Source organism: Columba livia, chromosome 1 (assembly GCF_036013475.1).
Source record: "Columba livia isolate bColLiv1 breed racing homer chromosome 1, bColLiv1.pat.W.v2, whole genome shotgun sequence".
NCBI lineage: Eukaryota > Metazoa > Chordata > Aves > Columbiformes > Columbidae > Columba > Columba livia.
This window is the reverse complement of record NC_088602.1, coordinates 108629739-108773917: the sequence shown is the minus strand read 5'-3', so window position 1 is coordinate 108773917 and position 144179 is coordinate 108629739. Positions and strand designations below refer to the sequence as shown.

Here is a 144179-nt window from a genome sequence, read left to right as displayed (position 1 = left end):
TATCATGGGGTGCCTCCTAAATCTTGTGGTAAGAGAAAATTTGCTCCCTGCCCGTCTTCCCCATGCCATCTGTAGTTACATAGCCCTCGGGCATAAATCCTCTCCGTCTCTGTTACTGCTGTAGAAGAACAGAAGGGTCTTCGTCTTTTTAGTCCGCCTTCACGTGTAAGAGGTCCCATGTTTCTGATCACCCCGTTCATCTGTCTATCTTCTCTAATTCCTCCGTAAACCCTTTTGGAGAAGACTGACCAGAACTGCATATGGTAGCTATGATGTGTGTGCTCTATTTATTTTTGTACCAGCAGTGCTAACTTTTTTTCCTCCTGAAGACATACAGCACAATAACAATGCTAATTATTCCACCATGCCTTAGCAATGTGTATTTCTCAGGCTGCTGAAACCTCATTTCCTGACACAAGTGAGTAAGTAGTCTGTCCTCCAGTGCCCACTCATGGAGGTTGTTCATGGAAGCTGGTCATAGAGTCATAGAATAATAGAATGTCCTGAGTTGGAAGGGACCCACAAGGATCATGGAGTCCAACTCCTGTCCCTGCATATGACAACCCCACAGTTCACACCGTGTGTCTGAGGGCGTTGTCCAGTCTCTTCTTGAACACTGCCAGGCTTGGGGCCGTGACACCTCCCTGATCCTGGAAGAAGTTGTTGCTGGTTTGTGATGTTGGTATGCACTCCCTGGACACTTGATTTGTTCTGTTAAGTCACTGAAGAGGTGATTAGATGGCGGTGATTCCACATGCTACAGTGCAGGCTGGCCTCAAAAGCATCATGAAAAGTTAGTGGAACAGTTCACTCTCCAGCCATAGCCCTGAGGATCTCCAGGATTTACACAGTGTTTTCAAAAGCTAAAAAAACTCTGACCTTTCTCAGGAAGGTGCTTGAAATTTCACAAAGAAATTTTAAACTATTCTGTTAATAAATTTAACCTAGATCCAGCCGAGTAAACATAAGGCATTAAACATCTGCTGAACATGAAGAACTACTAAGAATGCAAAAAATGTGTAATCCCATTCCTATTTAGGTCTTTATTCATCATGGCAATTAAATATGTGCATTTGTGCTCTGCTGCATTAGGATCTAAGTACCTGCATACAATTAAACACTGTGCTGAACTGGGTCCCAAAGCCAACATTGCTGTACAAGATTTTAACCTATATTTCTGTCTACTGTGCACCTCAGTTTAGTGCAGAGAATACTTATTACTTTAACAGATCTTTTTCCGTGTAGAGGGATTTCCTCTAAAATATGTCACATGAGCTATTTTAATGATTCCAGCTTGCAGAATTATTTCATTATAGGAATTATTAATAAGGTTTTATGCATAAATATATAAAAATATAAGCTTAATCTCTTCATTAACTTCAAGACCGTTCTAGGAAGCAGCATGTTTGCAGCTTTGGCTATGTATATATCAAAACATTTTGAGGCTATATGTACAGTAAAATAATCAGAGTTTCATATTGGTTTACATAGATATATAGGATTTATTATTAAGAATACCTGACAAACTTTATAGAAGCAATTTAAATCTCATCTAATCCAACCATTGCACTTTGAGCTGTAATCTTGTTTGACTATTAAGATCTACAACACAAACACTGCTCTTCACACTGGTGTTCCCAGCTATCCCTGGTTTCTTTTGGGTTTGCATTGTGAGCTTGTTTAGGCAGGAATGCTTCTTTCAGCAGCGGCATCTGCAGCATATTGAATAGTGGAGCATCCTGCCATCCATTCTGCTTTCATCCAGTTGAATTGCTGGAGTGACTGGGATGCAAAGAAGTCCCAGTGCTTGCCCACGGCCACACAATGAGTCAGTGGCCCAGCTGTTTTAAAAAAGAGAATAACTTTCCAGTGTCTTTGCTTTAACAACTTTATAGCAAGGCATCCCTTACATGCACCAGACTATTTCTGTTTTGCAGAAGGGATGGGTCTTTGTGGATACCACTTATGCTTCTGCTCACATGCTTGATCACCACTTTTCCTGATGGAAAAAATCTTCCCCAGGGATTGCTAGTGGCATTTTTTTTCTCCTTGTTCTATGAAGTCAGTGGACAGAACAAGCTAAATAAATGATTTTTTTTGGCACAAATAGAAATACTCAAATTGCTGCAGTCCTGTCTACTATACAGCCCCATTGTCTCTCTCACTTTGCAGACCTGGCACTACTCTCTTCAAAAACATTTTTTTCTCCAAGACCTGCCAGTTTTTCAGATCAACCTACATGGTAGTTTCATTTAATGATTGCATGACATCTGGTCATGCCTTGTGAATACTCAGACATTTAATTCTAAAACTTTTTGCCACTGAATTTTCTCAATTTCTTGTATGATTTTTAGTTTATTATTATTATATCTGAGTGGAAACCAGAATGTTGTTCCATTCATGGGTCTTGTGTCTTTGTCTTTTAAATACAAATTTTTTTAATGAGACTGAAATTCCACAGAGGTGATAGATTCATACCAATGGATGGCAGTGTCTGCATCCTCGGAAATACAGCATCAACAGTACAAAGCAACACGTGCTGGCTTGTCAAAGTGCTCAGATATAACTCGATAATCTGATAATGCCTCAAGAGACCTGGGGGTACCCACAAACACAGTAGCTGCAAATGTGCGATTTTGCCCCAAAGTTCACTGGCTTCTTAGGACACAGGGTTATTTTTTCATCTTTCCAGCGCAGATTTTGACAAAATGCATCAAAAGCCATGAGGAGCTGAATTCAGCCACAGTATATGTTTGTGAACTTGCGGTATGACCCATCTTGGGTTGCTCCTTTGCAGGACTGGCCCTGCTCACTATCGACTTCAGGTAAAGTCATCTTTGCTCTGTCCTTGGTTGTGTCCTTACCAGCTTCCTCCCAAAAGCAGTAAGAAATAGGTGAAATTTAACTGCAGTTTTTACTTGAAAGAATCCAGTGAAGAGATATTATTATGAGCTGCTTGGTCACTGCTATTTCGGGTTACAGTGAGTGAGCCCTCTAGTCGTTGATACTAGTAGTGGTTTTTGCCACACAAACCAGTAGAAATGGGCTCACACAGTACGCTTTATCTCACGTGATGTCCCACGTTTCTAGTCTCTCACTGGTTTCCATGGGAAGATATGAATAAACCCAATTAAAAAAAAAAATCGCTCCTTTTTACTCCCATTCTGTTTGCCAGATGTGCAAACTCATCCTGGGCTTTGGTTGCCAGCCAGGCTTCCTTTTTTGTTTATTGACTTACCCTCAGCAATGTGGGTTCCCTCAGGGGCAGATCCTGGGTTCACTTAGAGCCTGACAGCCCGTGGTCCTCAGCCCATGTTTGCACTCACGCGATGGGTGGGTGTGGAGCTGGGAACACGTCCCTGCCCACGGGGCTCCGTCAGCAGGTCCACAGTGATACATAAAGTGGACTGGAGCCAGTCGCCCTCCCTGGCTGTTGGGAGTACTTGGCATAGCTAGCAAAAATTAGCACAACTGAGATCATATACATTTTCATTAATCATTGTGAGCCTGAAATAAAAGCAGCCCCGCTGGCAGCTCTGATTAAGAGCTTTCCATTGATCATAAAAGCCTAACGCTAAAATGAATTGTTTAATGTTGAAGGATTGAGATAACAGCCAAATAATTTGATTTATCGCAAAACCAAGACATAAGACAAAAAGAAAATATTTCAAAACAAGAACACTACAGTCTCTGTGGCAGGCTGTGAGCTAATTTCAGGCAGACCAGGAAAACACCCCAGCCTCGATGGCCAAGTCTGCACCACAGCGCAGGGTGGTCACAGCCCCTTGATGCCTGACGGGTGCCTTGGCCAGCACTAATGTGGAGGAAGGAGATTTGAGATGCCTTAGCTTCTCCTCTCCTCTGTGTGCATGTGCTTTCACATGCCCCCACTATAATAGACATACATTTTTATACAAAGCAAGTAAATGAATGCAAATATTATATATTGTGAGTGGAATTCACCTCGCCTGACCACTTCAGCCATATGAAAGCAGAGCACTCTGGCTGGTTATTTATACTGAATAGCCTCTGTTGTTACTGGAAGGAGACAAAGCAGCTCCTTGGTGAATATCTATTTGAGAGGATCTGAGCCACCTTCTGGAGGTGTCTGTTTCTGTTCACTGTCTAGGCAGGAAACCAAGACTCTTAGGTTAGTTTAGACACCTAGTGTTTAGATTAAGCTAGGTACTGGTACTCCTATGTGTGTGTGCACAATGGTAGTGAGTGTGAACAAATAACACAATATCTCATCTTCAGACCCCGATGAGCCCCAGAACTCTTTCACAAAAAGTAATCTGCCATTCCGGTGTGTACTGAAGGCTCGCACAGAGCTTACCATCCCGGGCACAAAATGCACTTGCCAGTTCCCTACCATACTCTCAGTAATGAGAAAAAAAAAAAGCAGATCCCCTTTTCTGACTATGTTCATGCTCCTCAGCAACATGAGTTTCTTCCAGGATGGTGGGATCCTCTGGAGGGGTTTTGATAGATAAAGATTTGTTGCTGAATTAGTCAGGCTCAAAGGAATCTCAAGGCCGCTTCCAGAAGCTGAGAACGGAATCTGCTGTGAGAAAGAGGGGTGTCTCCTCATTAACGGGGCCCCAACATGGCGTGAATCATCGGACGTATCATCAGTGAGACTCCAGCGTGTGGACAGCCCATAATACTCATTTAGCGAATCCATGTTTGGAGCGTGGACGCGTGATTAGAATATAGTTGCGTATATAAGGAGGCTTGTTTCTATAATAAATGTCTTTGCGTGATTCACGTTGAATCGGAATGCTGAGTCCTTTATCGTTTAACAGGCTCCTTGGAAGGGCTTTGGCCATCCATCATCAGCCCTGAAGTCTCTGGGAATAAGGGAACAGGGAGGTGGTGGACAAGTCATTTGGAAGAAATGAGACACAATCCAAACTTCTCTATACCAGCTTAGCTACCAAAATGGCTGCTCTGGCTCTGTGAGCAGCTCAGCATCTGTCAGGTTGCTCTTCTGTAGCCAAAGCTTGCTCAGTGGGCAGCCAGCTGCAGGCTGGGAAGTGGAGCTCTACCAGGGCTTAAGGCAGCCATTGCCTACGAATGTGTGAGCTGTGCAGAAAGAGTTGGGGGAAACCCAAAGACTAGCTATCTCCTTCACTTGTCCATCAGAAGATAATATTGTACTTGCCTCTGGCTGGGCAGAAGTTTGCAAAGAAGTCAGGTGTCTAAATGTGTGTGCCAAGTGTGGGGAGATACGTGCCGAGCATGACACATGTTTGGGAGGTGTGTGTCCACCCCATTAGGGCCTAGAGCACGGGAACTCTCACTTGGGGGGATGTGTGAGTGGCACAACCTCCTTATCAGCTTATAGGTAAGTTCTTTCAATGTGCCTTTTTCATAAGTCTGTGTCTGGGCCTGTCTGCTTGTGAGCATATGTCTTCAAAATGAGTGCATATGCTACTGAAGTCTGTCACCCAAACCCTCCTCCCAATCTTCCACCAGGTTTATTCAGGAGTCACCCTGCTTTACTTCCCACTTTAATGGTTGCCCTCCTTTTGCTTTTTCCGTATGCATGAGTGTATATAGATGCCAGATAGCATCAAAGATCCCCACAATAATTTCGTCCTGGAGATCTGCCCATGAAAAATAGGGCAGACAACAGCTCTGTCCATATAGTCAGTGTTGCAGTGGAATTAATCTGTTTCTTTGTTTTGTTTTGTTTTGTTTTTTTTTTTAAGGGGGGGTGGGTGCATGCCTTTCAGTAAAGCCTTTGATACTGTTTCTCACAATATTCTCTGGGACAAGATGTCCAGCACACAGCTGGGTAAACACACAATGCAGTGGATGAGCAATTGGCTGATGGGCTGAGCTCAAAGGGTTGTAACAAACGGGGTTATGTTGGGCTGCCAACCGGTCACTAGCGGGGTTCCACAGGGATCCGTCTTGGGGCCAGAAGTCTTCAATGTCTTTATAAATGGCTTGGACACAGGGCTTGAGGGGTTGCTGAGCAAGTCTGCTGATGACACAAAACTGGGGGGAGCTGTTGACACTTTTGAGGGCAGAGAGGCCCTGCAGAGAGATCTGAACAAACTGGAGAACTGAGCAATTACCAACTGCATGAGGCCAACCTGAGCAGCCATACAGAAAACCCTTGCAGGTGGCACTTCTTCTCCACAGGCAGCTTTGCCAGTGTATCACACCTCTGGCTTGCAAATAGATCTCTAGTTCCGCACAGAATCAGAAGGGAACCCTGCTTATTTTAACAAAAAAAAAAAAAATAGAGACAACAGAGAGAGAAATATAGCAAGAATAAGGGAAGAAGAAGGGAAGGGAAGGGAAGGGAAGGGAAGGGAAGGGAAGGGAAGGGAAGGGAAGGGAAGGGAAGGGAAGGGAAGGGAAGGGAAGGGAAGGGAAGGGAAGGGAAGGGAAGGGAAGGGAAGGGAAGGGAAGGGAAGGGAAGGGAAGGGAAGGGAAGGGAAGGGAAAAAGGCAAAGAAAAATAACAAAAGAAAGAAAAAGAAGCAAAAGGTGAACCAACTACATCAAGCTGAAAAACCCTACTGTTTGTGACCTAGATTTTAGTGAAAAAAAAGGACAGGCACTTGAGGATGTGTTGACATCAGTTTGTGAGCATGCATGATGGTCAAACTTCTCAAAAGTGACTAATGATTTCAGGGATCCGGGTTCCCAGTGACTTAGACTATCCAGGCTTGCAGAGAGCTGTGTGACCAGGGTGCCCAGATGAGCCACAGGCAACCCACATGCAGCCATGTGTTGGTGTGACTGGTGATGGTTGTGCCTGTGCCAGACGGACGATCTGTCTGACTTCCCTCTGAGCCCAGAGATCAGCAAAGTGGTTGAGTCACCATTCCTGGAGGCGTTTAACAGACATGGATATGGGGTTCTTAGGGCCATGGTTTAGTGCCAGTTTTAGGTTAACGGTTGGACTTGATGATCTTGAGGTTCTTTTCCAACTAAAATGATTCTATGATTCTATGCTCCTTTCTGGGCAGCCCCACTCCATCAACAGCTGGGTCGAATGGCCTTTGCACAAGCTGCGGGGCAGTGGTGTCCTTCCTGCCCCTGTGCTCGCCAAGCCCACCTTGGTCTGGACACCTGTCCCTCCAAAACAGCCCAGCCCTTGCTGCAGTGGGGGAGTGGGTCCCACTCATACCCACCCAGCCCAGTGGTTCTCCCCACAGCCGGAGTCACCGTGGTCCCAGAGATCCCCGCTGCAGCACTGACACCGCCCACCAGAAATTAGAAGTTGTTTTTTGTTTAAAAGTAAAGTCTGCAGCAGGCTCCTATGGCAGCCATCCCTACTCAGCCTCCCCATCTCACCAGTTGCCATGCAAGGGGGCCTGCGGGGCCAGCCTCCCCACATGCCCTGGCCACTGACATCTCCCCACACCCTGCAAATGGCAGCGCCTCCCCCACATTACCAAGCACCACATGAAATAATGACATTAACAATGAGAGAAACTACAGTAGCACCAGCATCCCCCACCTCATACATGCAGGTCTGGTGCCCATGCCAGCCTGTGAGTCCCGGTGCAGTGGCAGCCATCCTCAGTGGCCATAGGAGCTATCCTGCTGACTGCCCTGAAAGGTTTGTCCAAGGCTTGTCTCCCCACATCCCTGCATAGACTTGGTTCTCCTGCACACTGAAATACAGCCACCTCAGGAGCAGCTGTCCTGCAGCTGCTGTTACTGAGAAATTTCTACAGAAAGCTGTTTCCATCAGCATTTGCCTGGGGTATAGAGGCACAGCAGGGGTGTCCATGTGCCCAGCCTGCACCACCTATCTTTCCAGCAAGCCACGCTCACATGGAAAGCTGAAATGTCACTGATCAGAGCTCATGGGATGGGGGTGGCAGAGAATTTCATCCCTTCTCTCTGGAAAGCGTGGGCCAGCCGGTGAACACGAGCCAAAACAGCTCAGCAAAACCCACCCCCTGGCCACTTGCCATCTTCCCCTGATGAATGAGCTGCAATGCACTCAAAAGGTGAGAAGGCACAGCCATACTCGTATCTTGCAAACCTCAGCAAAACGGGGCGTAAAACCTGTGAAATATGCTTTTTTATTTTTTTTCCCCCATTCTGTTTTTATTTTTTGTTCTTGCTTTTGGGCTCCCTTCCCCTGTGCAGCATGCCTGAGCGGGTCAGGGCTATGAGCACAGGGCTGTGGCAGGGCTGGGCAGAGACCCGAACCTCACAGGGTGGGAAGGAGGGCAGACGTCAGGCTGAATTGTTCGAACGAACACTGTGCTTTTCCTAGAGTGACGTCAGGCCACCTTTTCTGCTTGAATTGTAGTAAAAATAAATACAGCTAGAATGTGTGGGCATGGTTTGGAAAAGGATTAAGGGGAGATTTTAACACTGGTCTCACTGAAGTGGAAATGATTTCTGATAGCCAGCTGGAAGCTGGCAGAGGCATGAGGCTGAAGTTGAGAGTTCGTGCAGCTGGGGTTTCATAATATGGAATTGCTAGTATTTCATTTATTACTTCAGAGTCAGATCCTAAAATCTTATTTATATGATTAGTCCCTCTGGGCCATATCCTTATTTCTCTTACACCAGACTGACTCAGGAACAGAGGAGAGGCAATCTGTGAGGCAAAGCTACCTCATTAAAAGGCCCCTCTAGAACGGAAAAATAAAAGCCAGCTATGGTAATGTCCTCTAGCCTGCAGCTAGAAGGCATGGACCAACACAGAAATAAACTACACACCAGGCAGCTCTCTTCAGCAGAACTAGCACAGCTCTCCAGAGCCCTCCACTAGCTCCTTCTTCAAATGAGGGTTCAGTTCAAGTACCCGGTACTAATCATCCAGGTCATTAATTTTTTGGGTCCAATTTACCTCAAAACCTGCTCCCTCCTCCGCACTGAGCAACACAACAGCCATTACTAGGGAAGCATCCAGTGCAGAGACAGCTGGCTCAACTGCCCAGCTCCTTCATTTGAACCCACAGCCAGGTGCCCAGGACATGGTGGGGTTCCTGCTAGTTTTCTGCCAGTCCCAAACTTTTTGGGACAAAATTTGGGTAACACGCCAGGGCAGTGCCATATGGGCTGTGTTGAGCAGACTGTCACAGGTCTGACTCAGCTATACAGCCCTCCCGTGATGTCCCAGCAGGTCTGGCACCTTACACCTTCCCTCAGGCCACATCCGCATCCCCATTCCTCACATCTCTTGAGAGCCAGGCTACAAAGCAATGGTTCTTGGAGTGCTGCAACACAACCCTCTCATCAGTCTGTGCACTTCAGGCTGCCCGCCACTTCCACAGCAATGCCTGTAATAATGATGAACAGTCATATAGTGTCACATAGTGTGGATTCAGCCATTTGGCTGCAAACAGGGCCAGCCTGGAGCAGTGTGGGCAGAAGATGGTGCATCATGTGCTTGGCCTGGAGGCCAGTGGCTGCTGGCAGGACAGGTACCCTTAGCAGTGCAGTATCACCCTCATTATGGATTTGGAGAGATGCTATACCAGGTGGGACCCCGGGCATGGGAGGCCCCTCCAAGAGCAGAATGATGGGCAGAGGGCAGGGAGACACATCTATTTTGTGTGCTGGTCTGGTACAGAGATGTCTGAGGTCATGGAGACCTGAACTAGTCCATCCATACAGTGAAGCACAGGTTTGCCAGCTCAGCCCCAGATGTTGCCTAGGCAGCTGAGCCCACTAGGCAGCACCTATCAACCCAGAGGTGATGGGAAAGCAATTCCTCCAAGCCTGATTCTGGAGATGGGGGAGTCCAGCATGAGTGCCCTGGTGTGTGCCCCTCCTGCATATCTAATCTTGTATGTATCTCCCACACAGAGAGTTTGGGGCTCCTTGCACCTGGTGGAGTACCCTCTACAATATTCTGACTCCCAAGCCTGCACCTTTATCAGCAGCCTCTTGCAATAACAGTTGTGGAATGAAAAGGAGGAGGAGACAATTCAGGAGGAGGAAGATGAGGAGAAAGTGGTCAAGGTCTCTGGTACACAACGAACTCGAATGAAGGCAGCCTCCTTTCTGGAATGTGTTCATGCTGTATAAATATCCTCAACAAATCAGAGATATAGGAAAAGATTCTTAGGCAAGATCCTGAAGAATTAAGGCTACAGGGACATATACATGTTCCAGGATCCAGGGCAGAAATTCCCCAGCAGAAACGTTATGTTGGGGGCAATCGACCAATTATGCTTGTTAGCACCTGCAAGCATACTTTTTAACAAACCAGCACTCCCTCACTGTGTGGAAAGGCACAGCACATCCCGCCAGGCTAATTAAATAGCAACCCCTCCCTTACAAAAAAGGGCACTGCAGTGGGTGTGCAAGGGCTCAGCCCCTGCTCAACAAAGGGCAACCCTTCCAAGGTTAGATTCCAACAGGGAAATAAAAACTTCCAGCAATGGGGATCTGCTCTGTGCCTGATGCCACAGCTCAGCTCGCTCAGCAAAGCCAGCCCTGCTCTGCCCCACACCCAGCCGGAGCAGCTGCACAGCGTGCTGCCCCCACTGAGCCCAAATCCCCAGCTTTGCATCCAGACTTCATGGGAGCAAGCAAGCTCTGCCGGCTTCTTGGCTCGGCTCCCCAGGCCCTACCTAATTGATGGCCAAGGTGCGTGTAACACCATGTGCCGCAGAGCACTTATGTTTGTCAACCTGGAGGGCTTTGTGCAAGTCCTATAAAACACAGGGAAAGTATATCCAGCGCAGCACAGTCCGGCGTGCGGCGCAGTGATGTCGTCTGCACCTGGACACTTCTGGGACCCGTTACCATTGCCGAGGGCGGGATAAAAAAGTACTTTGTTTCTTGACTGCATTTTTGAAAACTGAGAATACCGCTCAGGGATTTCTGAAGCTTGAGTTGATTAGCAGTTAATGATGTGTGTCCTGAAGAAAAAGTAGGATTAAATATTGTGCTCATTTTGGAGCAGGGCATTTTAGGCTTGAGATTTACAGCTATTTTTGTTGGTATTTCATGAAGTGTTTAGGTCTGCTCAACTCTTGGTTACACAGCCGCTCAGTATTTTGAACACTCATTTTATGCAGATGTAACTTAAACAACCCATGATATATTAAAGTGTGTAAGTGTATGTGTTACAACTACATGTTAACTTTCAGGAAACACTATTGGAAAACAGACACACGGGGGGACGCAAGTCACTTCCTCGCAAGCTGCAGCTCTGTGCTGAATAGCTGCAGGCTCATCCCTGTCCCAGTCCCAGTGCTGACTGTCCTGCAGCTTGGGCTGGAAACTTGCTGGGATGAAGCTTGTCCTGCTGGCTGGTTGCCTCAGTCCTTTGCCATCCTCTCGACTCCTCTCAGCAGGAGTTGCCTTATACTCACTTTGGAAGTGGTGCACAGCCTTTTCCCACATGCTGCTTTTCTGAGTTGTGTTGCCCACCTGTGGCCTCCCAACTCAGCTTCCTGGGTGCCACCCTTGCACTGTTGCCCGTAGGATGTGGTGGAGCTCCCCCAAGCTTTCCGTGCTCTCACTACTTACCTATTTTGGTGCCATCCTTCCCGAAGACTTCCTTCTGTCGTGTTGCCTCCAGGGAATCCAATCCATACATGTATCAGTTTCAAAGAAAGGCAAAGAAGAAGGAGGCGGTGTTTCCTAATCTCTTAGAAGATAAACAAATCATGCCTTGTCTCCCTTTCTAGGGCTTTGTCTCCTTAACAAGATGAAGGTGTGTGTATGAAGACATACAAGAGCATTGAAGATGCCATGGAACAGGCTTCAGGCCTTGCTGATGAGTCTTGGGAGGGCAATTGGGTTGCTGAGCCGTTCTGATTCCCGCACGCCATCCTTTCACTCCTCTTGATGTTCGGGCTGAGCAGTTTCAATGAGGCATAGGTATGCCCAGCCATACTACATTCATGACTTCATTTTGCCGTGGAGACATACTGCAAGATCAACACCTAACACATCATGCTTAGTAAATGGTGATAATACAGTGCATAAAATGAAGGCACTCATTTTTTTTCCCCCTCATTTGACTAGCAGAATAGCAGTACACTTGTGCAAAAGAGTACTTATTTGTCAACACAGGAATTATAGTCAAGCAGGCTAAACTGGACAAAAACTTCAGGTCTGACATGGCTATTAAGAATTTCCAATTAATTAAACACTTGGCTGACAAATGCACACAGCCACATTTGGGTAGGTATTTCGTTAAAAGCAAGCCTCTTACTCTAAGGAAACCCTAGGGAAATAATTTATAGCACAAGCCTGTGGTATACTTTACAATATATAAAATGCATATCTCAGGCCAGGAAAAAAAAAAAAAAAAGGAAAACAAAAATGTTGGAAAGAAGTGAAACAACACATCTCTTAAAAGTTTTGAATCTGCATGTATAAAGTTGTTAGTCTTTGATACATATGAACCGATAAAACTTGTGTTTCCAGTTTGCTACACACACAGACACGAGGCAGAGTAACTGATGTTGCTCAGTAGATGCTCTGTGTTGTTACTGTCTTTGCCGGGCTGGAGCTCACACAGTTTTGTTACCAGGATAGCTGTGAAAACCTTCAGACTTTCTCTCCCCCCTCTTGCTTTCCAGATGCAAAGATTAATTTCTATCTTGCAAAGAGGTACTATAGCTCACATTATAAACTGGCTCTGCTCCCTGGCCTGACTGAGCACGCTCTGTGTGGCCAGGGGGATTAGCAGAAGTCAGCTTAAGTGAATTCTTTTTTTTTTAGAGGAAACAGGATGCATTGTGTGTATGTGAGCCTTCTGAGGCAGCTTAGCAGAAGCACTGCAGTGCTGCCGACAGGGATAATAGCACTGCTAATAGGTATGGCACATCTTCCAAATGCAATCAAAACACTGATGGCTGCATCTCTTTGTTATTTTCAAGTGACAAACACCAATGAAAACCTATAAAATCATATTTTAATTTCACCAACATCCACTTGAAGGCAACGTGACTTAGAGTTACCTGCTAATTTCGGGGAGAAAGGTTGTTTTAATGCATTGTAAAACAAACATTTGAATTGTGTTTTAACATTGGTTTTCTATAAAAGTCTAAAGGTCATGTTCCTGCTTAGTGTAGGACTATATCTGGTGTATATCCAGATTCACAAATAGCTAAAGAATAGAAATTCTTTCCTTGGCAGCTGCAACAAAGTGTCTTAAGCAAAATCATGTGTTTGAATCTACATCCAGACATGGATCTTACTAATACAGGTCTGGAAATTTCTCCTGCAGTCAGACGTACATTGCAAGCTCTGTATTTTAAACAGAGCACTGGGCTTAATTTCTATTGCTTAGTCCATACCGAAAAAAATTGTAGATATTCACAAATATGACCCCTGGACCATTCCAGCAATAAAGTTTGAATCTAGAAGAACAAACTAATGTGGCTAGTGATCGGGCTTTCTGGGAGCCTCCTCTTAAGGCAGACCTTTCTACCTCTAGAACTGAGGATGGGACACTTCTCCAAACACCAAACTATTGTACACATCAGAGCCTGAAAAGCATTTTGAAAGCAAAAGATAGTGGAATTGCTTCAAATGCTATCCCAAGCTCCCTTCCTTTTGGATTAAAAATGGTTCATGACTTACGGTTGATTTCCTATGATCATGTTTATTGTCCGAGAGTTCTACCCGATATTTTGACGGAATATCAAAACTATGGGTTCTTCTACCTGATGACCCTTTGTGTGGCACAAATTTCATGGGTCATATGGTAATATTTTTTTTTCTAATTGGATGAATAAAACATCTTATATAAGAAAAAAACAAACACCACTAGTGAATGAGGTGCTTCTGGCACAAACTCTTGGAGGCCTACTCATTCATTCTTAAAATTCATGCCACTTTCCCACACAAGGGTTGTCACATACTTGGCAGTGGTCCAAATAGCATAAAACATAATCTAGGAATAAAGGCAACTGAATGCAGGTCTTTTCACTGCAAAACCTCTACAGATCAGATTCTGAAAAAAAATATATTTTTGGCCATTTCTATTAACGGTGTTTGCTGTAAAACAAAATGCACTTATACAGATGGCTGTGTGTTAGTCCTTTTGGGATTTTTTATTTTTTTTTTTTTAACCCTTAACTCCTGCATTTTATCTTCTTTTGTGGGTTCAAGTCAGACCATCAGTGTTGTTTTCATAGGGCTGTTTGTGTTCTAATTAAGCAATAAGGAGCAGAGACTGTTCTGGGAATTAGGAGTGACTTGGAGTGTTGACGCAAAGCTGAGAGCCATTAGTGACACTTGGCTATTAATTCCCCAGGAGATACTAGTGCCAAACTCATCATGGCTGTTTCTAACAATCTTTGCTGCTTTTTTAATGGGGAAAACCATAATTTTTAAAATTATTTTTGGAAAGTACCAATGGGCAGGCGAGATTACTGCAGTTTACCATCTAGGAGATGACAAGAATAAAGAGAATATGGATGAGTATAGCAGTGTCTATAGGAAAATATTTTCTCAATTGTCAACCCCCACACACCTTTCCATAGCAAGTAGATATTCAACATACAAGTCTGAGAGCTGAGGTGGGAGATATTTTCAGAGCTATCAGTTTACAATAAACCAAATTTCATTAGACAAACCAAGCTGACTTTCAAATGGCACAATGCTTGCTGTTTATCAGTTTTTAAACTGTTCCCATTACTGTTGCTTGATAACCATATAAAACAATGTTACTTAGCGGAGAGGGAATGGTGGGTCTACCCATTTAAGCACTTTTGCATTCCTGCTGGAAATACAGTAACCATTCCCATCCCTCCCCCTCTTTCTCCTCCATGCTGTTACAGCACCTTCATCTGAGACAGCCTTGGATCACTTCTGGGAGAACACTTCCACTAAATTCTTACAGGATATTAATGGACATTCATGTATAGTATTGCCATATGAATGTTTCAATGACCTAGATAAATGTGCATAATTTCCTTTGCGTGTAATGGGCATGAGTGTTTAATTATGACAAGTTGTGACTTTTGTAGTTTATCTCAGCCCCCCAGGGAGCCCTTGAAAATGAAATTTCCTATTCCCTGGTATGCAGTGAGTGCAATTTTACAATAACCCTATACCAGGGTATCATAATCCACGTTGCTTCCTCCATTTTCCTCCACTTAGTGTATACAGAAGAGTACAAACACTCAAACTGGAGTTTGTGTGAGAGGGTGGGCTTGTACAGAAAGCAGAAGGTTAAAAATGAAAAGAAAGATTTACTGGGAAATGTGCTGCAAGACAGCAATCAGGATAGTTTTTTTTTACAAGTCACTTAAATTACTGACCACACATTAATTCTGAGGTTAACTCCGTTGGTTAAACTAATCACTATTAATCAATGAAGCTGTTAATCAAATTGCTGAGAGCACAGGACCAAGTAAATTGGACAGGCAGATAATCTCTTGGGCTGACCAAAGATGCAGAAAACTTTGTGTCCCCCTCAGGAAAATGAGCAATGATTTATCTAGTTTGCTGTGTGCAAATGCTATCTGTCTGCAATGACATTAAAACCTGCAATGCCTTCATTTTTGGGGGGTCTCTTTCTCCATCTCCTGCCTTTCTGCAAAGGCGTGTTTTTGGCCCACACTTGCACCCTCTCTCTTACACAAATACACATGTAAGCAAGGATGGAAAAGGCTTGCGATGGAGAGGTTTCAAGTGGAGGATTGATGGCTGGTGATTGTGAAGCCAAATCACTCGCTATACTTGTTTTGCACTACACGATTTCCTGCTGTTGTTTCTAGTTACACTAGATAATAAAAACTGTTACAAAACCCTCTTAACAAGAAAACAAAACACAGATGGCATGTTGAATGTAAAGCATCTGGGGATGGCGATTGACTCTGGCCTCAAAAGCTGTTTTTGTTCCATCCCAGTTTTCTTGAGAAAGTGGGAAGGGGATGGCAGGAAATGCTGCGTGAGTTGCTGGAGCAAACTGCCAGCTACGAAGGAACAAACCCTGTGCTGGGGAGTAACTGAGTCTGCAGGGGAATAGTGGCTTTTAGGAGCGCTCAGGGCTAATGTGTAACTGTTCTTATCCTCTTATCTCGTGAGGACTTGGCTGGGAGAGCCATCTCTAAGACGTTTATTCCTCAGATTGATAGCCAACTATCTGAGGACCTGCATGGATATTTCTAAAAGAAAGACAATGTGGTTATTATTTGTGCTATAAATTCTGAAAACGGAATAATAGCCAAGGCTTAAAGAGCAGATGATGCCTTACAGAAAACTTTTAAAAACATCCCATTGAGAAATATTTATGTCTTGCATCATATTTTAAGCCTTTCTCCTCCTTTGTTCTTTGGCAATACAGATAGTGAACCAAATCTGGAAATCAATTACACAGTGTATATGTGGAATACCTTCACTGACCCCTTTTGTGTTTGTTAGCCTGTCTTTACAGCCCAGCGCCACAGAGAGCAGCCGGGTTCAGTTTCAATGCAAAGGTCCCCGCAATGAATGCATTCATCTCCCAAGGGCCAGCCTTGGAGAGTGCTACCTGCTGGGGGAATATTACCCATTCGTTTGTGAGAACACGAAAACAGATAACGACAGATAACGAAATGACTATGCCCTCATCCTTGTTGGCAAGTGAAAAGCAATGGAGCGTATCTTGGGGAAGATTTACACCAAGATGCTTTGGTCTTATTCCCCGGTGTGAGCTGATGCAGGCTGAGTGGGCTGCTGTGATTTATGCTGACTGCTGAGGGCTCTTTTTCCAGTGGACATCATGAATTGCCCTGAGCAAGAGAACAACTTCCACATTTGCTCTGTTGGGTGTCTTCAGGCCTCAGGGTCTGGATGGAAATGATTTACTGACAATAGCTCTCAGCATTTGCATTTGGCCACAGATTTTGGTGGCTCTTTCTGGCTCTTTTCCTCCATGGGGACTGGCAATATTGGCCTCAGGTGGTCCAGAGTCTACTTAGCAAAAGCAATATGATGCAGAGTGGACTCAAATCTAGGGTGAAAACAAGAGTCTCAACATCTCCTATTTATTTGTTCCTACTGACAGAGGCTACTCGTTTCTTATCAGACATATCCTGAACACACCACCATGTCTACGAGCAGCTTCCCATGCCCCAGAGGACAACTTGATGACAGACAGGTTGAATGGAAGTCACAAGGGTGGCTTTGAAGCAGCTTTGAAGCTCACATGGATTTTGCTTACCTAGTTTGGGTATGGAAAATTCATGGCAGGTATATGGCAATGTGCTGGGCATAGCAGAAGAATGAGTGGGGTTTCACATTTTACTGAGGACAGCTGACGCTTGACCAGATTTGTGTGTCTGGAACACCATCAGCCTAGAGTTCACAGTTATTTCAAATATGGGACTATTATCTTAATCAGCTGTCTTACTCACTGTGGTGTTACCACTTCCTAGTGACTCCAAAACATCAGAGTTGAGTGCAGGTGCTCTGCCCCATTGTTTGAGCATCATGTGTTGTTTTTGAGAAGCAGAAAGGATTTGAGTAGGAAAGATACTCATCGCTGTTCTGTTGCCAGAAGGTGCCACTTACCAAAATTTTCAGTGATAATTTCTGACAGTGACAGTAGCATCCCATTCACCAAGAGGCCAAGCAAGGGTGTCATCTGTCAGAGGGAAGCTCTGAAGGGCTACATGGAAGGTCCTTACAGCAGAGCATGAGCAGTGCAATGAAATCCAGCAAGAACCTGTGACTCCTCTTAACCATGTCACGTGTAAACCCTGTGTCACTAAAGTAGCTAACCCAGATGGCTAAGTGGGCTGTGGTTGAGAAAATTTCCTCCTGTCAGTTTGCAGCAGGGCTCACACCCACTGGCAGCTCTTTGAATCCTGTCCAGGATATCATAGAAACTGGTAGTCAGAAGGGAAATGGCCTCAGGACATTCAGGGAGGGCTGTGACACAGTGTCCAATACAGTTCATTAGTAGCTCCCAGCTTCCCTGCTGAGATAGGTGTCTGCTGCAAGGTGATGCTTGCCCTTCCATGAGCTGTGTGAGGGTGTTGTGTTTTGCTGCTGACCAGTCCCTGGTGTTAAGCTGTAGGACCAGCAGTCTGAGAGAGTCCTACAGCGAGACATAGATGCAAGCCAGGGCAGCAGATAGCAGTGTGAACAAGGTTCAGTCCATTTGTCCACTGTGGACTGTGAATTTCCCCATGAGATGGCACATGTTACTCACTTGGGAGGCACTGATCTGTGGCATCTGAAAAGGTGTTGGAGCCTCTCTGGAACACAAAGCTATGGACAAGCTTCAGGCCAGGCCCCGTCTGATGCCCCAGCACTTCCCACAGAGTGCATGTTCTCAGAAAAGTCTTTCCATGTTTCTTGAAAGACAAAACATTTGTGAACCTGGAGTCACAGAAGGAAGCCTGTGTGAGCTATGTGAGCACAGAGGGGCTTTAATGGCATATGCAGTCAAGCAGAAAGGCTAGCGGAGGCTTCACTTGCTCTAGGAATTGGGTTTGGAGGTGGAGTAAGCACAGCTTGGTTGATGATGAGCTGGAAAAGAGGAGAGGGAGATTTTGTTCTTTCTTCAGCAAGTCACACCTGGGTAAGAAATGGTCACTTGAGAGTCCAGAGCCAGTCCACGCAGTCGTCAGGTGCGTGCCTGCACAGAGCATTCTTACAAGTGGTGAAGGCTCCTGGGCACTGTGGCAATGCACAGAGCAGCCTTCCCTGGGAACTGTGGTGAGTCCCCTCTTCTTGGCTGTGAAGTTTCTCCGTGCACTTCCACATCAGCTAGGTGAGGTTGCACAAGCAGTGAGGTGTATCTGGTGTCAAACCTGCTCCATGCCAGTAGAACACCTTTACAAGATGGGGGTCCAAGGGCCTGGGTCTCTGGGCACAGCCCTCTTATATTCTGCAGCCCCAGTGCAGCAGGGCTGCCTCACCAGAGAACATGGCCAAAAAGTCTTTGTGGAGGTTAGCAATGAAGACGGGAGGTGCACTTGGCCTCAGTCATGGTTCTCAGGCACGGGTACAGATGATTGCAGACACGTCACCTCACTCGCGAAGGACAAGGGTTTGAACCTGAGTTTCTGGTACACTGTTGCCTAATCCTTACCCTGTAGATTCTTTTTCTTTACCTCCTCCATCTGTTATTCCGGAACTTTTCTCTCTGCCACTGTCATCTTGACTCTGAAAAACCTTTCAGATGCAGCTTCATTGAAGCCGTATGTGGGGTTTGCAGAGCTCCAGTTGATCTGATAAAAAAGGTGAGGGTTATTGGAGAATTCAGAAACATTACAAGGGAGCATGGACCTGTGGTATTTATTCTTCATGAGGCCAGCCAGTGGCTTAAAGCCTCCCCTGTCCCTCAGGAGACAGGTACGACTTTCTCCTCCTCCTCATCTGTTTCTCCAGGCTGCCAAGCACCTGGCCTGTTCCTGGGAATTACCCAGTGCCATTAGACTGATCGCCAGCTCTGCTCTCCTATATGCTGATCTCGTGGGCTCAGGTAATAAAATTATAGTACTTACATGAAAAATACAAAGGTTGGCATGACAACAAAGCACTACATTTAGTACTGTAGACCAGACATATATATGCCTGTATATACATGTAAACAAAACCAGACGTAGTGTTTTGTGGTGTGTATTTTCAGCAGTCTGCCCACAAAATCAGAGATGGCAGATGGTTGGTCTCTCAGCAGGATAAGAATTAGAATTATTTGGGTACCTTAGCTGTTCCTTGACACATATCCAGTTATGTTTAATGCTAATTTTGATAGCTTTTTCAACCTGGGGTATTTTATGTTATTTGATGTAAATGCAGGGTTGATTCTTGACTTTGCTTTTGAAAGCTTCATGTGTGCATGAGCACGCGCGCGTGTATGTGTGTATGTGTATGTGTGCTTGACGAGGATAGCAGCATAGGGTAAGGAAGAAAATGATAATGTGCGAACATGCATCACCCTCCCAGCAGGGAAATGACTTGCCCCTGAGGGTCATGTTTGCCTTAGGCATTTAGAAATGAGATACCTGGAAATTTCGCATTAGAGGGCTACAAAGACCAGGAGGGATAACTGGAAGGGGCTAGATGCCCAGACGTGGGCTGGGAAGCCGACAGCTGAGGGCCAGCACCAGGGAGACCTGTCTGCTGCAGAGGGGGGGTGAAGCACGGGCAGGGACACCCCTCCTCCCCCATCTTCAGAAGGCTGTACTTGCCTCTGAAAGGAGTTATCAGTCCAAACACTCTGAATATTTTTCTGGGGACTACTTTTCACTTAACTGAGCGTAAAATAAAAATTACGTGGACGTGGAGGGTTTATAACAATGGAGAGATGTGGGGAACATGTGCTTCTTAAAAAAATAAAAGCAAGCAGTCCCGTTGCTACATCCAGTACTTGGGATGTAAAATATTGGCACACATTGCAATGGCTAGAGCTAGACATGTCAGTGTGACTTTGAAGGTCTGTTTGATTCTCTTATAAAGTATTTAAGCCAATTGTGGCTTGAAGCTAATTCCTTTTCTCTTAATTGCTGCTCATATAATAGGAAGCCAAAAAACAGGCAAAGAACAGCACAACAGGTTCTGTGGTAGAGATGCACTGTATTTTCCCCCAGAGATGACTGGGCTAGGAGTCTGATGTGCTTCCCTGACATGGTGCTAGTGACATTTGGATAGCAAAGCTGTAGGACCTATTTGGCAGCAAGACTGTGCACTTCTTCACAGGATCACAGGATAGTTATGGTTTGACAGCACGTCTGGAGCTTGTCTAGCCCAACTCCGTTGTTCAAATGGCATTTTAGATACTAAGGGTGTATTTTGCACCTTGCAGAGCTTTAAGATCTAGCAATACATAAACTAAGAGGGAGAAAAGAAAGACACCCCCCTCCAATTTGCAAAATACATTAATTTTTATCTCTTTTTTAACAGAAGGATGAGAAGCAGTCAGAATCCATTTTGTAATCTGAAAAACTTATTATGTCCTAAAGATTCCTCTGTGGGTGAAATTCTTACCGTTCCTTAGAATACTGTAAACTATACCTATTCCTAGTGAACTCTGTGCAGCAAATCGTATTCAGTGAATGAAAGAGCAGAGCAGAGCCGAGCCGTGCTCAAGACAGGGGCAGAACCGTCTCTTTGCTCCAAAGTCTTTTATACAGACACTGCCTCTTTTTTTTTTTGCAATTGTTTCCTGGATAATAACGTCCTACATCAGTGGTTCCTTAAGGTGCTGCTACAGCTATTCTCAAGTAATAACTGTGCATTGTACATTGCCAGTCTGAGAGCTGGTGTTAGGGAAAGACCACCCTGACCATGGGTGGTGTGGCTTTGCAAGCAGGGTACCTTAACATTGCTGGGGGACGCAGGGTGCTTGAGTGCCCCACTGCTGTGATCCTGAACTAAACATGCTGGCGCTGCATTAAGAGGGCTCTGGATTTTTTACATTTCATGTACCTTACCTGTTTTAACACAAAATATACCTGTCATCACATCCTCTTGCTCTCACACTGTCAGGATCCATTTTCCACTGTGTGCATCCAGGTGGCTTTCACAGGTGAGATTTTTCCCACTGATTTTTTTTTTTCAATACAAAGATGTCACTTTATTTTAGGCACTAAGAGTGCTTAACTGGGATATTATTTTCCAATGAAAGTTCTACTTTCCTAATCATGGCTGAGTGACTTTCACAGACACCTCTTCAGACACTGAGTCGTGGCTCAGCAGCTTGGCAGTTGCCTCAGTGCCACCGAAGTCTGCAGCCTGCCATGGCTGCTCATGGAGACCTCATGTTCCTCTGGGATGCCCACAGACCCCAGTCCTTCCCCTGCTTGAAGCATCGTGACAGGAGAAGGACAAGCTCTCTTGTCATGCAGCTGGAGCTCCTCACTGCACATTCTCAGTGTCCCAGGGCCCACCAATTGTTACCCAGCCATGTCTCTGCGCCAAAGCCCGCGAGGTTTGGTGATGGTGGTGTGGGACACTTGGTAGCTCTGCCTCCCTATGAGAGGGCCCATTGGATTAAACCCAGCAGGGATCATGTCTGAGGACAGGGCATTCATCCTAGTTGTGTCCTCCTGTTCCATTAAGTAGTTACTGAAATGTATGATGCGTTCAGTTTCTTTCATATTACGCTCCTTAATTGTATTAATAAAAGGTATTTACCCTTCATTATTTTCATTCTCCAGAGGATTACTGAAGACAGGATATAATTAATCCAGATGCTTATACGAATCCAGGGAGGCTGTGTGCAACAACCACTGTCTTTGCTAGAAGTAATTGCACACATTCACCACAGTCCAACCTCTGTGGCATTTTAAGAGGAGCATGTCTAATTCATGAAAGGGAAGAATTGGTTATTATCTGTATTATCTGTAGCACTCCAGCTTAATTAAGAGTGTTAAAGAAAGATAAAAGGTAGGATAGAAATGCAGGAAGATGAAATTATTTGCCCAAGGTCACAGAATGGAGATTAGCACCTGGGTCTTTACAGTCTCAATCTAGTGCCCAGCCCATTAGATCAGATGGCCTCCCAGATCACCCTTCCCAAAGATCAAATACCTTGAACACACATGTAAGTCTGACAAGGAGAAAAACAAAAATGTCTCAGCATCGTCTGATAAAATTATAGCAATGCTCAAGACATTGCTGGAATTCATCAAAAAGAATATTTATTGAAAAGCAATGTTAAAAAGCAAACATTCATGCTTTAAAACAGTCAAGGCAATGAAAGCTTCCACCTTGCTTCAATTTGGAACTCATATTTTTGTAAAACTAATCAATTAGATCATGCTCTTAATTTAGAGTACTGATGCTTTCAGCTACATTTCTAAACTAGGAGCAGGTTTTCTAGGATTCACAGCTTCTGAAATAAAAATAATTGGTTTCCAAGGAATGTAAAGTGCTAAGGAAGTAACCACTTACTAACCTATTCATCCGGGAGCAGTTTAAGGAGCAACTTCACATCTCCGGGCATCTGCAAGATAAAAAAAAAGATACGGTTCATTAGCAGGCAAAAATGTTAACACTCAGGTTGCAGCTGAAGGGAAAAGGCAAACTTCTTGGGTGTTTTGGCAAGGATGGCAGAATGAGTGTCATCCCTTCTGAGCAGCTCTTCTTCAAACACCTCCCTCAGCTGTGCCCTCTACCCAAGCCACCCCTGGTCCTCCAGGAGGTCCCTGCTCATTGAAGCAAAGATCACCTCTGCCTTTTATCCCCCACCCTAAGCCCTGTGGGGATGCTGGGGGGCTGTTGGAAAAATTCAGCCCGGGTCTGCAGCCAGCTCCTTTGTCCCTCTGAAACAACATAGTAAAGGGAGCAATTGAGGGATGGAGCACTGGTCCTGATGGCAGTTTCAACATGGGCAGTAACCTCTAACAGCTATAAAAAAACAAGCCTCTATCCCAAAAATTCAAAAGGCAACAGCTGAAAGACTGTTTGTCTTAAAAGATCAGTGCAATTCTCAAGTATCTCCAAGGAAATCCAGGTTGTAATTTTCCAACACAGAAATTTTAGAAAATGTTGCTTTGCTGAAACAAAAGATCTGCCACTTCTGGGATGGAATTTCTGCCCAGACCATGGAAGTTCAATGGCCTGTGAGATTAAGGTCATTTCTAGCTATTAATAGTACAATGGAGTGAGCTACAGACTATACCAAAGCCAACCTAAACTGGCTAATCCAGAGTAACTGTAAGGACAGAAGGTGTGATTTGGTTTAAAATTGTCACATAGACCTATGTGAGCTGGATATTTAGTTTCACATTTGCAATCAGTGGTGATCCAGGGCTTGGTACTGTTGTGTAACCACGGATGTGTAAAGCCATTTGCAACATCACAGGTTGTCTGAGACATCCATGTGAGACTGGCAGAGGTGGCAACACATCTGTGGGTGACCTGCACCCTTTCGGACCACCAACTGGGGTCCTGCTTTTCCAGTGGCCTCACATCTGATAATAAACACTAATGTTTAGATAAGAGCAAAGCCTTTTGTTGACTTTTGGACGCTTTGATGAGGACGCTTGAAGTTAGATCACTTCGGTCTGAAATGCCGCTGTGGGCACACCTTCCTCTCAAGCCCGTTTGATGTGCCTCTCTTGGCAAGCCTCACCACCCAGCAGGGCCAGCACTTTGGGTGCAGCTTTCTATTGACACAGCTGTAAAACCCACCCATTCTGGCAGCCAGGTAGATCCTGTTGGGCTGGGCCTCTCCACCCCGTGTTTCATGGCACAGTGTAGACACATCCTTTGTTTCCAGACTCTTGTTTGAATCAAGTGAAGCGAGGCCCCAAACTTTGGGCTCCCTTATCCCTGGCAATACCTGCACTCTCACATCTTTGTTTCTGCAGGCTCTCTGGAGGGAAATCACCTCTAGCACTCAGCAGTTACTATCCTAAAGCCCACCAACAACTTCTGCAGTGAAGAATCATAGGATCATACAATAGTTTGGGTTGGAAGGGACCTTCAAAGGCCATCTAGTCCAACCCCCTGCAATAAGCAGGGACATCTTCAACTAGATCAGGCTGCTCAGAGCCCTGTCCAGCCTGACCTGGAATGTTTCCAGGGATGGGACATATACTGCCTCTCTGGGCAACCTGGGCCAGTATTTTATAATACCATCCCCATTGTAAAGACCTGTCCAGTGGCTCCAGCCTGAGGTTCTGTGTGCTATCCCTGTGGGACAGGTCGGTCTGTCTCGAGCCTCTGGAGTCAGTGGAAAGGATGCATTAAAATTTTTCAGATTGCAGAATTCCATCAGGTTTTTAATTGGAAATGTGAAAAAAGCACAAAGGATAGGATTCGTGTCGCCTGATTTTAGTACGTGTCTGTTGAAGGTGACTGTCAAGGCACTTTATACTCTATGGGAAGATAAGTGCCTCCAGCGGTTAAATCATAATGTTTCTCTCTCCCTTACATTATTTTTTATGCTTAAATGGACATCTGTTTCAGGGGAGGGGGAGAAGTCAGGTGATGGGAAAGTTCATTTGAAAGAGACATCTCACATCTAACTGGCTGGGTAAGATAATTCCCTGCCCTGCTACAGCAGCAAGCCCGCGGCTTTTCCATCTAACAACTCCCTGTCGCAGCACAGGCAAAGGCTGCCCTTGAGCCTGCTAAAGCCTGAGCCTGCTAAAGCCAAACTGCTCAGCAACACCAAACAGCCCTCACTTCATGGTCCATGTTTTGTGTGATCAGGGTTCAGTTCTCATTAAATTTACCACTTGCTCGACTTTAATCAGAGACAGATTTGAGTCCTACAAGGCTGATACAAAACTGTACTTCAGAGCTTGCCTCTGGTTTTGAGTACTCAGTGAATGTCTTCTTTCTAAAAGAGTGGATTTAAAAAGTCAAAACAAAGAAAGATTAATATTAAATTAAATGGGTCAAGTGAACACTCTGGGGATTATGCTGACCTTGATAAGGTGGTAAGAGAATTCAATTTTTCCTTAGACACTTGCACTAAAGATTCATTTTGTCACTTTTGCGCTTCCCACAAGATGTAAGCCCACTTCCTGATATTCACTGTAGCCCCCACCTCAGATCCACATATGCTCAAATTTTTATATTCTTATAAGATCCAAGTTTGCCTAACTCCGCAGAAACTGGAGTAGATAACCCAGCAGCCTCTCCTCAGGAATGATTTTTTAAATCCCTCTCTTTAAGAAAAATCCATGTGAGTCAAAACATTGTAAACAATTAGAAATTACAGTGGACACACAATACACCTCTTTGGATCTTGTTTAGGATTTTACTTTTCCCCAGATGTGCTTGTGTGATTTTTTGCCAAGGGGTCATTATATTCCCATGTCTCCTGGTTATGCTTTTTATGCTCTTCTATTTCCAGCAGTAATTTCTACAAGCATTTGAAATGGTTCTGACAACACTGTCAAGCAAATGTTTGTGTTTCACAGAGCCCTGCAGTGCCATAAAGTACCTCAGGCATCTGGATGCTAACCAGTGGGCACCTAATGGCATCCTTCAGCCACAAAGCAGGTACCAGACTCTTTCTGCAAGGGGAACAGTAAACAAAGGATCCTAAAGAGAAACATAACAGAGAGTCTCCTATCCAAAACAGCCAAAAGGACTGAAAGAAGTGGGAGCATTTACACTCATGAGGATACCAAGGAGACATGGGCTAAATGGTATCCCCCTTGAAAAGGGGATACGTATCTGGCTAGCAAACTTTTAATCTGTCTCCAGCAATGGAAGATTCAGATTAAGAAAGACACAAATTCACTACAGAGAAAACAAAAGACAAAAAAATGAAGTTGTGAGACATCTGGGAAATACAGCATTGGTGGCTGGCTGGCTGGCTGGCAGGAAAGAAGGAAGGACGGAAGGAAGGAAAGACGGAAGGAAGGAAGGAAGGAAGGAAGGGAATGAGGAAAGGAAGAAGGACAGGAGGGAAGGATCGAGTTGTTTTTTTCCTGAACGGGGTTACTGGAGGGGAGACAGGGATCTCAAGAGTGTCTTAAAATGTGTATAAACTTGCTACAAGGATGTTACTCATTTCTTCATCATGACCAAAGGCAAGACAAGAAATTATCAGCTTAAATTGCAACATGAGGTATTCAGGTTAAATGTAATCATTGTTAAAAATTGGCATGGGCTACTGAGACTGACAGTGAAGTGTTTTAGGTCTACACAAGACACACATCTCTCAGTAATGGATGTTCACTCCTGCCTGAGGACAGGAGAGTGGATTAAAATTAGCTGACCTCCTGAGGTTTAAGCTAAGCCTACATACGTATGAGTCTACAAAATCAAAACCAGGCAGTTTCCAAAAGAGACATCATCTCAGACCAGCATCTCTGAGGATGGCTGCTATTCCACTGTTGCTATTGGTTGGTAATATTTTAGGCTAATTACTTGCATCTGCAATTATTTACACAATTTAAGCAGACATACAAAGCAGCATGTGATGGGGCTTTTTTTCAGTGAAGTCTTTGTTTTAAGACAATCAATTAATTTGGTATCTAATCTCTGTCCCACTTCTTCCCTGGGATTAAATATTTGAACATATTAATAAAGAATTTGAAATAAACGCTAGAACACACATTTTGTTATAAATCTCTTTGTTTTGCAGAAATATACTTTGACATTTTGTCAGTTATTGAACAGCTTTTCCCATGTACTCTACTTCAGTATTAAAGCTGAGATTTGTTGAAATATGAAAAATTCACACAGAAGCATGGAAACCCACTGCACTTCAGGTCAAAACTCCTGCCTCAGAATGGAGCTTGGAATTTTATTTCAGAAAGGTATGCTGTTTTTTTCTTGAATAGTAAAACTTGTTTCTTTTGTAGCCCTGGGGGTGTGCAAGGGATTTTTCCAGAGGGACTTCTAGAAATGTTTACAGAGAATACTAATTTTTTTAACAATTTGGTTTTGTTTAGTTTCTGAAGGAGTGATTTTCTCAGGTTCAAGAACTCTGCAGTTCAGATAATCAAAAGTAATTAAATCATAACCTGTGATTTGATAACCATGATCTCATAATCTCTAGGAAATGCAAAAATGCATTCAGTATGTATTCTTACATGGCGGTTCCTGCAGTGTTACAGCTGCAGGAACAGCATTCTTCCTAAAATAAAAAATAAATCCAGAACATCTATGAGTTGCAATGAGATATTATTGACATTAAATTCACTGGAAAATACATCATGATGGAATAATTGAATACTTCCTACTAGAACTGAAGGCACCACTTGCAAATCCAGTAATATTTTCAGTAATTGCTGTTCCATTGTGTCTTGTCAGTACCTCTATTCCCTGGGGACCAAGTGTGTAAGTGCCAGACTGTTGCGACCACCTACGTGGAGCTCAAGCCAGCAACCACACGTGAGCTTTTGAGGTTCAGATATTTCTTGCCCTTTCCTGCTGGTAGGACCTTTCATTTAACATCCTCTGAGCCCCTTCCATTTCTAGCTTTACCAGTGCTGAGAGACAGAATACAGTTTGAGCTGAAGGCAAAGAACTGTAGATGCTCACACCATGGTGTCTGCATGGCCATTAGGTTTCTGCACTCCTATTGCAGATGGGGGGATCTAGGTGGGAGGGAGTTTCGTAACACTGCTGTCCCATGCCCCCTGAGATCTAGGTTGCCCATCAGTGTTTGCTGTAGGATAAGGCATATTGCTCCCTTCCCTCCATTGACCTTCTCTCCAGTGATGAAAATGGAAATTTAGGCACCCAGCTCTGACGCGGAGACCTACCGTCAGAGACCTTAACCTGGACCTGAACCCCAGGTGTGCCTCCAAAATTTCACTGTGCCCATGTGAGCACTCGAGGATAAATGCTGTAGCTTCTGAGATTACCCCAGCAACTCACTTCTGTACCTCGAGCAGTGCTTGTCAGACTCTGCTGCTCTGCTGACTGGAGGGCATCTCAGTGATCTAAATGTTCTTCACCATTGTTTTTTTTTAATAAAGGCAGAAATTGCTTCACTGATTGTCTTCCAGAGAAGCACTGGTTATGACTGGCACACAAATAACAAAAAGAAGCCTTTTGAAATTAAAATTAAAGCCAAGACAGTTACATACCCACAGCTTTTTTTTTTTTTTTTCAAATTAATTCTAGCTAAGTTTCCAGGATGTCTTTCCATACTCCTCCAGCCATTTGTTTTTGCTTCCTAAAAAGCTCTGTGTTGTTTCTCTTCATTATTCAGCAGTTGCTGTTTTCCAGAACAGAATGGCTGTGCTTCAGGTTTTGGCAGGAACAGCCCCTTTTTCTACACTTCGTGCTGTTTGTGAAGTGCTTTGGGAAACTTTCCACTGAAAAGCATTGTGAAAACACAAACTTATTATTCTTGCAGCAGGGAATAACAGGTTCGGCTGTCGACTCACTCTGTGAGCAGGTGCCAAAATCCTGCCAGGAAATACTGACGGATTTTGCTGATTCACTGCAGCAGATGGGACGTGTTAGCTGGGCTCTGTGTACTGAGGGGGTGCAGGGGGCTGTCTCGGCTCGGGGGTCTTGGCCTGGAAGCGGGAGGGTGAGCAAGTCTAAGATTTATACCACAGGAGTGCATAAAGCACAGGTTTTAAAAGCCCAGCCCCCAGGGAAGTGGATGGGTTTTGGCTTTCCTTCGTGCCTTGGAGCTCAGTTTCGAAGCAAGCTGAGAGAGCCATCTGCTTGCTGACTGCTACAGAGCCGAGTGGTGCTTGTCTCTCCTCTACCTCCCTGTAATTGTTTGTGGCGTGCTGAGCTTATCCCACCTCTCTGTGGGAATGCAGGGACCCAGGGCCAAAGTTTAAAAGATTTTCAGGTGCTACGCTTCACAAGCCTCAAGCAACTCACAGCCTGGTCACCACTGTTCGGGATGGGGTGGTGGGCTGCTTGTCTTGGGGGTAAAGGATGCTGCACGGGGAGACAGGTTCTGATGTTTGGAATCTTGAGTGTTGTAGGGCCTTATGGGCTAATGTGACCTCAGCGGTGGGTTTGGTGCATAGCGAGCCCTGCGCAGGAGCCCAGCAGAGCCTGCAGTGCTTCAAAGACAGGTGCACGGGGCTCTGAGCAACCTGGTCTAGTTGAAGATGTCCCTGCTCAGTGCAGGTGGTTGGACTAGATGACCTTTGAAGGTCCCTTCCAACCCAAACTATTCCATGATTCTGTGATTCTAAGTGGCAGGCGCCTGTGCTGTGGATGTATAGTTCAGACTTAGTCCCTAACAGATTTGCAGATGATGATAGCAAGGTAAGCAGGAGACAGAGGGTGGCAAGCATCTCTACAGATGAGTGATGTGCTGCCACTAGGCATCCTAATTTATTAGTCAGCATTGTTGAAAGTACTTTAAAATTAATATAAAAAGGAGGAGGTAAAAGCAAAAACAAACAAATAAAACCAAACCGTGCAGAAAGAAGTTTAAAGAATCCCCTTTATTGAAATGTTTCTGGACTTAAGGCACTCTTTCGAAGGGAGGCTGTTACGGTATTAAAAAAACCCTTTGATTTTTGCAGTAGGATTGTTACCTGCATCTCTCAATTAATTCTGAACAAAGAATCTACATTACTGACTGTACTGTAGCCAGTCAGAAATAAACCTAGCAAGGCTAACAAGCATTTGTTGGCCAGTAAGAGAAAATCCTACAAAAATGTTTTCCCTTGTGTTACTTAGACCTTGCTATTTTTCATAGGAAAAACTGAAATACAGAAACATTCAGTAATCCCCCCAAAGTGTCTCAGCTATGCCCTTTGCTGTTCAAGTCTCCTTCACCTGGCAGTTCACTCTCCCCTGACTCTCTCTCCTATTTCTTCACATGGATGGAGGAGCCAGCAACATTTCCACATCCTTGACTGTTCCACTTTTAGCAGCCATTTCCTCGTTTTTCTTCATGAGGAAGCACTTTTCTTGCTCTGCACTTCCATTAAGAAAATGTACAAGCCTAATAGTTACTAAAAAGAAAGTGACTAAAGCTATCCTAATGTTTTTATGGACTCATTAAAGGTCTTATTAATTTTTCTGCGTATTGGAAAAAATCTAATTTTTTACTTGTGACATAATCAGGAGCAGTACCTGGGTTTTCAGGGGTGAAGCGTTCCCACGTTAACCTTTCCTTCTGCTTCCAGCAATCACTCTTGTGAACTTGCTGAACTACAAATCAAAGCAGGGCTTTTAAATGAGGCCCTTCTCCTCCCAATGTCTGTTATACCCTCCCTTTGCACTTTGAAGTGTTTCTCTGTGTAGCCAAGCTGGGACCAAGATGACTTCTGGAGAAGCACCAGTCTAAAGGCACTCCATCCCTGGGCTCCCTGTGTCCTGGGGCTCCACCATGACACCATGGGCCTTTGCTATCAGGGCCACAAGTCCACTCATTGGGGGTCTTTGGGGCTCGTTTCCAGCTGCTGTTTCTTTTTTGCTTGCTGTACTTTGCCTCCTGCTTGTTCTCAGTGTCAGGATCTAGAAAGGGGCTCCAGACTGTATTTGGAGCCTGCGGTAGACCCAAGGACCCCACGTGCCAGCCCAGCATCTTGGTGGGAGAACCACAGGTGAGGATGCTGGTGGTCCCGCTGCAGGGGATGGTGCTGGGAGATGATCCCCACATCCAGCATTGGGGAGGGAGGAGAGTGTCCGTATGTCCCCTACCCAAGAGTGATATATGATAAGTAAACTTTTAATTGATTTGGTTACAACAGCTAGTGGCTAAAGTTAAGTGATGAAACTACAAAAGCATAAAAGTGAGAACACGGGGAGTGATTTACAGCATGCTATATCTGCTTGCCACTCACGGGGCTCCAGCGCAAGCGGGCAATATTTAGTGATGCAGCGGTGGTGATGTGAATGTTAAGCGCAATGTCTCACAGTGCTCCCCAACTCTCCCGACAGCCAGGCGTGAGTTATTTCAGAAACGCGTGGCGTGTCTGTCTCATCCTGATGCCTCTCTTAACAATGATACTTCATAAATCCCTGGTTTATAAATTCACTGCCAATGGAGGGGAAAAAGTGTCAGTCTATAATCTGTTGTCATGGAAATAGTTGGAAAGTTTGATGTGCAAAGGTGTGTAACTGGGATGGGAAAATATAAGTGTGCTCCTGATTTTGTGTCTTGAAGTTTTCTAACCTGGAAATAAAGGCAGAGGCTACACCAAAGCCTAAGGGAGATGCATTTACTTCCTGGACAGCTGCATTTCTCTAGCCAAGAAGACCACATCCAACCTAATCCCAGGCATCTCAGTGAATCCACTGTAGTACAGCACTATGTTTTCCCTTGGCTGTCATCTCTCACCTGCTGATCATTAAAATCTTGTGCTTTCTGTCCTGGGAATAAAATATCTTTTTTATAAAAAAGTCCCACACAAGATGAAAAGTGAGACAATGACATGCCAAGAGAAAATTAAGAATAAATGTTAGAGGAGGTGAGTGCAGAGAAACATATTCTACTTAGGTTATTATGGAGGTTTTAATTTCCTGAAAACATTTTATATGCCAGGCAGGTGCATGAGTGGACGGCAATCACATTATCAGGCCTCTTATCAACCTTGATTTTGCTCGGCCTTACCTGAATGGATTATTTTTTCAATAGTTCAGTAGCTAAATTTAAAAAAAAAAAATCGCAGCTTGGTTCAGGATAATGTATGATGTTTCACTATTTCTCAATTCAGATGAATTTTAGAATAAAAACATCCTCTCAAAATAATGTGTTGAAACAATTTATTCTGAAACTGTCAAAACAAAATATCAAGGAAATATCAAAAACTTCTCACTCCTCTATTTTTCTCCATTTATCCATTTAATCTAACTCCAGTCAGTATGTAGTTCTTGCTGGAAACTGAATTTTTCATTTGTTCTACTTACTATTCATCAAAACAAATCCTGTCTACTTCTGTTGTAGTTATTTAATACTCACTGAGCTGCCATTATGCCACTACAGTGATAAATCTTTCATCTCCTTTTACGGCGGCTCCTCAGGGACTAGCGAGATGCAAAAACGTGTTTTTTTTGAGGAGCACCATGATGTGAACTTCTTGAGGAGTGCCAAGACGTGTAGGCTGAGCTCACTTAGGTTATGTTCACCTGGGAGCGCTGGTCACTGCCAGTGACCTTGACATGGCGTCACCAGGGGACCCGGCAGCATTGGCTGCCTGCCGCTCCTGGCACCCTGGTGCAGTGGGGCTGGGGGGCAGGATTTATGGCACCAGGGAGGGTTTTGCAGCATGGGACGTGGGGAGGGGATGTCCCAGGCACTCTTCTGGCTGAGGCTTTGTCCCTCAGCCGGCTGGTGACAGCAGGGAGCCAGGAGGAACAGCCTAAAGGGACCTTAAGTCACAGCCACGGCAGCAGGGGTGTGGGTGATTCTGGTCTGAGTGTCTGCAAATCTTGTGTGTGGACATGACCAGGCTTGATTTTCAGGGATGCTCAGTTCCAGTATTCTGTTTCCTGTGCCACAGGCTGTAGAGTGTGGCACTGAAAGGTTTCCCTTTGATAACGTGGCTTTCAGTGGCTGTCTGGAGTGTTGAGATGCTGGGAAACCAGAGGCAGGCAGAGAAAATATGTGACGAAGCACTTATTCTTGAAAGGTTTTTCACTGTCACAGTGAGAGCTTGTGGGACTGTGTCAATGACCATATCTAAAAACCAGAGCAACTCCTGATCATATTTTATTCCTACTGGAAGATGCTGCTTTATTTTTTTATTTTACTTTTCTAGGAAATTACTGGATCTGGACCATTTTCTTTGGGAAAGATTCAGGGGCCCCGTGTGACTCAACAGAGGGGCTGTGAAAGATCCCAGACCCATTTTCAGATAGGGGGCTGAGGATGCTCGACCGATGGTCACAGAGCTTCTGCTGCCCCAGTCCGCCTGGCACTGGGCTGGGGACTCGTAAGCAGCTGAATGCCCCTGTTAGGTTCTTTCAGTTTCAGAAAATTTTCAGAAATATGGTCTGTGCTGGAACAGTGACATTTCCTGTAATAGAGAAATCTCTGTTTTGGTAAGCATTACAGCTAGTCACTTAAAAATCTGGATCCCTGGGAAAAGCAGCTGGAGACCCAAACCACAGCTTCAGGAGGCTTTGTCTTTTGGTTTTTCTCTTCACTGGTGGGCTTTGGGCACAAGTCTGTGGGAGGAAAATGACATTTGGGCTTTTCCTTGCAAGGGGTGAAAAAAAAAATCCCACCGATTTCAAGACAAACCTCAAGCCTGGACTTCTGGAAAGAGGAGCTCTTGGTTAGCCACACCAGCCGGGCTGGGTTTCACCCCTGCTGGGGGGATGCACACGTGGCGGGCACCACCAGTCCCAAACACGAAGCACCGAAGCTATGTGGCACTGCTACATCAGATCACCTGGGAAGGGGTGACGGGACCCACAAGCCTTTGGCTCCCCTGATCGGGAAGTTTGGCACTGGCACAAACCCAGAAACTCCTGTCTCTGTTAAACGCTTCAGCTGTTCCACAGAGAGCTTTCACACTGTCCTGAAGTCCACACAGGTTTCTTTGCAGTCAGTACTTTTGTAGAAGGCTTAAGTAATCAAGACATAGTTTTCACCAACCCTTCTTTTTATACATTTCCCCCCCGCCCCCGCTTTGCCCAGTCATTGCTGTGCCATCACCAGCTAACAGCCTGTTTGTGCTCCCTCCCACCGTGATTTATGTCTAGGAGCAAACAAGGAAAGAGAACCGCTCTTGAAAAGCTGTCCTTGAAGTCCCGGTCTACAATAGTTGTCTTTTCTTTTTTTTCTTTTTTTTTTTTTTTTTAAGCGGGGATCAGAAAAGCATAAATTGCAGTATATCTTCAAAGTGTTCGGGGGGTTGTTTGCCACATGACTCATATTGACTTTAATGGGAGTCACATGCTAAACTCCCATACAACACTTGGAAAGTTTTAAAGTGCCACCGCTTTGCGCAAGAGCTCCGAATGAAAAGCTACTTTTGTTTTCGTGCTCCACAGTGCTGACATTGTCCAAATCCCAGCCCTCCAGCAGGAACGCACTGGGACGGGGTGGGAAAAACCCATCCAGGGAGCCGGTGGTGCTGCCAGGCGCCCCTGCCTCCTGCCTGCTGGCTCTCCCCACCTGCTGGGGTAGAGGACAGGTGGAATCAGTGCTGCTTCAATGCCTAGAAAGCCTTGCCAGAGTCCCCAGAACACAGGGGCAGGAAGACGATAGGTCTGGCACCGAGATATTTGTGCTCCCCCTCCTGTTCCTTGTGCCTGCTGGTTAGCTTCCCTCTGTTTCAAGGGGTTACATGAGTTTTCAGCGGTGTGTCTCACGCCCCTCATAATTCCCACTAAAGCTTCTCTTTACAGACCCTTAAGGTCATTGCCATTATCTTGGCATTTTAAAATATTCCCAGAGATATCCTTGGGAAAGAACTGATTAAATACGAAGAAAATTTCCCTGAGGAAAAAAAAAAAGCTCACACAGTAAGACACAGGCAGGGTTTTTTGTTTTGAACAAGAGAAGAGCAAAATCTCCTGCCCTTCCCCGCCCTGAAACAGGTCACGTATTAGCCTGCTGTCAGGTCAAATGGCTGAGCATGATTTAGAGGGATAAAAACCATGTTAAAGCAAACTAAGAGCAGATTGTTCCAAGTGCGCACGTGGTTAATCCTTGCCTAGGACTAGGCAGCCTGGGCACTGCCGATATGAGAATCTCTCTGGGTTTCTTTGAAGTATGGGTGAGTATATTAAAGCAGGAGGAAAGCACTGACTCCTTCAGGTGGTGATTTGTGTTTATTGGCTGTGATTTTTATGAGTTGGGGAAAGAGGCAGAAATGCTGGTGTATGGTAATTGAAATGTACGGGGTTGGGTGTAAGAGACCCTTTCACGATCAAGGGAAGGTGACAAAGCCCTTTCAGAAGAATGTTTTTCAGCTTTCACTGATGTTACTGCATAAAGGGTCCTGGTGCTAATGCTGCCTTTAATGGTGTAAGTGTGAAGCCGTGAATCATCCACCCAACGATTATAAATAGCAATACATCCTCGGCCACTCAGAGCCAGCACCCCACAGCATTTTAAATCACTTGATTTAAAAAGCCTTTCAGTGCTGCGGGTGGGTTGCGTGATCTGTATGGCCATCATGGCCTGCTACAGCTCCCCCAGATTGCTTCAATGCCTTGGGGTGTTGCCTCATCCCAATTAGGGAGGGAAGCAGTGGCCCTGCCGAAAACAGCTGGCTGATAGCTGTTTCTTCTGTCTGCTGTTGTCGGTGGTGAGTTATGCATGCCTTGAGCTGCAAAAGAAAAAACACATGGGATGTAAATCCGGCAGCCAGGAGCTGCATTGAGGTTCCTCAGCGGTTTCAATGAGACATTTTTTGCAAGCAGGAGCTGCCAGAGCAGGTCCTGGCCGTACACCCTCAGCATGAAGGTGAGAACGGTACCACAGTGGCGTTCCATGCATATGGCTATTTTTCTGGCTGGAAACATCACATAAATAGGATTGAGGATTTTGGGTATTGTTGCAGCAGACCAACTGGCATTGTGTCTCTGCCAGACATCCAGAAATGCTGGACAAAGGGCCACTGCCTGCAGATAAACCCTCTCTGCAGTGCATGTGCAGTGAGCCCAGCATGGCCGGGGTGTTTATCACACAGGCGCTCTCCTACCCCGCAGATGGCCTGTACAGATGCAGTAAATCAGCCCCATCCTGACGTGCCCGATGCAGCACATCTGGGCAGCGCATGCTGGGAAACACAGCCCAGCAGCTCTCTCTCCCCAGGGGCCGCACACAGGCAGCCCCACACACGCTGCTGGCCTCACCAGCCCAGCGCTCAGAGTCTCACCCCGCAGGGAAGCTAGAGGAGATGGGAAATGTCATCCTCCACCTTATTTTCCAGCAAACGTTTCTTCACCCGCTTCCCTTTTCTTAACAAAGTGGGAAAGCGAGCGAGGTTTTGTTGAAGGCTCAGCTCGGTCCCCGTGCTGCATCCCCCCAGCGAGTGACCACCCATTCTCTCCCCTTCCTTCTGCTTCCTCATCCTCCTAAAGTTCAGAGAAAATGTCTTAAAAATAGAGTTTTATTTCCAATTTTCACTGAAAAGGCCATCCCCTTGCAACCTTGTATGGAAGGAGGGCTGGCATGGAAGCTGTCTCATCTTGAAGTGTATCCCCAAATTCAAGACTGGGTGGGGGGGTTGCACTGCATCCACCCTTCAGTGCACTTGTGCACTACCTGAGGCAGCATCCTGGAGCTAGGCAGGGCAGCTGCCAGCTTGCACCTTCAAATGACAGCACAAATTACAGTAATCTCTGGAGCCCTCAGCATAGGAAAGACGTGGACCTGTTGGAGAAGGGGCAGAGGAGGCCACAGAAATGATCAGAGGGCTGGAACACCTCTCCTGTGAGGACAGGCTGAGAGAGTTGGGGTTGTTCAGCCTGGAGAACAGAAGGCTCCAGGGAGACCTTATTGCAGCCTTCCAGTACTTAAAAGGGGCCCATCAGAAAGATGGGGACAGACTTTTTAGCAGGGCCTGTTGTGATAGAACAGGGGGTAGTGGTTTTAGACTAAAAGAGGGGAGATTCAGTCCAGACATGAGGAAGAAATTGTTTACAATTTTTTACTCTGAGCAACCTGATCTAGTTGAAGATATCCCTGCTCATTGCAGGAGGTTGGACTGGATGAGCTTTGAAGGTCCTTTCCAGCCCAAACTATTCTGATTCTATGGATTTTTTCAGGATGTACCGCTGGGCCAACAGGCCCTTTGCTGCACCAGACAGAGCATAAGGATGTCTCTTCAGTCTTACGGATGAACCTTTTGAAGGTACAGCTCAGTACAGGCAGCATTTGTTTGTATGCTTGGTTTAACTTCTTTCTTTGCATACTTGGCTGGGAAATGGTCTGCCTGACCTTGAGAGCTGGCTGAAAAATTGGTTGCATGGTTTCTTGGCGCAACATGCAGATTTTGTCAAAAACAGACTATTTAATAGGAAACATTGACTATTGCCATCAAGTCTTTTGACAAGGAAATGTTGAGACATCGTGTTTTGAAAAACTGTGGCCATTTGTGTTCAATTGTCAGTCCTTTTGCCGTGCTACAGCCTCTCCCTACAAGGTGATTATTTTTAATCCTAAAATGTGCAAGATATGTAGTTAGTCAAAATCATCAGAGGTCTCCAAGGAAAATGGTTTGAATATTTAAAAAAACTCTATAGGGTATTTACAATATTCATCTATTTATTAGTTTATAAAATTAAAATGTTATCCCGAAATTGTGCTACAATAAAATGTTCAGCATAACAGCCCAGCGAGGTCAAACAAAATTGGATGGTGGGGGGCTTCTCTTTGCCTTTTTATGCTCTTCACTGTAGTTTTATAGTACTTGATTTCAGTGTATCACCACATACATATGAGAAGAGTATGGGCATAGCTGTGTGTGTATATTATCTCATCAGGTGTACAGACAAATTTAGGAAATGAGAGTTTATAAAAGAGACCTCAGGTCAGGCAAGGGAAACACAGGCACATCGTATTGCTTGTTTTGTTGAATAATTGGAAGATATGAGTGTATTAAGATAGTGAAAGTCAGTAACAGTCCCATCAGCAAATAGATTATTATTAATGGAGGACCTGCTTCCTGGATGACCTGCTAAGGTCTTCTCCTTCTCAGAGGTGTGTAATCAATGAGTTAGGAAGTTCTTTATTTTCTGGATTAATGAATACTTTAAGTCACCAACAAAAAATGACTTTAGCAGAAAAGGCTGAGCTCATCCTGGAGCACCCTGAGGCCCCATGATCAGATCATGGTCCAAGGAGCTGGGCTGAATCCTCTGAGGCACAATGTGGATGTGAGGCTGAGTTTCTAGTACATATGGGCTGCTCTCAGAGCTGGACTGGGCATAAGGAAAGTTTGCAGGCAGTTTTGTGAACCCAGCTTTCATTCCCTTGGCTTTTGTGACATCAGTGAAAACCAGCATGTTGTGTTTTAGGGTGTTTGACCAAAATTTAAAATCATCTTTTACTTTGGTGAGGGGAAACAAGTAAAAGCTATTTCAGGTTGATTTGACCCTATTTTTAGATTCTTCTTCAGCTCATCTGATGAACCAATGGCAGTGAATCATATAGCACTATCCTAAGCCCAAAGTGATTAGCAACATCCTTCCCTTTAAAGATGCTAACTGGTTTCTTCTCCCCCTGAAAGACTGTTTTGCTGTCCAGTTATGAAGTGGGAATCTATCACACCCAAGCCTACATTTTGATGACCATTTATTTCATTAACACAGAACAACTGGGGAAAAAAGTCATTATTCTTCTGTTGGTCATACCTAGTATCCTCTAAGGAGGTATTTATGTGTGAGAAAAGAAGTTCATTGGCTTAGCTAGGATGTTTATTACTGTTCCTTGTATAATAAAGCCATCAGTCAGGGTGGAAAGGGGTGAGGGAGAAGGGAGAGCCAAATCACTGCGAGAGAATTTATGTGTAGATAGTTGTATATAGGTTTTCTTTTATTTTTTACATGTTGATTGGAGTATGAGGTCCAATAAGATATACAGCCCCATAGCCATACACATGTGCTGTTATAATGCAGCCATTCATTCAAAAAGGCTGGCAATGGTTAGGTTGGCAGATTTATTGTGTGTACCGCAGGTTAAGGATCATAGGTCATTTTGCAAATATCCTTTTCAGGTGTCTGTAAATTCCTGTAAAAACACACACAAAGTGCAAGAACACTCAGAAGAGTTATTTTTTTATTACCTTCCTGACTCAGAGCCCAGATGAAAACAAGATAAACGTGTTCTTACTGGGAACACTGGGAGCAAGCTAACCTCCCAAGGTGGAAGTCCTCTGCTAGCCTAAATGGCTGTGGCACCTGAAGTTCTCTCTTCCTTGCACGTAGGCCTCTATTTTGTTCCACAAAATGCCGTAGCGGACCATAAACTCCCTCACTGTTGAGCAAAGTCTGCTTTTAACTCCCATTAAGGATACATACCTTCATGGAGGAGCAGCATAACCAGCCCAACCACCTTTAAAAAGGCCACCCTGACCCCACTTCCCACACATACAGTGCTCAATGGGAAGCTTAGCTGTACCCAGCCTAAATTTTAAATGATTTATTATTGCTTATGCAAATGATCAGACAGCAGCTAAAGTAGGGTCACGCATGCAGGGCTGGCTGTGAGCGTCGTCCCAACAAGGGCTGCCAGCCCCCATGCAGGGGGTCTCCCAGGGCTGCCAGCCCCTGTTCAGGGGGGTTCCCCACTTCCCTGGACCAGCCACCAGCAGCACCACCTGTGCCCTGGCTCCTGCAGGGACCCTGCCCAGGGTGAAGCCACGCCACTGCCTTCCCAAGCCCTGGCAATGATGGGTGCTCATCATGGTGCCTGTGTACCCTCCAATTTCACCAACTCAGGACCAAGAATGGTTACTTACACCAACTTACACCAAGGCTCAGAGACACACTAACTAATTTCATGACTCCCCAGAGGTTCCTGAAGAGAATGGAATCACCGGAACTCCTCAGCCCACCATCCAGCTGAAATGTGCCCCCCAAGAGCCTCTCTCTCTCCGTACCTGACAGCCCTGTGCTAGAAGAGATGGCACCAACAGCGCTTGCACAGGTGAGGGTGGGACACAGGTGGGAACACACCAGCAAGAGGTGCTGTGGAGGGGACCCAGGGGTTGCAGTGGTGCATCTGTGCCAGCCCACCCTTGTTGGCACGATGGAGCAGCAGCTACAGCTGTGTTGGCAGGATCCTTGTACCCCTGCTGCAGCGGGGCATTTCCCACTGCCATTCACATTGCAATTCCCAGTGCAATTCCTAGCACCGTTCTCACTGCAATTCCCAATGCCATCCCCTTTGCAATTCCCAGTGCAATTCCAACTGTGATTTCCAGTGCAGTTCACTTTGCGATTCCCAGTGCAACTCCCACTGTAATTCCCATTGCACTTCCCAGTGCTATTCGCAGCTCAATTCCCACTGCAATTCCCTTTGCAATTCCCAGTGCCATTCTCACTGTAACCCCCAGCAGGATCTCAAGACTGGTCCTGCTGGCCCATCACCAACCATGAGCTTTATCTCAGCCCCAGCAGGCCCTGTGGCAGTGGCCAGTCCTGAGAGATGAAAGGGACCTGAATGACTTTTTTTTTTTTTTAAATGTAAGATTTGGCAGATGAGCTAGCCAGGGGCATTAGTGGCATAACATGAATAATAGTTTCTGACAGAAGGAGGTCACACAGCCCATTTCAGTCTGTCCACCTACGTGGAGGAAAGCAGCATGACGAAGCAGGAACACTAAGTTCTTGTCTGAGTTTTCTGACTGTTCACTGTGCTACTGTAGATGCTTTGGCAGCCATTTGAGCTTCATTGCATGTTAATTACTGTAGCTGGTAAGTTGGGTTTTTTTTAACCAAAAAAAAAAGGAGAACTTTGCTGACAAGTTGCCTCAACTCCCTTCCAATTTTGGCTGTCATTGTGGAAAGTCTCTTTTTTTTCTGCAAAACCAATATTGTCTTAACAGTTTAGTTTACCTCAGTGGTATGGTTATACATTCAACCAGAAGCAATGGTTTTGGTCAATGAATCGCACTGACAATCAGTTTGATGAAATAATTTACACACTGAAAAAAAGTCAGGTCTTCTGAGCACTTCAGAGCCAGGTGATGCATTCTGAAAATGACTGGGTTTTTGTTTCTTAGCCACTCCTTGTAATTAGTCTATATAGCTTATTTCCACACACTCCCTTCCCCCAGTTGGTCTCATCTTAACTAGAGCTCCTCATACTTCATGGAGAAACCTCTCCTACCCTGAGAAGGTGTTTTATTCTGATGAATACGATCCCAAGATGCTGTCAGGTGCCATGTGCACCCACGGGCTTCAGACCTATATGTGCTGGCACTGGTGATTTGGAAAATAACATTTTCATTAGTAGAATGGCTGTTTGGCCAGGGCTCCAGATGTGTCTCTCCTGCCTTGACCCAGGGCCCCAGTGGACGCAGCGGCTCTGTCCCTCAGGAGTCCTGGCCTGTCCCTGAGGTGGCTCTGGACTCGCTGCTGCAGCACAGATGTTCTGCCCCTCCACGCTACACTGCACCTGGGGAAGAGACCTGGGGAAGGATCTGGTATTTGGCCATGCTAAATAACTCTACACCCTCCAAATGCATTACATTGGCTTCTCACTCTAATGGCATTTTATCACAATCAGTAACACCACACAATATCTTATATTTTGTATGAGACTTTCTAAGGTGAAGAGCTCCAGACATGACCTAGGGTTCGTTATTTAGGACATATATCAAGGCAGATGAAGATTTTTTCTGGACACTTCTTTCTAATTTCCACATAGTATTTTTTAAATACATTAACGTCCCCCCATAGTTTGAATAAGGTGTTGCAGGAATTTTTCATAATATTTCATATACTTTTAAAGAGTTAAAATCTAATAGAAAAGCCCTCCCTCACCCCTCAGGTCCTGTATTTTGGACTCTGCACATTTTTTACCATCCTCCAGCTTTTGTCCCTAAGCAGCCTGCACTTGGGCAATAGACATCAGGGACGTGGGTAGGAGGCAGCAAAGGAGACTTTCATAGCACACACATGAACATGAGCCCCCTTCCCTGCTGCCCTAAAAAACAGTCTTTTTGCAGTGCTGCAAAGAAAGTGTGGAGCTTCTTTTTGGTAGTATTGGGTCTTAGTATTAATAGCAGTGCAATATTCAGAAGAGTGGAAAAACATGTCGATGGTGAGACCCACTTCAGTCTTCATCAGGTAATACTTTATATTTCAGACTAGCCCTAAGTGTACTGGTAATGCTAATATTAGAGTTATTGCACTCCATTCAAAAATGAATCTTTATTTTTAAAGGAAAATCCCTGCTGAAGCCAAGTTTAGAGTTGTCAAATTTTGTAGCTGTTCCCACTTCTACCACAGTTGGAGGAACATATTACAGAGTTTTTGAAACGACCTGCAATGAGGTTAGTTTCCCAGAGTTTCACTGAGATTCAAAATCTCCAGACTCTTTTAGAAATCACCCTTTATTTGCTGCCCCACTTTCTTCACTCCAGCAAAAATGCATTTAATTCATTTCTTTGCAACCACTCCTTATTTAATTTGGCAAAGAGGAAAGCGTGAGTTGGTTCCCCTCATTTGAAAGTGATGCAGCAGTTTCTCAGCGTTCACATTGAGCTGTGTCCTTGAATTCACTTTTTCAGATCAGCAACCATTTTTTAGCCCAACTGTACTTCTGGTGCAGCCAAGTCAGGCTGGGAATGAGCAAAGCCAATGGAAGATCATGTCTCTATGGAGCAAAATGCCCCGTTCCCTAGCTACAAACAAGGATGTGCCAGAAACCCCAGCTTAAGTGAGAATTTTGTGCTAAGCACTGAGGTCACTGTGACCTTCACAAAGATTACTTCATGCATTTTTATTTCAGTAGGTGTCAACAACCGTGCTGAGATAGCAGATAGGTTTGTGCTGCAGCCTGAAAGGGTAGGGGAAATTAGACACTTTGCATTGGCCGGGATTTTAAATGGAAAAGTCCTTCTCTCTTTTTGTTTGCTCAGCCTAATACAAACCTGCTTTTGCTTTTATCTTATCGTGACATTCAAATTCAGAAGCAGAGCATGGGAGCTCAGGAGGAAGCACTGAAGGAGAGGCCTCGACTTGTGACCTTTCAAGACTGCCTTTTACCTCTTTACCTCTTGCTTTTGTCTAATACAAACTAAGCCCATCAAGGCACGCATGGCAGCACTGCCACACCATGGCTTAGCCTGCACGCTGGGCACCCCAGACAGCCTGGACAGCCAGGCTGGCCCCTCCTGGCCATGGAAACCACCACGCAGGCTCCCCTGCACTCATCTGTGTCCTCCACGGGGGCAGGGTGGTCATGAAAATAGAATCCTTAATAGAATCACGCAATGTCCTTCTAAAGCAGGTTCATGTGGAACAGATCACACAGGAATATGTCCAGGCAGGTTTTCAGTGTCTCCAGAGAAGGAGACTCCACAACCTCTCTGGGCAGCCTGTTCCAGCACTCTGGCACCCTCAGAGTAAAGAAGTTTCTCCTCATATTCAGATGGAACCTCCTGTGCTTCTGTCTGTGCCTGTTGCCCCTCATCCTATCACTGGGCACCACTGAAAAGAATCTGATCCCATACTCTTGACACCCACCCTTGAGATATTTATAAGCATTGATAAGACCCCTCTCAGCCTTCTCCAGGCTGAACAGACTCAGCTCTCTCAGTCTCTCCTTATAAGAAAGATGCTCCAGCCCCCTAATCATCTTCATAGCCCACTGCTGAACTCCCTCTGGTAATTCCTTGTCCTTCTTAAACTGGGGAGCCCAGAACTGGACGCAGTACTCCAGATGCAGCCTCACCAGAGCAGAGCAGAAGGGGAAGAGAACCTCCCTCGACCTGCTGGTCACACTCTTCCTAATGCACCCCAGGATCCTGTTGGTCTTCTTGGCCTCAAGGGTGCATTGCTGGCTCGCAACAGGAAGATTTTATCAAAAGGGGCAGCTGGCAGAAGGCTCAGTCACCCAAATTAGTCTGGACCACTGCTCACACCACTGAGCTGCACTACAAATACCTGAGTCTGCTTGGCTTGCAGGTGTGATAACCTGAACAGCTGTGAGTGCACGATGACAGCTAAGGCAAATCAGCAAGCAGCATTTCTATCAAGTACAATAGCAATAATGGAATCTCTTACTAATTCATTCACTCTTTCCAGGCTATTTGACTTTCTCTTACTGTCTTGCTTCCAAAATGACCTGTCCTCAGTGCATAAGCATTACCAGACAGCTGTAAGACAGTATAATATTGTGCAAATATAATCAAAGTGTTTTCATGTGATATGTTGTACATACTTTGAACATAATTTCTAGGGATGACACCCTGAGTGCTTCAGACAGGATCACAGAAGTCATGGATTTTCTTCTGTTTGCCCTGCTGCATATTAATACAGCAGATTTTTTTTTTGGCACAGACATTTGTGGAAACTGAATTTCAAAAATGTGCCTGAGGAGCAGTGAAAAATGAATCTTACATTTGCAGGAAGGATAATTCCTACTGAAATATCAACATGGCAGGAATCAGGGGATCAGAAAGGGTGTCCTACTATCTCTATCTAATCAGAACCAGCTTGCAGCTTTCAAATATTGAACACCTGCAGAACGGAGTTTGGAATCAATCAAGCCTCCGAATTTAAGATTTGCAATGTCATCCAGAAAATCAAGTGTATCTGAAGGACCCGCAGCCTACTCTCTCACTATCCACAGGTAGTAATGGGAGACTCAATCAATCAGACAAAGTATCCATTGCCAGCCACCCACTCTGCTCAAATCCAAAGGGACTGTTTCAGCTGGAAGTGGCTCCCTCTGCATCCTCTCCTGACTTGCAGCTGGATTTACCCTCTGCAGAACCATTTTCTTCAGCACGAAACACACCGTCATTCCACCATATCTCTTGACTAAGTTTCGGTGCTAGAATTTAAATAAGGGGCATAGTGCGCAGACACTTGCAAAGCAGACTTGTATACTCAGGTTTTAAAAAAAACAGAATGACAACCTGAGTTCAAATACCACAATATGCAGCAGGGAGAAGGATCTGGACATTGAAGTTGTAATGTGGCATTTTCCAGCTCTGCTGTTGCTACTGTGAATTCAACTTACAGTTAGTGAAAACAGGCTGACCTATGAAATAGCTCCCTTCTGTCAGCTCAATTTGCCATACGTTATTGAGCTCAGTCCAAGCTTTAGTAAGAGGCAGTTTGACTCCTTGAGAGTCAAGATTGTCTGGGCAGTCGGTTCTGAGGGAGTTTAATGGTTCTGGGTCTGTTTTTCTGGCGAGGGCTGGTAGAAAAACACAAAGAATTAGGCATTTCCACTTGTCTGGTAAGAAACCAGAAGGACTATGTGATCTATACCTCTGTAATATTTTTTGAAACAAAATACACATAATCTTTTTCTCCCCTTCCTCCTCCCTGTCAGATTTAAATAAGAAAAATAAAGCTACTTCTTTGCAAGCCCACAAGCAGAATATCATCTGCAAGTCCAGCAGTGGGCACGGTGACTCTGGAGTCAGGGTGGAGGCTGGGGGAACTTTAGGACATGTGCTGTGCTCTGAGGACATCCCAACCCATTTCTCTTCTGTTTTTCTTACTTATGTCTTATCGCAGCAGCTGTCTGCTGTATTTTGGATGTGAAGCCTGCCTGTAACTCAGTTGGGTTAACGCTACACCTTACAGTACAGGTAGCTCTGATGATGTTCTGCATGTGCACCAGGTCATTCAGAGAAAAGGAAAAAGTCTCTTTTAAATTGTTGTTATATGCCTCTCGCCCCACCTCCATAGCAGCTGGTGTAAAAGACTGATGCATACTTGAAAAAATGGTACTCCTATCCAAGTTTACCCTATTTTCCTTTCCATCTAAAGTAAAATTAGGCTTCTTTTCCTAAAATTAGTCCCCGTGACTCTTGTTTTCACATAGGCTTCCTGGTTCCTCATACCTTTCTCCCAGTCTCCCCATTCATCTGTCCCATAGCTCTTCCATCTGTTGGGCTGGGCCTCCTCATGGACTTCTCACTTAAGACACATGTGTGGGCAAAAGTTGAGGCTTTGACCTCAACTATTTGTATATATATATGTTGCTATTATTATTACTATCTAATAATACAATGTAATAATACATTACAGTAATACAATGAGCCAAGGCCCCCTCTTTCTCCTGATGATGGGTCCAGAGCATATTGCCCTCTGCTGTCTTCTTTTGTTTGACCTTAACTCAGAAAGCTTCTGGTTTTGTTGCTGCTCACAATTTCTTAAGCTTTTGGCCAGGCGTTGTCATTGCAACCTCTACTGGTGTCAGCTGTGAGGTTGTCTCCTGTGCTGTCCCCATGACCCAAGGGAGGAGGGCATAGAGAGGAGCCGTGCGGGGCAGGGCTCCTAGCTCACAGCTTAACGTGTCCAGGCTGCCCTGTGCACCGTATCGCATTAGGAGAAAGCAAACTCTCTCCTGCTGGCCCAGAAGATTGCCACACAGCCTGTGCTCTTCTAGTCTCACCTCTTCCTTAAATGTCCCATTTTGACAAAACACCTGGCCTGTCACTGGGCACTAGCCAAGGAAAGCAGAGGAATCACAGGAGCTCTCCCTCGTGGTCTGTCTGTAGACGTCAATGGCTGCTGTGTTTGTAGGGTCAGCCATGCCTGGAGGTGTCGGAGGAAAAACACCCTGCCTGAGGGGTCATTGTGCCCCATCAATGCTACTAGCATGCTCCTCAGCTGGAGGGGGGCTGCTGGTGGGTAAGTGTCATGCCTCTGCGCTCTCCAGCTGCATGCTTTATGATTCCCAGTTCCCGACTCCATTCGTTTTCCACCCATGGCCTGCCTATCTGAAGTGCTGCTGATGTGCTCACAGGGTAATAGCAAGTCTTCTTCAGGCACATAGAGCAAGAACTAATTTTCCGACCAGCTGACACAGGCAGAGAGGAGGCAGGGTGAGAGGCTCGGTGCTGTGGTGGGGAGTGCGAACAATCCACAGGAGGTCAGGTGAAGGGGATATGGTCAGGCTGTAGCATGTGCTGCTGTTCTCCCTTCACATGTCCATCCGTCAGAAATGTACCTGCTGTGGGAAGGTGTTTTTTCAGAGCTCTGGACCCTCTTCCTGGGCCATTAAGATCTGCAAGGTTTTCTTTAGTCCCCTTGGGCTTAAAGGACTAGCTGGAAGGAAGCTCCCCGTCAGTGGTTCTTCTGGATGCTCGGCAGCCTCAGACCCTGTAGCAGGGGACAAAGATGTGACCCTCTCTACTCGGATGCCCCTTAATGACACAATCCAGAGCTCTGTCTGACCTCTCATAAGAGATAACTTTGAACAAGCTGCCTCACACCCCCACCGCTTCCCCCTGGACAGCTAAGGAGATCATCCTGTGCCTTACTTGGGTGCTGAAATTTCCCTCCTGGTATCACCTCTACGTGTTTCCAGTTTTCTTCCAGAGCAGGGTGTTGCACCACTTCCCCTCCCAGAAGAAGTCCCTGGACACACTGGCCTGTCTCCTCCTGCCCATCTCCATCTTCACCTGCCTGCAGACCAGGTACCAGACAGGAAGAAAATGCCAGTTACACCAGGAGAAGCAGCACATAAATTGCAGACCTTAATGCTGTAGGAACAGGAGCAGCAAAATGAATAAACATGCACACACACAAAACCTGCCAATAAATAACAGGATGGTCCTTCCCACCTCCACCACCCTAAACATTCCCCTTTGAAATTATACCCTAGCTCCCTTCACCCGTTCACCACACAGCAGTCTGATTTCTATGACTCAAGCACTGTATTGCTTTACATTTAGGACACCGAGGTCACAGAAAGTGCTTTGTACCGTGAAGAAGTTATCTTCACTTGACTGAAAGCTTTCTGCAACTGCATATTGCATCCAGTGTTTACGGCCACTGATCCATTATTTGTAAAGGGAACAAATCCCATCTTTTGCTTTTCGGCTGGCTGAAGATTTAACCTCTCTCCACGGAAAGAAAACATGATAGTGTGAAAGATTTCCAACCATTTTCCTTTTTTTTCTTTTTTTTTCTTTTTTTTTTTTTTTTAGTATTACTATTACTATTTTTGTTGTTGTTGTTATCCGTCTACTCTAGCTGTGACATGCAAAGCCGGTGCATCTAACACCGCTTGGCGTGACCAAGGTATTTTCACAGTGATGCTGCAAGGGGGGTCCCTCTATCCTATTTCATTAAAAGATAGAGCATTTTATGATTTCTCCACTCCAGCTGCAATGATATGGTGCCAGGTGCTGTAGCTTGTTCCCCTCTCTTTCCTTTGTCTGCAGAAGCAAACCAGCTTGGATCTGCAGAAGTTGCAGGTTGGACATTAATCAAAACTACAGCAAGGATCCAAAAGCAGCTCCTGGAGCAGGAATCTGTTTAAAGAGTGTACAAGATCATGATTTTACCTCTGTGCTCAGTAAACCCACCTACAGATGAGAGCTTAGGAAAGAGGAAAAAAGTATTCTGTAATCAAACCCTAATGTTAATAGTGCTTTTCCATGAAAACATATGCTTGCTTGACTTCAGTTGCTATCCCTTTCTCTGCAAAGACTAGGTGCTAAGTGAACAAAACATATCCAATTTATATTATACATTAATGCATACATATGTGTATACATATGCATTTAAATGTGCTATGCGTATGCATGTGCACAAAACAAAGATCTTTTACAAATGTATATTTTCTAGACACTACTAAATACCTTAGTGTGAGATTAAATATTTTCTTTAAATGATCATAAAAGGTGTCCCTAAAATGTCACCACTTATTTTATTTTCCCAGCTCGCCCTACAGTTCACTTTAGACTGAAACTAATTTAAATTACTTTGTAGCTCCCAGCAATAAAAGGAATTTAGTAATTTGCAGTTCATTTGCCCTTGCTATTCTTGGAAATGGTGTTTGAGGTTGTCCAACCCTTTGCATTAGGAAATGTGCAGAGCGCAAGTAGCAGTCATGTCATGCCTGGCAGATTTTGCCAAGGAAACTATTGGTTTTTGCAGCTTTGAAATTCTGGGATAATTGACATGTGCTCCATTCCCACAGAATAGCTGCAATCCTCATCACTGCCTGGCTGTGGATGAGTTTAGTGAACATTGTATTTCCCAAGTGGTGGTTAAGCTAACTTAATTAGGGAAGTGCCTTTATCCCAGCCCGGACAAAGGCTGCCCTTTTTGGAGCACTGTTGTGAAAGCAGCTCTGAGGCAAAGGGCCTCTGAACTAGATGTACAGAGGTGTCTCTTCCCTCATCTTGAGCTTCTGTGGGGGATGAAATCTTGGGAAGAAAAAGAAAAAAAAGACATTTCTAACCTTCCCATCTGCTAACTAAACATATGACCCCTTCACCTGGGGGCAGCCTGAGAGGTGACCGTAGGGGAACGCCCTTGGAGCCTCGATGCTCCCAGCTCGCAGCCTAGCAGGAGGGAGGTGAGGAGCCCAACAACCCCACCAGCATCCCTGAGACATGCTGGAGATGTGCACACCACTGCCCATTGCACTGAGGAGTTGGAAGCTGCTGTGAGCCATTCCCACACCTATGCGCCACGGCAGCCCTGGATGAGGGTCTGCAAATCAGCACACCCACCCGAGCAGATTTAGGTCACCTCTAGGACAGAAGCTGTCTTGTCCGGGGCGCCATCAGCTCTGCTCTGCTCGACATGGGACGCACACCACCACTGTGCCTCTGACACCCCATAAATTAGCATTGTTATTGAGCCTTACAAGAATAACGAGAGGGGAGAATGCTTTGGCTTAGAAATCCAGCTTCAGAGCTAATAAAAGGGAGGAGATAAACCACTGTCTTACAGATGAAATCATAACACTAATGGCTGCGAACAAACAGTTGAAGTTGTACATAAAGCAGCGTTAGAAAGAAAACGTCGCTTTGGATATATTAGCTGCTTCTGCGTGTGCCATAGGGTTCTTCCCGTCATCACTCTGGATTATTCAGTGTAAAAACATGGGAGGAAAATATGTGTGTCTGTGAGGCAACACTGTGATATTGAGGTTTGTTTTTAAAGTGAAGAAGGTCTCTTACCCAGCCTGGCAAGAGCTTCATATTCTCTAGATTCCCCAAATTTATCAGGAAATAGAAGCCTAGTTCTCACAGTTGCCATAAAAATAACAAACTTGTTTTCTCTCTTTTTGCATTAAATACATTTTCGTGTCCAAAGTGCCCTGCACCCCCTCTGCCAGCAGCCTCAATCCCCCTGAATCAGCAAAGGACTGAGCATGCCAGTCCCCCTCGCCCGTGCCAAGCGCAGGATTCGGGGGGTCAAGGATGCTGGCAGTGGGGGTGCAAGGCACTTCGGGCACCTTGTCCACAGCCTTCCTCAGATTGACAAACATCGCAGAGCTCTGCCCGCTTTCTTGTGAAGAAGAGAAATCAGTTCCTCCATGGGAATTTTGGCCTGTGCTCTCAATTCGATACCTAATCTGGCAGCTCTCTGTGTCCTACAGCAGTGATAATCTGTGCATTAGGATTTCTGAGGGAGGGTTTTAGTCTTGTAGACTGAACATTCCTCTATCATGATAACCACACATGCAGAGAAAGATTGGGAGTGGGAGGGAGGGAGCAAAAAAATCTGTGGAATGAAGTTAACCACTGGCTTGAAGATGTTTTTCTGAAGGAAGTCTACGGTAACATATTGCATTGCAATTTTCACTTCAAGCTGAAGTTAGAAGGAAGTAAAGCCACTGTTCTTCCTGAATTTTTCTTCCTTGTTCTGGTTTCCCTCTGCAGAGCTCTGTCAGGGCTGGGAGTCTCTGTGCTGCTCATCAGTGGCAGTTCCTGGGTGTCTGATGTGTCCCTGAAGTCACTAAAAACCTTAGGCTTGTACCTTCCCATAGCCTAATAGTAATTTGGGACCAAGACTTCAAGCAAACAAGAAATTACATTAAAACAACTGTTGTGGATAGTTTTAATTTAATTTCCCCCCAAACAGTCCAGCAGCAACATATGGCTTTCAGTGAGATCCTGCTGTTACACAGTTTGACAGCTGGGCTGACTGAGACACAAGGAGGTTGGGCACCTTGCAAAGGGTACAACACATCAGCATCTTGGACTGAGGGAAAAAATGGGGGGAAAAGCCAAACCTTGGTCCCAGTTCCCTCCCTGTATTGCTCTTGGCTCCCAGGGCTCAGCCCTTGGGATGGATCCCAGCTACAGAAACAACAAATAAGATCTTGCCACAGATAGAAGATGACTTCAGATGCCGAAGTTAGTGCATTTTATCAGCATTGCCATTTCCATAATAAGCAATAAATGTACCAGTTCATGAGAAGCCTGTGATAAGGATTTTGTGGGATATTTTCCAGTCATATGGAGTGGAAGACTTGAAGAAACTGTTAAATCACCCAGACTGGCATACCACAGGTTGTCAGCTACTGCACCCCCAAAATTCACATCAAATCTGAAGATCCTGTAGTGGACACAGGCCTTAGTCCTGAGGAATAAAACCTGTGTCAATGGCAGAGGGCACCCCATGCCCACTTGCCTCAAGTGTCCTGGGCGCATGGGGCTGCCTGGGTGCTACACACCCCCACTGATGCTCCCAGATGGACCAGCCCCAGGCTGAGGGCTTGTGTTCCATTTGGTCTGCTCTTCTTGTGTTTGTTTTGTTCTTTCCATGCTCTCAAAAACCTTCCCACTGTTCTCCCTTCCTGTGTTTACAGGTCTGGGCACAGCCACAGTTACCTAAGCAAAGTTAATGCTCCGTCAGAAACCTGAGAAGAAAACAGTTTTGGTGATGTGCTCTGAATGTCAAGGGAATTGTATCCCAGCTGAGAGGAAGCATTCCTCTTATTACCTGACTCTGGCGCTTTCACACAAATGGAACCTGTTAAACAAGTACCGTGTGGGGTGATCTGCTTAGATTACATGCTCAGCTTATCCTAGTAATGTGCCTTGGCAGATAAATATCTGATCCTCTTTAGCTGGACGGTTTCTAGTTGCATGGCAAAGTACCTTACCAAGTGTCTTTTACATGATCTTGACACATGCTTCTCCAGTAAATTTACTTTTTATTAGCATTCCTCTTTGCCACCCTGAGCACATCTGCTTCACTGATTCCCTCTTAGAGTAAAACATCGTGCGCCTCTTGAACAAGAGATACCTAAAAATCAGTGGGTAACACAGATTCAAGGTCGATGCCACACAGAGGAGGTTGTCTGAACAAGGGGTCAAGGGCTTGTGGTGCCAAGCCACCCTAATTGCCTTCCTCCCTCTGACCCATCATGTGCAACCACCTGGAAAAATCACTTAAAATATGATTTTCCCTCTTAGGGAAATGGGCAGATGGGGAGAGATGCAAGTACTTTGGCCTCTTAAGAGAGATGCTGGCTGGTGCTTTCTCTTTATTTACAGTGACTTGCTTGACACCTCGCCCTTCACATGTCTGAGCTCTGTTGATGTGAGGCCAACAGGCGCATGTGCTCTCATGCCTCCCTGCATTGCATCTTAAAAAAATAAACACCCCGCTGCAAACACTATAGCTTGTTCTTTGACACTGAAGAGGGAGCTGTGGCAGGAAGAATATCTATTGCACTAATCCATTGCCAGTGTAACAAAGGAACCAAAGAGGGGAGGATAAAATGGGTTTCAGTTTCAGACTTAGTTGCCCTGAAGTTGCTCATGGTGTGGGTGGCTACAGGTAAGCCTGGAATTCAAGCTCCTATGGCAGTCAGCCTACATCTGATGAATACCAGCATGGAGCCCAGTGATGTGTCCAGCTGATAAAATATAGATGTTTCTGCACAAGCCTTTGGGGTCAGTGGTGGTTCTGTAGCCTGCCTGCAGGCACCTGGGCTGGTTGGAGCTGCTGCGGGATGTCCCAACCAGCCCTCATGGGCACTGCTCTCCCCAGACACTGTGGCATAGCTGCAGCCCAGCAGAGCCCACCGAGCATCCCCAGTGGCACCAGTGGGGCTGCTGCTCCTCCGCACACCTTCCCTCCCATCTTTGGTGCCTGACCTCAGCTCTGTGACATTCCCTCAGCCACCACATTGTGACTTTAAGGGACAAGATTTCAAAAGACTGTCAAGCTTCTGCTCAGAGACTGCCACTTGACCTCTATAAACAAGTATTTCTGTGTTGACATGTTAAAGGCTACACAAAAAAATATTCATGACGTGCCTTTCCTAGCAAATGGTTTCCTTACTCAGCAGTCTGCCTTGTAACTCAGAGCTCGAGCACCGCAAAGCTGAGGCTCACTCTCACACACCATGCCTTCTCCTACATCGCTGATTGCTACATGATTTTTTGTGTGAATTGTTAATAAAGCGCTACCACAGAAAAAGCAAATCTATTTGCCGTCTGGGTAATTTCCGCACTTACCTCAGCTTGGGCAGTAAGGACTGGTAAGAGCTGCTTGTTTTTCCTTCTCCAATTAACTTTCCAGTTTTAATGAGCTAGTGCTTGAGCTCAGTCAGTGCAAGGTTATGAGGATTAAAAGACTTACAAGACGCCTGTGGTCTCAATTGTTGGTGCTGTTATTTTAAATCTTGCTTTAATATCACCTCAGATAAACACTTGGGCTCTTTTTTAGGCTGAGAAAGGCTGGGGAAACTGTGCTGCTTTCAGATGTGGAGGCTGTCAGCTAGGCCTCTGGTGACCTCCCCTTCCACTCTCTCTTTCTTGTGGTTTCTCCCCACACAATGCTGAAATACAGCATTTTGTTACCTATTAAAGTGTCACTTTCAGCGATATTGTGAAGCTATTAAATTCTGCTGGATCATCCTTTGTGAACAAGAGGATGTTGACAGAGCCGCAGCCCCATCCTTCAGCTATTATCTGGTGTTCAGTGTCCTCCAATTAGTATGCACAATAAATCTAGTCCAAGACCCCCCACTGCTTTATGTCATTTCTGTATTAACCTCGCTGCTTCCCAACATGTTCCTATTATTAAGCCATTTAAAGGCTTCCCTTCATTCACTTACTAGAGCGAGGTCTCATTTTCTCTTTTTCATCTATTTGCATACATTTCCAAAGGTTCACTTGACATGACTTCAGTTGTTGTTGCTTATTTTTCTTAATTAAAGATTATTTCCAAGATGCTTTCTTTACTCCATCCTCCTTACATGTGTTATTGTCCTTTTCTCTATGAGATTACAATGACTGGGTTGAGAACAGATTGATTGTCATTTCATGTGTTCACAAAGCCAGTCATTTAAGGCTGCCTTGGTAATTTCCAGGCTAAAACTGAGTTTTGAGACACTTTTGCTCAATGAAGAATGTAAAATTTTTAAGTCATTGCATTATATGATCCCACTGGCAGTTTTTACCCTGTGATGTTTGGCAGGCGATGGAGCCAGGACTGTGCTCCCTTGGCAGTACAGCCCCAAAGGCAGGTGATTCTTAGCTGGGTGGGAAAGCTGGAGACAGGGGATAGGATTTGGGGTTGAGGAAGGTGGAAAAATACTTGTTTAACTATACCTCCAAGTATGAGAGCTTAGGGAAACACTGATGTACATGCCAGAGCGTAAGTGTTTGATTTCTGTAAACAAGCTGGATTTTGGGTTTGCTGGTATTTTGCATCCCTGCATTGTTTTAAGTGAAGGCTGAGGGAGTTGGGCTTGTTCAGCCTGGAGAACGGATGGCTTTAACAGCCCTCAGTGCCTATAGGAAGGTCATCAGGATAGGGCTGGGCTCTTTGTGGCGGTGCATGGAAGGAGGGCAAGAGTTGAAACAGGAGGATCAGGCTGGGTGTGAGGAGAAGCCTTTCCCCCATAAGGACAGCCAGCCAGGGGAGCAGGTTCCCCCACAAGATTGTGCTATCTCCAGCCTTGGAGATTTTGAAGAAACAAGCCCTGAGCAGCCTGGTCAGACCCCAGAGTTGGTCTGGCTTTGGGGTAGAGATGTCTTGAGGTCCCTGCCAGCCTCAATAATCATCCCATGGACTTCTGAGACATGAAATAGTGGGTTTAATTGGGATCCAGACACTAGACACCACTTGCTGCAGTTTCAAGATGGTAAGGGCACTGAACAGCCGGATACCACTCGTCTCTTTGCTTCTCCAGGAAGGCATCGCCCTGGCTCCTTCCCCCACTGCTGCCTGCAGAACCAACCCTGGTGCTTTCTGCAGCTGTTAAAGGGCAACTGAGGCAAACACAAGTGGGACACAGACTGATATGACAAGGAGAAAAAAGGAGGAAATGGACAATTGTAAGGGATTTAAATAGCTCTCCACTTGGAAGTCTTTCTGCTTCCAAGTAGCTCTGGCCAGGCCTGCCTGACACCGCAGCTTGTGCTGTGGGCACATCCCTGCAGAGCAGAGCTCACTCCTCTGGGAAAGGCCACTTACTTTTTCCAGACCAGCCCTTCCAGGCCTTTCTGTGCTCCACACAGAGGAGGTGATGAGCGACTACCTTCCCTTCCCCAGCAGCTCATGTTCCTTTCTTTATTCTAGATGATTAAAATAAAATAACATTTCCACCAGCTGTGGTAATCTGCTTGAGAAACAGATGTTTCTTAAAGGAGAGGGAAGCAGCTTAAACATCTATGATGGGCTGATTCCTAATTCCCTGACTAGCTGAAATTATATTCACACAACTCTGAAGCGGACGTGCTATTTGTCTCCCTGGGCAGGCAGCACTCTGCAATAAGCCCCTGAGCAGGGCTGAGTCTTTAAAAGAATTTATATCCCCTGAGGGACAATGCTGCTGGTTTATCTACTTTTTTTAAAAAAAAAAAAAAAAAAGTCATTTCACAGAATTAATTGATCATGGAAATTGTTTAAAATACTGAAGACGTTAGGTTTGGTGACCAACGGGAGCTTACTGCAAATATTATAAGTCAACTCTCACAATCCACTTTTCTCTTTTGCCACCGGCTTCTAAGAACATCTGACCAGCATTTGGATGTAACTGCAAATAAATGTGACATGTGACATGTTTCATAATAAAAATACACATCAAGCTAACACTTTTACAAAAAAAAAATTAAAATTCCTATATGTATGTGGAAGCTATAGCTACCACAAGAAAACATCTTTGGGATTTATATGTTATGAATTTATTGTCTTTTTGCCAAAGTTGTGTGTGTTGCCTCCACAAAACACTGCCAGGCTTGTTCTCAGCATCGCTTCCTGGCAGCATAAATCCCTGACTGTGCAGGCTGAATCCCATTTGATCTCTCTCTATCAGACACATGAAGTGGAATGATCTCTACTTATAAAGCTGAACTTAAATAAAAGGAAAGATAACTTGTTGTTTTGTAACCAACTTAAATATGCACATGCATAACATGGGAAAAAAAGCATCCTGTGAAAGAGGCTGTATAACAGCCAGAAACAGCTGGATAATATCTCCTCTCCCCATCTGGATTTATCCCAGCACTGGCTGCATTATCCTAGTGAAGGTGATGGAGTTGCCCACCCCATGCTCCACCGGTGGTGTTTGGTTTTCAGCAGCTGAGGACAAGCATAACTATTATTCATCCTTTCAAAACAGTTAGAAGAGCCCTCTTCCCCAAGCAGTTCGGGCTGGGTGGCTGGCTGGCTGCGCTGCAGACCAAGTCACCTCTATTCCACTATGTCTGTCAGGTGTTCACTGCATGATTAATTGCACCTAGAGACAGCTGACAATTTTACAATTTGAAATGGAAAAAAGCCCCACTTTCACTGCCATTTTTCCTTTGTTTTGTTGGTGGGACTGCTGCTTTTTGCCTGGCTAGCTGCTCCAGCTCTGGGCTTGCTTGGTGGGACCTATCTCTCTCCCCAGTATGCTCACCACATCTCTCCAGCCCATGAGTCCTTGGCCTCCACCACGAGAGGCTGTTGGGTCGCACAAGCATGGGCAGCTCCTGGGCTCAGGGCCAGTCAGGCAAGGACGATACACAGAGAGGGGAAAAGAAGGCAAGGGAAAAAGCAGGCAGGAGGCCAGGCAGCTTTGCAGGCTCACAGGAGCTGCTCCAGGTTGCCCTGCCAGCACCGAGTGACAGCAATGCCCTTGGCTTGCCTACCAGGACAAGGGGACCACATCCCTGGGGCTCCTACAGCAACCCCCAGTGTCTGCCTCCAGCCTGCAGAAGAGCTGGTGTAATTTTATTGCACATTGATTTATACTGGGTTGGGGTTTTGTTCCCACTTCTTTCTCTCTAAGTGCCCATCCTGTACAAGCAGCTTCCAGCTGGATGTGGCAATGGGTTGCCAGGAGAGCTGTAGCTCAGCATTGCCTCAGAAACCAGTCTGCTGCAAACCCATCAGGCCCTCTCCTCAACCCTCTGTCCTGTGTCCCAAAGACAAAGCAGTTGGTCTTAATGTTGCCATACCTTTCTCTAGTGCCTTGGCCCTGTGCACTCAAAACATCACTGTGGCTGTGTGGGAATGGCACCCGGCGGGGCTGGTCCCCTGGTCTCCCCAGGCAGAGGAGCCACTGCAGCATGGAGCTGACCCCAGTGTTTGGCCCCCTGCCTCTGTGCCCTCTCTGCCACCTCAGCCGTGCTGGTGGGAGGCACTTCTGTCACCCATCATCTCAACCCACCCACAAAGCACCACGATAAGGATGGCTGTCAAACATGACGCACTCGGCAGAGCTGAGTGAGCTGTCTCTTCTAAACTCATCTGGGCAAGAGAGAGACTTTTCTCAGTCCTTTTGTGTCCGAGGCTGCAGTACAAAATCCCACAAGGGACAAAGGGACAAATCTTTTTTTCTTCATGTGCACAGTGTATTTCTTTGGCCTGAACTTTCCTCATTTAAACACAGCCTGGCATGTACATTAAAAGAAAAAAAAAATCCCAATGCAAAATACTCTCCTGCACACATAGTTCTTCTCCAGAGAACAGATGAGAGAAAGAGCAAACCACATGTGACAGATGTTAGTCACATCGCCAAATGCACCGCTGGCAGGAGCCATAGTGAAAGAGCAGTTGGAGAACCCCTACAATATTGCTGTCTTAATAGTTTCAGGTTCCAGGCAAAGATGCTATTCCATACTCTTGGTATACAAAGAACTTATGATTGGTTTTTATTTTGCTGTTAGTGTCAAGGGAAATTGATTTTGCAGATTATTCAGATTCCATTTATTCACAGAAAACTTACTTTTAGATAGTGATTAGTCATTTTTATTGAACAATCTTTGACTATATTTTGTTTACATTATGTGCCATATAGGGCTAGCAATTTTGTAACTTGCATGATATTCTGTGCAAGGGTGTATTTTGGTTTCTGCTGCTGTGTCAGGCTAATGCCACTGTTGCTATGGCAATGGTGATGTTTGAGTCTGCTTTGTCACCTTTGTCCTGTTATTTTTTTTAACATAAATTCATGCTGCAGAGGCCTGAAAAGCAGGCAGAGTGTTTGCTATGGGAGCTCAGCCCCATCTCATGTTTATTTATTTATAATGTATTATAAAGCAGTGTGGCAATTTCAGAGATGAATTAAGTTTAAAGCCAGCAGAGCTCATCAAATCTGCTGAAGCCAACCTCCCATATAAATGTCACCTAGTTATCCCTGTACTGCAGTCCGGACATCCCAGTTGGGAAATACTGCAAGGCATCCCATCTTAGAAGACAGCCGTAATTATCAGTCTGTTTTTCTCCTGTGCAGTTTCATCCAAAGCTTTAGAAATTCACCATGGTTTATAAAGAGAAAAATTCTATCAATTTCTTATCAGCTCCAACATCACCTTCAGTGTATTTTCAAGGTCGCTGTGTTTCCTACCATGCTCCCTTGTCCCTAAGTATTGCCCTCAGGACCATGCTTTTCCTTCCCATTTGCCCGCAGTAAAGCACATTTTGCTTGTCTGGATGCAGCTGGCCGTGTGATTCAGCCAGCCTTTCAGCTTTATTTACCCTCCTGCCTTTCTCTGGCTATTTTATCAGCAGTGCTTTCGTATTTATTTCCACATCACTAACGAGGACGCTAGGGAGTGGCTCTACGTGGATCTCCAAGAAACTCCAAGAACAACTTCTGCACCTAAAGATATGCTTTATTTTTTCCACCTTTTCACTATAGGCTGGCATTTTCCCAGTATGGCAAAACATGAAGCAAGGCGTGGGGTCCTCAGCTGGCTCTTTTAAGCTCACCCAGTTTAAGCTGGGAGTTACTGCACACAGTGCTTGACTGCTGGTGGGTGGGCAACACTTACTCTGTTGTTCCCAACTTGGACTTAGAATACGTGTGAAGCAACTCAGACCTGACCTCTTGTTTGATTTCTGGAGAAAATCAGGGAGAAATGGTTAAGGTCAGGAGGACTGCTCAACACACACACACTTCTTTCCTCTAGGGCTGGGCAGCACGTGTGGCGAGGAGAGAAAAACAAAGCTTGGCCCTTAATGAAGGAATACAGCATATCTACCACAGGCTTTCTAAAACCCATGTGAGCCAGCGAGTCCATTTTGAGGGAAGGATGGACCCAGTTCCCCTTGCAAGCAGCAGTAAGGGAGCTTTCAGCAGTGGGTTTCAGGCTTGTTGGCCAAGCCAGCCTGCAGCCACACAGCTCCAGGGCAGCCAGGGGCTGCAATCAGCCTCCAGCAGTGGAGGGTGAACAGCTCTACAGGAGCAATTGCATTGCACATGCACTCCCTGAGCTGAGGTTGGAAGTCAAAAACCCTGATTTACTCTAAGCTCTGTTTTGTGCTAGGAATTGCCAATGTTTTCTTCTGAGATGTCTAGGCTCCCCAACCATGGGACCTGCCTGTCAGCATAGTTTCTTGCTCTGTTGTGCTATGGGAGCAGTTAACAACAACAGCACGGTGCTAACATGAGGTGGCCTTGGGGCTGCAGCCTGCAGATGGGTATGTGTCTGATTCTAACAGACCTTCTTCCCCTACATCGATTCCCTACCTTTGCAGATATGGGGTGGGGGGGATAACTTTTTGGCACGGAGTCAAGATCCAGGGTATCCAACCCGTACTACCTACCAGCAATACCCAGCTGATTATGAAAGAGCGTTTGTAATTCCTGAGCCATTCATTTGAGGCAAATTGAACAACATGGCAATTACCCTCAGGGTGTCCAGGGACCATTCGCTGTCTCTCATGCACATGACATGATGAAACTGTTTTGGAAAGAAAAAAAAAAAGAGAGTATTTATGTCCCTCTCTATCTCTGCACCTCCTCACTATATCGAGGCAGCGCAGCTATGGAGATCTTTGATGTTTGCCACTCATGCAACAGCAGCATTGGCGGTGCTTGCTTTTATAGCATCAATACAATATTAACTGCAGTAATTTAAGATAGCCTGTAAAGAAATCTTGCGCAACTGTTTAAGTCTAGAGATATGGTTACCGTTGCTGCCTGACATTTTGTCCTAATGGGATCAAGGCCAAAGTCTGCAATCCTCCCTGCTTCTTCCTAAAATGTAGTCGGCAGTTTTTAAGCAGTATTTGTTCCTCAAGGACCCATAAAATCACCTTTTAAAATGAGGAAAGACAAATCATCATGAAGTTCTGGTTTCCAGTAGCTGCTGTATTTTTAAAGCTTTTTAAAAATCCTAAGAATTGAAGGGAAACTTGGGTTTCAGCAGAAGCAGACTGTTCTTTTTCAAGAATGTAGAAACTAGACAAGACTGAAAAAACCCCACATCACTCTAAATCATTACTTATATCTCTGCACAATGCCAAATATATCAACTATGTTTTGTCTTCTCTGTCATTTCTGGATAAATGCCAGGACCATGAATATCAGAGCTATTAATGCCACTACAGCTTTGTTAGACACAGGCCTGTCTGCATCTGAAAATTAACATCACCTTTAGGGGAAGAGATTAGAAAGAGATCTCCTAAAATCCACCAGAGAGGTTTTTTCCTACCTCAGTTGCAGCTGCATCCTGGTACGGGAGAATTAGTGGAGAACTTGATTTCTCTAGATGATTTGCTGAGCATACAGAGCACCATTATGGAGCAGAACTTTGCAGCCCTCCAGGCTGGGCTACCCTGGGGGCTGACGGGTGTGTGAGCACCATGAGGGCTGGGACAGGGGAAGGTGGAAGGGACATTTCCACGACTCCTGTTGTAAATGGTCGCTCATCCTTGGCACCAGGTCACCCACCCCTTGCAAAGTCCTCCCAGGCTAGCTTTCCCCGGCAGGGTTGCTGTGGCCAAAGGAGCCACCACGCAGCCGCCAGCCAGCATCCTTGCCTTCAGGATGCCTTTGTCTTGTTTTCCAGATCCAGGAAGGAGTAAGCCGTGTTTATTATTTATTTCAGTTATTCTTCCCTCACAAATCAAACAAAAAAAAAAGGTCAACAATGTTATTTTACCCCATGTGCTTCCTTAACGTTTAATTTGTCCTCACTGAGGCTTTCTTGGCCTGCAATGATTGGCAGCATGCAGAGCAGCTCCCTGACAGGTAGCCAAGGTCTTTCTCCGGGAGGTTCGATGTGGTGTTGGTTGCTTCCCTCTGCTTTTTGTTTGTGGCATTTATGTTTTTGGGGGTTTTGTTTGTTTGTTTGTTTTCTGTTTTGTTGTTTGGTTAGTTTTTTTTTTATTATTATTTTCAGAAGGATGGTGGACTGCTTTGTTCATTTCTCCTCTTCTCCTCCTCCAAAGACGGGCTGAAACTTGACCTGCTGATTGTTCATCCCAAACGCTCTCAGGAAAGCTCTGAGTGGTAAATGAGGTTCCAAATGCAGGAAGAGATTACTGTATTTTTCTTTTCCTTTTTAGAACCTTGAATAGATGAAAATAGATGGTAATCAACAAACTTGTGGCTAGAGGAAAAATCCCTTTAACTCACATTTTACTTCAATTACATTCAGGACAAAGAAACACATTGCACCATGTGCATGAATAGATGCTTTATTATTCAAAACAAGCTTCAAAGAGCATTACGTCCCCTATAGAAAATATGCAATCAGTGTTTAATTCAATGGTAGGATGCAAATTTAAATTCCCATAAGGGGAAGACTGTTAATGCCATTTAAATTGGTTGTAAATTACAGATAATATGCTTGAGACCCGAATACAGATTAGCAGAGTGTTGCTTTATGAATCCAGCCCTGCTTTGAACTTATTGTGTATTAATTTATGGACAATAAGACAATGCAGTCTTGTTTACACCTATATTTTATTAATATGTGACACAATACATATGCAGGAAAAGAAAAAAGTTTGTTTTAAAAATACAGAAGCTGTTAGCTCCAGTTTGATGGGGACTGGTTGTGTGGAGGTGCTCATTGGTTGCAACTATGTCTGCTCTCCTTTCTGTCCACTCCAGTGTTACATTTTTCTACACCTTTCAAATCACACAGACATTAGCCTAGAGGAATCACCATTTCCCTATTTTATTAGCAGTGGAGGAAAATCTCAGCTGCTTAGTGTAACCCATCAGTCAGCATGTGCTTGGGACACCAGCCCCTTGCAGGGTTTTGGGGCTGCTGCTGTCTTTGCTGGCGTTGGTACCTTGGTTGTTTTGCTATAGAGAGTCCCATGTGTCCCTTCCCATGGCCATGGCTGCCGAACAAGGAACCCGGGCTCTCAGCAAGAGTTTTTAGGGGATTTTTTTTTGTTTCCACAAAAAACCAAAGTTCTGTGGCTTCATCCTTTGTGCACAAAAATAATCATTAAAAACAACTGATGCACTTTGAGAGCAGAGTGTTTAAAATGAGCTACGTGTCTCACGTGGCACCATGTCTGTTTGGTGTTACATTCTGCAGCATATTTCTTGCCCATTCTTCTATTGCATTTGTATAAGACAATAACTTGTAGAACCAAGAATTTTCATGTTGTAAAAAACAACTAACTAGTCATTAGAGAAGCAGCTCTGAAAACCACTGATGGTATGAATGGTCCCTCCTGGTATGGATCCCATTAAGGCCACACTAGCAATGTTTTGCTGGGCTGTGTAATGAGAAATTTTGGAGCACATTTCTTCAGGTCCAGAGCACGTGTTGTACATCCCCAGGTGTACTGGTATTACGTTAGCACATTACAAACAGTAAAAATATTGTATGCAGCATAAGCACCACACTTCGTGGTGAATTTATTTCAAAACAGTACAGTTTACCTACCCAGAGTCATGGAAATGTGGCCATTGCTCTCAAACACTATTTTACAGAGTGGCTTTTACTTTGAAGGTGTACATGTGTGTGGATGGGAGGGTAGAGGCACAGAACACAGCTCTTTTGATTGTTTCCAAACCTGCTGGCTCCATCATGGGAAATGTCCATTTCAGATTTACCTGGAGTTTATACAACCACTTGCATATTCATCCTAAGCTGAGTGCAGAGAGAAAACCATTCACCCACCTTACTTTCACAGAATCACAGGGTGGTTGGGGTTGAAAGGGACCTCTGGAGATGATCTAGTCCAATCCACCTGCTAAAGCAGGTTTACCAGAGCAGATCACACAGGAATGTGTCCAGGTGGGCTTTGAATGTCTCCAGAGAAGGAGATTCCACAGCCTCTCTGGGAAGCTTGTTCCAGGGTTCTGGCACCCTCAAAGTAAAGAAGTTTCTCCTCATATTCAGATGGTACCTCCTGTGCTTCGGTCTGTGCCCGTTGCTCCTCATCCTATGGTTGGGCGTCACTGAAAAGAGTCTGGTCCCATCTTCTTGACACCCACCCTGGAGATATTTATAAGCATTGATGAGATCCTTTCTCAGCCTTCTCTTCTCCAGGCTGAACAGACCCAGCTCTCTCAGTCTCTCCTCATAAAAAGGTGCTCCAGACCCCTAATCATCTCCATAGCCTGCTGTTGGACTCTCTCTGGTAATTTGTTGTCCTTAAACTGGGGAGCACAGAACAGTTTTCCAACTGTTTTCAGTTAACAGTAACAGTGGATCAGTAACCCTGACTCTCACTGTTTTCAGGCCCATCCAGTTCTGTAATACAGATGAAGCACTGGAGCTCCTTGTGCTTTTCTGTCATCTTAAGGAACGCACTGCCATCAGAAAGCTCTTCTCAAGAGGAAATAAAGGCTGTTATCCAGCCTTATCTTAAACTTCTCGTGTGTACACAGACCAGTTCGTACTGTGGCAGCCTGCACTGAGAGAGCACATGGACCTCTCCAACTACTCCTGACCCCTGCTGAGGTCTGGACACCAGAAGTGGATGCAGTGTTATGCTCTCAGAGAAAATTAATTTCATTGTGTGCAGGGATGATGCCATTCTCTATTTCTAGAGATGCTCTTAAAACCTGCTTGTTCCTCTTGCTAAATCATTATATTGGATGCAACATATCCGGTAATTTATCTCAGATTACTTCCAGGCCTGTTTTAGGGTCACTGATTTCTAGAATACAATCCCCCCATCTTACACTCCTGATATGCTCCATTTATTTCTAAATTCATAACTGCACCTACGCCTACATGAAATGCATGTGGTTTACATCAGCCATCGTCACCAGAGATGCAGGTCTTCTGTCCAGGTTATAAAACCTATATTAAATAGTGTTAGATCAAGAATAGCCTCCCATAGGACCCCACTACAACCACTCTCTACGGGATTACCTTTCCCTACTTGCAATTTTTTTCGGTGTCTCAGTTCACTAGTTTATCATTCTTTGAATGGGAGATGCATTGGTTTGGTTTAGTGCCCTTTTTTTTTCCCAAAACACAAAAATGTAGGTATGTTATGGCAATCCTATATTTTCTAACCTACAGACTTGTGATTTTATTAAGAACATGCTATCAAGTGTATTGAGCAAAACCTGTTTCCCATAAAGTGATGTTGATTGGCATTACTCGTACTCTCATCTTCACATTTTTTATGGATTGCATCCCCTATCAGCCTTTCCCTTTATTATGCCTGGGATCAATGCCAAGACAACTGGTTCAGTGTCTCCCGCATCATTCCCTGGACTTTCTAAAATATTGGCCCAACAGTTGCTTTTAGGACTCTCTCAGTCTTCCTCTCATTTGCTTTTTATTCCCTTCTCCCACTCCCATCTTTGGGGGATTTTTCCAGAGCTTAAAGATTTAGTTCAGGTAACTTCTCTGCTGGTTCTTATGTTACTCTTGGGTGCAAGTTACCTAGGGCTATAGATATAAAATAGTTACAGATTATGAATAACCACAGGCTGGGATTTCCAACCTGTATATGATATATAGAGGGAAGGTAAGATCTCTCTGATGAAGTTCAGACATGGAACTAGGTTTCATTGTGGGCTCTTCCAACACTTTTTTGGTGTGAATGAGAACAAAACCTTTCCATCCAGTGGGACAGCTCAGCCTTTGCTTCATACTTTTCATGGCGGTTTGCACCAGTTCTGTGTGGGTATGCACACATTACTGAATCGGCCTGACTTTTAACACTGCATTTTCAGTGCTGCCATTTCGAACCTGACTGTGCTCTGATTGAAGTGATTTGGTTTTAAAGTGGGCATCGTTAGCATTAGAAGCCAGCTCTGGATTTTAGGATGGGAGTTCCGAAGTTTCCTGCTATTGCTAAGTGCCAAATTTCCTACGCTCCTCTGTAGCATCAATGAGTTAAACTGTTTCATTAGTGATAAATGGTTACATGTATTCTCATTTCCACCCCCACACCATGGTCAAAAGTGAACGTCACTTCAAGGAGGAAGACAACAGCGTCCTGTCCAATGTATGTTTGACCTCAGCACACAACAGGCTTGAACCTGCACTGTGAGTCTCATTGATTTCCATTGCAGGAGACACTCAGTTCTTTATAGCCTCAAGGTCCCAGAATCACCTTCCACAAAATTTGAAAACTTAAATACCATAATTACTTAACTGTCTTGTTTAGTTAAAGCAACACAGAAGCATGGCTGATAGACAGACATGCCACTACTGTGTCATGGTAGGATTGCTCCCAGACGTGACAAAAATGAGTCTCCCTTTGTCCCTCACCCTGCACCCCTACCCTTCTCACCCCTTTTAATCAAGCTCTTCTCAGTGTAATCAAAGGAATTTCATCCTTGCCTTGTCAGCTGCAGATACAAATTGCGACCTCAGTTTACTGAACAGGCTCCCCAGGGAGGTGTCACGGCCCCAAGCCTGACAGTGTTCAAGAAGAGACTGGACAATGCCCTCAGACACGTGGTGTGAATTTAGGGGTTGTCATATGCAGGGACATGAGATGGACTCGTTGATCCTCGTGGGTCCATTCCAACTCAGGACATTCTATGATTCTGTGATCCCTCGGTAAGGGCAGGTGCCAATGCCTGTCCCACAGATGCAACAGACTAGAGCAGTGTGGGTCAAAGAGGGGTTAAAGAAGAGCTTAAGGCCTCCCTTGATGCACTGCCTGGTAGCCTGTTTCACCATGCACAGGGCTGTCTAGTGTTTATGACTTTGAACAGAAAGCCAAGTTTGCTCTTCAAGTTTCTGTATGAAATAGTGTGATAACATATCAAGCGGCTAACGTCAAGAGACTTTGGGCTATATTCATAAATGCTTCAGTGAATCAGTAAAGACACAATAAATTATTGCTTCAGAAGTTTCTTCATTCACCTGCTCCAGGCAAATGGGAAAAGGACAATCAATATTTCTTTTTGAAATGCCAGAAATCCTAAACGTATGAAACTTCCTGACAGTCCCTACATTTGCACTGGGATTTTATGAGGTTGCATCAGTTGACCTTCCCGCTTTCAGAGTTCAAGCTAGCTGAAAAAAAAGGGATTGTAAAAAATATGACCACAAATGGCTTTAAGCATAATACCACAAATGAAAGGACATTCGGCAACCTAGAAAATGGGCCATATTCTAAAGGCAGTTTGTTCTTAATTTTCAGTGAAGGAATCGATAACCTTTCCCATTGAAATGGAAATGAAACAGACTTCAGCGGGACAAAGTTTTGCTCAGTAAAAGCCTCTGATTCTGAGCCAGCATCTTAACAAAGCTTTACAGATGAGGGAACGGGAAGCTTTTGTTTGTTTGTTTTCTATCAAGAGCAGGGATTTAATGAAGAAGGAGGTGGTACTGCTCAAACGATTGCCCACAAGCTGGCCACCGCTCCTTCTCAATACTGCAGCCACATGCAGCTCAGAGCAGACTGCATGGCCATTCCTCATATGAAAGCATGAACTTTTGCCTTCAACATCTTTTAGCTTTTGAAGCTTCTTCCTTCTACCTTCAGTCTACCTTTCTCTCCTGGCATGCCTGTTTCCCCCTTAGCTACTTCCACACATCACCCCAAGAATGAGAAAATCCTTCAGATTTCACGAAGCACTCATCTTTTCCTTTTCTTTAAATTTCTCTTTAAAACATTCCTCAGCTACAGTACCTACAAATCTCTTCCATCTGGGGCTGGTTAGGCAAATATGAGCTGTGACTTCTGGTTTTCTGCAAACCCTCTTCCTTTTTATTGCTCCTCCACTTTCCCAAACCAGCTCTAAGCCAATTTTGCCCACACCTTGCACCCTGCTTAATGTGCAGGTTTCTTGCTGAGAGGGCTCTGTTTTTCACAGCTCACCTGCCAGATGCCCATCACACAGCTTTAGCTATCATGTCCTCTGGCTAGAGTTACCAAGAGGGACCGGACTGGGGATTTGCACAGCATATTCCTCTGTGCTTCAGTTATGGAACCAGAGCGAGTGACCTTGCTGTCCCCATGCTGCCAGCATGCTGAGCAGTAGCACCCTCACCTTCTGCAGGCAAGTTCTCGGCGATTGAATAGTTAAATATCTAGCTTTTTGTGAAGTTCAGTTGCTCTTATGCTGCTCACAAACACCACTCTGCACTTCGATCGCTATTTGCACAACACTAGGTGCTTCGTGGAAAAGCCAGAATTTGAACACTGAAGCAAGCCGAGTGCTTTTTCGGGCTGCCCCTTTCAGATGTCATCCTGAGATAGGCACAGCTCCAGCTGCCTACCCCTATTTCAAAGAAAATCTATGGGTCAAAACACTTTCAAGTGTCTCTGACTGAAATACTGTGTGGCAATAAATAAATTTGAGTTTATGAAAGTGGCTCATTGGTATGAGGAACAGGGAAGCCATTTTCCCACTGTATCTCATCCCTGTCCCTAAGTACACAGTACACACCACATATGCAAAGGTGAGGTCTCAGTGAAAAATCACAGAGCAATGTGCTAAATGCATTTGTATGGCACCCCCAACAACTTCCCCTGCCCCCTGACTTTTAACCCGTCTCTCAGGATTTACTCCAACATTCCTCTGAAGAGCTACCATTTAAAACCAGAAAACTAGCTCAGAAAGCCCACCACCACAAAAAAAAGAAACCTCAACCCAGACACCTGCTGGAGGGTTTTTTCCTTCTTCCACACAAGAATTTCCACACAAGTCAACCTGGCCAGGGATGAGTAAGATGCAGTCCTGGACTGGTTAGCAGTTTCTTTATACCTAACATTACTGTGACCCCAAGGCTTTGATCCTGCAGCCACACAGAGCAAGGCAAATGGGGAGGAAAGTCCTGCTGCTTGGACGTGGCAGCATTTGACCCAAGTATGGCACAAGATGGGAAAGTGGAAAATCAGATCACACAATATTCAAATCTAATCTTTCAGGGAGGGAAATGAAAGGGACATGGCACTGGGAAAGAGAGCTTTCTTGTTTCCTAGTGACACTCTATTTAGATCTGGAAGAGCTCCCAGAAAGGACTTTAAGCATGAGGGACCTTTGTTTTTGAAAACACAATTTTGGCTCATTTCAGAGGGGTTTTATGGTTTTCTGTGGGCATGGATTACTGGATTCATGACAAGTCCTTTTGTGTCCTTTACCAGCAAAAGGATACAGAAGCTGTCACAGTATTTTTAAAACTTTTCAAAACCACACTTGCTCTTTTTTTCTATAAAATGTTCGATCTATGCAGCATCACCATAATCTGGTGTATACACATTTTATTTACATTAATGTAGCACAGCCCATGTAATTTACTTGGACAAAGCCAAACTGAATCAATTTTTTTACTTTTTATTCTCTTGCTAAGCAGAGCCCACTGCTCTCAGGATCAGAAAGTCTCAGAAATCAGGATGTACCATTTAGAAATGACCATGAAGAATTAGGTAGCAGTGAATTTGCAGCAATATATATATTGATATCATAGCATTGAAGTACGTTCCTCTATTAATCCCAAGCACCAGCAGTGAGCTATAATGCAAATCATGCATTGCATGAACCTGTTGGAGCTTATGTCACCCCTTACTAGCAACTGTGCACATAAACTGTTGTGAACTATTTCTATCCATGTTGCACACAAATACAGTCCAAAAGGGCTTTTGGCCGTCACAGCCAAGGGATGGAGCATAATTCAACAGGGAGGTTGATGAGCTGCTCAAAGTCTGCTGAGCAGGAGCCTGGAGGCCTGTGGTAGCGTGATGATGGCTGTGACTGAAATCACACAGGTTGGGCTGGCACCAGGATAGGAATTTGCAGTTGTCCTACTGATACGGACCAAAGAGGACGAGAGCCATGTGATTTCCTTAGTGCTGAGGATTTCTGTGTCCTTGGAGAAGAGGTGAGGTTTACTTCCAACGTCTTTAATAAAAGAAAATTATGATAAAGCCATTCTCCAGGCAAGAGTTGTAAATACCACTGTGTATATTGGCTTTTAAAGTAAAGACGTTAGCCAGAATATCTCAGACTGTGTAATTTAGGGTCTTTTATCATTTCATCTTCCAGTTATAGTACCAAAAGAAGTGATGTCTGGAAGACAAATTTCAAAGGCAGAAGAAAATCCCTCAATTAAAATATATTTAATACTTGAATGGTGTAATAGAAAGGCCAGTCTTACTATTTTTCCAAAAATGGACTTAAAAACTCAGTATCTCCTGCAAAATGGATGAGTTTTTGAAAATCACCTAAGCTTTTACAAGTTTCAGGTCTTTCATTTCTTTCACATCATAGGGAGCAAAGTTATTGTAGTCTGAGAATCCCAGTATATTTTTCATGATGCATTGGTGTGCAGCAATGGGTTAAGCAGTGGGTTATTAAACATAAACTACAGTAATACCTATTTCCCAGTAGAATGAAGGATGCAGACTTTACAAGTTTCTGAGGTTAAATTAAAACAATGACTTTGACTGGTCTTCAAGCTCTTGTATTGAAGCAGATGTTCATACTTTACCTCCATGTGTGATATAGCTATTGAACAAAATTAAATGGCAGAGCAGATGCAGTTGATACGTGATGTAGGCAATTTGGTGACCTTATGGAAGCAGGGAGGAAATCAGACTTCACAACTGTTTGTGATCTGTTCGTTGTTTGTGGAAGGTTAAGACCAACAGGTGAAAAAGATTGGGAAATTATATTGAAAACAGGGTAGTCCAAATTAAAGAAATATGTAGTCCCTGCCACATGCAATCTATAGGTAATGTGTAATTATCAAAATTGAAACCTGCTTTTCACATGGCATGTAGGCAACAGACTGTCATAGAAAACAAGGAGCACAGCAGGTCTGCCTGTGCATTTTGTCTGAAGAAAACCCAGAATTAAGCCAGCCTTAGCAGAAAAGTGCACAGCAAATTAGTCCTCTCTTAGAGACAAGAAAAATCATCGCAGGGACTGATGATCTCAGCAGTGTCTCTGGGTCCTGGAGGATGACCAGACGTGCAGAGACACAGTGGGTGAAGATAATAAGGCCAACCAGCGGGACCCGGGAGGTTCGCTGAACATCCTGCATTTGGAAAGCCTCAAAAGGGGATGCTGAGGCATCAAAAAATCCTTTACCTTGTGAAATACACTTCATAACGTGTGAGCGCCTAAATCATCCTTGGAGAAATTTGTCCCTCCAACCTGCCATGCAAATCACAGCAAAGCGGCAGGACTGCAGTGGTTTGCTTGGCTGCAGAGCATGAAGGGGACTCAGTCCTCCACGCCTCCTGGCACAGGGGGCCAGACACTGTTTCCTTCCCTCCATCCCACCTGGTCAGGTGCCAGCACTGCAGGCAGCACCTTGCCTTTGCTACCAGAAGCCAGGCTCCCCACTTGCGGTAGGGCTGTGTGTCACAGAATAATTTCAGTTGGAAGAGACCCTCAAGATCATCAAGTCCGACTGTTATACACCCTGACCAGTCCTGTGCTGGCATCTGCTCTCGCTCTTCACCTATCCTGATCAGCCCTGTCTGCCTCAGCAGACTGACCTGTGCCAGTGTCAGGTTCCTGAACCACACGGGAGAAGTCTGAAAATCCACCTGAGGATGTCCCTTATCCATACAGTGCAAGTGGCCTGGGATGCTTCAGTCCCTAGCGCCTGCATCCCACCTCGATGTGCCTTGAAGAGTGTGTGTATCTTTGTCTGTGTGTCTGTGTGGCATGGGAGTGAAGATAACAGGTTTTTCTTCTGTGTGCTCTTATCTGAAACATACGGATTTCATCAGAGAAATCATGCAGAGGTTAGCCCAAACATAAAAAGCCTTTCCTCATAGGTAGGTGTAACCAGAACTACATGTAGTTTCTGACATGGGAGCCTCCAGTTTACGCCAGAAATGCTTGTTCCACCCCTGAGAGCAAGGCCTGCCATTCAGTGCTATTGAATTTCATTTGCTTTCTCTTACTGTGGCTTTCAAGGTCACCCAGTTTTTCGTGCACGGTCAAGTGCTGCACCCTGACCAGGGGTGCTCATTCCTGCCAATGGGAATACATCTTCTGGAGACTAATGCAAATGTTTGATTAACAGCTTGCATCACAAAATGACTCCAGTTCCCAATGTGTCCCTCCAGCCCCACAGTGTGGCTTCTAGCCCACAGAGTAACCAATTCAGATTGCAGTTCTGGAGCATGGGGTTACTCCAAAGGCAGTTTTCTGCCCAAAAGGCTCTCCTGCAGCAGTTCCAATGTGGAGGTGGTGAGCAGGCAATGGAGACAGCCAATGAAAACCCCATCCTACATCCAGTCAAGGTGAAACAGATATTACAGGCTTCAGGAAGGTTTGTTTTTCACCAAGTCTTTTACAAAATAATGTTGAGGGATGGCTGACAAAGCATCATTCCCTTCCGTCTGTACCCACATCTGCTGTGCACAGAGTCTGGGGTCTCAGCTTGTGGTGCCATTTCAGGGTCCACATGTGGGAATGTCGGTGTTTTGGTCAGCCACCCTCAGCACAGGTGTAAAAATCCTGACTTAAGACTAATTATGGCAAAGTAATTATTTCTGAGCCTTGATGGCAGGCAGTCCCAATTAGCTTTAAATAGGATATAAGTAGTCTAGGGGGGGAAAACCTTCTGTCAGGAGAATCTAAGCTAGAAGAGGCTGAGGCCAGACGCAAGGAAAATAAATATGAGTCTTTTCAAACAGAGGATTAGGCTGTGTTATTGCTTCTCAGTTTCCAGTCCTGGAAAGAAGGCAGACAGAAGGCTGGGCTTTCTCTGCTCTGCCACAGATGGGGATCAGCCTCACAGTAGCCCTTACCAAATAAAAAATTAATAAATTACCTTTATCAGAGTGATTTTCTGAAAGGCAGCTCTACCATTGTTGTGAGCATCCATATCCTGGTAGCCACGTCCACAGCTTTTCTTGTTTGGCAGGTCTCATGTGCTCAACAGAAGCCCATCAGGCAGCATTTCCTTTGGCTGGCCAAAGGAAATCCTGCTTGATTCCTCCTTGGTTTATTCCGGGCGCAGCCTTATGGCAAGTGTCTCATGGTTTTGGGTTTCCTCTTGATCAATAGACCTGGGCTGCCAGGCAGCTGCATTTTAAGAGCTACACGTAAAGATGTTCAAGAGGATTTCAGACTTGTTATTAATGTTTTACAGTGTTATCTAAAAAAAAAAAAAAAATGCAGCTTTCCTTAAATATTACAACTAACTTTCTGATTTTAATATACATTTGTCCCATGGGTTTTTCACCCATTAAGATAGATTAAGTGACTGATCTAATGTACAATAGCAGATTTTGCCCTGTGGTTTAGTGGCTGGCTGTGGTTGACTGATACCCAGCCCTCTGAATCCCTGCTGAGTATCTAAGCTCTATGAGCTGCAGTGAATGCATTTAATCTACATAAAAAGAACACAAATTGCATGTTAGCCTTTTTGAGCCCAGTAATCAGTTTTACAGTTTACTTGGTACGCTTCTCTGCAGTCTTAGTGGCTCCAAGGAGGTTCCAAGGATTCTTCCTCTTTTTTTTTACTCCCTACTTGTCTCATGTAGAAGAAAAGTGTTTGCATTTTGATTGTGCTCATTCCATGACCCCTGTAATTTAACCATTGTTCATATTTAGTGCCGACTGGAGTCCTGCGGGGCAGCTGATAACAATAATTTGTAATAAAGCATATGCAGGCTCCATTTTTTTTTTTATGCTTGTTTTCCCTAATAATGTGAAATTAAATTTGTTAATTAAAACAGATGAAATCAAATAGGATTCTGGGGCTGCAAAAGTACATGGATTATCCTGGCCTCACATTTCGGATGATTATAATATTTGGTATGTATATTGCGCTTCAAAGCAGTGTCACGGTTAATCCTTACCCTACCACCCCTCTGAAGTGCGTTGTTATTCCTCAATCTGCAGAGGAGGATGCCCAAGCAAAGAGGTTACCTCCAGGCATAGGTGGCTTGCTGCACGCCCCCCAGAAGTGTGATTTTGGATGATCAGGTTACCAGGGAAGCCCATATATCCCTTGAGCTTTTGCAGGGTGGAGGATTTGGAGGTAACATTCCAAAAACAGGGCTCAGAGGCTGGGGGTTCAGTCCAGGTGCTGCGAGCCGAAGGCATGTGGAGCATCCTGCCGGTCCTGTCACTGCAGCATCGTATGTAGACCATGAGGTTCAAACTGAGTTGCTCATCTGCCAGTTGTTGCCCAGCATGGCATGAAGATGAGAATCTTGTCCCAAAATTATAGTCCCAAAAACATACATGATCTTCAGGACTTAGAAAACAACCAGCCAACCAACAACAACAATCCTAAAGTCACAATAAGGGAAAAAACATACAAAATACCCTTTAGACCAAACAGTTCCCCAGCAAAATGCAGTTCCAGCTAAATATTTTTGTGGGGTAACATTGGTATCAGTGTTGGCAGATGAGAAAACATTTTAACCTTCTGTCTCCGGTCATTTCCAGCTCAGGTCATTTTGATGGTTTTAGCGTTGCTGTTTTCATACACAAATACACTTTGGTGAGCGAGTGAAAACAAAAAGGAAATTAAGCACACCAAAACACGATGTTTTGGCAGCTCTGCAATTTATTTTGGAGGAGAGCTGGATTTTCTGGGGCACTGCAGGATGCAGTGCTCCCTTCTAGGGCTCAGTGCCGCTCCTCCCCCTGTGGTGCAAATTCCTGAACAGCAAAAACCTGGTTCCTGAGCAGCTCAGGTGGAGATGATGGGAATGCACACAAGCTGGGGTTGGCCATGGCTAGTTTTCGCATTATGTTTCACAGCCTATAAAAGTTCTCTGCTGTGTTGCAGGAGTGAAGCTGCAGCCTTCAGCTTCTGCTGTGGCATGTAGGCTGGGGTGGGAGACTCAGACCCTGGGTGAGTAACTGATTCCACCTAAAAGGCTGGGGTTTATCCTGTTATGAAGGAATAAAGGGTGATCTAGAAACTATGGCAGCATAGCTTGAGAGCAGCCCTGAGGAAAAGGACTTGGAGGTTCTGGTGTACAAGGTTGGGCATGAACTGGCAACGTGTGCTTGCAGCCCAGAATCATAGAATGCCCTCAGTTGGAAGGGACCCACAAGGATCATTGAGTCCATCTCCTGTCCCTGCATATGACAGCCCCACAAGAAGGCCAATTGTATCTTGCATTGCATCAAAAGGAGCATGGCAAGCAGGCCCTGGTAGGTGATTCTGCTCCTCTACTCCTCTCTGGTGAGACCCCACCTGGAATCCTGTGTCCAGCTCTGGAGCCCTCAGCACAGGAAAGACATGGACCTGTTGGAGTGGGGCCAGAGGAGGCCTCAAAAAATATCAGAGGGCTGGAACAGCTCTGCTGTGAGGACGGACTGAAAGATGTTGTTCTGCTTGGAGAAGAGACTTTGAGACTTTTAAGTACTTTCAGTACTTAGGCCTATAAGAAAGATGGGGACAGAAATTTTATCAGGGTCTGTTGCAATAGGAGAATGGGTAATGGTTTTAAATTAAAACCTGAGAGGATTCAGGCCAGACATGAAGAAGAAATTGTTCACAATGAGGGTGGTGAGACACTGGCCCAGGTTGCCCAGAGAGGTGGTAGATGCCCCATCCCTGGAGACATTCCAGGCCAGGCTGGACAGGGCTCTGAGCAACCTGATCTAGTGGAAGGTGTCCCTGCTCATTGCAGGGGGTTGGACTAGATGACCTTTAAGGTCCTTTCCAACCCAAACTATTCTATGATTTTATTCTCTGGTCTTCCAGTGTGTCTGCCCCACTGCTCAACAGACTGGGAAGGAGGCACAGTGACATCTCAAATGGAGATGTGAGTTGATGGCAGGTGACAGGACTCACCCAGAGGGCTCAAGCTGGGTATTCCTCATGCACTGTGGGCTCCCCAGCAGGGCAAAGAGATGCAGGGGACCTTTGCTGAAGGGGTCAGTCATAAATCAGCCCCTGACATGAGCTAATGAGGAACATGATGAGGGGTGGGAAGCTGAGGGTGACTCTGAGGAGACAAAGCTGATGCTGCTGGGAACGCCTCATATGGCCGGGAAGGCGGCTTGTAGCCTATGTCAGTTGTAAGAGACAAGGTTAAAAGGGTCATCTCCATATTCTCCCCCAAAATATCTACCTTCAGCAGACAGCCTATTCTGGCATCTCGAAAGAGTGAATGTTGCAGAAAACCATGGTGACACTGAAAACAGATTACATCTTTTTTCCTTAGAGGAAATCTTCAGGACATCTGGAGGACAGCTATAAAATGTTCCTGTTTTATGTTTTAATTACATTTTGAGATTGTTAGGCTAAGCATCCTGTGCTTTAACAAGAGCAAACTTCATGCTCAAAGTATACAGAGAATTGAAAGATCTACCAAGAACTGTAGCTATGTTTTGGTTAGTTGTCACTTATAACTTGGTATATTATAAATAATGGAAGAGGGAACATTAAAACATGAGCTCAAACCATTTTCACCAAGAGTCCAACAAAGAAACAGACTATAGGTGTTGACAAGAATTGTTTGGTGGAGAATGATATTGCATATTGCAGAGCCTGTGAACATCAGCTTTACATAAACTTCTTCCATATGAGATGTTAATCAGGACGGAGAACTGCAGGATCTGAAAACAATCAACATTTCTCCTTTCAAACCCCTGATGTTCAGGGTGAGGAGCTTGTGGTATCCCTGTGTGGTGGGAATGAAGGAGGCTCTGGGGCAGCATGGGCTGATGGGAGGTGGACGTGTCTTCTGAGGGGTGTTAGACAAGTCCTGAACTGAGAGCACCATCCTGGCTGAAGGAAGGACCTTTCTTGGGGAAGGGGAGCCAGTGAAATGGAATTCTGAACAAGGGTGAATCAGACCTGAACAAGCCTCAGACAGGTGTTTCAATGGTAAAAATGAATAAAAGAAGGAGTAAAAAGTTCCTGGGAGGTTTCAAAGAATAAATGCAAGGGGGAAGCCAGCAGCAAACGAGACAGAGCTGTGAATGTACACACACAGCTTAGATAAATAGAAGGCTATCATTCCTATGAATTACCTTTGGTGATAAATGAAAGTATTCACAAAGTTAACACAATAGTTATATGCCACATATGAGTATATCTTCAAACATACCAATCTGAATGTATTTCATATGTATATGACCATATACGAAAATATATAAGCATGGTTTGCATAACTTTTGAACCAGAATTTGTAAGGAAGGAGTAACTTTCAGAAAAGTGAACAATTGTATTTGACAGTTTCTTAGCAAGATTTCAGCTTTGCATTTTCAAATGACATTATCATTTTCCTAAATGCAAAATGCATTTGGAAAAAAAAAAAAAAAAAAAAAAGGTGGTTGCCCTATTTACCTTTGTATAAAGATCTAGTGGTGGAATATGGTTTGATTGCAAAATATATGCTGTTCCCAAGGGAACTGCTGCTTGAAAGGACTCACTAGCCGTGATTAGACTGATCAGATGATCATTTGCTCTCAGCTTAAGCTAGTATAAAGCAAGAGAAATCAATTGGCTTAAAGGACCTGTGCTATGGTCACCTGGCAAGCTCATCTTCATTGGGTAAAAAGGATCAAAATAAAGTTGTTATGACCAGAGTGTTGTTAACTCAGAGCATCACCCTGCCTGAATTCAAGGGCCAGATCAACAAATGTGGTTGATATCACTGTGTGATATGCACATTTAAACCAGCAGTGATTTAATCAGTTTGCATTAGGGGCAAAACTCACCTTATACAGTGGGGCACAGCAAGTTACTAACAATAATGATTCTTTTGTTTTGATGCTAAATTGATGAAGGTGGCACCACCCTAGGGAACCATGCCAAGATTCCCAGCACCCACCATCAGTCTGACATGTCCATCAACTCTAACTTCCACCAGGAAAGGCTACCAGACAGTACTTGTCCTGCTGCTCCCTGTGCCTGCTGCAGGGATGCTCCAGAGCCTGACAGAACCTCCCTCCATCTTTTCCCCTCAGTCAACCTCACTGGGGCTGGATCTGCCCCTGCGTACAGCTGTGTTACAGTGGGTCAGATCTTCAGCGCACACAACTTGGGAATGCACTATTAAGATCAATCCTCCAAATTATCTACACATTTTCATGTTCTCTTTTTTTATTTTGTGCCTCTAAATGCTCTTCGGGAGTATTTGTGGGTTGTTTTTTCATTTTGTTTTTCTTCTGCAAAATTAATCTGAAAGATTAATGCAAACTCAAGCAATCTTCCTTTGCTTAAACAAAGTCACTTGCACATATATTTTCACTCCCCACCTCTTACAGAGAGAATATTTATCCACTGAATTCTGTGGTAACAACTTAACTCCAATGTGCCTGCCATGAGCCCGAGTTGCCAATGGCATGCATGTTCTTTCAAGAAACACAGTGTATTTGGGACTTTGAAGAGCGTGAATCTAGAACAATCCCAAAAGTGGAGTGTTTAATCCCACAAGTAACTACACAGAGCCAGGCAGGAGTGCCTGCAGAGAGTTGCAAGTGTCTGTGCTCTGCAGGATAAGGCTCAGGATCAGAAAGAGAATAGAAAATCTCTTGGTCACATGCCCAGCTTCCCTTTCCCACTCTCAGGGCTGTCACCACATAACCTCCAACCCATGGTCTTTCTCATCTTGCATGGCCACAGAGATGTGCCTCAGCCTCTGGTCTTGGCAGCTGTCCTACATATCAAGTACTTTCTCCCCCCAAAAGTCTAAACTAAGTTTTCCTTCCCCTGACCTTTGGTCAACACTCGCTGTCCTACCATAAATAATTCCCCACCTTTGTTTAAACTGTTAAACTGAAGGTATTTATTACTTGTCATCATATACCCCAGGATTTTCCTCTCTTTGCTAAATACACTGGTGATCTGTAGTCACTCTTCATATGTCTTACCCTCCTGTCTGTCCATCCTTCCATCCGTCCCTCCTGACCTGACCCCACAGGTAAGTAACACATTTTCAGCCAACCTATAGGAAAGATGAACTCGTCTCTGGAGGGTTGGAGAAGGAAGGACATGGCGGTGGTACAGAGGGCAGGCTCGTCATACACAGCTTACAGAGCCCACCAGATTGTCACCATTTTCACTTGATGAGTAGCAACTGATCCCATGTAACCCTGCTCCCAAAAAAGGCTATTATACCGAAGCTGCAGGACAGTCAAATTTCATTATCCCTTCTGCAAAACATATGGAGGAAACAAAATATTGGAGGATACTCCAGTGACAGCTAATGACATTACTGAAATTACTATAAATATCATCTTTAATCTAATCAAAAACAGTATATCAAAGGCATTAAAGCTGCAGATGCTTACTTGTGCCAGGGGGGAACCAAATGAAGCCTTACAGATGTGTCATACTGTGAAGTTATATTTGCATAATAGAAAATGAATGCTGCTTGTATCTTGGATTTCTGCTGCTTTTTAAACCAGGGGGGATCTGAACACTACATTTAGTAAAGATCTTTTTAGATAACCAAAGGCTCAGGCAGACAAACAAAAATACAAATCACCTGCAGGCCTGAGAAAAAAAATGCCAATGAACGGTCACTTTATCCCTTGCTAATTATTACCTGTGTTACTCTGTCATGTATTTAATTGGCACCATTTCTCTTGAAAGCACATTTCACTGAACTGATGCTGACTGTGGAGTAAGAACCAACAAAGTAACATCAATCAGTTAATTAACTGGTTAACACATTTCCTTCCTTCTTAATTTCTGCCTTTGATTTTCATTTAGCTGCTTTTAGGATCTGAACTTTCAGGATGTTTTTTATGGACAACCAGAGGTAGTGATGGGTGAGAGGGGCCCTACCAACATCACCTTTGTGATATTATTTTGCTAACATAGGGAGAGGATGCTTTTGTGTCCTCCTGGGGTCTCTAGCACCATGGTGAACACTTTTGGGAAATAAAGTAACAGGTGTACGTTTATTAAGCATAGGAACAATCCTGTTTACTGCTGAAGAAATGAACAGAGACAGCACACCTCCCACCGCTGGGCTCAGGTTTCCCCTCCGGTGCACACAAGAGCAGGAGATGTTCCTGGACTTCGGCACAGCCCTGCTTCCTGAGATGGAATGTTTCCAAAATGGCAGAGCTATGTCAGCTTATTGCTTCTACAAGCATGAAACAAGATGCACCAACCAACCAGGCTGATGCACTGCTTCCCTCAGTGTGTCCTCTCTACACTACATTGCTGGGACTATTGAGATCTCTTTAAAATAGAGAAAATCTAATGGCATTTTCATTTGATCTCATTCCAGCAGAAGATGCAGACCCGAGAAAAGAAGAATCTGGTGGGATTTTCTATCTCACTGCAGGTTGTTGTTTGTTCCTCTGTTTGGTCACCCTGCTCAGCAATGCCTCTCTTCAAAGACTACTTAAACCTCAACCCTGAGCTGTTCTGGTCCCCTAGCAGTCCTACCTCCAGCCACCCTGGCTTTGGACATGCTCCAGCTTCCCTCTGTGGTGGGATGAGAATAACACTTGTTTCTGGTAAAGCAACCCCTATTGCTTGCACCTGTTACATACAGGTGATGCTAGTGTAAAGGATCGGCCAAGTGTTTCCCAGCCACCTGTACAGTTGGGCTACATGAGAGGTGTGGGTCCAGCAGCGTGTATTGTCTCCCTCCACACAGCATTTTGGAAGGAGATTTTGGGCTTGTCCTGAATGGACTGTGGTGGGAATATGTGTTATCAGGGCAGAAAAGGATTATATGGCCCTTGTAATTCAGCATGGGAGCTGTGAAGGTCTGTGGCCCCAGCTGTTCTCGTAAACCCCAACAGGAGAATTGCACTGAGCAAGAGAGCAGATCTCTGTCTTGACTGGGTGACTGAGGATGGATTTCACTAGACTGCACTTTAGATTTTACCTGGCATGGGGCCCACGTGTGGTCTCTACTGGAAAAAATTGATTTTGCCCTAAAAGATTATGTGCCTGGATTTATTTAGGCTGCAATTTGCATGAAGATATTAATTTTAAAATTAGTCCCCCAAAAGCACCGGGAAAAGAAAGAGGTTGACTGGAAAAAGGATTTCTGTTCAGCCTTAATTTAAAGTGGAAAATAATGTTTGTAAAACTGCATGCCAGATATATTGGAAGGATTTGATGTTATAATATAGAGTAGGTTAATGGCAGTTTTGTAATCTAATCTGCTGTTGAACTCTGATTTTAGCAACCGTCTTTCCTCCTCGGGCTTAGAAGGTCTTTGTGTTTCCGTAAACTCCAGCAGATTGGGAGAGTTCAGAGTTGAAAGCTCAGTGATTTAAATTCGCCATGCTGCTAAGTGCTAAGGCTTAAGAGGAGTGAATAACTGCAGCACAGAGTCTGTTACACACCAGGACTTCTCCAGCTCCCTGAGCCAGCAGCCAAATCCATCCCAGGTATTTGCACCCCGGTCCCCACAGGCTGTTGCCCATGGGGTGCCATATGTTCCTGCCTCATCTGCAAGGATGCTCACCAGGACCGCCTGCACACCCATGCTCAGATAACTCCCTGCAGGCAGGACACACCAGCAATTTTACTTCTAAACATAGCTCATTTTCTCCACTTTCAGTGGGCAAGCATGTCAAAAGGCAAGCCCTAGAAATGCCAGCCACATTGCACGGTGCTCCTGGGCGACCTCTTCTCCATGGGGACACGGGCTGTGGGCAGACAAATTCCTCTTGCTGCCTATTTTCTCAGAGAGGACAGCAAGCAGAGAAGATGTGCTGGTGCGGACCTCACTACGTGTGAATCCCATCCAGCAACACAGCCCACAATGGGTGGTTCTCCTGTGTGCTTCTTTAAAGAGATGCTGGAGCACCTTGGGCTCCATTAGAAGCAGATCTGAGGGGCAGAAGCATCTCGTCACGCTGGGTTTTTTCAGCTGCATGAGAGGACATGAACTGACTGTGCCTCTTAAATGATGCTTTTAAGTCAGCTCGACTGAAAATGTTGACAGACACTACGTGGATTTAGTACTTTGATACTTGTGGGGAAAGACTGGGGAAAGAGGAGAGGGATGTCTGACTGTTTAGAAGGGATATTTAAGGAAGATGCAGAAGAAGCAGCAGTCGGCAACTGGTATGCCTAACCTACAAATGTCAGCTTTACAGAGTGAGTCAGTCTAAAAATAACCTCCAATTGTCTCCCAGCTACTCCAGCAGCACAGTGAACACGCAAGTGGTTGAGAAAAATCACCAGAGGGGGGGAGAAGGATCTTCTGTCTGGCTTTTTTAAAAAAAGCCTATGCTTTTAGATATTTCTGATTAAAAAATGAAGCAAATACCAGCCTCTCAGAAGTCTAGATACAAGTTAACCTTGTTTAATTGTATCCACTTTATTTATTTTGCCTCTATTTATTTTACCTCTGAAAGGCAGCATAGGCTGAATTCCAGATATTCCCCAGAACACTGTAAATGTAAAACACGGGTATCCTTGCAGAAATGCATGAGAACGTACCACCCCCATTCAGACTAGACTCTCTTTCTAGACTCAATATTTTAAATGAGAGCATTGAATATCACTCCCTATCATTTGCATGCTTTCTTTTCTACAGTCTCCCTGCTCGTTTGCTCCTTTCTCTTTTTAGTGATCATTGAAACACCGTCTGTCTATGGCAGCATTAAATTAATCCATTACAATATTGCAGAATAATTTTTAATGCATGATCCAGAAATCTGCAGATAATTTCTTTTTTTTTTTCTTTTCTTTGTTTTTTTTTTTTTTATTCCCTGTCTGAAGCCATTGCTCTACAACAGGTGAATACTGGTTTCAGATGTAGTAAGAGCCAGAATAATGCCAGCACCTTTCCATCTCTATGCACTGCCATTTGGTATAGCAAACCAACCAACCAACCCCAAAGGAAAGGCCTGAGGCACTATGTTATTAGCAAACAAGCAAAAAAGCTCTTGAAAGACAAAAAAACTAAATATCTCTTCAGTGATGTACAGGACTGCTGCTTACCTGCAAAGATTCCTGAGATGGAACATGATGTTGGAGATCACAGGAACTATTTCTCTGATTAATGCTACATAATTCTCTGATTTAAGGTCTCTCTCCCAGCTGGGAATGAAGATGCCATAGGGTCTCTCTACTCTGCAACAGGAGATTTCTCCAGAAGCTGAGGTTTGAAAGAGTTAAGCCTGGAAAGTACCATTTTTTGACTTAAAACATTCCTCGCCTACTCTCTTATATTCCCCTTTTCTACTCTGTGAGTGGAAAAAAACCCCAGCAGGGCTCCTGACATAAACTCACAATTTCTCAAGAACCCGATGCTATATGCATTGCCATAGCAAGAACAGAGTGAAAAGGGTCAAGCTTGCTACTGGTAATGCTGCTGCTGAGGAAAGATCAGCTGTGAGGATGTGGAAGGGCCAGCAATGAGGGGGATGAGGTAGCAAGAAGTAGGATGCTGCACTGAAAACACACTGTACCCAGGCTGGAACTATGTCTCTCTAGGGCCAGTCATGACTGCTGCTCCATGATGGGGTTGCACCAGTGGTGAGAAAAGGTCCTTCTCCTCCTAACACCATGTGGGCAGGTCAGGTAAGGAGGACAGGAATGGTAACAAGAGTCATGTGAATGACTCTTTCTCATGGGGAAGCAGCGCCAGACACCTTCATACACTTGCCCTTGCCTGGTCTGTACCAGGATCTAACACCCCACAGCAGCACACTGAATGCATCAGTGCCTGGGAGCACAAGGACAATGCAGAGCTGGTGGCAGTGAATCACACATATGGGCACACTGGAAAGAAGCAGCACAAAGCATCATTAAACTGTTAATCAATTATTTGAATTTTCCCTGGATGCACTGGAATCAGCTCCAGAGATGGGCTCACACCGTGGAAGTACAGCTAGCCTTGGGCAGACCACCAAGTTTGGGCTGCAATCATTCAACATTTTGATGTCACAAGAGCTCCATATGTGGGTCAAACATGCCAGATGGCCTAAAATACACTGTCCTAAATATTCCAACACCTCTCACACCCCACAAAGCCACCAAACACCAGGCATGTAGTAAACACAGAACCGAATCCCCTCAGACGTGAGCTAGTGATGGCAAAATCAAGTACTCAGTTCAAGAGATCAGTTCTCCAGTTTGTGTGGCAAATTGATTTGTTTTACTCACTGATCCCCACTTCCCTAGTTCATTTAAATAACACCTCTCTGGAAGAGCTGATGGCAGGAGGCTTTGGTGACCAAGAGCCAGAGCTGTTTATATTTACATCATTGGTCTGAATCCAAGAGAGACTGATAGTGAAAGAAAATATTAGCCATCTGCCCAGTGCTCGACAGCCTTGCTAGCAATAAAACCAAGAACGGATTAGATATGGAGGTTGTCTGAATATCCCTTGCTAGGGATGTCCTTCCAGCTTAGAGAGGGGCTTCCTGTACAAAGCAGAGCCATCGGTCCTCTTGCCACCCTTGCCACCTGCTGTCAGACCAGCAGGTAACTCCGGCAGTCTCCACCAGAGACTCAACCTCTATGAACACCGACTTGTTACAAATATTAAAGGAAAAATATTGAAGAGGGGAAAAACCGGCTCTGTATAAGCCATTGCTCTTTCTGTTGGTGCATCACACTGTTTATGAACTAACAGATGCCACACAATGTCCAGTATTTATGGCAGAACATACAAAGGCGCAGTTGGAAAGTAGACCTTGCCCGTTACTACATTATTGCAATGTTCTTCTTTGCCAAAACAGAGTCCTGTATTTTCATATTTCGTACTTGCAATTGCATTTTACCACATACTAAAATCCCTCAGCTGTAAAGATAATACTTTATAGCCTTAGACCTGAGGTGTAGGTAGTTTCTGTAGTCAAACTGTCAGTACCACCAGCAGATGCTCAGGAGGTGGAAGGCAACTGCCTATGGCTTTGCTTCCCCTTTGATGCTGCAGCTGCAGCAGAGGGGCTGCCTTACCATGCGGATCACTTCTCTGCCAAACAGACAGCCTCTGAAACTGCTGTCAGCAATGAGAGACTTGTGGGCCCACAGAGACCACGCTGCTGACATGGGAAGCAAGGGGTACACCACGCCATGGCCTGGGTTTTTGGTCCACTTTGTCCAGGCAGATGCCACCAGCCCACGTCTGCACCTGCGTGGGTTGGGAGGGCACACATGTGCACTGGGATCGCAGTCCCAACCTTTTGCAACCTGCCAAGGAAAGTGGGCGGGAGGAGCTGCAAAACTGACTACTGGTGGCAACAATGGATTGCCCCCAATGTGGAGTGCAGCAGGCAGCACTGTGCCTACAAGCAAAGCATTCCAGTTGCGAGCGGTTGTTGGGTGGAAACACATTTGTCTCTGCTTGACCGGGCCAGTGAGTTTCAATAAATAATACCCTTTGCTTCTCACACAGCCTTTCTGTGGCAAAACGTTTGCACTGCCTTGCTTTTCATTGTGTGTCTCGGCCAGAAAGGTCCCTACCACAAATGATGGACTTGCATCATACCAGCTACACTTTATCACGTAAGGCAGTAATAAGTGCATGGGGGAGTACCATGCCTCAGGACAATTTGGGCACTGTGCAAAGGTCACTCTCTTCAGACCCTAATTGCTCAGCAAAAGTGACATTTAAATTGCATATCATTAAAATCATAACAAATTTATTTACCTCCTCCTTTATTTGGATTGGTTTTGCATACATTACATGTTTGATGTATTGCACGCTATGGGGGTCAGAGTGTGTTTGCATCATAAAATAATGTCTTGTGGAATCGCAATGACACGAGGTGCCAGGCTCTGAATATTACTCATGCACTGGCTGCTCTGGTAGGAGCTGCCACAGAAACCCAACAGCCGGAGAGGGCCAACGCTCCCTGAGATTTGTAGGAAGACAGTATGGCAGCTGTTTTAAGAAGAGCAGGTAATACTGCACAGGTAGTGGGCAAATAATATAGTGAACTCCTCTGGACAGTGGAAAGAAAGTTGCAGAAAAAGCACATATAAACATGTGCATCTTTGACACAGTTCTGAATAATTTCTTCAGTGCTAGCGTTGACATACATGTATACATATATGTATCTCTACATATCTTTCTGTCACATGTATATATGTGTGTATGTCTATATCTTTTTTTCTGTCTCAGAAGACATCATTCAAGCCAATATTTTTTAGGAAATGGATACACAGCTCATCTAACATGTCTAATAGGTGTTTTCTCTCTCGCTTGCCATTAGACTTCAAACACTGCATTTTATCTTCATCAGCCTCAAAACCACATTCGTCAGGAGAGCTGTTATAGCACCTCTGTGTTCCTGTTTGCTACAGTATGATTAGTTGAAGGCAGGCAAGCTGAAAACAAGTTCAAATAAGACAGAATTATTTCAGGTGGCCTCAGTATTCTCTATTTCATTTACGTGCATTCATTTCTTTTGTTTATGGAATTATTTACTTACTTTTTAATGCACTTTGGGGCATTTGGTGTTGTGTACCACATAAGAGAAAAAAGGTTTTGTGACTATAATCATGACAGCCCAACGTCAGTGCCAGAGGCTGAAAGAGATCTAGCTTGCCTTCTTAACTGAAGATGAAATAAATCTAACTAGGTATTTCTCCATGTGTTTAGCTCCCCTCTTCTACACCAAGACTGTGGAGGACCGAGGAATCATATGCTCTCCTAAAGCACGCAGAAAATGTTTATTTGCTGCTTTACAAGGCCTGAACCAAAGCCTACTGGACTCTTTCCAGTCCATTGAATTTTTTTTTTTTTTAATTAAAGATGAGAGAATGTTTTTGGCAAATAACAAGTTTGTCAAAAAAAATGTAGTTTTGAGGAAGCAACTTGCAGAATTGAATCCAACTTGGTAAACAAATTTAGCTGGGAAAGAAATAGAAAACATTCATAAGAACATAACCAAGACTTTCCACGTTTTTCTTTGGAAATGTTATATTTGTTCCACGTGTAACACTATTTAAAAGCTACAAAAAGGGGTCTAGGCTGGTTAGACCCTGTAGAAAAATCTCTCTTTTTTCTTTGGTTTTCCAGACTCACCACTGAACAGATGTGTCCTATGTGAGTTTCTTTATTCCATCACATCTTCTCTGTTCATATCACTTTGCTTGCTTCTTGCTGCCTGCCTTCATCATTTCCAGTGCTCCTGCCCGGCACGGATTCAGCTGAGCAGATTCTAAATTACTAATCTCTAAATTAATTGCAAGAAAAAGATGCCTCCATTTGCTGGCAGCAACCTCTTACATTACAGCTTGTGCAAAATATAGCAAAGAAAACATACTCTAAAGTAGACTAGAGGTAAAATCTGTAACCTTTGTGAGATTTACACTGGGCCAAGGTATTATTTCCTCCTCACTATGTATAGGGAACAGTGAAGAGCCCAAATGGACTAGTCTCTCACCCATAAGAGAACCTTCAAAGTGGAATCCATCAACCCTTCAATGTTGCTGCCAGCTAAACCCATAGGATAGTATCCCAAGCCTCTGTCAGGCAGAATTCCCTCCGATCAAAGCGAATCAAATCAGTGAAGATGGTGTTCTTCATTGCTGTGTTGGCGTGTTGCTGATCCTGGAGGATGGGCGAAGAATATTGCAGCCTGAGATCAGCATCAGACCCCAAGTTCTTGGTTTTCCTGGACATCCCCTTTCTGAGATCCCCAGTGCAGCACCCAGGTGAGCTTTGCAGGTGGCTGGATGCGTTTCAGGGCAAGAGTACAGCTTTGCAGGTGGGAAGGCTGGCATGAAGACTGGCATCCTTCTCCCAGTCCAGATGTCGCACTCCTGGCAAGATCTATTGGCGATGCCCGCTCGCCGCTCCAATGCCACGTGAAAGATGGGAGCACCAGCACAGCTCCCCACAGGGAGGGTTGGCTTGTGCCGCAAACCAGGAGCAAGCTCTGGAGCTGGCTGCAGTGCTGGTTTTGATTGACTCCAGCTGCCTGTTTGCTCTCAGCGAGGTTGGTTCTGGAAGGCCTGTCCGTTTGACCTGTCTGCCTCCTTCCTGACGCTGAGCTTCTTCTCTGCTGCCTCATTTCCTCCCTGTGAGTCTAATAGAGGCAGTCTGAAATTTCTCTGCCGTTGGGCTTTCAAGTGACTTTCCATCTATTTGATCTATCATTTAAACTTAATACAAGGACTTCCTTTCAGAAAAAAAAATACCGAGGAACAGAGCATTCCTTTCCTTTTATGATGTTGTCTGATTTTTAGCAACTATGTCCAGATACTTGTCTGACAGCTATAAATCAGGAACTCAATCAAGTGCCCATAACAAACATGTACAGGAGTTTCCCTGGGACATTGCTCTCTCTTTCTTTCCTTTTTTTTCTTCCACACAGTAGGAGCAACTGGCATAATAGTGGGTATTGGAAATAAAATCTTGAGACGTGGAAGGGCCATCATTAATGCTGACAAAAGCAGCTTTTGAGGCTAAGCCAAGATCAAATAAGTGTAACTGGTAGGAGAACCTGTAGTGTTTATGAACAGCTTATGAATGTGAGGTTCAAGTTATCACTTTTTTGAATCAATTAACTTTTCTGGTACTCTGTATGGATGAGCCTAAGCTGAGGGTTTACCTTTGATTTAAGTGGAGGTACCTTTGTCCTGAATTATGAATTATCTCTCCTTGGGTGAAGCAAGAAGCATCCCCTAATTTACTTCCAAACTCTTTAACTCTGATCATCACTGTCCTTTCCCTCCCTTCTTTCATAGCTCTCCCACACCCAGACTTCCCCAATGAAAGCACCAGCTTCACCCCAGAAGGACAGGGGAACAGTTCTTTTCCTGTGAGAACACAAGAGGAAAGAGCTGGACTGCTCTTTTCAAAAGGGGATTTGTCATGAGATCCCTGCCTCCACAGCCAAAATGGGCACTGACCACAAGGACCCTACCTTCACCTTCATCCATGGAAGAATTTAATTAATCTTTCCATATTGGCAGGCAAACAACATTTCCTGAAGAGAAAAATAGATGTTAATTTCCAGGGGTAATTAACAGTCACTGAATGAGACAAAAGGGCTTTCATCAAAATTACCAATCAGCTCAAATTTGAAGAGATTCTCTCCTCCTCATTGCTTCTTCATCTCATTCAGCCAGTCCTGCTGAATTACTGCCTAATAGAGTCTCAGACATATTCATATCCTGTCAAACTCCCATCCTCCCAAGGAAACGTCCCTTTCAAATGGTAATACAGAGGGCGTATGATGTGCACTCGTTGCTATTTCGGATTTAACAGCTGGCTGCGTTGCACCAAGGGTAGCTGGGGAAACTTAAATCAGGGATGTGTGCGTGCATGTGTGTGCACACGTGTGTGTAAACATCCACTCTTTTGCAAATGATACCTTTTGTCTTAAATAACACTCTCGTTATAACTCTTTGCAAGCCAATTCTCTTTTTAGACCACCACAGCTGCTGAGGAGAAAGCGTTGGAGTTTCACAGCAACCAAGAGCACGGTCTCACCCCAGGACTAAGCTGTGCAAATCCTTTCTCAAACAAGTTCCTGCTCGGCAGATGACCCAGGCCATCATCAGTACTGGGGTGCTGGTGGCCCTTTTCAAGACCTAAGGGTTTAAGAAAGGCTCTTTTCAGGCTATCCTCACCTTGGTCAAGTGCAGGGTAACTCCAGGGGATTACTCATTATTGCATGACTTCAAATGCTCTCAGCACAGCTCAGCACACACACATCAGGATGCCTAGGGGGAGGGACGAATGGTCTCAGGGCTGGTCTCCACAGAGCGGCATAAGGACAGAAAGTAGGAGTCCTCCCCAGTTAGTATAATATAGAGGGTTCCATCCTGCTTTGTTAAATATTTTGGTCCTGAACCAAAGACCCATGGTGTTTGCAGGGACATTTCCACTAACTCCAGGTGGATCTGGCCCTGTAATATGGAAATGTTGGGTGAGCCCATGGTGACAACTGACAAGGAGAATTTCTAGTGAAACCTTTTTGTGTGCTGCACCAGGGCACTTCTGGAGACAGCGCTAGATGGGCACAGAGCATGACCTTTGTTAACAATATATACTATATGAAAGCTAATAATTCTGGCTAAAGCATATTCAAAATAGGATGCTTGAAGCAAAACTAATGCATTATTCACTGCTTGTTGGAAATACAAGAGCATAGAGATAGACATCTAAGCCTTGGGCCTTTTCTGAGATGTACTGTGCATGGGTTCAATGTGCTTATGGCAGCACAGTGACTCTCACTGCTGTACATTTTTCATTACTAATAGTATTTAAAATCTTGCCCAGTGATGAAATTAAACAAAAAATGTGTGTATATTTAACTTTGTTTGCTAGTCATGTACAGTGATAAGAGATGTTTTTAATGTTGTATTAATTTCCTTGGTGTAAAATATGCCCTTCTTCCACCTTTATATTAAATCAGACAAGTATTTGGTGGAGGTAACAGGGTAAAATAGTGCAAAAATTGCCGATTTCTCAGTAGGTAGCTGAAAACAATTCTGAACAGAGCACCAACAGGATCAACTCTGACATAACATGCAGGCCCTACTAATGTCATGCTTCTCAAAAAAGAAAGATTATAAAAGACGGAGAAAAACATATTCTTTTATATACTCATGATACAGAAATAAAAATCTTTATGAAGCACTTCGACAGCCATCCTGAGAGTAGCATTATAGAAAAATCGGTTTGGGATTCACCTAATTGCATGTAGGCAGCCTGCAATATAGACACCTGCCTCTGAACTAATCACTCTGGTCTTTTTGTGGTCAACAGAGAAACACAGACACTGGGGGGGAGTGATTTATCTCTTCCTAAAGTAGATGTCTAAGAAAGGTCAAATGAATTGCATCCTAAAAGTGCCTATTTCTCTCCGCTGACCATAAAGGTTGAATAGTGACTAGCTCAGATGTAAATTAATACACTGTAGACATGTGGGTTGTTGGGGAGGTGGGCGATGCTGAAGTGCAGCCCTGTGCCCCTGTCTGCCACAATGGAAAGGTCTGTAGAATAAAGACAAAAAACACCAGGTTTTCATCAGATCAGAGATTTTTTCGTTCAAGGTGTTTTGCTGCACATCGTCTGAAATTGTTTTGTATGCTCAGACCTGTCCCAAAATATCATGCCAGACAGATAAACTTATTTTGCGGGTGCTGCTGCAAAGAATCTCAGGCAGTTCCAGTAAGCAAGCCTGATTTACAGTGCTGGTGAAGCCTTCTTGGAGCCAGAAGCAGCTTGACTGGATCCCAGTCACCGTTTTACAAGGTATGCAAAATGGTTTTGTGGCCAGCTTTTGATGCTAGCTGATCTTTAAGTGGGACTGCCAACTGGCTTCAGTAGCACATCTTTTTTATGGTAAATTTTCTTTAAGATCTCTTGTGGGGCTGACATGGGACCCACTTTCTGCTGGAAGATAGATTGAACAGTAAAAACCCAACATATTCATATGCATTACCATTATCCAAAATTCTCACTTCTCATTAGCTTCCCTGCGGCTTGTCCTTTTTAAAAAGCCACATGGAAATGTACCTAACTTACCTGTGGTTTGCTCTTCTCAATAACTGCTTTCAGGATGACCAAATTACAGTATGATTTCTAATGAGTGCTCCTACATTTCATTGAAAAGATAAACAATTGTGAGAATAGCATTACCTTAAGTCACTGTGCTTGATTTGAATATACTTGAGCTTATATTTTTCAGGTTTGATCTCAGAAACATTGTCCAAAAGCCAGCACTTGAAGTTCAGACGACCTCAGCAAAGGCAATTTTTAAATATAAAAGAAGGGCCAAAATATATTCGTATCTGTTAGCATGTGCTCTTATTAAGAGTAATTTTAAAAATACAACTAGATCAGGCTGACAATCATTGCATCAAAAATCAGTGGGTACTATGTTCACATTACAAGCAACAAAGCTGAGCTAGGTGATTTATGATAATATCACTAAAACCTCTTGATACATTTAGCAAGTGGTAATGGTAAAGGTTATAATTCCTCTGAGGGACAATAGTGATGAAATAAACCACGAGGGTCAAGTGGATTATGACCTCGTGAAAACTCAAATAATGGAGACAGAGCTTTATAAACTTCCTTATAATAGATAATGCCTTAAACAATTTTAAAGCTGCTTAGTACTCAATTCAGACTTGCCACGGGCTTCCTACTGCCTATATGTTATCAGAAGAAAAACTGAAAATTACTTCTGTCACTATAAATCTTGCACCTGCTCAGAACCCCCATTTTAGGTGCAACAAGCACTCTTGCCATGCTCTAAGAGTTTACAACAGATAGTGTGTGTGTTCACCCATCTGTAAGTTCTCCCCACCCTGCCTTTGTAGTGTGGGTGCTTATGTAGAATTTGTGATTGCAATTTAAAGCTTGCAATGTGTCCTGGATTGCTATGCTAATAATCACACCTGGCAGCACTAATTTTGCTACTGTACAGTATTGTCACAGGATCAAAGTGTTCCTACAAGATCAAGTAGCAGGGCAAGATGAATGATACTGCCAACTACTTTACATGCTTCACAAAAGGAAAGAGTTACAGCCCATTGGGATGCTTATCAGTGCCAGCAATACATAAAGTTAATGCAAATCCCCTCTATATGCTTACCTTAGCCACCCGAGTGTAGAGGAAATCTTATGTGGGAGTTCAGAAGTGCCACATGCCTGAATTCGTGTAGACATTCAGGTGGAGGTGGAACAGCCTCACGGGCACATGGTGACTATCCTGAGCTACCTGAACATGTTTTCTCACATGAACACTGTGAAAACAGTATACAGAATCAGACCCATAAAAGATGATGCCCATGTGTCACTTGACTAAGTTTGGGCTACTTCATTTTCATTCTTGCTGCAGTTTGCCTCCTGCGTGTCAACCCACCTCACCAGAGCAAGTTTTTCTTCTGGCATTGTACCAAGATACAAACTATTGAACTGGTAAATTCTGGAGAATCTACATGGATAAAGCAGCCATGCTGAGGCATACCTGTATGGCTTTATAAACCAATGCACAGAAAAAATTCCTCCGTCAGAAACACAGAGAAGTGTTTGAGGCTATGTTACCTCAACTTCAAAGACATGGAGGAAGAGGAGAGACAAGAAGATGACACAGTGTTCACCCACTTGTGTAACAGCAGTGATGATGGCAGGCCTGGGAGAGCATCAGTCTGAGATGCGAATGGAGCGATCAGCTGCCATTGACAGAGGGATTTTTGATTGATTTTAAATTAAGGTCACTGTCCCCAGGCCACAGCTAGATTTGATTATTTCTGTCACATTGTAGAAGGGTGAGATAAACTTGTTTGCAACCAGTGACTCTCACTCTTCAGTGTCTCGGTGCATAATGATGTTTTTTCCAGTGGGCTTTGATGCTTCCAGCTTTCATGACGTGTTACACGTTGGTACAGCATTGCCACTGTCCCACTGAAACGAGTAGACGCCTCCTTTGAGAACTGAATTTCGAATTACAGGCTTACACTATTAAGAGCTTATGACATCAGCACCAATGTCATCCTCTCTAATCCTTCCCAAGAGCGTGAAACAACAGGCTCATAATTCCATACCTGTACATATTCCACTCCACGTGTGCTGTCACACAGTCCACACATGCTTTAATGGATATGTTTGACAACATCTTTTCCAGTTCTTGATGGAAAGGTGGTAACATAATCCAAGCACTCATGTAACAGCTGGCAGTCCTAAACCACTAACCTCTCCATTTTTCCAAACCAGAAACTTTTTCCACTCTCAAATACGACGGTTTAAAACCAGTTTTGCTATTGCGCATTTGAGTGACCATCTCCTCACATTCCTGACCACTGTCCCAAGCAGCCCACTTGGTTGACAGCATTTCCAGCCGCCTCTCTGCTTGCTTACAAGACCCCTCCACCTTACTGTGTTGATACCTTTCAGAAGGCCACTCATCCCTTTCAGTACTCAGTTCTATGAAATACACGTTAGGAAAGCTGTGGGCAGCACAAAATTAATCCAGACATGACATTAAATCAGAGAGGTGTATTCACTGCTGGCAGGTAAATGGTGGCTACCAATGAACACCTAGGAGAGAGTAGAAGAGCAGCGCAAGCCCTGCCTTGGGCCGTTTGTGGTGGAGGGACCTTTCTGAGACAGCTGTCATTTGGTTGCCCTCTGTGGATTTTTTTCTTGTAAGTTCATCCATTCTCATCTCAGAACAACATCAGCTGCCCACTGTCAGGTGGCAAGGGGCTCTGCAGTTGTGTTTGCGTGAAGAATCACATCTGTATGGTCAGGCAAACGATCCGCCACTACCTTAATTTAATGGCCTCTGCTTCTTATGCTGGAAGTCAGGGCCAGCAGCCCCTGCTCACCCTTTCCACACCACTCGAGAGCTGAGAAACCTCTGTCACATCTCCCCTCAGGTGCCGCTTGCTGGGCTGCATGTACTTAACTGGAAAGCCATTTCAAACCACAGATCATCACTGCTAGTCTCCTCCAAAACTTTTCCAGCTCTGCCATGACCATTTTGAGATTATGAGACCAGAGCTCCAGCAGTATTCAAGGCACAGATGCACCACGGATTTATAGACAGGTGTAAAATTTGTTTTCCTCTCCATTGCTCTCCTAACAGATCCTGACATTTGACTCCCTCATCCCTGGGCTCTCAGCCTGGGGAAAATGATGGCCAAAACCTTTCCATGATGATGGACAAGAAAGAAATGATTGACTGCAACTGCATGGTTGTACTGTTTGGGAAAAACAAACCAAAACAAAGCAAAACGAAACAAAAACAAAAACAAAACAAAACAAAAAGAAAACAAAAAATCCAGCTCAGAATAACAGTAGTGGATGTTAAACCCCGAGATGATACAAAATTCACTCTCAGGCAGCTTGACCTAAATTCCTATGGGCGAAGAGGAAGCCACATATTTGGAGCATTTGAAAGAAAACTAGACAAATGCCCATAAATTATCCTATGGGGGACATTCCTACTCTCTCTTGGAAGATGGATTAGGCAGATGACCTACTAAGTATTTTTTTTTTTCCTTCTTTCACTAATTCCTACGATGTCATGAGTGTGCGTGTTTTACCCTTTCTTAAATCATAATCTGTTTGATCCAGCACCAGTCAAAGGTTTTGAAACACCCATTAAACCGCAAGAGGAAATCTCAAGCGGTTTGCTAATATCAACAGAAATCCAGATGGAATTACAATCATCTTCTATGTACATTTGAGGGCATATTATGTAATACTAGCCACGGATTTAGTTTAATGCACCACCACCTTCCAATAAGCTGCTGCCGACATTAATAGCGATTTGAAACCTCTGAAAAACTCTTTTGGCCTTCGACAGAATAATTTTAAAGCTCAGAGTCTGTGGGCAAGGGGCTTGGGATATTCGGAGTTTTATGGGAAAATGGGAAGTCTTATGGGAAAATGGGGACAAGGGAGATCAAGGGTGGGAAAGACAGGGAAAAAGATTTAGAGAGAGGAGAAAGGGTCGGGGGATTTAAAAAAAAAAAAAGAAAAGAAAGAAAAGGAAATTAGAAACGTGGTCAATCTGAGACAGCGGCAGAGGAGATAAGGTCGAGACTTCGAGCAAGGAGCAGGGAGCAAAAAAAATTCATGAGATGCATGAGACTATTAAAAAGGATGACGACGCTGCCCGCTGCAGCATCCTCTCTGGCCTTGGGGTTGTTCCCGAAAAGGCCGGGGCTGCTACCTGGTCCATACCCCACGCAACACTCGCCGGTGCACCACCTCCACCCCGCCCCCACGGAGCCTCCGGCTCCGTGGGGGCGGGGGGGGGCCGCGCCGGCGGTGGGGGAGGAGCCAGCGGTGGTGGGCGGGGGCCAGGGTGGTCCAGCCCCGCCCCCCCGTCGCCCCGCCCGGCGCGGGGGGGAGCGGGACGCGGTACCGGGCAGGGCAGGGCGGCGCGTCCCCGGCGGCAGCGGCCGGGGTTGACAGAGGCGGGTGGCTGCCGCGGTCCCCATGGAGCCCAGCTAGGGGACTGCCGCACCCTCCACCGGAGGTAGGTGCCGCCGAGCGGCTGCGCACCCACAGCCCCCGGGCGGGCGGAGCGGTGACAGGTTGGCCGGCGCGGCGGCGTTTTGCGGGAATCTCCCCTCCTTTCCCCCCCACCCCACTCCTTCCTTCCCACCCGCGACCGGGTTCTGCGGTACCGTGGGGAGGGCGGCGGCGCTTCCGCGGTTCCCCGCTTCGGCCCGTGACTATTGTTTCTGGTGGCGCCGAGCGGGCGTAGCGAGACCCCGGCGACGGCGGCGGCTTTGTGCGGGTTGTCCCGGCAGTGGGGCTGCGGCGGTGGTGGGGGGCGCGCAGAGGACCGAGGCGGGGAGAGGGACGGGGCAAGACCGTGACCACACGGGCAGAAACAGCCTCCCCCGCCCCGCCCCCCCCATCTTCTTCCTCGTCCTCCTCCTCTGCTGCTGCCTGCGCAACTTCTCCAAAATCACGCCCGTGGGTGCGCGGGGAGGAGCGGCGTGTGCCGAGCCGAGGCATCGCCCCCCACCCCCCCCCCCATCCCTGCGCGGCTCGTGGGTGCTGCCCCACGGGGAAGCAAAACACGGCGGGTCACAGCGGCTTTAAGCACCCGGGGCCGCGTTCTAGAAGTGTATTAAAAATGTAGGGTGCGTTTCAAGATGGGCGGTAGCGGGGACGATTTGGGGTCCCTCTCGTAGCCGGTCACAAGCGAGGAGGAGGAGAGAGGATTTACCCTTCCGAAGTTGAGGCAGAAAATTCCTCCCGCTGTCGCCCGGCGAAGGGAGCCAGGAGAATGAAGTGTCACCTGCATCCCCCTTAATGGCTTTTTCTGGATGAGGCTGTCGCGGGGCGTGGGTCTGCGTTCCGGGCGTGCGTGGCAATGGGTGCCTCGGTGAAGTGTCGTGCCAGAGAAGTTCTGCATCCCTGCAGAGAGATGCTGCAGGGTGCGAGTGCCCTGTGCAGCAGTTGCAGGGCAGTTGTTTGCCTTGCCTCATTTTTATTTTTTTTTTAGAGACTGGTTTGGCTTTGATTGTTGATGTTAGTTTTCTTGCACGCCATTCTCCATCAGAAGTCTTTTTAAAAAGATAATGCTTAAAATTCAGGATTCAAAATATAGATAGTCTGGTGGGGATGTATTGTTAAAGAGGAAAGAGTATTTGGTTGTCCATTAATTCTTCAGGTGTTTTCCGTTTAAACTTGATGAGGAAATATTTTTTCTAAGTAACCTTTCATGTCATTTTTCACTAGCAAATTGGCTTAGTATTTAAAGTAAAGATTTCATCACAAACATGGTACTGATTGGAGTGTTTCAGGCACAACTCTACTATAGGATGGAAAATCAGCACACTTCCATTATTTTTAATATGTAAATTTGGAAAAGCCTTTCCTTCCTTTTCATGACTGTGAGTGGCCCTGGTTAGTCAGATGTAGCTCCAGTGACTAGTCCAGGGGGCTGCTGGTAGCCTGCACGTTTTCCTGCACAGCTCTGTTAGAGCAGCCTGATCAATTAATGCTCCCTCACTATTTTGTCCTTGGCATCTATAATGAATTTTGTAGCATTTCTGTGATAAGCTCCAGTGGGACTCTTGTGGAGATGCTGAAATCTCTTTCATCTTAAGAGATAACTGAAGCCCTATTTTGAGAGTGGATACCTGCTTGGATCAGCTCAAGAGTGATGCTGTGTTTCTGTCTATACATTCAATTTTGGAGGTGCTCCAGTAGCCAGAGCTGTCCAAGTCAGACTGGGAATCACCTCAGTGATGGATTTTGCAGGGTCCTGATGTCTTCCTACCAAAAATGCAAGTGATAAGCTTTTGCAACGCGTGTGGATGGCGTTGCAAGTGTGGGCTGGAGGACGGAGCTAGTCATGTAGCGGGCATGATGTGTGCGATGAGCAGGTCATGCTGAACACGCCACAACTTTGGGAAGCTGATGTTTGCTGTGCAGAGCCTGCAGCGGTGTGAATTACAGGGAAAAAATGCATTTGCATGTAACAAAGGCAGCTGGCTCATCTCCTGCATGAGGAACTAATTTTTTTTATATTTTTTTTTTAGAAAATAAAAATCTGGCTCCCGTTTCTGCCTCTGCCACAAATTGCCGGTGTAGCTTTGGGCAAATCATTTAATGTTTCCGTGCCACTACTCTCCTCCTCTTTTGCCCCTGACCCACCAAGGGCTTGCCTATACTTTGCTGTCAGTTCAGACCCTCACTCACACCCTTAACCTTCCCCACCTGCCTTGCGCAAATCAGCCTGAATCCCACCATAGGTGGTACCTCACCACTGCGAGGGGCTGCGGGTTGACGCTCAAATGCTGCTGCCTGAGCCAATAATACAGACATAGCAGGCTCTCACCACGATTCATCGGTCTCTAATCCTCTATCCCTTTTCTAATCCAGTCATTCTCTGCCGCTAATCAAATCGCCCGGCATCGCTCAAGCGGTGCTTGGCTGTACGCTCGCCCTCGTGTCGGCCGGCTGGCGTCAGGGCAGGGAAGTGGTGGCAGCAAAGACAAGCTCAGTATTGCCCGGGACAGAGACCGCCTGTCACTTGAGGTTTGTGGCACGAGAGAGAGAGAAAGCTCGGCGTGATTTAGAAATACAAATCATAGCTAGAGGGTAAATCGCAACAACATCACAGGAAAATGGCCAGAAAATGGCACCTCGGGCGTTCCTGCGCAGCCAGCTGTGTGCACGTCGGGAGGGAACGGAGGTGGAAGGGTACAGCTCCCTCGGCGTAACAACAGCATTCTTATTTTAGCATGGAAGACAGCCAAAGATAAGGAGTGGTTGTCATCCGGCTGCTTGGAGGATTGAAAAAAAAGAAAAAAGAAAAGAAAACCTGTGTGGAAATAGAAATATTTTGATGTAGGTACTAACGGGGGGGAAAAAAAAAAAGGCAGATAACCTTGCAAGTGATGGACTAGCCACATAAAGCTGGCAGTACAAGATTTTTCCCATAAAATCCAGAATGGTCCTAATTAAGCCCAGACCCTGTTAAATGACACATGGCTTTATTTATTTCAGATGTTTCTAGGTCCTAGAGATGGGGCCAAATGTGAAGAGTTTGATGTGGCAGATAGTTTAACCCCAATTACTTCTACATAAATCACATGATTGTTACAGGAGCTGAGTACCTCTGATGGGTGTCCCAGAGCTACAGATTAAAAATATCTATATATTAAAAAACAAACAAACAAACAAACCCCCCCAAAAACAAAACAAGATAGGAAAAATCTGTGGCAGTGCAGGCAAGGGTTTAGGGGAGAGGGGTGGCCATCCTCTCTGTGGGCAGGAGGATGGGGATGCAGGAGCCGTGGCGGCACAGTGTGCCCACCGGTCTGTGTGCACAGGCGGCTGAAATGGTGGCTTTGTAGAGCGGGCAGCTGGAGAAAGGGAAGCAAAATGGGAGCCGACAAATATTCTCGTTGTGAAACTGGGATGGATGAATGATTTATGGGGGTTCTTGACTTTTTTTTTTTAATATTATATTTTGAGCGGAAGGGATCGGTTGGCAGTACGTTGTTCTAGCCGCGAATGGCTTTGTTTTGAGATCAGGCTGTGCTGGGTTACACTTCCAGAAACAGCATCTATAGAAAAACAGTACAGTAAAACACTTTGCAGCGTTGCTTGGGTTTCATAGGCTGTCTTCAGGAAGAAGTCGTTTTCTTTTTTTTTTTTTTTTTTCCAAAGCCCTAAGCCTAAACTCTCCCAGCAGACTCTAGATTTTGAAAAGGCAGTAGCTGTATGAGAGGTCTTAGGCTCCAGAGGATCATTATTAACCTGTCTTGGTTCTCCTCGGGAATTTCTGTCCCTGGGTTTGCAATATTGCCCTTCCCAGGGCACTGAGCAGCTCTGTAAACAGGCCACTCTGTGGAGGAGCTGCTCTGCTGGGTGATTTGATGTTCCTTCTTAGTTCTGGCTTTCCTTTTTTCTTATGTATAGATATATATATCTATATAGATATACAGATATTTTTTTTCCCCCAACAGGTCTATTCATGCTGTACTTTAACATGCAGAGCTGTGGTGGGCGTGAGTCTGTGGGGTCATGTCTGTGGAATTTTGCCAGTCTCATGGGCGGCCCAGTGTCCTGGGGGACCCCCGTGGCAGCTGCCACTCCACACTCAGGTGCTGGTTTTGGGTGCAAGTGACTGGATTCCTCTGAGCTGGAGCTCTGTCCAGTACCCTTTTAGTTTTGCTAGTTGATAGGGTATGTAGTTGTTTGGAAACGCTTCTTTGTGGTGTCAGATGTGGGACTAAATATTCTCAAGAATTAACCAAAGAGCCTGTGACAGGTTTCCTGTCCCCTTCAGCCTCCTCAATAAAAAAAATGTCCTTCAGCTTAGTGGCTTCGAGGTCCCTGTATTGCTTGCGTTACCCTTAAAGCAGGTAGAGAGCAGCAGCCACGGTAGGCAGAAGGAAGGTGGCTGCTATTGGCTTGAAGAGCAAGCTGGACTTGGGTTTGGGTTCCCCACCATCTCTCCCATGGCAGGCACAAAGATCTCAGAACAAGCCCCAGGACTGACCACATCTATAAACGTCTTATCTTGTTATCTTTGAGCCAGAGATTGGGGTTGAGCTCTGACAGACAAGAGAAGTGAAGGAAGTTTGCTGTGACACCTCACTGAGCTTCACTGGGGCTGCTGAGGGCAGTCACCCCCCTGAACAGCCCAGCCTGTAGCTCCAAATTCAGTTGGTCGAGCCAGTTCAGAGGAGCAATATCTCCTCCAGCATCTGCATGTGTTTCAACCTTTAAATTATTTATTTGCTTTAATTGTGGCATGGAAACAAAGACCTGGAAGAAGTGCAGTGGCCACTGGGAGGTCCAAGAGGACAACGGCTCCGGCAGACAGCAAGTTCCTCATGGCAAAGCCAGGTTATTTGGAGGAGTGCAGGTCTTGCATTCGAGTGAAAAATAATTCATTAATGGCCAGAGAATAATCACTTTACTCCGAAAAGCCTCTCCAGCTGCATTGCACCAACTGTTCTTTTTCAGCCTCTGAATCCTTAATGACAGTAGCAGCTAATTTCTTTTTCTGTGTTTTTCTAGCTGCAGTGTCCTATTTTCTCTGAGTTTATTGAGAAAATAATAGAAGTAATTACAGAGCTACTTGTCACCTTTCAGAGAAGAAAACTCCTTGGTTGAAGGGCCAAGTTAGTTACTTGGTGACCGACTCAGACAATAGAAACTTTTTGTAGCTCATCAGTTATTCATCTCTGCTTAGTGAATCAACTAATTAGCTAGAGGAGTGTTACTTTTAGTCCATGAATATCAGAACATGGTGAATAACACCAGTCACAAACAGTACGACAATGGCACATGTGCATTCTGTTGAAGGCAAGCAAAAATGCAAAAATATGGGATCAGGAATGGCAAAGTGAGATACGTATATTAATTTATTTTTTTTAATTAGTTGTCTTTGAAAACTTATGTGACAATTCTGCACAGAAAGATCCTTGTCTTAAAAGAGTAATTAGATGGTTCTTTGGTTAAAGATAAGACATGAAAGAGCATTGAACTACATGATGCAGAAGGGCAATGAGGAGAATGGAAGACGTGGAAAACTAAAGCGAAATGTGAAGTATTTTTGTGTGTGTATGATATGCACCTTTCTGGTTATATCCTTGCTGTAGAGCTGGATCCACACAAGGCCATTGCAAAGCAAAGAGGAAGGGCAATGTGTTGGGTTTTAGCCAGGATTTTCCTCACTGAGCAGTCAGGCTTCACCATCAGAATAATAGATATCCTTGTCCCTTGGCCTTGGTGATGGGGCTGGGGATCAGGGGGCAGCTCTCAGCCAGAGGGCTCTCTGCCCCACAGAAAGGTGGGGGAAGAAGGCTGCTGCCTGGTGCTGCCTCAGGCCTTGCAGTCCAGGCTGTGGGATGCCTGGCCTGGGGGAGAGTTTTCCCCAAGCTCTGTGGTTCAGAGGGCTCCACCCAGAAAATTAGTGGAGACATGAGTCTGTAGCTCCAGAGGGTCTCCTGGTTTGACAGCAAAGGGTCCCCTTGGCACAGAATACTGGAGAAAGCATGTAGTGTGTAGGTATAAATAATTATATATATATATATATATATATATATATACATGTATATACAGAGACAGGCACATGCAGGCATGCTTGTACAAATGTATCCTAGAAGAAGGAGGGCACAGAAAGCCTTCTTGTAGCTGTGACTTGCTCTTCATTCATCTCTGGATGGAATTACCTCTCACCATTTCGCTACAGGAGGACCTATGTATAGTTAGGATGGATTCACAAGGCTTCTGTGATGGAAGAAGCTGGGCTCTGCGTTGCCACTCTTCTGCGTTGTACATGCAGGATACGTGAAAGGGTGGTGTTCTGTGGTGGGACTGGTGGTGCCAAGCTCAGTGTGTCACCTCTCCCCCCACCATTCTATCTAAACAGGTGTTTGGCCACACTCCCAGTTGTACTGGAACCAAAGTAATGTTGGTAGGTGGAAGCAAGCAGTTGCAAGGACTTATATTTCCCGACTCATTGAAGGAATGCATCTGCCTTTGGTTTGGGTGTGCCATTCAGGTCCTTGTGTGGTGGGGGTTTTTTTCTGCTTTTATTTTTGTGTGTGTGTGTTTTGTTGTCGTTTTGAGGGAGTTTGTTTGTTGTGATGCTCAGGTAGTAGCTTTTTCATATGTGTTTAGCCATGAAACCCTCACTTGTCTTTTAGGACACATCCTGGCTGTCACCATAGCTTTTTCTCTTCTAAAGGAGGTTATTCAATTGACGGGCCTAGGCCTGGATGCCATCAGATACTACAGAGAAGAAAGTGAAAGCAACGTATGGCTGTGTGCCATGGATCCCCACGTTCACAGCATGTAACTGCAGAGCTGTGCAGTGACCATCCCACAGAACCACAGGATGGTTGGGGTTGGAAGGGACCTCTGGAGATCATCTAGTTAAAGCTACCTCCTAAAGCAGGTTCACCAGAGCAGATCACACAAGAATGCGTCCAGGTGGGTTTTGAATGTCTCCAGAGAAGAAGACTCCACACTATCTCTGGGCAGCCTGTTCCAGTGCTCTGTTGCCCTCGAAGTAAAGAAGTTTCTCCTCATATTCAGATGGAACCTCCTGTGCTTCAGTCTGTGCATGTTGCCCCTCATCCTGTCATTGGGCACCACTGAAAGGAGTCTGGTCCCATCCTCTTGACACCCACTCTTTAGATATTTATAAGCATTGATGAGATCCCCTCTCAGCCTTCTCTTCTCCAGGCTGAACAGACCCAGCTCTCTCAGTTTCTCTTCATAGGAAAGGTGCTCCAGCCCCCTAATCATCTTCGTAGCCTGCTGCTGGACTCCCTCCAGTAATTGCTTGTCCTTAAACTGGGGAGCCCAGAATTGGACACAGTACTTCAGATTTGGCCTCACCAGAGCAGAGTAGAGGAGGAGGATAAACTCCCTCAACCTGGTGGTCACACTTTTCCCAATGCACCACAGTATACCGTTGGCTTTCTTGGCCACAAGGGCACATTGCTGGCTCATGGTCAACCTGTTGTCAACCAGGACTCCCAGGTCCCTCTCCGCAATGCAGCTTTCCAGCAGGTGATCCCCTAACCTGTACTGCTGCCTGGGATTATTCCTCCCCAGATGTAAGACCCTACACTTGCCCTTGTTGAATTTCATCAGGTTCTTCCCTGCCCAGTCCTCCATCCTGTCCAGGTCTTGCTGAATGACAGCACAGCCTTCTGGTCTATCAGCCTTTCCTCCCAGTTTCATGTCATCAGCAAACTTGCTGAGGGTGCACTCAGTCTCTTCATCCAGATCATTGGTGAACAGGTTGAACAAAACTGGACTTAGTACTGACTCCTGGGGAACCTCACTAACTACAGGCCTCCAAACAGGCTCTGCACCATTGATCACAACCCTCTGAGCTCTGCCAGCCAGCCAGTTCATGATCCCTTTCACCATGCATTCATCCAGCCCGCACTTCCTGAGCTTGTCTGTGAGGAGGTTGTGAGAGATGGTGTCAAAAGCCTTGCTGAAGTCAAGGTAGACAATGTCCACTGCTCTTCCCTTGTCTATCCAGCCAGTCATATCAGCATAGAGGGCTATCACATTGGTCCCCCAGAGTACAGCCTCCACTTGAAACGGTTAAGTCAAAAGAAGAGGTGGACACCATTGATCGTGAACAGGCTCCAGACATCTTAGATTTGCTTTGGTTATTGCAGAGGCTGGTGAACACTCTCACTTCTCATTTGGCTTCTAGTGGGACTGAAGAGCTCTTTCCTTTGAAGCATAAAGGCCCAAATATTTTGGGACCTGCTGCTTCTGAAACAAGTTTCATTGAGAAGAGGTGCCACTGCATTTCCAAGGAGCTGAAGTTCTCAAGCTAGCAACCTTTTATTTTTAAAAAGGAAGTAGGTGTTTTTATTAGAGTTTCCTGTTTTGAACTCTTTGGTTAAAGGGTATGAAGTGGTCGGAGGTGAGAGAGTTACCATTTAGGTCAAGGTTGTCTTTTTGTATTTTCATTTGTGTACATAGTGCACAGATATGAATTATTTTCATATTTATATTATGTTTTTATTTGTGTAATTTTTTCCAGTTTTATTTAAGGCTGCTACTTGAAGGAAGACTGAATAAGGTTTCCTGTCAGGAATGGTTTAGATATATCTGGTCCTGCCTGGGGCAGAGGAATGGGTTGGGTGACTTCTCAAGGTCCTTTTCAAGACCTTTTCTGTGGTTTTAGGCAGTTACCCAGCAAAAGAAATTTGTAGTAGGTTGTGCTGGTTATGCTGATAGGGTTTTGCTATAGCATTTATCGTGGATATTTGTTTGAAAAGGAAATAATAGCTAATTGTGGCATAGTTACTGGTGGTGCTTTGGACAAGCATTTCTTAAAATTAAAGAGGAAAACAACTGATGTTACATTTTTAGACTAGCATCGTGATATGGCTATGATTAATTTTTCCAGGAGCTTTTTGTTTTTTATATCTGCATAAGTGTATTAACATTTTAAAAGGTCAAAGGTAAGCTCTAAAATGGATGCCAAATTAAGATGGATGGGAGGAAAATGACATTTACTTCTTGTTACTGCACATTGTTTGAATTTGACCAAAGGCAAAACCAAAACAAAGAACAACCCCGCCCCTTACACACATATGAATGCATGCATGTGTGCATGCACAGACAGCCGTGTTCCCACCACCTGCCTTCACTGCACACCTGGTCCAGGAAAACCTTATTCATCTAGGCAAATCATCATCCTAACAAAATCAGTAGTCCGATGTCTTCATTTCCAGACAGCTTAAGTATCCCTTTGCAAAACATCTCATTTAACTAGTGTGAGTGGACTCTGTAAATAAAAGTAGCTAAAATATTTATATTAGGAAAATATGTCTAATGGGAACCATAACCACGTTATCATTTCCTGCCCTTGCTGGGTTTGAGATGATGACTTCATCACGGAAGGGACTGTACCCTCATCCCTGTTCATGCGGTTCCTGGCACATCAAGTCCTTCTGAAAACAGAAGATAAAATGTGGTGGGAACGATGCTTTGCTTGTAGTGGGAAGGGTGGCTAGTCCCAGATGAAAGCAAGGCTTTAGCAGAGCTGCTCTGTGAACATACCAGTGTACAACAACTTTGGTTTTGGAGAAAGCAGCAACGCTCGAGAGAAGGACTGAATCTGATTTATGTCCATAGTTTCCACTCTTCCCCTGAAGCAACAATGGGGAACTAGGCCAGCGATGTACCCCATGCCTCGGGAACCACAGCCACTGTTTCCTTTGAGGGACCCGGAGCCTGTCTTTGTGGATGTTGTTTCACAAGACAGATTCACTCCCATCGCTTTATGACACTTACTAATCCAAGTTTTGTTAGGAAAAAAATGGGATAAAAAAAAAAATTCTTCAAGTTCTCCTTCCCAGTGGTGTTTGGTGGTTCATCAGAGACGATTCAGGATGCCTCCTGCATCAGCCTCCGGCTGCCCTAGACCCCTGCTGCACCACAAAGCACATCCTGACCTCAGGCAGACCACAGAGGCTGTGCTGGGGTCCATTCTGACTTTTTGTTATTTTTTTAATAGACAATTGTAAATTGTTACAGCTGTAGAAGATCCAAGCTGGTCACTTCATCCAGACCTGGGAGCTCAGTACAGTTCCTCAGGTCTGTGGACAGTTTTAGCCTCTTCCTTGAGGCATGCATGCACCTCCTTCCCACCCGAAACTCAACTGAAGTGTTCCCTGAAGCCCAGGAGAAGGAAGACATTTTGGTGCAGGCAGCTGAACCCTCTCTCACAGGGACAGAGGCAGCCCTGCCTCTGAGAGAGGAGGGAGCATCTTGTGGTGCCTGGGGTACTGGCATCACGTTTCCCCTGAGGCTTGACCAACCCTGTTCTTCTGCAGCCTGATCACTCTGGATTTGGTCTTTTTTTTTCTTGTTTTTAACGTTTTCACTAACTTTCCTGAGATGAGAACTGTCTCTTCCCAAAACCAGGAGCCAAATACCGACCACATCGCCTATCAGTTCAAAATAGCATGGGTGTAAGAGGGGTGCAGCTTCAGCCTGGTATGATGATAACCAAGCAAAGGTAATGCTGCTGTTCCCATAGCTGTGCCTCTGCAGCATGCTTGGGCAGGCAAATGCCAGCCCTACGCCACAGGGGAGAGCTGTAAGATCCCCCTCAAGCTCCCAGGACTGTGGGCTGCCCAAAATACAGCCCCACAGTGGCTTTCTCAAGGGAGAAAGCTGCTGTGCTCAACCCCTGCCCTCTGCAAGGGCCCAAGATGTGCCCAAGGTTAGAATAAGGGGATGGTCAAATCCTTCCCTCCTTCCACTCAAAAGCAGCAAGCTCTCCCAAGCATCCCTTTCTGGGTGCGGAAAATGTGTGCCTGACAAAAAAAAAAGAAAAAAAAGGGGGGGAGAAGGGAAAAATGTCAAATGCTTTGTTCCAATGTGAAAATGTATTTTTCATTTCAAACTGAATGGGTTCTTTCAAGGCTTCACTGCCCTCCAAGTGGAACAAACAAAACAGTTTTATTTTTTCATTTTACCAAAAGAGAAAAAATCAGTTCTTAAATTGCTCAGCCCAAACATTTCTTTTTAATTTTTTTCCCCCCCTCAGCTTGGCCACCATAGCAAACAATTTCATTATTTGCATAGCTCTAATTGCAGTGATTAAACAAACACAGCAAATGCTGACCCTTCACAGAGCCTCAGTTGCAACCCCACAGCCAACTCGGTCTGTATTTTGTCAGTGAAAAGGGAGATTGGAGCGGCTTTGTGCAGGAGTGAAAAGAAATTATTGACTTCTTTTTTATTTATTTTTTTTTAAAAATGATATGCTGTCAGTTTAGAGCAAGAATCATTTTACCTGTTCTCTTGCTGGCAAGCTGAGAGGTATCACCAAAATTGTGAACCTGGTGCAGTTTCAGAAGCATTTCGATTTTGAATGTCTTATTCATGTGTTATTTTTAAGTTGCAATCTCTGATGCTGTTACTAGAATCACGTGTAGGGGTTGATATTCTGTTAGTGATACCAATAGTAACATAAAGGACTGGGAAACAAACATCTACATTTTTATTTTTTTGTTGTGAAGATGACAGGTACCCAAAGACAGGGTTAAGGAAGATTTCGTCTGGCTGCAGTTCCATCAAATAGGAACAAATAATTTTTTGGACATTTTTTAATGACATTTATTTATAGCAGGTAGCACACAGGCGGCTGCTATTTCTCAGCGTGCTGGAAGAATGTTCTCCAGATGGTGCTTACTGTTTATGCTTTTATTCACTTCGCTTGAACACAGCAGCACTCTACACAAAACATGGAAAATTGGAAAATAAAAACAATTATGTTTTTACAAAGTGCCATGTGATTTGCTGAAATGTCTTAGCTGACTGATGAGTGATGCTTGGAGGCAGCGTGGGGGATCGCGCCTGTCAAAGAAACCCTGTGCCCGAGTCCCAACATGGGTGACAGGAATCAGCCCAGTTTGAGAGGGACTCGCCCTTCCCTCCTCAAAAACTGGGTTTCAGTAGGACTGCTAATCCTGCCCTCCTGTCTGTGCCTCTTCTGCCTCCCCTTTCCCCCGCAGAGGTTTGAGTACATGTAGAAAAGGGATTATAATGGCAATATTTTTGTCGGGTTTTCTATGGCTGTGCTGTCCCAAGGTGGGAGAGACACGAGACAAAGCATTTTGTAGGCCTCGCCTGTGCCATCGCCTTCCTTCGACTTCTAATCGCAGTGAAAAATGAAGTATTAGGGCCTTTGGCTGGTCCAGCTGAAAGCGATAGCAAAAGTCAAGACTGGTATCCAAAGGGACTGGCATGTTCCACGATTTCTGATCGTTACAGTGGTGGAAATAACGTATCCAAGTGGTGGGCACACTACTGTAGGCTTTTGTTAGGCAGCTTCTGAAGGACAACTCACACAAAATATTTCAAGCTCTAAATAAAAGACTGTAAACTAAAGAACTTTTTTCAATAACAATACTTGGGAAAATTTTGAAATTAATTCTTTCAATTTAATTTTTTAAAAAGGCAATTATCAAAATGGATACCAACAAGCGGGAAATAAACTATTTTTAATTTTTGAAATATATTTATTATATATACATACACATATCTATTAAAAAAAAAAAATCTGGCTCCTACTAAAAAAAAAAAAAAAAAGAGAAAACAAAAAACCCACAGCACTTGAGGACAATTTTTCAAATAGCAAAAACCGTATCAAGTTTAAACTTTCAAATGGAACACGATAATTATTTCTTTGTAAACCCAAGCCTTCAGATTCCTTTAAAATCTAGTTTAAAGCCAACAATACTTGTAGTGAAATTAAATTTCAAGAAATTAATGTATAAACAGTTGTTCAACCAGTTTGGGGGATTTCTTCACTAAATGGGCAGCGCTGCACAGTGCTTCAGTTTCTCTCCCTTGCCCATGACCCAAGAGACAGCCCCTTTTCCAAGCAGAATTCTTGCTACATCAGCTCCATGCTGTTTATCTCTCGTTGCTCCCTTGGCAGTTATTATTTCTTAATGTGTTAATTGTAGTTCCTGGACCCTTGTGTGTGAGCGTGTGTAATGTTCACGGTAATGATGCCGACACGTTCTCTAGTTCCTGGAATTGCAGAGAGAAAACCTTACATACAATCTGGGCACAGAGCATCCAGTAAGAGAAACCAATTACAAGAATTCAAATAGCATAAAAAGAATAAAGTGCATAACTGGAGAGAGTAGACACTGGGTTGAGGTGGGTTTTTTTTTTTGCATATTCATTTATGATTCCTTCTATCGCTCTTGCTTTGTGTGATATATATATATTTTAATTAAATCTTGAATTATGTCACTTGCTTTCCACCTTTTAGCAGTATTTCACAGTAAATTCATTCCTAATAGCAAGTAGTCAGGGGTAAGGAATGGCTTTGCTGAATGATGAGGACTGTTAATTATTAAAAAGAAACCTATGGATTTAAAACAAATTAGACCTCATTAAGCCTAGGTCTGTTTCCACACAGACTAGCTGACATGAAAAAGCCCATCTACAAGCACGGAAAATTGCACTTTTCAGCTGACGTCCCCAGCAGAGATGCGCCTGGGCTGGCATGGGCTGCATTCACTCTTCTGGTTTGTATCAGAGATCCCCAGTCTCTGATCTCAATGCAAAGCCCGTGGCTTTCCTGGATCTTTCTCATTTTTCTTCCATCTCTCCTGTCACTCGCAGCCACCCCCTGTGGTGCCACCCAGGCCCACATGCACGTGGGAGTCCCACCTCGCTGGGGGTCCACCTGGACGGATGGGTGGATGGATGGGATGGATGGGCAACCCAGCTCCTGGATGCTAAGCCCGGCCAAACTGATGGGCTCCTCCGGGCTTAGCAAAAGAGGAAATATAGGAAAACTCCTTTTCTCTTCCTTTATTTTCAAGAGGAGGGAGATCTTTGAATGCTACCGTGGGGCTATTGCCATGGCCAGGCTGACAAACTCTGTAGGATAGATCTACTTATTTACAGAGATGGGATTTTTTTCATTTGCTTGTGTTGTTTTTTGTTTGTTTTTGTTATCCAAACTTGGCTGACTCTTAAGTTGTTTGTATTCAGAGGCTTTCTTCACAGAAAATCTAAAGGTCTGCAGTGATTATTGGAGACCATACACTCAAAGCTATGTAGCTGTGGCATGTTTTAACCTGCTTTTCTGAAATTTTTTTGAGGCAATGAATGAGTGCATCTGCCGGAGAATCCTAATAAGGAGAGTGAAAGGTGGCCTATAATGAGCATTTTAATTGTACATTCGCAGGGATGCCATGTATGGACTTCGCTGTCTGGCTGAGACATCCCCTAGATCTTCTCTGGCATTACAGGCAGTGACATACTCTTATGGGGAGAAGAAACGCCCATACTGCTGGCTGGAAATCAGCAATAACATTTTGACATCTGTGCAACAGTTTAAAATGAATTATTCAGCACATAGATCGTGCTATTTGAGCAGCCAGCACATCTCTGCCCATTTACTACTGTCAGTCCGTGGTGGAGATATCAGTGATGCCAGTGGAACTGAGCACATGGACTGGGGGTAGGTTTTGGCCCATAGCCTGGAACAGCATTTGACAGCACCCCTGCAGAATATGATCGGAATAATCTGCTTTGCCACCAGCAAAAGACCGAAAGACAATGCCAGTCTGTTTCTTCTCTTAGAGTGCTTCAAACATGTGTGGAAAAAAGACCCTAAGAATTAAAGAAATCATTAATCGTTTGACTGTTTAAGTTGTGCTTTAAAGAGTGAAACTTGCATGTGATTTTGATGAAATCTCCAGAAGCCCGGAGCATCTGTTTGCCTACTGGGAGTAGACCCAGAGCACAAACTGGCAGCAGGTCCAGGCCAGTCTCCAGCTTCTGCCAAGTCAGAGGGTTAAAGTAAAGCAGTTGCTAATTCCTATCAGCAAACAAAATTAATGAGATTCACAGTGTAAGCAGCATCAAGTTTGGGAAAAAACAAGCCGAACTGCTGTAAGAATGAGCTTTGTGCTAACTGCAGATGGGAACTGGGAGGAAATGTAGATTAGCTAAACACCAGCAAAACCAGCTCTGCTCAAAGCAGGTATTCAGGAGAGAAGGTGGGCATTTATCATGTATTTAGCTTCCTAATTCAGCAAGGTCATTTGAATTAAAGCAGTGTATGTGTAGTGAGTCTGACATCTGTTATTTCATGGGACGCCTGTTCCCTGTGGCAGCACATTGGATATAAATGCAGAACACAGTATGGAAATGTGCTGTACTATGGGTTATTGTTATTTCTTCACATTCCTTTATGGACTATGTTATAGCTGCCCTTGGATGGTTCTCTAGCAGGCAAAAATTTGGGAGTAGTTAAATAACACTGCAGTATGCAGCAGTATCACCTGCCCATAGTTGTCTGTGTTCTTTAAGTGGCCAACCAAAAATGCAGCCTGCCCCAATTCCAACCTGCTCTTCCATTTACATGTAATGAATAATACCCCACAGTGGAAGCAGCCCAGTGCTGTACTTGGAAAGGCAAGACATATTATCTGGGTAACTATAAAACAAATGGCTAGTATACATGAAAGTTCTTGTGCAAGAAAACACCTCTATTGAGAAAAGACACTTAAGCACATAATGAAAGTTAAGCAAATCCTCGTGTCTCACTGAAGTCGGTAGAATTTAAGCGTATAGTTAAATCTTATGTGCAATAAGGGCATATGCTCTGATAATAACACTGTAGCTGTAAGATTTTTGAACCCCTGTGTGTGTGTGTAGCTTTATTTTCAGAGTCCCCAAGAGCTTTGCAGTTAGCAGAAAGACATGTAATCGTGATAAATACCATGCAGCTCTGGATACTCAGGTGCAGTGCTTCAGCGGGAGGTGGGACCTGGCTTCCTCAGCCGGTCCCTGACAAGAGCAGCTCTGCAGCTGATGCTGCTGCAGCTGCCTGCGAGCTGGAGTTTGTGTCCTTGGCACAGGCAGCACCACCACAGTGTGGTTACACATGTGTGTATGGCGTTTTCGTAGCAGCTGAAAGTCAGTTCTAGTTTTTGTAGGGCTGCTGCTGTCACCGAAGTGTCTGAACCTCCCTGCTGCCTTTGGTCTGTTCACCATCACTGCATGCCCCTGGGGCAGGAGGATATTATCACCTTTGGGCAGCGACTAAGAGGAGGCACAGAGAGATGCTGAGACCGATTTTGAAAGTTATTTTCATGTTATTCATGAGAAAGTTATTCTCATGCATATTTTCACATGCAGAGATGTCCCCACAGGCATTTTTCCAAACCTTCTGTCTGTGTAGTCTGGACTCTGCAGTTATAGGGCAGCTGGTGTGTGGGGGCACGAGTGTGCATCTCCCCCATCCTGGAGCAAAGGGTCACACCTTGCTAATGTAGGGGTGCGGTGGAGTGGGGAGGGGTGTGTGTGCAGAAGACCGAAAAAAAGAGGTGGAGGATAAATAGCCGAAGTAATATATGTTTGAGGGTGAAGAAAGCTACCTGGTTTTATTGCCACTTGATGGGAAGGCTGTGTGTAGCTTGTGAGCATCCATTAATTAGTGATGCAATTTCTCTGTGCTGGTATCAATAAAACCTTAATAAGTACATGATAGCAGCCTGCAATTGCTTGCTTTTTTCCACATCCCCTTGTGAGGAAGTGTGGATACCGGTGCAGCTGTGCACTGTATACATTGTATATGTGCTGTGGCTGCTTACATAAGACAGGGACAGCAAACTCATTTAGCAGCTAGTTAACTCCCATGTGATTTTTTTCCAAGCATTTATAGAAGGATCTTTAATACGCAGCACCCTCTCACGTGCACAAAATAACTGAGGTTGTTTTTCTTCCTTTTGCTGAGACATACTAATTCTTAAAATGGCTCCTGAGCAGGCACTCCTAGGTGCCTGTAGTGACTGCAGCCTGATGGGTTGGCAACAACAACAACAAAACCAGCTCTCCTTCATTTCCTTTATATGCACATAGTACAGCTTTCCAAACAGCGCATCAAACGCTGCCGGCTGGAAATTTCCAGGCCCGTTTCCTGCCTGGTGCATGCTCATAAAGGAAGATTGTCTGAACAGTCCATAGCTGCAGTACTGCAGAAAGTCAATAAAGAGCTGACCACCTCACCTCTATCAAAAGCAGTTGAGAAGCCTCGCCTCATCTGCCTTATTAAAACCACACTTGACTCCCGCAGAGAAACCTAGCTGGGAACCTGCAAGAGGAGGGATAAAAAAGAGGAGGCTGAAATTGCAGTGAGTATTCTACAGCAAGGTCTTGCAGTAAGGTTAAAGAGTGCTTATAGTAAAATAAACCCAAAAGGCAGCTTCATTAAAGCAAGGAAAATGCCTGCATTTAATGCAATAAACTTCTGACTCTCCTACATACACTACAGCACAGAGATGAGATGATTAGTTGTTGCAGCAACGAGCAGATATAAGTAGCTCCCTAATGGGTTTGTATTTTGAATTCAAATATGTATATGCATGTGTATGTGTGTGTGTCTATGTACTTAATCTTTGCAAGAAAGGCATGATGTAGAAATAGATGTAAGAGGTAGAATTTATACTGCAAAACGTATTTTAGAATGTGTTTGAAAAGATGCTTTATTTTTTCTTTTCCTTATGTAAGAGTAATTGATTGAATGTTTGCCAAGCTTTCAGTAGTATCCATTTGGGAATCCCAGCCCCCACCTTCCCCAGGCCTCCCAGCTTTTTCTCACCTTAAAATGAAAAAAGAGAGAACTTTAACAGAAAGATCATTGCTTTAGCTTAATATTGTAAGATTTCAGAGATTGAATTTTCTGATAGTAATGAAATGAACCCTGAGTTGTGCCATGAATTTGATTGCAGTTAATTTGATTTTTTTAGATGCTCAACAAAGCTAGCCCATTAGCTTTAACCTCACATACTTTGGATTTGTACAAAGTGGTATTTTTTTATATATATGTGTATACATAATATGAAAATCTCTCTCTGGTAATGCAGTTGTTTGTAACAATTACTGTCAATGAGCAGTGACTAACTATAGCACTGCTGGACGTGGTATCCGGTGTGCTGCTGACAAGTAATCCCACTACATTTATTGCTTGGGTGGTATGGGGTTAGTTTTCCTTTTCACCAGGAAATATACAGCTGAATATATCAAGCAAGACAGACACGTAAACTTCGTCCTGCAGCTTTTTCCAGTTCTCACTGATCTTAATGAGACTAGTCATATGAATAGGAGCGACTCTTGTCAGAAAGGATTTTTTTGCTGAAACTCACCATTTCTATTTATTTGATCTGCCTCTACAGACTTCAGAGTGAAAGTGCTCCTCATGGTAGTATTTGCCAAGAGGCAACAACTGCGGAGTGGGGTGGTCCCAGCGTCTGCCCTTTTCTCTTTACACAGTTTATTCTTGGTCAGCAGTTAATAAGATGGTGGAACATGGCCTTTTTTATATATATATATATTTGTATATATAAGTAATAGCAGCTTCAGATAAGAAAGTATTTGGTGATATCAGAAAACTAATAGCACAAGGCTACAGATAGCTGGGAATAGTGTTAAGGAGTTGATTGTGTGTGGGAAAAAAAGGAGGGAGATTCTGCAACTCATAGGAGATTGGTCACTATGAGAAAAAAAAAATAACAGGGCATGTGGTTTCCAGAACAAGGGAGAAATGAGACCAGGGAGGGGGAAGATGAATGGCGGGGGCACACAAGTTGGGAGTGATGCAGAAAGTTTTCCAGGCGATGGGCAAAGGTTGAGCTGCAAAGGAGATAACTGCCGTGAGCTGCTCCTGGGAGGTCCTGTAAGCGGGGGAGTGCGAAATCTCAACAGAAGTCAGGGGATATATGACTTAGCGACATGTGGGAGGGAAAGTGCCCATAGATGGGAAGAGGGTTGGACACATGGCTGGAGACAAGGCTTTTTGTCTGGATCTGTGCCACCAAAGAACACATCAGGCACTTGTGGAGCCAAGAGCCAGGCTGCCTTCCTCCAGCTCCAGCAGACCTTCTGAAAGGTCATCTCCTGGCCTCATTGCAGAGGGGCCCAGCTCTGCTCCTCACTTGGGATGCTTCTGCCTGTATCCCATGGAGGGCTCCTGACAGGCACAGCCAGCTGCCTACAGGAGCGAGACAAGGGCAAGTGCTGGTCCCCGCTTGTCTGCCCAAAGCGTGAGTGCATCTAGCCTGGGGAAGAGCTGAGCACTCGTGCTGGCAGTGACCCAACAGATCCCCAGGGTGAGGAGCTGGGTACCAGGGAGTACCACAGCAAGGAGCTGCCCTCCTCTGGAAGGATGCTCATGTGCCCACACCTCTGTAGCATCTTCTCAGGCCCTACTGAGCCAGAGTCCAGGTGTCTCCCTTGCCTACTACAAGGCAAGGAGAGGTTTTGCTGCTCCTGATTTACTATTTTGTGGGCTTTGCGTTTGTTTTTTTTAATTCTTCTCTTTCCCTCATACTGCTTTTGGTGGACCAGTCTGAAGGCAAGGTGCCCAGTTATTTTGGCAGGAATTGGGCAAACCCATTCAGCAGCAGAGGAAGGGCAGAAAAACATTGGCTGGAAAGCACTGACCTTCTCTCCAAGGAGTCTTGTAGTGCCAAATTTAGCACTAAAAATTGCAAGAGGGGGACAGAAACCGCATCTCCCTCTTCAGAGGATGCTGAAACACAGTGACCTGAAAATGCTCGGGCAACGGAGACCATTAATACACATTCCTGGTGTGGGGCTGTGATACTGACCATTTTGCCCCATGGTGGACAGTGCTTGCTCTTCCATAGCAATCTGTGTCCATAGGCTCCTTGCTGACAGCCCGCACGGAGTGCAGCGGAGACATGGGGTGAGCTGCCTTTCTGAAGGACCTGCTGCTGCAGGAGCTGGGTCTGCCCCTGTGTGCTCCCCAGGGAGCTGCTCCTTTCCCCACCACCTAGGCTGGGAACAGTGCAAATCCTTGCCCAAAATGATGATGCGGTTTTGATACTGCCACAAAGTTAGACTAATTTGGAGCAGTTAGACTAATTTGGAGGCAGTGCGTCAGATGTTTCGCAGCCCAGTGCTAGCTAGAAAGGAAACAATTTTACACATCAGCAATTTCTTATGATTAATAGTATTATCCTGCCTTAATTGAAAAATGGGTTGGTGCCCTTAAGAAAAAACTAGGCTGCAGGAATTAGTATCTAACCTCCTTATGATGAATATGTATTTTTACATGCTGCATATTACTGTCAGTGCTTTTAGAAATAATAGTGCTGTGTATTGTAATAAAAAATTGTCCCATGTTGTTTGTAGTTGCGTGGCACCATTCTGTCTGGCTGACTTGGCTGTAAGAGCTTGAACGCTTGGGAAGAAGCGGTGTGAGGATGCTGAAATCCTTTTAAAGGGAATTTATGTACCAACAGGAGGATGACGTGTAGGCTCCAAGCTCTGTTACCAGTTGTTATTGCTGAGAGACACTCGCAAGGAGTCAATGCCAGACAGAGCATTAGCGATTGCCGGCCTTGGTGCCTTTGTGGGAAGTTGGTCATAAAGTCGTCGGAGGCTCCTGTTTGTGGGACTTTTAAACATCAGTGAATTATTTTACGTAGTAAGGCAGTTGTCGTTGGGGTGGGTTTATGCAAAGGTCTGTGTGAACCACTTTCTCTAGCCAAACAAAGCTTGGGAAGGAGAGAGGGACGATGCCGGAGGACAGGGAGATGTGCCGGCAGCTGGGGTCTGCTGAGGTTTGCCAGGCAGTGTGTGGGAGTGAGGGGCTGTCACCTGCAACCGTGGGCAGTCCTGGAGATGGGGCAAGTCATGGCTTCAAGGCATCATGCTCTTTCCATGTGTCTGGCCCTGGGACTTTGTCTCCTGCAAAGCAGCCCAAGTAAGCTTGGCATAATGACAGTGAGAATATCTGAGGCCTTGATGTAGACATTTGGGGACAAAACAAAGTCAATAAAATCCCTTTCAGCTATGTTGTTGTCCTGGCATCGTCTGTATCCTGCATGCTCCTTGGAGGACCATGGCTTCAGGGGTAGGCAGGGAGGGTGCCTCTGGTTCTTAGTGGAACCATGTACGTGTGAAGGATGTGGATGTGACATGTTAAAAAGGACAAATGCCTTATTCCCCCAACCTAGAGCTCTTAAATCTTCTCATCTGCTTAAATATTGCTCACCCAGACATTTGGACATTGTGAATCAAATCTCCCTGGAAACATGCAGTGAAACACAGATGCCTGTGGGATCAGGGGTGCTTTCCTGTGCTCCCAGCCAGCGGGGTGTGAGGAGCCCCCCTTTTCCTTCCCGGGAGAGGTGCGACATGCAAGTAGCAAGAGAGCTGCAGGAGCTGGGCCTTCCAGGGGAAGACAGCAAGAGGGTCCTGACTGGAAAAAAAAAAGATCTGGCAATGCCATCCTCCTTGGGGGGCAACCTGCCTGTGGTTTGGGGCTGGGGAGGGCGGAGGAGGGTCTGGAGAAGGAGCCAGGAGTGTCCCCAGATGGGGGGACATGCTGGCTCTGCAGGGGGACACGTGGGAGCGGCAGCAGGGAGGCTGTCTTTCCCCACGGCCTCTTGGTCGTGGCCTTCTGGTCTCTGCCCACCCAGAGAGGACCCCGGGACCCTCCCCAACACCTCTGGGTAGGCAGCAGCAGGTGGGCTGGGGGTGCAGGCAGGGGCTGCTGGCATTTTCCTGCTGCTGTGCCACAGCCCTGATCCCTTGTTGCTGCCTGCGTAGACTGGCCTTGGTGTGCACCCTCCCACCCATTCTTCAGCGTCTCTAAATTTGTAGCACAGGTCTTTTTAGCTACCTCTTCCTTTGTATTTCAGCCAGGGTCGCTATTAAAGCAGACAATGAGGAAGTCGGCATTAAAATGCTTCCTTCCATCCCTCTGTCCTTCCCCCCACCGTCAGCCCCATCCTCCTCGTCCCTGGAGGAAACGCTTGTCTCTGCCAAGATCCTGCCTCGCAAAAGTAAACAAAATGAAATTACAATAAAATGTTTTGATTTGCTGGGCCTGACATTCAGGAGCTGCACAACAGAGACTTATGAAAAGGATCTTCTATAGATAGCCAGTGTGAGAAAAAAATGATCTCTCATTTCGGGTGTGTTTCAGATCCACGTGTTAGGGCAGTGTAGAAGGAGAACACAGGATTTCTTCGCCAAACCTGAAGGTTCTTAGGAGGTTTATTTTGCATCATCTGTCAGCAGCTTTCCGCCTGGTATCTGCGGGTGACTGGCCTATTGCACAGTAAAGTCAATATTTGAGGCTCTGTCTCTGTGTGTGTGTACATGTGCTGTTGTTGCTTGATGTTTTCAGACTGCACTGAAAGCCCTGAGAAGGAAATAGATGAGCTGAAACTTGTTTCCTTCGGGGCTATTCCAAATAATTCAGAGGAAGGCCTAAATGGAGGTGTAATCCCTGGGAGATGAGCTTCCTTGGGCGCTTGCCAGTTTAGCAGGCTGGGTAATCTGCCCTGTCATCAAGATTTGCGGATTAGCTGTAGTGAAGCTAGTTGGCTTTGACATTTCATTAGGGAAGTTTTCTGTAGTTTTTCATCCCCGGTCTTTATGCCATAAAATATGGATGAGGTAGGCCTGTTATCCTTACGCCTTTTAACATTCGTACAAGTCGACACTGGGACTGCAAACATCTCTTATCCGCAGAGGATTTTTTAAATCATTGCTTGTTTATGAAAGACTAACTGGGTCAAAGGCTAATTTTGGAAAGGATCTGCCTTCCTGATGCTAACCAATAAATTTTCATCTGGGTAACCTAAGTTACTGAACTGTTATCTCCTGAAGAAGGGATAAAAGCAAACACTATTTATCCTATAATCTGCAAATATTTTGAAGAAGTGAACTGGAATATCAATAAACCTTATCACCAAGGTCTCTGAAGAGCTCTAAAGGACATTTATTTAGAAATCAAAATGTTAAATTTAGACACAAGAACTGTGGAGACGAGGAGGGAGTATGTACAAGTGACAGCGTTGTAAATTGTCTCGGGGGTTCAAGGGACCAGGGAAGGACACTGTGTCCTGAAGTCACTCCTTCCCAGAGACGTCTTTGCTGATAAGAGCTGGTTGTTGTTCCTGCTGACAATGATCGAGGGGGACAAGGCAAAGGATCACCCTGTGGGCTCCTGTGGCGGCATGCAGAAATGGGGTATGGTCTGGTTTATTCATCACGGCTAGACGTGCCCTCACTCTTCTGCCTGCCACAGTGGATGGCTGCATGTCCTTGGAGCTTTGCTTGCCGTCTCCATAATCCTCTCCCAACCCTTTTCAGGTGTCCCCCCGGAGGCTTGCTGCTGCAGGGGCTGGGGGACATGAGTTGTGTGAGCCGGTGGTGAAGGACGTGCTGAGGGGCAGCTCACAGGCCGTGCCGTGGATGAGTGCTGCTGGCTGCCTGGGCTGCTGCATCACTGCTTCTGTGGGTCTGTGTGCTGAAGGGCTGTCCCCATGGCTCCCAGTTCCCCTGGCGCTACGGAGCCTGTGAATTGTGTATGGCAGGACCTTGATTCTTTCACCCCCCTGAGGTGGCCATTCTGAAGTCTAAACTCAGTGCTGTGGGAAGGAAGGGAAGAATGAGCAGGGCAGGTGAGACCCCACCTGAAGTCCCGTGTCCAGCTCTGGAGCCCTCAGCACAGAAAAGACACGGACCTGTTGGAGAGGGGCCAGAGGAGGCCTCAAAAAATATCAGAGGGCTGGAACAGCTCTGCTGTGAGGACAGGCTGAGAGAGTTGGGGTTGTTCAGCCTGGAGAAGAGAAGGCTCCAGGGAGACTTCATTGTGGCTTTTCAAGTATTTAAAAGGGGCCTATAAGAAAGATGGGGACAGACCTTTTAGCAGGGCCTGTTGCTGTAGGAGAAGGGGTAATGGTTTTAAACTAAAAGAGGAGAGATTCAGGCTAGACATGAGGAAGACATTTTTTGCAATGAGGGTGGTGAGACACTGGCCCAAGTTGCCCAGAGAGGGGGTAGATGCCCCATCCCTGGAGACATTCCAGGCCAGGCTGGACAGGGCTCTGGGCAACCTGATCTAGTTGAAGATGTCCCTGCTCATTGCAGGGCGGTTGGACTAGACAACCTTTGCAGGTCCCTTCCAAGCCAAACTGTTCTGTGGTTCTATGACTTTTGGGGATGGCCAAGAGGGATGCATGGTACAAGGTGTGCAAGGGGGATTGGTGAGACTCCAGGCCTCACCTTGCTGAGGGCCATCCTTGTTCTTCTCTGGCCATGCTGCCTCCTCCCCTCTGCCTCTGTGTCCTTCACTGGTGCCACCTCGCAGCCTTCACTTCCCTGCTGGCCTCCTGCCCTCTGCATGCCCTGGGTAGCAGTGCGTGGGCTCAGGTTCATGAAATCTGCTTTAACACACTGCTATGTATTTCTGTTGCAAACCCATAACTGGAAAGGAGGGTTTAACTAAAAAATTATTTACCATGCTCTGCTCTGACTGAAAAATATAAATAGAGTTAACACAAATGTTGGACTGCATGTTTTAGGGCTTCAGCGATTTGTCCATCAATTATGTCATTGTTAACTGAAGGTGAAGTTACACCTTCTTAGATCTGGAATAACATGTGGTTTCACTGAGCCTGTATTGGTGCTTCTGCTTGAATTTATTTTAGTGAAAGTAGAGGGTACAATCAGCAGAAATGTCCTACGTGAAGGACTAGGCACCTTGCAACTGAGATAAAGCAACGGTTCCTGTAGCATGTATTCCTGTGATCGAAAAGATGGAGAAATATTAAGAATATAAACGTGGGGGTGTGTGCGCACATGTGGATGTACACGCACATGCTGTTCCTTTAGAAGGTAAATATCAATTTTGATTAACTGAATATTGATGTAGCAATTTAGAAATAGCTTTCCAAGAGAAGGTGTCTGCACTGTTATATTTACCAGCATAATGAAATCAGACAACTTTTAAATCCATAAATCACAGTACAGTATTTGCCATTCCAATTTATATGGCTGTACGGAGCAAGCAACACTATTCAAAGAATTTTATTAAATCAAAGTAGTAAAATTGAAAATCTGTATTGACTCTTCTTTGGCTGTTTCAGGTTTTTTTACGTTTTGGCCTGAGAATATATTTTTGTCTGTTTTTCTGACTCCATTTTATTTGCTTATTTACTTTATTTCTCAGATTGGAGGCTGTCTGTTAAATCACGTTAACCTTTTCTTGTAAAGCCTGGGACATTCTCCTTGGTGTTTAACAGCTGCGGTGTAAAATACTTCTTTGCTATTGTGCTGATTTGAGAATTTGAAGTGCGAAGTGGGTCTAAGCAGGCCACAGGAGTTAGTGTCTTCAAGGCAATGATAAAAAATTTCTTACTGGCTTAGTAAATGACAACATGCATTTGAAGTTGGTTTTTAGTGATCTCAGGATTATTTTATTGCTTAAGAGTGGCTTCAGTGTAATATTCTTTCCTTCTAGAAGACAAAGCGCAAGGAGATTTGTACGTGGGAGTGACTGTAGGCAGAAAGTAGAATATTTTTCCTCAAGAGCCTTAAACATTGTCCTCAATGTATTTTCACTCAGCACAAACTTAGCTCTTGCAATTTTAGCTGACAGCAGTTTTGCAGATCATACTGTAGAGGTGCCCTGCGACTCTGCTGCCCGGCAGCCGCTTCCTTCAGACCTTCAACGCAGGAAGCCCATGGAGGTCTGAAAATGAGAGCATGGGTCTGCCCAAGGACACCTGTTTGCATGACCAAGCTTTCTGCAGTATGATCAAGACATCCCAATTCTTCTGCAGCTCTCAAAATTGTTGAAATAGATCACTTCCTCAGTTGTGGTCAGATGATTTTTTCATCTATCTTTGGCAACTGTTTTAGAAAGATGGTAGACATCCCTTAGTGAGTCTTATTTTTGCAAGCTAAGGGCATTGCACAAGCAGCTCTTTATTGTCACTGTTTTCTGTATCTTCCCTAACAAACTCAGTTTTCCACCCTGCAGATGTTCTCTTCAGCTTCGTTCATCTTATCCCTTGTGACAGCAGCTCTAGGTTTTTCTTCTTCATTCCTTTCTTCATCTTCCCTACAACAGTTGTACAATTTTTTTTCTGTTTTGTTTTGTTTTGTTTTGTTTTAAATGCCCAGAGTTCTCTGTGTATTGTACCCTACACTATCTCACTTTTCGCAGCAGCACCATGTGTGGCTCCAGAACTGGATCTCCCAGTCTCTCTGCTGGTACCAGGTCTCCATGTGCTACCACTTCCTTCCATAGCGGCTACTCCTGAAAATAAATTATGAAGCGAGTCAGTGTAGTGGCCTCTCTTTGGAGGATGTGCGAAGGATGAAATGAATGGTGGTGTTCTGCTAGAAGGCGTTTGGTGACTGCTATCAAGTGATCCTTTGATCTGGAGACAACTCAGAGGTCCTTGCAGTTCTGCAGTACAGATGGCAGGAGCTTTACATCCTACCCTTCTCCCCTCTCTTTTTGCCCCTTGCTTCATTTTTTGGGGCATGCTCCTGGTGTCCGCAGGACTGGTTTCTGAGTTGCTCGCAAAGTTATCTGCATTGCTGGCATTGATCCAGTACAGCTCTCTGAAGCTGTTGCAACAAAAATCCCACCAAGTTGAATGTAGGGTTTTCACAACCTGCAGGACCTGCATTAAGGCTAAATGCATTTTTCTGTAAGGGCCAGTGACGGACTTCCAAGGTGCTTGAGGAGAAAGCAGTCATGCCAGCATGCACAAACCCCAAGCCAACATTTAGTTACTTCTAGTAGCCATATTTTAAAGGAAAGGGGTTCCAGTGATCTCAGATCATATGAAGAATGACATGGCAACCTGATCTTTTAAATATGCTGAACAACACTTGTGTTCAGACACTTGTGCTCACTCATCAAAATGATGATCATCTCTGGCTTAAAAATAGCTCATTTTTCCTTTATTTATCCCCCAAATTTACTCTCTGATGAAAACCGTGCCTGTCACACGTTTGAAACAGATTTTCTTCACTGTGCGTATGGAGGAAGGTAAAGGAAGTGATAAATCTCTAAGAACAGTATGATAAAATAAGTCCTCACTTAGTTAAGGGGCCAGATACCAAAGTTTTTACTCCTTCAGGGTCTTGATCTGTGTCTGACCTCTCTGACTGTGAGACATCTTCTGCTGCAGCAGGGCCGAGAGTGCCAGAAGCTGCTTTCTTGCAATCAAACGGGAACCCCAAGGGCTGAAGCTGTGCATCACCATAGCCAATGAATAGCTGCTGTGCTGTGTGTTGGCAAGGAATAGATTTGAGGAACTAGGGGGAGAAAAAAAAAAAACCTGGAAAAAATCTGCCATGTTTGAAAAAACTAAATAAAAACTTGGGGAGTTTGAGAATTTGACTTGCCTTTTCTTGCCCCCAGTAATCTGAAGAAAATCTATCATCCTTCCTCCCTGTTTCTGACATGGGAAATATGTTATAGTTAGTTATTTCCCTCTGCTATCATCCGATCAATAACAGGATCAAACTACTGACTACACGCTCGTCCCTTTCCTCCCCATGTTGCTGCTGTTTGGATCCTGGGAATAATTAACTGCAGATCACGGTGATGGGGCTGCTGTAACCTGATGTTTCCATCACACTGATACCCTACCGATGGACGGACAGCTGTTCAGCTTTCTGTCATAGAGACTGTGGGGCACGTCAGGATGGGCGCCAAGCATCTCGTCCCACTCCATGGCAGTGCCAAGCTCCACTGGCTGCAGTTTGGCACCAGCAATGGCAGCTATTTGCCCTCCCGCCCTCCTCCCTCAGCCAGAAGAAAGGCAAAAGAGGAGGAAGGCATCTGTTCCTGGGGGATGAACGGCTTTGGCAGCGGCCGCAGGATGCAGAGCGGATGCTTTTTCCGCTTGCAGTCCTCCCCACTCTGCCGCAAATGGGCTTCAACTAAAATAAACCAATATTCCATGAACCTTTGAAGTGCGCTTGTCTTCTGAGTTACTTCCCTGTCACCCAACGGGCAGCGTGTTGCCAAGAGATGTTGTTTTCGTGTCACACGGGCACGCTCAGACTTTCCTCTTGCCATGGCCATTCAGGCTCCCACATTGTTTCCCACGTGAATGGCAGCTTCGCTGTTCTGAAACAACATCTTCCTTTCTTCTGGCATTTTCCAAGACCACGGAAGGGCCAACTAGGACCATTAGAAACACACAGAAACTATGTTGGGTGCCTCTCCCAGCTTCTGAATGTCCACCCTGCTTTCTTCTGCCTGCTGATTATGTGTGTCTTAGTGGAAGGATCTGGGAGCAATGCCATCAAAACAGGTTGCCTTCTCCATCATCTTCTGTGATGGTCACTACATGGCAAAGAACTGTGGCTTCTCAAGGCAAGGTGGCACACACAGTGGTGCTGCTCCATGTGCTTCAGGTGGACCACCATCATCAGGAATCACGTTCTTCTGTCATTTGTGATTTTACATCATACCATTAAAGAAAATCCTGGTGTTGTAATGTTCTTGGGTTTCTTTTATTTTCCTGAATTTGCCAATTACATGAAATTTGTGACAAGCCAAAAAAAAAAAAAAAACAAAAAACCAAACAACAAACCAAAACCCCAAGCATCTTTGGAATGAAATTGCCCAGAGGTCTATTTTCTTCTTGAATCAGTCCAAAGACTTTAATTTGATAATGTTGATATTTTTACCCTCCAAAAACGCAGTTCTTTTGGTTTTAATTAAATAATTTTTTTACTTTGCACTAGACTGATGCTAAACTGGCTTCACTAAATCTTCTTATGCTGTAAGTAGCAGTGACCCAGATAAACACATTTAGAAATGCAACTACTGAAACTACAGTATGTTGCCTTTGTAAGACACAGCAAGAAAAAGACTAAAATAATTCTATACACTTACAAGGGTAGCAGGTAGCATTGTATCATTAAAAGCAGATTCATAGGCCAGTTTATTTTTTTTAGATTACCCATACAAATCTACATAAAGAAGTATTACTTAGGTTGGTGTCAGAAGCTTGAAAGTTACAAAGAAGCCTATGAAAAAAATAGCTTTTTTTCATTTGGTGTGTGTCCTTCAGCAGCATAACAAGGCCCTTTTGAAAAAGAGGGGATAACTCTGTGTTTAAGAACTCATCGCAATGCAGCCGCACAGAGTCAGAAGCACATAGGTAATGAGGAGAAGGTTGCATTTCTGCTCCCCTTGGTGCCTGAGCTTGCAGCTTCAGTGGCTGTTTAATGTAAAGCCTGGGCTCTAGTCCCGTCCAATCTCACTCGGTGCCCACAGCCCACCTAAAGCCAAGGCCTGGAGGAAACACCCGTCCTTCTCCGCTGGCTGTATCAAGGACGTAGACATTGCCAAGCGGCCTTGTTTGACTATATGTAGGTAAGCCCTTTCTAGGGCCCCCAAAAATGTGGTTAAGGGGCTCCTGCCCATTGTTCCAGATGCACATTTTCTGTGTCTGTGTGCATATGAGTGTTGCCCGGGATATAGCTACGTGAAAGGAGGTTGTAAGCGTGTTGGTCTCTTTTCCCAGGTAACAAGTGATAGGACAAGAGAAAATGGCCTCAGGTTGTACCTGGGGAGGTTCAGATTGGATGTGAGTAAAAATTTCTTCACAGAAAGTGTTGTCAGGCATTGGAACAGGCTGCTCAGGGAAGTGGTGGAGTCACCATCCCTGGAGGGGTTTAAATGACACATAGATGAGGTTCTTAGGGACATGGTTTAGTGGCGGACTTGGCAGTGCTAGGTCAATGGTTGGACTTGTTGATCTTAGAGGTCTTTTCCAATCTATTCTATTCTATTCTGTTCTATTCTATTCTATTCTGTTCTGTTCTGTTCTGTTCTGTTCTATTCTATTCTATTCTATTCTATTCTCCAGTAATAACTTTACTCTGCCATTGGAGTGTGCTCACTCCAGGTACCTCATTAAGCTCTGATTGCACACAACTGCTGCTGCTCTCAGAGTGAATGCTTTGGCCAGAACTTCTCTTCCTGCTAACTGCTGCCCGAGTCACGACCCGTGTGGAGGCAATGGCGGGAGCTCAGTGTTCAACTGGGCACCGAGCAGCACCCGTGGCTGTGGCTGTGGAGAGCCAGGCGCTGGCAGGGCGGGCTGCGGGATGTCCCTCACACCCCATAACTTGCTCGAGCGCAGACCTTTCCACTCGTTTTGGTTTTGTGGGTTTTTTTAGACATCAGCATCAGCTGTGTTTACATAAAGAAGAAATATACGCTATTGAGAACAATCGGATGATAAACAACCCTTAATTAGCGCCAAAGAGGCAACGGGACCTAATCCCTCAGTGCCTGTTTAGACAGCTGAACCCAAACAGCTGGCCCCCGGTGCCCCACAACATGGTACCTGGTGGTGCTGCTGCTGGGTTGGTGGCTTTGGTGCCACCACCAGAGGGAGTGGTGCGTTCCCATCACCCCTGGGCTGCAATTCTTCCCACCCCTTGGCCTCTGCTGGCCCACGCTGGTGGCTGAGTCCTGGCAAAAGTGTCATCCCACAGCAGGGACTGAATTGTCCTTCATCACTGTTAGGACAGGGCAGGGCTTACCAGGCTTCTGTCACACTGAGTGACTTTGAGATCTTTGAAGATCCACCCCTCCTTTAATTACTTTTTGTAGCAGCATGCTCTCCTGCTTACTCTGGTTAGCATTAAGCTATGACATTGCTAATGCTGGACAAAAAGTCAGTGGAGTCTACTGATTTTTCATGCTCTTGTGGTATGCTGCAGGAGCCTTTCCACTGGATGTGGAGGACACTTGGGAGTGGCAAGATGGGTGTGCGCTGGGATCCTCTTCCCCCGGCCATGTACCCCATTAACCCATGGGTGCCAGTACTGACTTTGCCAGCGGGGTCCAGCCAAGGGCCTTTGCGCAGCCAGACACACGTGCTGCACCCAGCAGCTGCCTTCCCTTGAGATGACTGGAGTTAACCTACGTGAAGTGTTTTCTGGGAGGTGCTCCACGTGGAGATGGCCCTTTTAGTTGTATAAGGCAGCCAAGGAAATGCAGGTTGGTTGTTAGCAGCTCGTCCCATCCTCCCCATTCTAAAATGCTGAGTTTTGGGTGGCTCTGGCATCCTCTCAGTGTGGAGCACATCTTGACAGAGGGCTCAACTCCTGGTTTGTGGTCGCCTGCACTGGTGGCCGCCCTTCCCAGTGCAGCTGTGGCCAGAAGCTGTCTGCTTGGTTTCTCAAACTATGGATCACAACACCTTTTTGGGGAAGATTCAGCTGGGTTTGCAAAAGGTTTGTGCTCCCCAGGGGAGAGCTGCCTCCTCTGTTCTGGTCTGTGCTGTTCAGACGGTTACCCAGCTCGGCCAGTGGTTTGGCATGTAAGCGCATCCACCAACACGTGGTAAAAACAGAGCTTTTTCTTGGTTGCTGCCTTAGCTCTCTGGGCTTCTGTTGCAACCCCTGTTGTGGTGGGGCTCCTTCCTGCTGTGCCTCTCGTATTGCAGCCTCTCCTGATTTCACTCAGCCACCATCCTGGGCAAAGACCGGCCAGCAGTGTCCCGGGAGAGCTCAGTGTCCTGGCACGCACTGCTTCGGCACCTCACAGACCACCCATCCCACACGTGGGGTGCCTGGGCAGGACAGCCCAGCTAGAGCCACAGAGTTGCTTGGGACGGTGTGGGACGGACCCACATTTTGCATGCAGGAGGAGCTGAAAGGTGCAGCAGCCTCTCTGTCTGGCAGTGGCTGAGCCCCCTGAGCAGGGGCCAGGTGTCCATATCTGATGCTGACTGCTTCACTGGAGGGGTGCTGGAGAGCTTTTGCAGGAGGAAAGGGCTGGGGCACCCACCTTCCCCCTTTGCCAACAGCAAGCTCTTAAATGAGCATGGTTGTTTTCTCTAACACCTCACCAAGAATACACTGAATATTTTGTATTTCTTGGGTGCTCTTGCTGTTTCTATCTGCAAGAAAGGGTATAGTTTTTGTAGCTGAGCTTGTCTACCGACATATGGATTTGCCTGAGGCAAGACGAGCGTGTTCTGTTTCTCAAGACTTATACAGGCTATAGGCAGTTTTTATTCCCTGAAATTATTATGTAGTTAAAACTATTTCCTCCTTGTTTTACTAATCTCCCAAGCTTCCTTGTGCTCTCTCCTGGCTACCCTCAGGTACTCACTACCTCAGAGGCTTCAGTAGTTCAAACTGTCGTTCTCCATCTGTGCTCCTCTGACCAAACCCAGTGCACCCATCCTGGGACAGAAGGAGTGGGTCAGCCACCCAGGGGACAAAGAGCCTAAGGACTGGTGTGTGGGGATGGAAAGGGTTGGACAATCATGGGTGGCACCCCAAGGCTGTCCCCATTTCAGGTGGCCACATCCTGGTGGGAACACGCATTGTCATTTATGTCCTTGCTTTGGGTACCCAGGGGTGAGGGAGGAGGACCATGCACATTGCCTGTGGTGCTGGGACAGGCGTGGGATGGGATGGGTGGTGGAAGCCGGTACCTAAGGGAAGAGAGGGCTCGAAATGGTTAAGCCTGGGAGCAGCGGTGCCATGGCAGATCCCCACCCCCAGTACTGTACAAGGAAATGCTTAGCTCCAGCTACATGAACGGCATGTCAGGAAAATATATCATTGCCTGAAACAGAATATACACAAAGAGAGAGAGAGGCAGAAGTGCCCTCGGACTCCCCTCGCTCAGAGCTGCCTCCCAAAAGGGCTTCGATGGGGCTGACCTTCCCTTCAGCCTGCTCTTATGCTGCTCCTGTATTTGCATTAGCTCAGGAGATGAGGGCAGGCAGCCTCAGGTCCCATTCTGTTATTACAAGGATAAGCTAGGACATGGTACAGCCATGGAGGTTTTTATTTGTGGGTTGTTTAGCTTTCACAAAGGGGGAGCCTGTGAGAAGTATGTTTCTCAGCTGACATTTTCATGGCAGACAATCTTCTCAGCCTGCTGAGGTGGCCTGAAGAATCAAGAAGATTGACAGCAAAAAAATTTACGTCAGAACTGCATTGGTCTGCTGGCGGGTTTGGTTGGATTTTTTTTGGCCGTTAGTTTTCTTCTTTATTTTTTATTTCATTTCCTTTGTCATTGTTGGTAAAGGAACGAAGCTACACAGTCAGCTTTCTTCTTTCACAGTCTATGATCTGTGTACCAAAATTCAGTTCTTTGAAGAACAAACCATGGGAGGTGTTAACACCAGGTTGCCGCCCTGTGTAGGCATTCAGGCATCCTATATCCAAAGCTTTGTGGCTGTAGAGCAATGTCACCTCACTGGGAGGGCTGAGCCATAGTCACACTGTGGTGTGTGTTGCTAAACTACGTCCTAAGGCTGAGCTGAACAGCCGAATACGAAATCTCCCAGTCAGATTTATTGGAGTGGCCCAGTGACATTCCCTGGGGACCTTAGGATCTATGGTGATGGATGACGCTGATCCATTAACGTAGTAGTCTCATCTGGGAAAGATGTAATTGTTGTTCTGCATCCTTCAGTTTCCTTAAGTTTTTCTGAACACGTAATAGCACGCACCACAGCGGAAATTGCCAGTGAAAAATGCTGCAGTAAATATGTCAGGGACTCTATATCCTACAGCAACATACTCCTCCTCTGGAACCACACAGCCATCATTAAGGTAGGGGAGGTGATGATAACAAAATTTGGTATACTGCATTGATCATGATGTATGTGCTCTCCAAAGGTTTGATGGAAAAGTATGGGCTGGACCGACCTTGTTTCCTCTGACAATGGGACTCTGCGAAATATGTTCGTGTTGACTGGTTCGTAGTATCAGGAAAATAATATTTACTTTTACCTGAAATAGCAGCGGTTTTTTTACGGCACTGGTTGTCCTGCCTGCATTTCTTGAAATATGGCCCTTTTTTGATGAGTGATTGGAATCTGGGCCCCGGATGACAAAGAGCATTATTGCATTTTTGTGTAGTCTGGGCACACTTTGGAATAGTCTGACCTCTGTGCAGTATGAGCAGTGTGTCGTTCAGAGCTGGAATACCTGCCTGGGGAAGTCTCCTTTGAACTGACTGCAAGGTCTCTGTTCATATAGTGTCGAATTAGTAAAATTTAGGTGTTAACATTCACACTTGGGCAGACTGTAAGTGCACTGGCAGCAGAGAATTGTGGCAGACCTTGATGAAATGGGAGGAAAAGGCACACTGGAGGAATGCAATCGCAGGTAGTGTCTAGCAGCTGGACTAAGAGGGACAGCAGTCCCCACCACCTTGGTGAGTGTGTGTCTGTGCCCACTTGTCCTCACGAGCAGTGGAAGATCTGGATTGCCACTGTAACTGGAATCCAAGTTGAGCTCTGTGCTTCATGCTAATCATGTGCCAAAACATTAATCTCGACTCAGACCTCATGGAGGAGGCAAAAGGCATTAGAGAGGAAGCCCTTGCAGGTTTTAAATGCGTGCATGTATGTATGTGCCTGTGGGGCATTTGTAGGTGTTACAAGTAACCTGGACCAGTTAATTGAACAGCAGCAACCTCAGTGCCACTGAGATGCAACAAGACAGAGTTCCAGTATTTTTCTGTTGTTTACATGTTATTTGTGGTCATAGGCATCTACATGTCACAGTTCAGCACAGGGGATCCTAGGAGGGCAAAATTGGTCTTTGTGGGTGAAAACATTTTGAAAAGTTGTGAGTTCTTCTCAAGACAGGCATTAGCACTGTAAGGTTGCATCTCATGCTGGGGTTACGTTGAATTCAGTCAGAAGGCTGATATCTTATGCATCACAACACGATGGAGAGAAGAGGTAATGTCTCTGCCCCTCAGAGTCAGACCAGGAAATGGTACAGGTGCTGGCCGGAAAGTGAGTGTGTAAAAGGATGCAAAATTCAAAGAAAAAATGCTGCATCACAGGAGTCTTACATTTTTCTGTCTCTTTTAAACAAAATCCTTGCAGCTGCTGAAAAGTTTTGCCAGGATGAAAATAAGGGGCTGGTTTTGCTTGGAAGTTTTTTTCCATCCACACATGGGTGGCACAAGAGTAGGGCATGTTTGAAATCTGATGTGGCCATACTTTCTGCTGAGGATTAGTACTGTCATGTAGCTGATGAAATGCTGGGCTTGGTTTATCAAAGTGATGGGGTGGGAGAAAGGGAGAGTCAGTCTAATAAATCTGAAGCTATGAACATAAAACTTGATCTTGAAGTGGCAAGCTGAAGGAGCATTGGGTTACTAATGCCAATAGGGAAGGATGAAGTATTAAATAGCCACATATTGCACTGAATAAGGGAGGAGTCCTCTACCCTTTTGCTCTCCAGGCAGCAGCCCAGTACTCCTGCGCCTTCTTATCTGCCCATGCTCCCAAGTGGGATTCTGTCCCACAAGAGTAGAGAAGCTGATGAGTCTGTTTTTGGTCCCCAGCTTTCTGGCCCATCCGTAAATCTTGTTGTTTGGGACAGTATCTGTGCCACTGAGAGACATCACAGCTACAGGCAGGAGATAGAGTTTGACCTTTCGGCCCACTGTGGCAAACTGGGTGGCACAAGTGTGTGTCGTTAGTCACTTGAGGTGAGACCTTATTGGTCTCTACAACTCCCTGAAAGGAGGTTGTAGCATGGAGGGTGTTGGTCTCTTCTCCCAAGTAACATGCAATAGGATGAGAGGAAATGGCCTCAAGTTGCACCAGGGAAGGTTCAGACTGGATATGGGGAAAATTCTGTTCACAGAAAGGGTTGTCAGGCCTTGGAACAGGCTGCCCAGGTGGAGTCGCCATCCCTGGAAGTGTCTAAAAGACACATAGATCAGGTTCTTAGGGATATGGTTTAGTGCCAGAGTTAGGCTATGGCTGGACTCAATGATCTTGAGGGTCTTTTCCAACCAAAATGGTTCTATGATTCTATGACCTGCACATCCTTACCTGTGGTAGGAGCATTCATACCTCACCAAAAAGGATCTGCAAGCTGAAAGGTTCAGTTTTTTACTTGGCTTTGCTTTTTTTCTCTTCTCATTATGTATTTATTTAAGCCAGACTGTATTAGGACAACATAGGTTATGTGAAAATTTGGCTTTCAGTTGATTTTAGTTACAGCAGCATAGGGATTTGCTATTCTAACCCCCATGGCTTTAAAAGACATTCAGACTGGTTTCTGCTTCTTCTTCCTCTGTCTCAAGAAGGACTAGAAGCAAGACAAGTTTAAGAGAAGTCCCCTCAACGATACTGACGTCAGGCCTACTCTGGCCTGGTCTGCACCAAGAAGAAGTGGTTTTTAACTGAAACTGGCATGCTCTAAGGAGGGGATGGGAAAGGGTTTGCAGCACATCTGAGGGGCTGGGGCTCTTGAGGCACGTGGTGGTGGTGGTGGCACCTCACCTTGTGTATGGGTTCTGAGCTGGTAAAGTTGGTTTACCCCCGAGGGGTATTCTAGCCTGCTTTGCTTGTGTAGCTAGTTGTGAGGCAGCCAAAGCCATCAAAACAACGCTGGTGTAAAGGGGAAAAGTCAGATGTTTCACCTGCAAAAGTGCCGTAGCAGTTTAAAAACCGATTTTAACTTTCCTTCACTAATACATCAGCTGAAACTTGGTGACTGGTATGTGAGGGGATCCCATCCCTCGGAGCCAGGAGCGAGACAGTTTCACATAAGCTAGAAGAGACGGGCAATGGATGTTGGCCTTTGCCACACTGATACCAATTCTCATCCGGATATCGTAAAAGATCAAATGAATGTAGTAAAAATATCTGAGCCTGGGATCAGTGGAGAGGGTCAGGACAAAATAGCGAGCTGAGTGTCTCTGAGTGGAGAACAAACCTCTGCCGAGGAACTAATGAAGCTTTGAAGTCGTTTCACTGACATCAAACTTGGAAATCCTTTGTAAAAACTGAGATGCTTTAAGGACTGTTTAATAAAGCACTTGACTGAGAAAGGAGCAAATATTTTATCAGGCTGACACTGAGTGCTTTTTGTTTCGGGTTTTGGGGGAAGCGGGGCTGGCAATTACATTTAATTGGTATCCTTTTCCTCTTGTTATCATTGGTGTATCGATTGCTGGGAAAACAAAATGCATGGTTTTTAAAATCTGTTGTAAAGTAACGGCTCTCTTGTTTGTTTTGTTTAGCTCCGTGTTCTCAAAACAGCTCATTTTTCTTTGCTTTGCTGGCGAATATGATGTTTTGATTGAAAATGATACTAAATAATCAGTTAAATGGGATATTTAATGACAGGAAAAATGGTTTAAAATATTTTTTTTCCCATAGGAAAACCATGCACTTTACTTCTCAAGCCTAAGAAATCTTTTAATGCTAGCTTGACTCTGCATTCTTCCTATGATCTCACTCCAAAAGTCAAAACGTGGGTTCACTGTGTATGTGAAAACCATGGAGGTCAAGGTACAGTAAATCTCAGGAGCTCCAATGTAAGAGATATCTCTAGACTAAGTCCAATTTTTCCCTGATGTCATTTTAATCTAGACTAAGTCTTGCACCCACTGCTGGTTTGCTTTCCCCATGGGAAGCTGACCTACTGTATGAGAAGCAAGCTTGGTAGGTGAGGGGAGAGCAGAGGAGATTGTCTGTCTGGACTTGAGAAAGGCCTTTGACAATGTCTCCTGTAAGATCCTCATAGGCAACCTGTTGATGTTTGGGCTGGATGAGCAGACAGTGTGGTGGATTGGAAACTGGCTGAATGGCTGGTTCCAGAAAGTGGTGATCCGTGGCACAAAGTCAAGTTGGAGGCCAGAGACTGATGGTGTAGCCAGAAGTCATACTGGGTCCAGTCCTGTTCAATGTCTTCATTTATGATCTGGATGATGGATAGTGTACCCTTAGCAAGTTTGCTTATGACACAGAACTGGCAGGAGTGGCTGATACAGCAGAGGGTCATGCTGCCATCCAGAGGGACATTAACAGGCAGGAGAAATGAGCCAGGAGGAACCTCTTGAAGTTCAACAAGGGGAAGTGCAAAGTCTTGCACCTGGGGAGGAGCAACCCCAGGCACCGGTACATGCCAGGGTCACCCAGGTGAAAATTAGCTTGGCAGAAAAGGAGCTGGGTGTCCTGGTGGTCACCAGGTTGAATATGAGCCAGCAATGTGCCCTTGCCACAAAAAAGGTTCATGGTGCCCTGGCCTGCATCAGGAGGATGTTGCCAGCAGGCCGAGGGATGTGATCCTTCTCCTCTCCTCAGCACTGGTGAGGCCACACGTGGAGTTCTGGGTCCAGCTCTGGGCCTCCCAGTGTAGAAGAGACATGGACATACTGGAGAGGGTCCAGAAAAGGACTGTGAAGGTGATGAAGAGAGTAGAACATCCTCTCCTATGAGGACAGGCTGAGAGAACTTGGACTGTTCAGCCTGGAGAAGAGAATGCTCAGTGGTATCTCAACAGTGTACCCAAATGCCCAAAAGGAGGGTGCAAAGAGGACAGAGCCAGAACCAGGCTTTTTTCAGTGGTGCCCAGTGGCGGGACCAGAGGCAATGGGCACAGACTTGAAACACAGGTGGTTGAAACTCCTTTTCACTGTGAGGGTGACCGAGCCCTGGCACAGGTTGCCCAGGGAGGTTGTGGAGTCTTTCTTAGAGATAGTCAGAAGCTACTTGCACATGGTCCTGGGCAGCCGGCTGTAGGTGGCCCTGCTTGAGCAGGGTGTTTGGACCAGATGACCTCCAGTGATCCCTTCCAACCGCAACCAGCCTGTGAGTCTGTGATTCTGAGCAAGCAGCGGGGCATGATGGGGCTGAGAGGTGGGGAGAAGAAGCACAGCAGGACTTTCCCAGGAGCAAGCAGCTCTACAGTTTGGCTTTCGGGGAGCTGTTGGTGAGAAGGCAGCACGTGCCCACGCAGGCAGCACCTGCCCACCTCAGGTGCTTGGAGCAAAGGTGTGATTGCTGGGTCCCCAACGCACCCATCCCAACACACCATTGCAGCTGCCAATGTCTCCATCCCAAGGGTCTACATCATATTATAGGAGGAGACGTCTGTACAATGCTGGCAGCAGCATCAAGGGAAAGCCGATTTAAACAGATACCTCTGCAGTCACAAAAATGGTCACTCTTTTTCCCTGTTTAAAGAGAAATTTGGAATGCGAAAGCTGCACCGAGCCTGCTGGGTCAAAGGGACATCACCAAACCAGGTGGCACGTGACTCAGCAGTAATTACAGCTGGCAAATTTATATTTGTCCTTCACATGTCACATTTAATACATCAGATTTCTGTGCACTGTCTCTGCCTTGGAGTGTATGTTCAGCTTACTGCAGGCCAAACAAGCTGTCACTGTTTAGGTGTTTCTGTACTATGCCAAGGGAAAAAAATAAACAACCATTTGAAAGGGTTTATTTTTGGAAGCTTACTGCAAGTTTCCTCCAAGTGTGACAGTTCAGACACCCCAGGAACTAGGATGTGCTGCAGATATAAGAAACTCAAGCATTTGGGAATACTGAGATCAATCTCAAATAATTTTAAAATAGCCTTGTTTTTATAGTGGCTGCTTATATGTAATACTGTATATGGCATGTGCAGTGGTCCTTTTGAAATTAGGGGACCATCAGTTAAGCGTTATATCCAGTTAGTGGAATAGTTCATGAATGGAGCAGAGGAAGGGAAAAGGCATCTGGCAGTACGGGAGCACATGCCATCTCCCTGACACTTGGGCCATGTCACAGTTCCCATTGCAGATGTAGGAGGGGGTTTTGTGAGGATTTCAAATTGGGTATAAAAATTCACTGCAGGTTGAAATTTTTCAGGCAAATGTGCTATTCCTTCCACAGCATTTATCGTTTGTCTTGTACATATTACCCTAGGGAGTAAAGACACAGGTTTCAGGCTCGTGACAGGATTTTTTTTTTCAATTGGTCTGATTTGTTTTTAAATGAGAAGAAAGTGAGTTCTCTCCTCCCTGGGATGGATTGTGAACTACAGGCTGTTGACAACAGCAATATAGTTGGCAAATATATGACTGTAACGTGGCTCTTTGCAGGCGATTAGCCTGTGCAATAGGCAGACTGCTGTGGTATTTCTCAGACGAACTATTTAAAAGACCGAAGTATGATCAGCCAGCCAAGCCTCTGTGTTTGAGAACGATCGTGCTGTGTGCCGAAGCGGTGTGTACATATTGTCAATATCCCATCTATAACATGCCATTTTGTGCTGCCGTAATGATTTCCTTTCCCTCTGGTTCCCCCAGGGCTTAACAGCCTGGATGGGAGCCTTGACACAAATAAGTTTGCCTCCGGAATGATCCGTAATGCAGCAGTGGAAAATGAAAGAGTACCTGTTGTATGGGCTGCGTCGGAGCCTTATTATTCCTCCGGTGTCTTCTGATGAGATGCTCTTAGTTTAACTGCTTCTTGGTGGTGTCAAGCTCATCCTCCGGGGCGTAGCTCCTGTGGAGTGAGGAGTAATGCAGGGCAGTATGTGGGTACATGGGGACCAGGGGAGGTTGTGCAGAGGGATGGGGAGCAAAGGCTGGGGTGCAGCCTTCCATACCGGTGGGGGTACCCTGGTGTAGCCCCTGCTCCTTGCTCTGGCCGGTAACAGAGGGAATCCTGCCTGTCTCTCCAAGGTCTTTCCCACCTTGCCCTCAGTCACTTTTGAATGGTGTCTCCTAAATCTTAACAGGGAGTTGCTGGGTGTTTGAGCCAAGGGAATGAAGCAGGCGAGGGCAGGGCCAAACCGGGATGGTTCCTCAGTGTCCCTCGAAGTGGACAGAAAAGTGCATCCCCCGTGGTTCCCTTTGGTGAGGATCAAGGCGGGACATTGAGCCCCCTTTCCAGAGGCAATAGGACTGGTTTTGGGGTCCAGCTGTGAGCCAGCAGGACAGTGAAGGGCTGGTTGCCTCAACCAATGTTATGTGAGTCTCCTCTGCTCTACCTGCCCTGTACCGCAGAAGGGGTCACCATCAGCCCTCCTGCGAGCAGAGTAGGGACAGGTCCCACCAACCCTCCTGGTGCACTGCACCCATCTGAGGTGCGTGGGGTTATCAAACACAGCACCACAAATGGTGAAACAGAAGGGAGGAGGCTAGTTCACCATTAGCTGTTAGCTCGTTACTCCTGCTCTTTGGTGTAGAGGCCTACACTAGTAAGAGGGTATGTGGCATAGCCAGGAGTGTCAGTCCCAGGCGCCTGAGTACATGAATTGGTGTGAAACGTGAGAGGCAAACACTGCTGAAATCATCTGTGGTTTGCATGTATGGGAGAGCTCACCTGTACATGGTTTGTGTAGTGATAGCTCCGTGTACTTGTATAGGAAAGCTCACTTCATTCAAACATATTTTTTCTGTTCTAGCAACAAAACACTGATAGCAATATGGTAAAGCCTTTATTTGTGTATGGTTCAAACTATACAAACCAAAATTTGTAGGGTGGAAGGTGATTTATAGTTGCTTGGTCTGTGTCAATATGTGTTCCCCATTGCACACTTGCGTATTTACTGTAAAAGGGTGGGTCAGGCTTCAGCTGCTGAGACATCTGAGGAGGGGCAGGACCAACCCTGAGCTCCTTCAGAACCTATCTCTCAGCAGCGCGCAGGTGGGGTACCTGGTTTCATGGTGGGGTGGGGGCAATAGGACATGCTGCCCTGTGCTGGTGGGATCAGCCCAATGGGGACCGGGGTGTGCTCTGCGGGGGTGCATGCCACCAGGGTGCTTGGTGGGTCTGCTGCCCTCCCAAAGGGCGGTGTGGCATCCACATTGTTGGGGCCCTTGTTCATGAGCTTCCGCAGCGCAAAAATCAAACATGTTGTTTCTGGCAGGAACATCAGTGACAGAAAGAAGCGCGTTTTGGCAAAACGCCGAAGTCCAAATCCATCCATAATTTTGTCCCTGAGCTGTTCCATTAAGTCAAGATTTCAAATTTTGTTTTGTGTCTGATACTGTGTTTATGCTGAAGGGCAACCCTGTTCTTTCCAGGAGATACTGAGCAGGGCATCCCACAAAGGGAGTGTCTGAGCCCCTTCCCGTGGTGTGCGTGGTATAATCTGAATTCTGCATAGCTATGAGGTGCAAGCCGTGGTACGGACGAGCACGCAGAGCACGGGGGTAGCTGCGTATGGCGCGGTGCTTCGGTCCCACGGGAAGGCACGCAGCAGCCCTGAGAAAAGTCTGTTGCGCGGCCATCGGCAGGAGATTAAAGAAAAAAATAAGCTAGAGTTATCACCACTCCTTTCATGGCATTTCTGTGTAGCTAACATACCATTTCCTGTACAGTTACACACATCATTGCCTGGTGCCACGAACTTAACTCTTATCAGCACCCCGGTGGGAAAGCACGGGTTATTTACAATAGGGCTCGTTTCAGTGTTGCAAGCCTCTTTTCAATTAAAACAAATAGCAAATTAAATATTAAATAGATAAGTAGGGAAAGTGAAATTAATTGATTTTCTGGCACTGAGGTATGGTAGACAGAGGAAGCTTAAGGCAATTTCACTGAATTATATTACCTTCATTTGTGTATATTAGGTACATGAAACTTGTTTTAAAAACTTGGTATCGCTGAATAATTTATGTGCAGTGAAGCATCCGTCTTAAAAAAATACAAACAAACAAAAGAAAAACAAACCAACCCCAAACCCATCACATACTTCAGGTTTACTTTTCTTAAAGGAGAAATACAGTGTAGCTATCACTGTTAATACCAACAATGAAAATTTAGTCATCTCCATGTTGACTTCTGGTTTTGTACTGTGTACTTGCTGTACGTGGGAGTCCAGGAACTCCAAAACACCTTTTTGGACAACTTCAGACTGTCTCTTGATCCCAGATCCTGAAACATTCCCCCTTTCAAAGCTTGGGGACTTGGATCATTATCACTCAGTCTGCTTACTGACCTTGACGATAGGTGTCAAGTGTAAAACACGTTTAGCAGCCCTGGGATTGCCTCCTGGGTGAAACCAGAAATTGCTTTACAGGATGCCCGGGCAGTCGTGCTGGGACTCTGCTGTACCTGGCAGCCGGCTACTGGCAACCTGCAGCCTGCGGGCAGGATCGGCAAATATGTTTAAGTGTGTATATATGTATGTGTGTCATTATTTTTTTCTGTAGCGATGACACATTCAACAAGCAGGTGCAACAGAAGTGCAGGAAGGTACATTTCCACACAGGAAAGGTGGAGGGGGGAAAAAACCCCCACCCCAAGCCCATAAACCTGAGTTGAGGGCTCCTCCTCGCCTTTCTCATCTTCTCCTGTCCCTCGCGTGGTGGGGCCCTCCCCACGGCAGTGTAGGACCATGAGCTCAGCAATATATATTTATAGATCCCAGAATCAGTGTGGAAAACAATCATAGAGTCATATTTGATTATGCTTAAAAAAAAAAAAACAAAACAGAACAAAAAAACAACCACCCAAAAAAAAACTAAACCAAACCAACAAACAAAAAACACAAGCCCACAAGCATTTCTTCAAGGTTTCTGATGGTGATAGATGAGCTCTTCTTCCCCTCATGTAGGTATTTCCTCCATCTCCAGCCCTGTTGCCTTTTAAAGCAGCAATAGGGGAGGTTTTATTATGTTTTATACTTTCATCTTCGGGGGTGACGTGTCTCTCTCTCCATGGGTCCATACAGCATGCTAATCACTCAAGTCTCTTAGGCAGCATAATTTTCATCTTAATTTTTCTATTTCTCAGCGCTAAATGAGCTTGCCAGGGGAACAAGGGGTCATTTCCTGTCCCCTCCAGATCATTAATTCTCTATGAAAACGCCGCGATCTCACGCTTCTCCAGCAAACAGAAACATCGGGAAGAGCCAGCGTCATGTGCAAAATACGCGGCTGTGCTGCAGCAGCTGGAGGGAGCAAAGATGCTGGTGTGTGTGTGCTGCAGAGACCACAGGGGTTTAAAATGGTCTGTTTAAAATGACAGAGAGATTATGTAAGAGCAGTAGAAAATGTCTTTTTTAATTCCTAAACAGAAACAACAAGGTCTGGGGTTTTTTTCATCTTGAATCTGCTGAGCGGTCTCCTCATTGTCTTTATTTTTAGAAACAATTGCTCTTCTTGTTTTTTTCTTTTTTTCAAACCAAGACTGTCACAGCTTTTATATATATATATATTGATACTTGTCACTTTTGGAATAAAGGATTTGATTTTTGCTCCCATTTTTCTCTGCTTGGGCACCTCTGCCTGCCTGTAATCTGTCCCAGCCAAAGCTGGAAAAGGAAACAAACAAAAAAAACCCTCAACCCATATTTGTGAATGTTTTCTGCCGAACATTTCATAAGATGGGAAAAAAATCTGGAATTATTCTCCTTAAGCCAGCAGCAGGAGGGGAAAAGAAATGACTCATCTGTTTACTTCTAAAAAGCCTTTTTAAGAACTCAAATGTGCCTGATAAATTATTAGCATTTTACCCAGCCAGCCTCTGCTGTTACCTCATGGCGTTTCTGTAGTCTTGAGCTCGCCGTAGCATCTCGTTGCCAAACCCAAGGATTTACAGGTCTCAGGAGAGACATGGGAGATTTCCCGCTTCCCTGCCTTGGCCATTTTTTAGCCTCAGTTTGTGGGATTTGTTTGGTTCGAGTGTTTTGGGTTGTTTCGGTTTGTTTTTTTCCCTCCCCTTTTCCCTGTCCCCTTTGTAGGTCTGTCGGTCCTACAAATACCTGTGCGAGCAAATCATTTCTGTAAGCGCCAGAGCCGGCGCAGCTCTTCGCCTGCTCTCAGACACAGACGCATCCCCAGGCTGGGACTCCTCACCCCTCTGATTTCAGCGGGGTGCTGCCCTCCCTGTCACCCCAAGGCCGGCGCGCCTGTGGGATGCGGGGCAGCCCCTCGCTCCCACCCGCCTGGGAGCTCGTAGGGAGCGGGATTCAGCCGCGTGCAGGTGGAAAATGTAAATTCGGGGTGCGCCAGTGCTTCCCCATGGTAACAGAGTTGAAACCGGACAAGTTTCCATGGTGATTATTACGAGGATAGGATGCGCCGCACACTTGGGGAGAGGCACGGGCGGCGCCAGGCCAGCCCCCGCCAAAGTCTGCCGGCAGCAGCTCGTGGGGCGGAAATTACTTATCCTTCTAAATAAATGGATGTGCAGCGCCATTACTTCGCTGCTTTTTTATATTTCAGGGGGAGGGGAATGTTAATCTTTTTATGAAACAGGCTGCACATTTCACCGCGATCACGAATGGAAGCCATCTCTGCCCCTTTTTTAATTGCCATTTGCTTGGTTAATATTATTAAAGGGTTGGGCTGTCAAAATACATTTGGAGTTGCTTTGATTGTTTTGTTATTCTTTGGGTCTTTACTGAATCAGGTGCCTGGTTGACGCTACTGCTCTGTGGCAGGGTGAGTGCCAGGGTTGGGTTTGGTTTGGTTTGGCTTTGCCTGGCCATGCTCCTCTCTCCCCCTGCACACGGCAGTTTCGGAGGTGTGTACACCCCGTGCAGCGCTTTCCTGCTTGCCTCTAGTAAATCCCGCTGGGCTGAGAAAGGGATGAGTATTGTAGGGAATTGAGCACCCTTCGCCAATAGTGGAACGTTTCTTCGCTGCGATATTTTTAGAGATGTTTGTTTTGGGGGATTTTGTTGAGTTAAAACAGCACGCTGTCGCTGGGCTCTGCCCTGCACTGTCATTACGTGAAGCTTTGTTTAAAAACGTGAAACAGACGGCCCGAGTCCTTGTTTCAGGCTGCCTGTGGTGGGGGGAGGAGGGTGTTTTTGGCTGCAGGCCTTTTAAATTATCTGTGTTTATGGCTAAATATAAGTTCCTCAAAACCTTTCGTACAACACTCACGGATATATATATCTCCAGCATCTCTGTATATATAGTACACTGTATCACTGAGCCGTTAGCCTGAAGCGTGGAAACATTTAATGGCTTTTCTTCGGTGATGGGGTCTTTAAAGGCAATTGCAAATATTATTTTAAGGAGGAGATTTATGCGGTGTCTAAAATACTTTTCTGGCTTGCAGGCCAAATTATGTCGGTGCCGATGCTCCTGGCAGCCCGGAGCCACCACGGGTCCCACTGACGGCAATGTAGAGGCGGTGCCGGCAGAGCCCCAGAAGCCCCACGACATGGAGGAGCTGTACAAGGATGCCTCAAACCTGCCCATGGACGTCACCAGCTCGCCTTCGGCCATGGCCAACAACAAGCTGGAGAACGGGGTGGCCCAGCTGATCACGGCGGAGGCCTGGAACATCAATTCGGCCGACCTGATGAAGAAGGCCTTGTCCCCGCTGGTGACAGTCCCCGCACCCTCCATCCTGACGCCGCCGGCTGAGTCGCAGAGCGGGGTGGCCCTGAAGGTGGCGGCCACCGTGCTGCAGCCCATCTGCCTGGGGGACAGCCCCGTGGTCCTGCCCATCCACCTGCAGGTCGCGGGCAGCGCCGCCCCGCAGATGCCGGCCACCAACGCCGCCACCCCCTACGTCATGACCACCCAGGGCCCCGTCCCGCTGCCTGTCCTCCTGGAGCAGCACGTCTTCCAGCACCTGAACTCCCCCCTGGTGCTGCCCCCGGGGGCCGCCTGCCCCGCCAGCCCCTTGCACACCGGCCTCTTCTCCGGGGCCACCGCCCCCGTGGGGCAGCCCCAGCTCCTGGACCCCAAGCCCTCTGGCCAAGCCCAGGAGCCCGTCCTGCCCCCCGTCTTTCAGACGCCAGGGTTTGCCGCCGTCCTCCAGGACCTGTTTCCCTCGCAGGGCACCCTGGGCTCTGCCCCCTGCCAGCCCCCCCCCGACTATGCCGCCCTCCCACCCCAGGCCTTCAGCTCACCCCTCTCCCCGCTGGTGCCCCCTCCCACGTTGCTGGTGCCCTACCCTGTCATCGTGCCCCTGCCCGTCCCCGTCCCCATCCCCATCCCTGTCCCCATCCCCGTGCCCCATGGCGCCGAGACCAAGGTGGCCCCCGACCCGCCCAAGCCGCCACTTTTCACCCCCCACTCCTGCAAGGGCACCCAGACCCCCCTGGAGAAGGAGGAGACCAAGCCCTTCGACCTCCTCCACCCGCGAGAGTTCCCCCAGATGAGCCGCCACACCGTCATCAAGATGGGCGGCGAGAACGAGGCGCTGGACCTCTCCATGAAAGGGCCACCCGTGCCTCAAGCCAGCGAGGCCGCCCCGCCGCCTCCACTGCCGGAGGACGGGGCTCTGGACCTGTCCCTCGCCTCCTGCCGCAAGCCGGGGGGGCCTCATGGGGACGTCGCTGGTACCAGCCCCACCGCCACCACCGAGGCCGGAGCCCACCCCACGCCGGACAAGCTCCCCGGCCCGGCTGCCCCCTTCGCCCCCTGCAAGCCCCAAGAGGCGTCGGGCAAGGCGGAGGGCAGGGGGGCGGGCGGTGGGGCGGCCGAGCTGCTGCGGCAGCCGCAGAAGTGGCTGGTGGAGCCGGCGGGCAGGGCGGGCTGCGAGCCCAAGGCCGGCAACAACATCGAGATCGTCAGCACGTCGCAGACAGCCAAAGTCATCGTCTCCGTCAAGGACGCCGTGCCCACCATCTTCTGCGGCAAGATCAAGGGCCTGTCGGGGGTCTCCACCAAAAACTTTTCCTTCAAAAGGGACCTGCCCCAGGACTCGGTGCTGCAGTGCTACGACGTGAAGAGCCCGCCCGAGCCCCGGGACAGCGCCGAGGCCCTCAGGAAACCCGTCAAAAACAGGAGCGTAAAGCTAAAGAAAATGAACTCGCCGGAGATACATATTCTTCCAATCAAGAAGCAACGGCTAGCTGCCTTTTTTCCAAGAAAGTAAATTATGGGTTTTTAGAATTTTAAGATTATTATGACGAGAAGAAGAAGAAAAAAAATAATAAAAAAGATGCACTTGGTTTTAAACTCATTTAAAACTTTAAACTATCTTTGTAAGTTATTTTTGGGGAAGGGGGAGAGGATTGGATGTAGAGTCCCTATAAGCTGGGTTGGTGTTTTTGTTCTGTTTGGTTTTTATTTTTGTTTTGTTTTGTTTTCCTTTTTTTTTTTTTTTTGGCTATTGAATTTTGACTTTTCATGGGAAACTGAATAAAAAGCAACCTATTTTTCAAGCAAATTGCACATTTTGCAGCTTTAATGGAGTAATGGATGAGTCAGAGGGGTAAGAGCTATTTTCACTGCCATGAAGTGCTTTGATGATGTAATTCTTCATAACAGTTGGAATGGAAATTTCAAAATAAATGTTTGTACGTGCTAATTTGCTGCGGCATTTTTTTTATCATTTCTGAATCGCTTTCAGTGTATGGAAAAGGTTTGGCAAAAAGTCCATAAACCGGAAAGCGCCGCAGCTGACTTAGGATGAGCCTAAAAACGTTAGGAAATAATACCAGGGTAAGAAAAATGACATAGTTCCCCCAGCACTGCTGGAGAGCACATCGCGACAGCCGCTAACAAGGCGCCCAGATGAGCTTCCAAAGAAGTGAGAGCGAGCGGTAGAGCCCAGTGAGCACCTAATGCCACATCCATTGCGAGAGACCCATAGGAAATCGCCTTAGAATTTTAAGTCATAATAGCCGTCATTTAAAAGAGAAAAGTGTAGAAGTCAGGGGAATTCGGTTGCTGGGGGGGCAGAAGGGGAAGCAAAAGTTGTGTCATTTTTCCCAGCCTGACTACAGATATATGGAAAAGTTGTTTATTATTAGTTTTCTAAGTTTCTTTGACAGCTGAAATCAACGCACGTGAAAGAGCAGAAAGATGTAACTTTATCACTTGGCAGTGTACAAACCACCCACGTCAATGGAGAAATGTGAATGTACCATTAAAATAAAAGTCCTGGTAGGTTATGGTTTTGCACTTGTGTATGGAAATGAGCTGGAGGCGCATTATTATATGTTGGCTTTTAAGTTCACACTGCTCAGTAGTAAAAACCCATCCTGACAGCAGGACCAACGTGAGAGCAAGAGAACAATCTTCAGTGGGCGCTGCCTTTTTGTGGCTGTACCTGCTAAGCAGAAAAAGCTATTTTTTGATTATTTCACATTACGTGTTCCCACAGTCTAAGTAAAAAAAGCCATTGTAAACCCAGCAGCTGGATACCATCACACACACTATCTGTGCCCTCCTTTACCTACCTGCAGCCCAGCTACTTCCAAGGCTCCTCTTGGACAGTTTTGGGAAGGTTTTTGCAGCCGTTCGTGCAATGAGAAGTTGCCCAGGGGAGCAGCTTCAGGGTTAGAAGTCTGATCTCATCCTTAGGCACTGCTGTCGTGCTGAAATCTGTTGAAACTTTTGATGTTAACAGACACAAATTCACTATTAAAAAAAGAATGCGTCTGCATTAGAGAGTTGGGAAGGGCACGCTATCGCTCTTTTCCTGGACCAAAGGATCGCTGCCCTCTTGCTTCATATGAAAATGGGGGACTTTCACATAAGCATAGCATCAAATTCTGTCAAACTCATGCTTTTTAAGTATTTTTAAAGCCTGTTATTATTTCCAAAGCTGGCAGAACTGACAGTGTTCAGAATACTGT

General features: G+C 45.5%; 1 protein-coding gene and 1 long non-coding RNA gene across 2 annotated transcripts; both read left to right on the top strand.

Moving 5' to 3' along the window:
- The first annotated feature begins 33069 nt into the window (after positions 1–33069).
- On the top strand, positions 33070–53262 carry LOC110364244 (uncharacterized). Its single transcript, XR_002422881.2, has 3 exons — positions 33070–34975; positions 39721–39855; positions 51460–53262. It is a non-coding gene; the product is annotated as an uncharacterized LOC110364244 (long non-coding RNA).
- A 41611-nt stretch (positions 53263–94873) lies between these two features.
- RAI2 (retinoic acid induced 2) lies at positions 94874–142906 on the top strand. The gene is made up of 2 exons (XM_065072221.1): positions 94874–95052; positions 140699–142906. Exon 2 carries the CDS (start codon positions 140804–140806, stop codon positions 142469–142471), a length of 1668 nt encoding a protein of 555 aa, XP_064928293.1. The 5' UTR covers positions 94874–95052; positions 140699–140803; the 3' UTR covers positions 142472–142906.
- The last annotated feature ends 1273 nt before the right edge of the window (positions 142907–144179 follow it).

Bases quoted from the DNA above. Each gene is read 5' to 3' on its own strand.
- RAI2 (XM_065072221.1), top strand. From the start codon at position 140,804: ATGGAGGAGCTGTACAAGGATGCCTCAAACCTGCCCATGGACGTCACC.